At 29.8% G+C, this 124194-nt stretch overlaps 9 protein-coding genes and 1 pseudogene across 10 annotated transcripts in view; 3 read left to right on the top strand and 7 right to left on the bottom strand.

The window, feature by feature from the left end:
• Window positions 1-1315, bottom strand: part of LOC100246659 (putative pentatricopeptide repeat-containing protein At1g12700, mitochondrial) — a 2466-nt gene extending 1151 nt beyond the window's left edge. The window contains exon 1 of the mRNA XM_003633638.4: window positions 1-1315. This exon is cut by the window's left edge and continues 1151 nt beyond it. Coding sequence (XP_003633686.1) covers window positions 1-1195 — 1195 coding nt within the window. The 5' untranslated portion in view covers window positions 1196-1315.
• A 4491-nt stretch (window positions 1316-5806) lies between these two features.
• On the top strand, window positions 5807-7386 carry LOC100248504 (PRA1 family protein E). The gene has a single exon (XM_010661840.3). It carries the CDS (start codon window positions 6203-6205, stop codon window positions 6821-6823), a length of 621 nt encoding a protein of 206 aa, XP_010660142.1. The 5' UTR covers window positions 5807-6202; the 3' UTR covers window positions 6824-7386.
• Window positions 7387-11112: 3726 nt separating this feature from the next.
• Window positions 11113-15993, bottom strand: LOC100243376 (probable prefoldin subunit 4). The gene is made up of 3 exons (XM_002264386.4): window positions 15828-15993; window positions 15633-15743; window positions 11113-11519 (listed from the first exon to the last, which is right to left on the bottom strand). The coding sequence occupies exons 1-3, from the start codon at window positions 15834-15836 to the stop codon at window positions 11259-11261; spliced, it is 381 nt and encodes a 126-aa protein (XP_002264422.1). The 5' UTR covers window positions 15837-15993; the 3' UTR covers window positions 11113-11258.
• Window positions 15994-17176: 1183 nt separating this feature from the next.
• Window positions 17177-29080, bottom strand: LOC100241529 (E3 ubiquitin protein ligase DRIP2). Of its 2 annotated transcripts, XM_002263966.4 has the most exons (7): window positions 28499-29080; window positions 25377-25476; window positions 22233-22566; window positions 21588-22093; window positions 21409-21459; window positions 18299-18371; window positions 17177-17574 (listed from the first exon to the last, which is right to left on the bottom strand). In XM_002263966.4, exons 1-7 carry the CDS (start codon window positions 28611-28613, stop codon window positions 17404-17406), a joined length of 1350 nt encoding a protein of 449 aa, XP_002264002.1. In that variant the 5' UTR covers window positions 28614-29080; the 3' UTR covers window positions 17177-17403. The 2 variants fall into 2 exon arrangements, with proteins under 2 accessions (XP_002264002.1, XP_010660143.1); XM_010661841.3 differs by lacking the exon at window positions 25377-25476 and having other exon boundaries at window positions 28499-29046.
• A 3580-nt stretch (window positions 29081-32660) lies between these two features.
• LOC100265702 (photosystem II reaction center W protein, chloroplastic) lies at window positions 32661-33580 on the top strand. The gene is made up of 2 exons (XM_002264472.5): window positions 32661-32987; window positions 33069-33580. The coding sequence occupies exons 1-2, from the start codon at window positions 32894-32896 to the stop codon at window positions 33380-33382; spliced, it is 408 nt and encodes a 135-aa protein (XP_002264508.1). The 5' UTR covers window positions 32661-32893; the 3' UTR covers window positions 33383-33580.
• A 12503-nt stretch (window positions 33581-46083) lies between these two features.
• Window positions 46084-47486, bottom strand: LOC100260476 (pathogenesis-related protein PR-4). Its single transcript, XM_002264611.5, has 2 exons — window positions 46993-47486; window positions 46084-46385 (listed from the first exon to the last, which is right to left on the bottom strand). The coding sequence occupies exons 1-2, from the start codon at window positions 47413-47415 to the stop codon at window positions 46215-46217; spliced, it is 594 nt and encodes a 197-aa protein (XP_002264647.1). The 5' UTR covers window positions 47416-47486; the 3' UTR covers window positions 46084-46214.
• Window positions 47487-57475: 9989 nt separating this feature from the next.
• LOC100255405 (pathogenesis-related protein PR-4) lies at window positions 57476-58321 on the bottom strand. Its single transcript, XM_002264684.5, has 2 exons — window positions 57914-58321; window positions 57476-57818 (listed from the first exon to the last, which is right to left on the bottom strand). Exons 1-2 carry the CDS (start codon window positions 58172-58174, stop codon window positions 57648-57650), a joined length of 432 nt encoding a protein of 143 aa, XP_002264720.1. The 5' UTR covers window positions 58175-58321; the 3' UTR covers window positions 57476-57647.
• A 15899-nt stretch (window positions 58322-74220) lies between these two features.
• LOC100263799 (barwin-like) lies at window positions 74221-75259 on the bottom strand (annotated as a pseudogene).
• A 5894-nt stretch (window positions 75260-81153) lies between these two features.
• Window positions 81154-83050, bottom strand: LOC100250231 (indole-3-acetic acid-induced protein 16). The gene is given in 5 exon segments (NM_001281107.1): window positions 81154-81335; window positions 81448-81509; window positions 81617-81752; window positions 81845-82065; window positions 82790-83050. Coding segments are annotated over 5 exon segments (717 nt in total). The 5' UTR covers window position 83050; the 3' UTR covers window positions 81154-81297.
• Window positions 83051-109763: 26713 nt separating this feature from the next.
• On the top strand, window positions 109764-111144 carry LOC100262403 (auxin-induced protein 22D). Its single transcript, XM_002279919.5, has 4 exons — window positions 109764-110147; window positions 110303-110505; window positions 110608-110707; window positions 110800-111144. Exons 1-4 carry the CDS (start codon window positions 109927-109929, stop codon window positions 110873-110875), a joined length of 600 nt encoding a protein of 199 aa, XP_002279955.1. The 5' UTR covers window positions 109764-109926; the 3' UTR covers window positions 110876-111144.
• Window positions 111145-124194: the final 13050 nt, after the last annotated feature.

Genomic DNA, 124194 nt, shown 5'->3' with positions numbered 1-124194 from the left:
AAAGTGCTATTGCATCCTGGAGTCTTTCCACATGGCACAAGCCGTGTATAAGAGTGCTGTAAGTCACAGTGTCAGGAATCAATTCTTGTCGACACATCTCTCCAAAGAGATACATGGCCTTATCTATCCTTTGAATCTTGCAATAACCATTGATTAAGGTGTTATAGCTGATAACATTAGGCATACAGCCCTTACAAACCATCGTATCAAATACTTTAACTGCCTCATCCATTTCAGATAGCAGACAGTGTCCATCCATCAATGCAGTGTAGGTGACTACATTAGGCTCCACACCTCTTTGAATCATCTTGTCGACTACATCATGTGCCTCTGTGACCTTTCCTTCTTTACAGAGTGCATCCACCACTGTATTAAAACTAACTACATCTGGCATTATCTTGCTATCTACCATTTCGTTCAACAGTGTTGCGACATGTTTCCACTCACATAAATTACAAAGAGCGTGGATTAATGAGTTGTAAGTAAAAATATCAGGTGAAATGCCTTTAGTGACCATCTCAGAGAAAAGGTTGAAAGCCTCAGTTACTTGTCTATCCTTACAAAGGCTATCAATAATGGTGTTATAAGCAAATACATTAGGCTGACAATTTTTTTGCACCATGCTCCCAAGTAACCTGATAGCGGCACTAGTGTTGCCCACTTTGCACAACCCATTTATCAGAGTTCCATATGTAACTACATCGGGTCGAAAACCTTCCCCAATCATTTTATCAAACAAGTGGAGGGCTTCACCGATTTTACCCTCAACATAGATCCCCCTAATCAGAGTGGTGAACGTTGCAGTGTCGGGTTGATGCCCAAGTTTGAGGATTTTGGCTAAGACGGAGAAAGCGAAACCCACCCGATTCAAGTGGCAAAAAGAGTTAATGAGGATGTGAAGGGTGTAAATATTGGGGGGAATTCCAAAAGAATCCATTTGGTGAGAAAGAGAAAGCAGAGTGGAGTGGTGTTTCATTTTAGCAATGGAGGTTAAAAGTTTATTAAAATCAACAGTGGAGGGAGGAGGTTGCATACGAAGCATTCGATTAAATGACGAGATGGCACCGTCAATGGTATTAAAATGTAGGGATTTGGAATGAAATCTATTATGTGACAAAGACAAGAAATGAGCAAGGAGAGAAAGCATCTGCGTACCAGAAGGACGAGAAGAAGGCCTTCTCATAATCATCTTCATCTTCAAGTGCTTGAAGGAGAAAAAGTATTTTGACAATAATTTCAATCATCTTTCCTTTATTAATTTGAAAAAGTCATCCTTAAATTTGTCGATTGAGGTATTCCTTCCTTAAACCTGTATCATCAAGGCTTGGGCTTTTTTTAAAAAAATAACATAATTTCTCTTATAAAATAACAGAAGGATATTCTTTTGTAGAGAATACCACTACAAAGACGGTATCCAATAATTAATTTTAATGCAAAATTTTTGCTTGCATATATTTTTTTCATAATAATGCTTGTTTAAAATCTAGTTAAAAAAATTAAGATATTAAAAATGTTTCATAACTCAAATTTTTAAAAAATTAAAAGTAATTTTTAAAATACAAGATAAATTCACAGTAATCTTTTTAGAAACATTTCTAATAGAAACTCTACAAACAAAAAATGTTTTAATTAGAATCACTCCAAACAAGGAATCCAAAATGTCAAATTATAAGTATTTCAATGTTTCATAAAGTATCAAAATAATCAAAGATGCTACAAGAATGAAATGTGAGAATAGTAAGAATTTTGATGCATTCAACATGTGTGAAATAAAGACATAATTTATTATGATTTCCTTGTTCTTCAAAAAAAATTTATGGCCCCAATATGATATGGGAATACTTGCAACCAAAACAACCTGCAATGGTAGTCAAGCCAGTATGGTGAGAGCATACTATACCATACAAGGGGAAAAAAAAATACAAATACATATAACCAATGAATCATTGCTCATACAAATTCCAAAAGAAATTGGAACTAATTGCAACAACATGACATTGTCATAAAATCAAACTCTTTTGGTTCCAAAATCACAATTCACAAGCAAATGCACAAGAGGGTACTGCCAAGAACTCCATACTTTTGAGTTGATGAAAATCATAGCCCTGTTGCATAAACTCATACAAAATTTGTTTTACAGGTTGATCCAATCCATCGTCAGAAACCATTTACACTTACAAGGTTGCAGTGGATGCATCAATAGAAATCCCCTTGCAGCCATTTCTTTAAGAAGTTGAATTGCTCGGGATGTCTCATTATATCCATTTCCTCAAACAACTCACCTGCCTCCCCTGACAAACCTTCTTGACAAAGCCCAATGATCATTATACAATAAGTTCGAACATTAGGTAGCAATCCTTTGGAAGAGAGATTATAAAAAGAGGTCCCTTGTAGCTTCAAGTTCATCAGCCTTTCATATCTATGCCATCAATGATCTATATTATAAATTTTGCATATCAGGATCCAAATTACAATCTTCAAAAGCTTTAAGCAATGTCAAAACCTTGGCAAGATATCCATTTTTGGATAGGTACCCGAGTAAAATGATTTCGAATTTGGCCATGAGCTACCATCTCTTGAAAAAGTTCTATTGCATCCTGGAGTCTTCCCACATGGCACAAACTGTGCATAGGAGCGTATATGTTTCTTCAAAGAGACTCGTGACCTCATCTATCCTTTGAATCTTGCAGTATTCATTGATCAAGATATTATAGCTAACAACATTAAGCGCGAAGCCCTTGCCATCCCATCAAATAATTTAACTGCCTTGCTCATTGCAGACTACAAACAATGTCAAACATCTTTGGATCATCATGTCAACTACATCATATGCTTTTATCACCATTGCTTCTTTACAAAATCCAACCACCAATGTATTAAAAGTAGAACTACATTTGGCATTATCTTGCTATCTACCATTTCATTCAACATTGTGGTAACTTGTTTTTGGTTACATTCATCACATAGGCCATGAATTATCAAGTGGTCATTTCAGAGAAAAGGTTCAAAGCCTCGGTTACTTGTCTATCCTCACAAAGGCTATGAATAAGTGACAATCTCATGCTCAATTACAGGCCATGCTTCTAAGTAGCCTGATGACTACAAGCCCCAAATTGCAGTCACTCGTTGACAGCAAGCTTAAGGAAATCTCCGAAAATGGGGAGAGAGAAACCCCACCTACTCGAATGGCAGAAAGAATTAACAAGTGGAATTCCAGAGGAAATCTCAAGTTTACACATAGAAATGACGATAGAGTGATGCTTGCTTTTGGAAACTAGCCCTAAAAAAAATCCATTAAATTTGGAAATGGAGGGCTGCGATCGCAAGCAAAGCATAGGATTAGCACGAGATATAACACCATCGATGTGATCAAGCGGTGGTAGGGTTTTGGAAAGCGAATCAGAAGAAACAAAAACAGATGAACAATTGAAGCGAGGAAGAGAATGCAGGGTACCAAAAGATGAAGAAGAAGAAGATGATCTCCAACTCCAAGCAGCAACAGCCCTTCCTATCATCCTGAGCTTTCGTTCTTCTGCGGCCTGCAACGCCGAATCTACGCCGCCACCTTTCTTTAGGGCATCCTTCTATGAAATACTTGTGTCCACCGCTTCCCTTCCTACCCCGCTTCCTTATCTTTATACATGATCTATCCCAATATCCGAATATTCCACAGCATGAAAATTTAAAAATACTAATATAACCCTCATTCTTCAAGAGTTAGAAGATCAGCATTCTGGTCAATTTGGTCAATAAAAATAAAAATATGTCACTTAAAAGGAATATGAATAAAGAGAAAATAGGGGTGAAATAGAAATCTCATTTCTTTTATCCTTTTTCTTCTTTATTTTAAATTAATTGGATATATTTCTTATTTATACCAAAAGTTCATATTTATTTATATCATTCAAAATTATTTTTTTTTTAAATTAAAATTTGAGATAATAATTTTTTTAATAATTTAATCTTTTAAAATAATTTTTAAAAATATTACCATTGTAGTGAAAACTTCTATATTTTTATTTTATTTTATATACAAATTATTATTATTAGTATTTTAATAAATTTGAATGCCAATAAAGATCAAATCTTTTGTTAATAAACTAAGTTTTTTGTGAATAAATAAATTGAAATCATTAACTTGAAATTGCTTTTAATGTAAATAAATTCTTTTGAAATTTCTTTAAAATTTTGTAATATTTGGAAATAAAAAAAAAATATAATTAGTCTAATAAATTAATTTGTGTAATCCTTTACCAGTGTTGTATGTTAATATAATTTGCTTTTCATCTTATCTTGTTGTATATATTTTTATTGTATTTTTTTTATTATATAATAATCAATTAATTATCATAATTCTCTTCATCCAACAAGTAACTTATCTTCATCCAACAAATAACTTAACCCTAGATTTGGACTCGTTTTTAAAAACATGTTTTTCCATTAAAAAAAAAAAGTCATATTAGAGTTTTATTTCTTATTCTATTTTTTCTTTAAAAAAAAATCAAATTTTCACAAATGAAAAAACAAGTTTTGCCATTGAGTGATGACACATGAAAAATACGGGTTTTTGATGGTTTAATATGAAAGATACCTTGCAACTTCATTCATCATGGTTTCTTCTATTTATTGATTTATTTTATTGTTGTTTATTTAAGGTTGATTTGGTTATATTTCTTGTTTTGTCATTAGAAATGAAAAATAATAATAGTTTCAATATAAAATGTTTGAAACTTACTCTAAAAAGATAATTACTTTTAAAATTAAAAACTATTTAAAATGCTAAAATATATATATTTTTTTAAAGAAGAAGTTATAGTACCTTAAATTCAATTTTCTTTTAAAAGTAATATTTAAGGGTACATGATAAATCTATATATTTTATATAACAACTATCACATGCTAGATTGAAGATATTGCCCCTTTTATTTTTTTAAACAAATAGAAAGTGTATGTAACACAATACTTATTTATTTAATTTTATTTTAAAGTGAGAAATAAAGTTTTTGGGAAAGAAAATAAAAAGAAAGAACATAAAGATAACTGTAAGAAAAATTATGATCATCATTATAGAATGTATGACTTAAGAAATGACATGTTACTGGTTAGGAATAATGGGTTGGTAAACCTAGAAATTGAAAGCGAATGGAAAATTATTATAATAAAAAATTTAATATTTCTAATTCTATTATCAATGAAGGATAATTGGAAGTTATCTTGCGATATAAATATTTATAATTATTGTCGTATTTATAAGGAAACAAATAAAACAACAAATTGCTTAATTAATAAAGATATTTGTAATTTAGAATCAATCATTTAGTAGTCTAATTTTCCTGAAGATATTATAAAGTTTAGTTTTGACTATTATTATCGATCATCTTGCAATTAAATTTGTAGATGTTATGCTTAGTCTCCTTTCATAAATATATATATATATATATAATTTTCAAAAAATAATTCATTAAATATAAAACAACTTATGGCATAAGTTACAACTTACAAGTAAAATTATCAACATAAATACAAAAATATTATTAAATTTAAAAAATGTTTTTCACCTGTCTCATAGTTTTATTTTTTTTATTTAGAATAAAAAACATATAAAATTCTAAAAAAATTAAAATATTTTCAACCTAATTTATGCGTTTTTAAATTTTTTAAAAAATAAAAATATAATTATTTTTAAGAAACACCCCATTTTAAAAAATAAGTTGTTGTAAAAACTAAAAAGAAGCGTTGTAAAACATGTTTTCTAAATAATGAGTTAGTTGAGAGGTGGCCACATGTGATTGTAAAGCCAGAAAGGGAAGCTTGGTGAGGTGGAAGGCTGGAACTTTGTGTCTTGACTTTACCCTAGCCACTGTTTTGATAACGTCGTCATCACGCAACGAACTGAACCCATTTCTCCGTTTTCTTTCCTTAATTCATTTTCTCAGGAAAAAGAAAACCCCAAGAAAACGTTTTTCTCGTCTTGGGGTCTGCCTCTGCATTATGGTTACAGTGAAGCCCTAAATTCTAAGCCAAGCTTTCTCTCTTCTTCATAAATCTAGGTTTAAGGCTTGCTCTCTCTCTCTCTCTCTCTTTAGTTTTTTCCTCTCTTCATCAATCTGAGCTTGGGATTTCCACTTTATTAACTCAAATCCAGAGCCCTTCTGTTTTTTCTCTCTTGGGTAAAGGATTATTACTTCTCAATTTCTCTCAGATGTCGCTAAAATCACCCGCCGGTTATGGCACGCTTCCCAACGCCTCCGCCGCCGTTCCATCGTCGTCAACCTCCGAACAGTTCACCTTCATCTCACGCGCCACCCAACGGACCCAAACCCTAATGGCCACAAGACGCCCATGGCGGGAGTTCTTGGACTACTCAGTTCTCTCCCGTCCCCACAACTACAGCGATGCAATGGCTCGAATCAAGAGAAATGTCAACTACTTCCGCGTGAACTACGCGATGGTAATGCTTTTCATACTATTTGTGAGCCTTTTGTGGCACCCAACATCCATGATTGTCTTCTTGATAATCTTCGTTGCTTGGTTCTTTCTGTACTTCTTCCGGGACAACCCTGTAGTGTTGTTTCACCAAACAATCGATGACCGTGTTGTGTTGGTACTGCTGGGATTGATTACAGTTGTGGCATTGGTGTTTACTGATGTGGGTTTGAACGTTTTAGTTTCTTTAATAATTGGGGTTGCGGTGGTTGGGCTACACGCTGCGTTTAGGGGCACAGAAGACTTGTTTCTGAATGAGGAGGAAGTGGCAGAAGGAGGGTTGCTCTCGGTTGCGGGTGGCCAGCAGTTGCGGCCAACCAATTATACTCGGGTTTGATTTTTTTTTTCTTTTGTTCTAGTTATCGGGGTTTTGAAGTTCAATTTGAAGGGAGTATCGTTAGATTTTCTTGTTTTCTGGATGGAATTAATTTGGGCTCAAAGCTGTTGTTGTTGGGTGCTTGTTATTTTTTCTACAATTGGTTCAAGCCTGAAGGAATTGGGGACTGGTTCTTGGACTTATGGAATTCTATTTGAGGTGTATAAATTGCGCTCTCCTTTAAGGATGCAAGTGGCTCAAACTCCATGGAAGTGGGTATTGATTATTGGTCTTTTAGGCTTTATTTCGAAGCAGTTATCATTGATTCTTTTGGTTATCCTCATGTAATTGTTTCAAAGGAGGTAGGATCCTATGCCTATTTCTATCATTCTTGTTTTGGTGCTACCTTACAGGACTACAAGAAACTTGTACTGTATACTGGTTCCGTATCAATGACTGGGAATATGTATTTTGTCCATTTTCTGATTTTTCCTTAACCTGGATTTTGATGTAATCTTCATTTGGATAGGGATGAGTTTGGAATTTTGTGCTGGAATCAACAATATCAAATCTTTCAGATCCAATTGTGTGTTTTTGGTTTGTGGCAACAGAATTTTAGGTTGTTACATGGAACTTTTAGATCAGCTAATAAATTTGTCGTCATCATCGAAAGTAAATTCAACTTTCTGTTTCTGATATCCTTTAAATGGAAAAAGTAGTGTAATTTCTTTACTTTTGTAGCACTTGGAAAGTTTTGATGATTAATCTGCTCCTGAAATTCTTGTGTTGTGCTGTTGGTCATCTCAGACACGTGTGGCTGATATTAGTATGTGTCAGTCCTGTGAATGACAAGTTCTATTAATCACTTTTTTGATCTAATCAATTTGTTTGTTTGCACGTGTTTTTTTCTGTTTTTGTTTCTTCTTTCTTGTTTCTTTGAATGGTCTTGTGTTCTTGGGTTGCGTCTCCTTTGTTGTTAGGTGCTATTTAATAAATTCCCTTTTCCTATAGAAAAAAATGTGTTTGTTTGCCTCAAACCAGTTTGAAGTTAGATCTTGGATTCTTTTTTAGGTAATCATTCTCCTAAAATTATCAGTCCCTTGTTTAATGATGAATTATCTCTTTAACAAAACAGGCAAGTGGTTGCTTCCGAACACGACAGTTAACGAATTGAGCTACATATCGAACATATTCTTTTTAATAATATAATTCCATTGTGAGGTACATGGATTAATGCTAAGTCATCAGTTCTTGGATAGGTTGGCCTTAACATAAAAACCCTTTTATATGCTTAGTTCAAGTGGGTGTCAATTGGTTTTTGGTCGTCAAAATTGCAGCAAGGATTATTCTTATTGCAGAATTTCCAGCTTGCCACACATTGGTTAGTAATTGCTATTTTATAGCTGTGAATTGGCAAAACTATCATGCAAACATGTTGTGCTCTGGCTGACTTATCACCAGAGGCTACTAAGGAAAAGAGATTTTGTTCATTCAAGAGCTCAAATAGCATCCAAAGCAGGCAGGTCTTGATGGTTTGTGATTTGGAATATTATTATTGTATCTAATTCATATTTTGGAAGTTCTTAAATGAATATAAAGATTTTTCTTTCAAAATTTTATGGAGATTATGCTTAAGATGCCATAAGCAGTAGCTTTTCTGTATATCCTTAAACCTTTTGTAGTTATGCTCCCTTTCTTATCGATACAGCCAATTTAAAATACTCGGCTTGCAGTATTACCATTTATAAACTACCTTTTGAGAGAAATGGGTGTGAATACTAAATGTAAGATCTTTGTGATTCAATCAATACAATATACATCTGATTCCTCTAAAAGAAACATTAGTGTGGCAATACTGGAAAATTTGATTAGAATTGAAGTATAATCCCCAATTTAATTATTAATTGGTCTTTGGATTCATTTTCCGATGTGCCTGAATGTATTTTTAAGCGGCTTTTGGTCTTCACTAAAGAATGAAACATGGCAGGCCTTGAATTCATAATGTTAGCTGTACCTTTTATCATAGTTTTTAGCAGGATATTATTAATCTACTTTAACAGTTGATCATGATTGAGTTTGTTGTGTGCATGCACGCATTCGAATTGCAGCGTTTATGTCACTCAATTTCCATCGTTACAATTTTTGGTGCTTGAGTTAAATAAGGAAAGGGGCAAATGTTAGAATTGACAGGTTCCTTTCCTTGGAAAGGAGTGCTATAGAATAGCATCAACTCATTAGAGTTTACTGCCAGATATCTGTTGCTAATATGGGAAGAGAGGTAATTTTTAGCTTGTTCAGGGTTTGTGTTACTCTTCTTCATAACAACCTTTAGCAGTTAAGATTTACTTATTCAGCGATGGCCCTTTTTACACAGAAATAGGGAAGGAAAATTCACTTGATCGAACCTGCCTCCATGCACAAAAGGAGGGAGTATGAAATTAAAAAGGGGGCTATAATTTACTCCCATGAGTGCAAGTTGGTTTCCCCTTTTGGGCTTGTAATTCTCTTTTAAATTTTATTTATGACAGAGCATTGAAAGGTTATATTTTTGGATCACCATTATCTTTAGAACACAATAGATTGTTTCTAAGCTACATTAAAGAAAGTAGTTCATGTTTTAAGTAATACCATCCTCTACAGCTTTATTCAGTTGTACTTTAAAATGCTTAGTTGGATGGTGATGTTCCATATGTTAATAAGCAGCACATTCAAATTGGATGGTTCTCTTCTTGTGATACTAAATGGCTGGGATTTTGTGCTGTTTTATCTGGATTTTATGGTGATCAACTCACATGTGCTTGCATTGATATTAGTTGTGCTATGATTATGATGTTCAATTGGTGATATTTCTTTCTGTTGTCTTAATTCAATATCACATATTGGAAGCTCCAGGGTTACTAGGCCAGTTTTTCCATTGTACACTGTGTTGGAAGTGACTCCAATGTATTTCCGGTGGCATCTTAACAAGTGAAGAGGGCCATTATTATGATGTCATAAAACAATTTCTCTAAATCTGTCTGCTGACTAAAGTGAAGGGGGATCATTTTAATTGATAGATTCTCTTTTGATTTGTTGCTTGAAATTCTATGAAAAACAAAATGTAACTGTTTGTGGGATGTCTAGATATAGCAGGTATATTTGGCTTGGGTATCATTATGTGCTGTTTGAGCTTTTATCTGATGTCCCTAAAATATGCTGGTATGCTTACTGTGCTTGGGATTTGATCATGTGCTGGAAAGAGGGGGATGCCTATTTTTGCTTTTTGGGCAGCACTTGTCTGTGTTAAGAAGCATGTTTCTAATGTGAAATGCAAATGGTATCTAGCAACTATTATTGTTAAAACTTAGAACCATTTGATTGCTTTTTCTGCAAATTTAAGCCGCATAATGAATAGTATTGTGAAACTAGTTGCCTCTTCCTGATGATGGTGCTGAGAATATAAACCTACCGAAACATAGAAAGTGAGAGATTCATTTGTGTTGTTAGACTTGTTGCTACCAGGATACATCATCAATCAGCCCCAAGTGACAGCAATCACCTGAAGAAAGGGTGAAATTCATGTAAACTACAATTATGACTAGGCTTGGATATGCCCATGCTTCCATTTCTTAAGACAATGGAAATAAATAATATATTGCTCTCTAGGGGAAATTGCTTTTGAGTTTTGAGGCAGTGCAGCTGTTAAGACTACCTGGTTTTAGCTGGTTTTTCATTTACAAATGGGACAAGTTGTGGTCTTGTCTTGACAGCCTACATTCTCTTAAAATAAATTGGGGCCAAGCTGTTATGTTGACGGACTGGGTTCTTTGGTTAACACACGATTAAGATTCAGCTTGAGTAATATATTTTATTTTTTCTTGATACATTAAGGCCAATTCATTGACAGACAAAAATGTCTAGCTTTTTGAATGTTTCATGAGTACATGGTATGGGGTGGTTCCACTTTCATGGGACGTGAAACCATGACCTAAAGGAAAGTAGGATCAGAAGGGATATATCATCTTTGTTATATGATGCGAAGAAACCAAAATATCATCAAACCCATGAAGCGAACGCCAAGAATACACTGCTCAGGGCAAAATGCCAAATCAACGCTTCATTCCACTGTGAGCCTCTGAGTTGGATTCTTTCATGGTGAGTTTTCAGACTAGATGGGAATTTAAGGATTCCCAATATAGTTTGATAGGGAAGGATATCTCTCCTTGGAAGTGCATTGTAGCATGACTTTGTGAAAGATATCTTTAATGAAAATGCTGAGGAAACAAATGAATTTTCAAGGGAAGCCGTGAATTGACGGTAAAGACAGCAAATGGGAACAATCCTCAAATGAGCCATTGATATCATATTCGAAGGAAAAATAATCAACAATTCCCCACATACATCCTAGCAACAAGGAAACACACATTATCCAAAGAGCGGGAAGGAGCCAGACGGGGGGGAATGCTTGAACTTCCCACTAATCCTCCTCTAGATTGATTGACTCCTTAAACTTTCCATATAAAATCTTTTTCAGTTCTGCCATCTGTGCAACTACAGAATCCTTCTCCTCCTCTAGCTTCTCCAACTTCTTACTAGTCACCTCTTTCATCTGTTCTATCCTCTCCTCAACTTCTTCCTTCGGCACATGAGCAAAAACCTCTCCTATCTGGAAGCGGACCATCTCCTCGTCTGTGAGAATCAACTCATTGCTTGCATCCTCCAGATTTTCATTTGTTTCCTGAAGAAATAAGCCATTAAGTTAAAAGGGGATGGCAACTAAACATATACAGATTGACCGATGTTTTAATTGCTTATAAAGAGATGGAACAGGCATGGAAAGATCTGACACAATTCATGGCAGTAAGTAACAAAATATTTTTTGCACAGAAGGGAGTAATATATATTGTTTGATTCCATATATCAAGACAGTAATTGTCATTTTATCCACAAGCAAAGATAATTCATTACTTCATTGGCGTTATTTCTTTTAGTGCAATACTGGGTCACTTAATATTGTGATGTCATGCTGCAAGAGGAATGGACCAAACTGCAAGATAGATAACTTTCTTTAAAATCAGAAACAAACATCTTCATTCATCAATCAAGTGATGAATACAAGAAGGACAAGCAATCTATTAAAATGATGTACAAAGGTTCATTGGAAAGTGACCAAGTAACCAGATCCACAAAAACTAGCCAACCTCACTAGGAGAAAACCGATATACATACAGTAGAGAAACATTAAGACACTCAAGGGGGAGGGAAATCTCCAAAAAGGAGGCCAAATGCTTTGCTCCTTATTTGGTTAACTTATTAGTGACTTCGTTAGCTGAACAAGGAGCCAAAGAGAAGGAACAACCCAACTCGCTAGCAATATCTATGATTTTGTGCATCCATTTCACAAACTTCCATGGACCTCTTTCTCTATTACTCATCCAAGATATTACAGTGTTAAAATCTCCCTCTACAATTAGATTGGATAGGCATAAAGCTTTGGCTTGTAGCATGTTGTCCAATAATGCCAATATTTCTATCTCATTAGCCAACCCCGCTTCTTCATGCTTCGAGTAAGCTCTTAATAATGGATAAGAGTGATCTCCAGTCACACCTCTAGTACATATCTGACTAGGGTTTACTCAAAGAACACTTGTCAAAGTTTAACTTTACCAAACCAACTAGGGAGGGTAACCAATCAATCATAACTTTCTTCTTCAACCTAATTGAGTGGCAAGCACTCTTCCAATTTTGCATTAAAAGATACAAAGGAATATCTAGAAGGGGCTAGGTGACCGAGGCCCATAGGGAGGAGGAAAAAGTAAATCGTCCCATATGGCATCCACAAATCTTCATTTATCCTAAAAAATCCTTGCATTCCTCTCTAACCATATAAACCATATCAAGGATAAAATAACCATATGCTAAAGAGCCTTCCCTTTTGGTAGGTAGGCTTTTAAAGCCCTTAAAAGAGATTCTCAACATCTCTACTATGCCTCCAAGGGGAAACCATTCAAGATTGGCTATGCATAACAATCTATACCAAAGTAAAAGTGCAGTGGGACAATGAAGAAAAAGATGATCGGCTGATTTACTACTCTTCAAGAACATAACACAATGGTTTGGGCTAAGAACTTTGTAAGGCCTCCTCAATTGAAGCTGTTGGTATTAACCTTCTTGGTAGCCACAAGCCAAACAAAAGATTAACCTTTGGTGGAGCTTTTGAGTTCCAAATTAACTTAGAGCAAAAGAGGTCATAACAGGAAAGTGAGGAAAAACGAAGAGAGCTTTATAGAAAGAGCTCATAGAGAAAATATTGAGGGTGTTAATGACTAAACTCTTTTATTAGAAGGGAAGGTGATATATATGCATGAAGTAGGAATGAAAGGGGCTAATTAGATATTCAATCTTTGTGTCATAAAGGTTTTGACGAAACAAGCCTATCTCTAGTCCTTGTAACTTTGAAAATATTTGGAAATTGAAGCTTGAAAGGACATTTGTCTAGCCAAGCATTCTCCTAAAAACGAATTTTTGTGCCATTTCTCACCAAGTATAATGTGAAATTAGAAAAATTGTTGAAGAGTTGAGAAATGGCTTTCCAAGGGGAACAATGTGAGCACCTAACAACAAAGTTGGTATCCCAATCATTGGGGGCGCAACCCATAAATACTTAGGATGACTCTATACCAAAAAGTGTTGTTCTCTCAAGGCAACCTCCACACCTACTTACCTAGAAGGGCTTGATTCCTCAAGGAGATAGAGAACTAAATATGACCTTTTCCTTTTCTGTTACTGATCCTTGTGTTGTGGCCATGCATAACAAGAACGTGTGTTTTCATCAATATTGGTTGACATAGATCAAGTTAATGGGTACTACAAGAATATGGGGAAATGTGCCAGAGAACTTGATAGAGAGGACATTGAAGTGAAGGACTCAATGAAAGAAATGACACTACATAGGGTAGAAAGGTGCAAACTGATTCACATGACTGAAATAAGTAGTTGAGATAAGGCATCATTAAGTGGAATTGAGAAAAATGTTTGAAGGACATAACCAAACATGCCAACTTGAGTAATAGAGAAAACTAACTTAGGTTCAGAAGAGAAACCAATACTAAGTACAGTTTTCAATCTTGAATGCTACAGTTGGTTTGGGCAAATATATCTCATTCGTACACAATCAATCACACATAAAATTTATATTTTCTTAAGTAATCTTCAAAGAAACTTCCATTATCACAAAATTTTAGCATTCTCAATTGCCAAGCTGATCCAGCTCAATGCAAGCTTGGTTTGTCACAAACTCAGCCTGAGGCCACATCAACAATCTGTGGATCAAGCCCAACTTCTTAAATATGCATAAACAGAGAAATGCAGTTGTAAGAAGCATAGAAGAATGATACATGCATATAAATGTTGCCTGTTTTATCAAGTATGGAAACCAATATTAGGAAACAATTTTATGGAAAAGAATTAGAAGTTGCACTTTGGCAGTGGTGTTAAATGGGATGCTAGATGCTTGAAATTCATGTCCACGAGGAATGATACATAATGTGAACCAAAAATAAGGACAAGCTATCATGCTCAAGAGTAGAACACTTAACCCATGAACAATGAATCCCAAGACCAAATGTAGAAGAAAACTCATCAAAACTTAGCCACTTTTAACCTCAGTAAGACAAACAGATTATATTTCCAACATCAAAGTTTTTCAAAGAGTTCACAACAAGGTCTTTTTTATTTTTTATTTTTATTTTGCATTGTTTGAGTGTGTTATATTGCTTCCTTCAATCTGATGATTGCTCTTAATACATCGTGCAACCAACCTTTAGTTTATCCAATATAAAATATCTCGCTGACAGAAGAAAACTTTCACATCTTTTCACTGTGAGCATCATTGGTGTAGATAATCAAAGATATCAATCAAATAGGATCATGGAAACCTAGCCAAATCATTAGCTAAATGCTTTTCCAACACCCTCCCTGATCATTTCAATTTGTGGCATATGCCCTTGTGCATGACAAGGCATGTGAGATTAGAAATGATTTGTGGAAAAATCATTTCTAATCTTCACAAACAGAAATGTCTCTAATAAATATTTTAAATCTGAATCTCATAGTGACGGTGGATCATACATACACTATACAATGCAAGCATTATTCAACATGTAAATGTTACATTGCTTTGGAATTCAGACAAGAAAAACCAATTTCAAATTCTACAATTGCCTTTAAGATGTCTCCATTGCTTCTCTGCTTCAAGTGCATCCTTTAGCTCAATTTCTCCATTTTATTTAAATTTAAATGTGTTATATTTATAAAAACAAGCTCCTAGCACACCAATGAGCACTATTTTCCAACTTTTCTCACTTCACTTCCACCAATCACAAAAGTTAAGTCCAAATCCATATTTCTTCTATTAATATCCATCAAACTTAAAAGGTAAAGCTGCGTTTTTCTAATATTCAGAAATCAACAGCAATCAAGTAAATCCCATATGAAATTGAAAGAAAGAATCTTTTTTTTCCTAATACCCATAGAAAAACGAGGTAGAAAAAAGCCCTTCTGTAGGTTTTTAAAGTCCATTTAAGATCATGCAATACAGTGAATAACTCAAGATCCAGAATCAGAACCCTAATCCGAAAACTAACAGAAAAATCCAGTGAAAAGAAGAACTTTATTCAAAAAACCCACCAAATGAAGACAAAAACAAATCAGGGTTCCCTCTAATTTTTAAAACCAACCTCAAATTTAGCATAAAAACACAGTTAAAAAGTAGAACCAAATTTTTAAAAAATTAACAAAAATCATAGATCGAAAAGGAAAACAGAAAAGTCCTTTCTTTTTTCTTTATTACCTTGGCCATCTTGATCTCATCTTCGAGCTCGTGAAATCTGTTGTTTAGTCTTCCGAATTTGTTAATGTTCTGCTGATCCTCCCATGTCACCTCTGTTTCAGATCCTCCACTCTTCCATGTTGTAATGCCTTATCAGTATTATGAAGAAAATAGTAAGAACGAAAAAAATTAGGGTTTTGGTAGGGTTTTACATACCTGTTGCATATTTGATCGATGAAGGCGACGAGGGCTGGGGTCGAGGAAAAGGGCGTGTAGAAATGGAAACTAGTAGAAGGGCTTGGCCTGGATCCCAATGCGGTCGGGCATCAGTCAAATAGAAGTGGGCCGTTTGGCTGGACAAATGAAAATAATAACCGTCTTCCAAAGATTATTATTATTTTTTTCAATTATTATTATTATTATTATTATTAATAGGAAATCACAAAAAAAGAAAAAAGAAAAAAAAAAGGAGATAGTGAGACAATTTTCTAATCCCTTTTCAATTTTTATTTCTAGAAATAAAAATGCTTTGCAATATGCTATCTAACATTTACTTAGCATTTTTCTAAAATCATTTTGTATCCCTAAAATAAATATCTTATAAATTCTTAATATTTAAATATATACATTTTATACTTGTGTCCCTCCAAAGTTTATATATTATAATTCTAATAATAATATTTTTAAATATAAACAATGAGTCACCTTTGATTGTAGTTTTTATTTATTTATTTATTTTAATGAAATTATAATAATCTCATATCATATTAGAGTGATTCTAAAAGCTAAAAATGTTTTTGAAAAAAAAAAGTATTTTATAAAATTTATGAAATACTTTTAAAAATCCAAAAAATCATTTTTATTGTTCAAAAATCATTTATAGTGTTTTTTAAAGAATACTTAAAACCTTGATAATAATTTTAAGAAGGGTTTATAATATTTTTAATACTCAAAATTTTTTTATTCAAGTATTAGAATGATTAAAAACATTACTAAATACACTCTTAATAAATGATTATCATAAAAATACTTTTAAGAAAACATTTTCATTAAAAACATGTAGAAACTTGCCAAACACACTTTAAAATAGTGTTTATTTTTTAGTTGAATTAAAAAATCCAAAATATTAGACTTTTTTTATTCAACTAAAAATAACATTAATATCAACCAATATAATTAAAAAGAATTTATTTTCAATATATTCAATCTAATTATATTGCTTTTAATGAGTTATAAAAAAACAAACACTACCTAAATGTTCATAAAATACAAATAATAACTTTAATATTAAATACAAAAATTCTTAAAAATTTACATTAAAACTATTATAATTTTTGAATCTTAAGTAAAAATTTGAGAGACCAGAAACCTTTTACTACCTCAAATTGTAAAATTTTCGAAATTAATTTTTAAGAACATAATACATGTCCATATTTTTTTATACAAAAGTTTCTACTTTTAAGAACATAAAACAGAAAATCTATGGGATTATGATTAAAATACTTAATACAATTTTCAATTTCCATTTTTCAAAGAAGCTCAGCCACCAGCAGAGAGATGCAATCATATCCAAATGGTAAAATTGTTTCCGGATCATTGCTAAGAGCAATGAAAAAGGGTGTACATTGTACAGAATTTTTTTTTGGAAAATTGTGGCTTAATCACACCGTTCACACATAGTGCACCCAGAAAATGGGTGGATTTTTATGACATCCTACAAGGGGATAATATATTATTGAAGATTTGAATAATGAAGATGGAGAAGAAGAATGATAGAGGTTTGTTTGTGTCTTCAAGGGGCTTGGACCCTTGTGTATGTCAAGACCATCACAAATTCCTTGGCTGAGGTGCCTACTGATGTTGCCACTCTTTTTGATGTCGATGCTGTTCGCAGCCATAGCTCCACCAACTTCTGCAGCTGCAGCGTCGGAACCACTGCTTCACCCTGGCACCTTATCTCCACCTTCACCAACACAATTAACAGACACAATCAGCAAATCAAACACAAAACATACAGCTTTGGCTAATTGGAAGGTGTTGATGACAAAGGACAAATCTTCTGGGATGCAAATGATTTGACCTGCGTTTGGTCCAAAAGAAAAGAAAAAAGATCTAGTTTGTGATGTTTTGGTGCCAAGATTTCTGAAAATAGATGAATTGGGAATCTGGGATCATGCGGCTACCACTCACAGATGCTTCTATTCCATATCGGATAGCGGAACAAGTTTATGATACTAATTATATATATATATGGTAGAGTTCTTTTTAATCATATAGACGAGTTTTAAAGTTGTGACAGCCTAGTAAATTCAAAGCGGACAGTATTTACATGGGAGGGAAAGGGTTGTTACATTACTGGTTTCTAAGCAGCATGCGGGCAGTGGAGTTATCAAGCTGTGAGCAAACTCCTAAGGATGAGGACTATAGGAACTAATAAGCAACTGGAATAAACTCTCCTTCAAATCCATTGCCATGAATCTCCAGGAAAGTGTAAGTGGGGACCTCAAGCTTAACATTTGTTGGCTTCCCTCTAATTTTTTTGAAAATGTTAAGCTTCCTGCTTTTAGCAAACAATAACCAGGAAGGGGATTCATGCATTTAACAACTAACAATATCTTTGTAAAGAGCACAGACAAAGACACACCCAGACATTTCTAGCTGTCAGGGAAGGTAAAATAAGTGCTTACCTCAGCTTCGTTGGTCAGATCAAGTTTCTTTACAAGGTACTTCTGAATAAATGAGACAGGCAAGTTACCATCCCTGCAATGCAAAAATAGAAAAACATGAGTGCAGGCGAGAATTTACCGGTAAAAACATCAACGTTGATGCCAACCTCATTATCACGTTCTGAAAATTTAACAGACAAGAACATGGTCATAAAGAAGGCCCATTTTGTAATGTTTGCGTAATAGGTGATATCCTAATTCAATGAGCAAGATAAAAATCAAACAGAGCTAAGACCACAAGCATGCATGTGCAAAACCACTGAGAAAAAACTTGTAAATGATGGAATAACAGAAAAATGCCATACAAAACCACTATAGAAACAATGAGAAGATTATCTCCAGTTTTTTTTATCATTAGAGCTATGTCACGGACTTAGTCTTTTCCTAAGCTCATGCGACACTTAGACAAGTCAAGACACTTGATCTTACTAAGTCAGCCTTACTCCCAATGCTTAGCTTGCTAGGCTAAGATGCTTACGACTCGGAAGCTTTAGAAGGTGTAGTAGGTGACGTTTAAAGAATGGAAGCTTTTATTGCTCAAAGGAAGCTTTATAAGTGCTTTTGGGAACTCAATTGGTTGGTTGGTTAGGATCTTGGGAGGTTTTTGGGTGGTGCCTTGGCTAAATGAAGGCCTTATCTATTTTTAGGCACCAATGGAACTCTCTGGAACCTTGGAGGGTTCCTTACAAATCAAGAAAATTCTAGAACACCCTACATAATTCTATGTACAAGAGTTATGTACAAGAATATACAAGAGATTTCTAGATTTTTCTAGAAAGCCTTGGACTCCTCTCATGCCTTCCACCATAGTGTAGAGATGTGTGGACTTCTCTAGGCATCTCTAGAACCTTCCACACTCTTCCCACTAATGTAGGAGTCTCCAGAAGCTTCCTAGGCTTTATATAAGCCCATGGGGAGGGTCATTTGAAGCATCCTTTGACATAAATCTCAAGAACCAAAAAATTTTATCCCACTGATAACAAAATTCTTCAAGTGCTAAATCTGATCTAGTTTCATGCAATTCAGTAACTCGGGAATTTACTCTAATGTACCTCAAAGTTGGTAACTAATTCAGGAATTAGTTGCAATATTATAATTGTTTCAAGTGATGTCTAAATGAAAGAAGAAAAAAATCCCTTGATCTTGTAAAAGAATATTGGAAAACTCACTTTTGTTTATAAACTGCACAATTGAATTAAATTAAATTAAATTAGATTTAAAATTGAAAAGATACTTCATTCTTGATTTATACTTTCACCATATTTTATGATTTACTCCCAAATCTTGACAATTTTATGGTTCAGAACAATTCATACATCACTTAATACAGATTCAGTTGGGCCCAGTTATTCAAAACCACCACCCAGGTTAAATAGAACTTTCATTTGATAGAGATGTTCTAAAGAAGCTGAGCAATCTTGTTGGGAAACTTTGAAGTAATTTAAAACCTCTCTTGCCAAGATATAATTGATACACAAAATAATGATATCATGTTTCATCATAAAAGCGGATGCAACAAAATAAAAAAAAAGAAAAAAAAAAAAAGAATCACATTAATGTGAAAAAAAGGAACTTAATCTGCATAAATATCAAGTGGGTGTCTGTAAATAGGAAATCAATATAAAAAAGAAATTTCTTATTTTATCTGTTTCTTTCAATGCATTGATTTTTTTATTATTTTGATGCAGCCCAGAGCCCTAGATACTCTTGAGCTTACCACCTGACAATATTATTAATGCTAAATTACTCCACTTGCTCCATTTTGGATCTACATAAAGGTCAGCAGTTTTCTGAGAGATATCAAAGGATGTTTATGTGCTTGGGATGATATTTTCAATAAAAATATCATAATAGTCAAGGTTTCAAATGGTTTTATCCTCTTAGGGAGTGTGCAGATCTTACATCAAAATGAGCTATTCTTGACTTAAAACATATCTTATTCCTAAAAGTAGAGATAGAAAATACTTCCTAGAAGATATCCAAAAACACAATGTTGGAAAGGGTATCCTGCTCCCTATTTGTAATTACTATACAAGTCCTATTTTGCCTATCACGAATGAGAATGTCTTTGCTCATCTTATTCATATAACAAAAGAAAGTAACACTAGCAAAAATACATGATCCTTCTATTCACGACACAATTTACCTCTAAAGCAGCAAGCGGGCTATGTTTCATCTTGACATCAAAGTATTAATCAATCAAAGGGACAAATGAAGTACTCATAGACAGCAGTAAAGAATACAGTAATACTGTGATACTGTGATGTACACAAACGATGCTTCAAACTGTAAGGACAACAGTATGCATATACCATTTTCTTCTGCCTCCAAAACCCTATTTTTGAAACCAAATTTCCAGATGAAGAGAAACTTATATCGTCTTACTCATGGATTTTTTGAAAGAGTCATGTAAATTCCTGAGTTTGTTGCTATTCAAGAGGTCTTTGTTGTTCTCTTATTTTATCTTCACCATGTCCATGCATTATGCACTTAGCCAACTAATTTAGCATCCATTAAGGATGAGAATTGGTGAATCTAGTCCTGTTCAAGAGTTTTCCTTGGATGTGGTCATAACTTCATGGTCATAGAGTATGTCAATTAGGTAAAATATGAAATGCACATTTTGTCTGAAAACTCCGTTTGACAATATGAAGTTCCAGGTTACAGCAAGCCACAAAGCTCTTAACTATCTCATGTGTGTTGGCATGCATGCGTGTGCCTGTGTGCATGTGTATGTGGGCACGGTGGATAAGGTGTTTTTCCTATATTTTCCAATGAAGTCTTTCTTTCAATCACTTTTTTCTTCCAGTAGAGTTCCTCCACTGTTCCTCCAGAATCATACATATATGATAATGATAATAAAACAAAATATATACCAACATTAATCCACAAATCCTACTTCCAGGATGACATTTAAAGATGTTCCTATACAACAGAAATGTGGAGCATAATAAAGTAAACAAATAGAATGAAATAGGAAAAAAAATAACTTAGAATGCCAAATTTATCTTATCAAAAAAGGGAAAATTGCAGAAAAACAGAAAGCAGGTGGTGGAACCAAATATACTCACTTTACCCTCAAGTAATATGCAGGTATCTTTGACAAGGGACCATTTCCTCCCCTGAATCCATTAACCATATAATCAGCAAAAAAAAAAAAAAAAAAAAAATTAAAGAAATCATAAATCAAGCTCCCCCTCAAAAGAAATACCTATGATAATTAAATTTCATGATCAAAGTGATTTCTTACTGGTTTTCAGAAGCAACTAATGAGAACCAAATTGGACAATTTCTTCTGCCGCGTTTGGCCCCTGCAGCACTTAGCACAACTTGTGCTGGGGTGCACATTTCCCCTGATGCAGATATTCTTTTTCGGCCCACTGCACGCATTCTTCTACGTTTCACTGGTCCTGGAAGCAAGGCCGCTCCATTCTTATCATCTTGAACTTTTATTTTGTGTCCATGCTCCTTGATTTTGGTCTTAGGAATGCAGACTTCACCATCAGCAGCATTCAGTGGCTCTGCTTTAGCTTTAGTTTTAGGCATATATACTTCACTGTCAGGAGCATTAAATGGTTCCGACTTAGCAAGAGACGTCCCTTGAGAATTAAATTTAGAGGACTTGGTTCTGTTTGCAGCTTCAACAAGACAGTTTAAGGGTGTCCACAGATCAACTTTTCCATCCCATGGATCAGCATCATTCTCAGTATCTTTATTAGGCTTTTGATCTTTTGAAGCTTCAGATATGGAAGAATTCTACAATTGATTTAACAATAATGCAGAGGTGTTATCACAGTATGGCAAATATATCATTACCTAAAAGGGATAGCTCAATGAAACCAATTTGAAGTTTGTCACACAAGCCCAAAGAGTCAAAACTCCTTGCCTCCTTTACCTGCTTCTTAGTTTGAGCAACTTTGTTTCGAGACTCAGGTGAGCTTGAGCTTTCTGGACAATCTTCCACAGAATCTTCCTCTTTCTTAATGGGTTCCACAATGGAAAAACTGGAACCTCGTAGAGCAGTACTCTTTCTCGCAACAGCTTTTGTTCTCCTTCCGGTCAAGCCAGTCTGCATTGATACTCGGGGAGTGCTTACGACCAAAGATGAAAGTGATCTTTCCTTCCTTTTAACTGGCAGTGGAATTGGAGGCATAACTTCAGGAACACTGGTCTTTCTTCTTTTGAAAGGAAAAATTTTGGCCCTTATATCTTGCAAATTGTGGTCAGGCCTGCATATTATTATCAAGCAAACTTAAGTAAATATGAGAAAATCTAAACACAAGTCCCCAGAAGACAGAGATGCTAGGGGATAAAAAAAATTATCTGAAGGTGGAAATGCTGTTAGAGGTAGCACACACTAATGATTGGGGAGCCTGTAATCTAAACTGTTTTAGCATTTGCATTATCAGATGAATAAAGTTTGTGTAGCCAGCCTATCTGGCTGAAAGCAAAGTTCCACAAAAGAAGAAAAAACAGAAGGCAACTGAAAAAAGGTGCTTCCTTCATTTTGGAGGCTTATAAATATATACAGTTACAAACTTGGAATTTTTGAATTGTTTGTAGTAATTGGGAATAACCAGAACATCAGAATATATGTGGGTTTTGTTTGTCAAATCAAATATTCAAGAATTCTGGAAATAACTCCAGAATTTTGTAGCTGTGAATTTAAGTGAATCTCTGCATTGTAGTTATTGACAATGAAGTACCAATGCTCGGTGTTGCAAGGTTCACAACCAATTGATCTTATACCATATACCCTTTAAGGCAATTATGAAAGAAGAGTTAGAAGGCCTTCTTGTAGCCTGTGAATCAGAAGCCCTAGATCATTCCAACTCCAGGTGTGATTTCTTTCAGCTTTTCCAGATAAAGGGTGCCTTAGTCCGACAGAAGTCTCAAAGACAGAAGGAATTGAATCAATATTCCCAAGGGGTCTGTAATTTTGTAGCTGTGAATTTAAGTGAATCTCGGCATTGTAGTTACTGACAATGCATCTACTTCAATAGAGTAGGCCTTTAGATAATCAATACCACATCTAGTTTCCCTAATGCTAAATGGAGCCAAATTGGAAAATCACCAGTTGCAGCAATATCTGGATATTGGTCTAAATTAGAAGGGGAGAAAATGAAAAACCAGCATACATCAGAAAATGTTTGAAGAAATAGAAACTTGACAATGACCTAGAGCAGCCTGTCATCGACTCTTATAATATCTTAAATTTTGTGGTTTTATGGAGATGAAGGAGGATTTTTTGTTTTTTGTTTTTTTTTTCTGATAAGTAAAGATGGGTATGTGTATATTAGTACGAAGGAGGATCATTTATACCAAAGCAATGACAGAGATGAGCTGATAGAAAAAAAATTAATAAATAAACAGAACAAACAAAACAAAAGGTTCTCCTGATCCCAATAGGCCTCATGCACAATGTCATTAGTGCTTATTATATATATAAAAGGTCTGCTGCAAAAGCCAAAAAAAGGAAAAGAAAAATTACCAATTTAAGCAAGTGCATTAAATTCACAAAGTGAAAAGCAACTAGTTGTTGAAAAAAGTGAAGGAAACAACATGATGGTTTGAGAGTGTAAGTAGCTGGGTATCAATATAAATAGTTGAAGATGTTTGGAAGTTGGCTGGAAGTGTTCAGGTCCAATGGGAGAGAGGCCATGGCTCTCTTATACGATGTGCATATCCCCACAGGCAACTAGAGGTGTTAAGCCCTCAGGTCATCACCAAATCTGTATCTTCCTGACTATATCAACAGAAAAATACACAAATTTGACTAAGATCCAAAAAGAAAGCTACCAAGTCAGCCTCCCAAAAACCAACCCAAGCTAGTCTTTAGTATGCAAACAAACACTAATCCAGTCCAGCTTCCTCCATCAACTCTATTGGGAAGGTTCAAGCTATTCTGAAACCCCTTTATTTTGTTGCTGTGAAAGTCCCTCTATTAGGAAAAGTGGATGCTGTGACTAATAATTCTCTCCATGATCAGAGAGAAGGATACCTTTAAAGCATTACAAGACTCGTGATGTGTACCCATTGATTCCATTAAACAATCTGTAGTTTTTGAGTAGTCCAACCAAGAGGTGATGATTAGGGATAATTGCCTACTAGGTGACCTTGGTGACCGAGGCTCATTATATTTTGGGTAATTGCAAGTTGGTAATCAATGACCTCCTTGTGTTCCTAAGCTGAGGCACCACCAGTTGATCAGAGAATTTAACTTCAAAAATAGTTGCCTCAGTTATCCAGGCCAAGTTAAAATCCAAGGCTTGTTTAAGAACCTTAAGAAGGAAGTAAAATTAACGTTCTCTAAGCCAACTAGGGTTGGTAATGATATCATGTTGAGGTTCTTGCTCTCCTTAACAACCATAGAGAAACAAGAGGTGTGGGGACACTAGACGAAAGGTTAATGCAGATTTGTCTTCCAACACCAGATAGCTTCTTCCAAGTGGACAAACTGTTTGAGAACTCTTTCCTTATCATTGTTCTTTTCGAGCATCTGACAAGTGTTCAACTTGCTCTATAGTGTTACATCAAAACCCTAGGCTTTTGAATGGGATCATCGAAGGTGATGTAAAGTGACACTGCCTTTATTCTACTTCATATTTGGTTTCAGGTTTGGGTTCATTTAAGGTATTTTGGACAACCAATCGAGATTGTAGGGAACTATGAAATCCATTAAAAGATCTTGAGAACAATGTTCAATCACTATTACCACCATTATCTTTGCATAGTAAAACTAATTCCACTTATTAGGTTAATAAAATAACATGTTTTGATATAAATTCCTAAAATTGAACAATAAGATTTAAGGATCTACATGCCTTATCAAAAACCAAACATTCATATTACTAAAGCAAATTTGAAAGTACAGCATGTATATGGTAGATCCTTGCCACTGAGGACTACGTGCATGCATTCATATCCATTGTCTTAAAACACATTTGTGAATGTGCATGTGTATCTCCTTGAATTTCTAAACCAGAGGGACAAGGAGAAGGAGAGAGTGAAGCCTAGTTACTGTTCAGACAGGACTGACCTGAGTTTATCCACAGGAACACAGCCCAAATCAATATTGCATACAGGACAGCAATCTACCTCTTCATCTGAGAGCTTCTCATATATGCATTTCCTGCAAACTGGTTTGGAGTTGAAAATTCAATGCATAAAAAACTACATATTGAACAAGTCAATAACACTTTCAGGAGATAAAGGACTCGTAACTTTATGCCCTTCACTGCTAGCAATGTATAATTAATGCAACCCCCCCCCCCCCCCCCCCCCCAAAAAAAAAAAAAGGCAGCACTCCATGTTCTTAATTCATCACCAAATGCAAGAAACATAGTGATGGTACAAGAACAAAGGAGATGACAAGAGATCTGAAAATTTTTCTCTTGGTTCTCTAAGTAGCATTTCATACAGGACCATTATAGTTATTGATGAAAAAGGAAACATAAATTACACTCTAACAGTGCCTACAAGAAAAAAGAAAAGAAAAAGGAAAAATTGCAATCACAATAGGATTCCATCCAAGCTATGATAATTAGGATTTCAAAATGTGAAGAAACATTAAACTTCCTTAGCAACTCAAAATTGGGAGGCATAAAGGAAATTATGAAATTGGGCACATTTGACAAATGTATCTCTGCCAATATCTTGCATCAAAAAACAGAACATTCATGCATGCTTCAGCATCTCAATTACTCGAAGCATAGACCAGATATCCATAAATTTTCCAGGTGAACTTTGTTTCCTCTGTGTATCTATCCATTGGATTTGCCCTATGCCTTCTAGGGTAATATCAGATATTAATTAAAAAGGAAAAGAAAAGGACATTCCTCCGAAATGAAAATTAATGTATCATAAAAAATGTTTCTATCAAATTGGAAAGCCAGCTAACAAGGAAAGTTATAGGGAAATAATACAAAGTTGCTACCAAATCAACAAATTTATTCTTAAGGTTCCATTTTTTTTATTAAGTTATTTATTGCAATTGATATCAATGGCATCCAGAAGAAAACATAATATATAACAGCGGCTTCCAATAAGTACAGCTAATGACAATAGTGATGCATATGCTTCTCTCATGCAGGATATATGCTATGAAACAACTTCCTCCCATTTTTGTAACTACTAACATAGAGAATTGTGAGATATGGAAAAGATCTGATGTGAAAACAAGTAGGAGTTGCCAACAGCCTAGACCAAAGGTGGTTTCTATGACAGCAGCTTGCTGCTAAGGAAATGAATTCCACTGGAACAAGTAAGCTGTAATAAATATATATAGATTAGAATGTATCAACTCCATATAGAGAGACGGCTAACACCTAATGAAATTCAATTACAGCTACTACTTAGTCTGACGTTAATGAACCATAATTAACAAAAAAATAACATCCTTCCAATATTACTAATGTTGGTGGTCAAACCTGTAGCATGCTGCAACTGAAAAATTGAGACAAATTCTTAAATGAGTTATCAGATGGATGGAATAATTCAAAATGTTAAACTGGCCTTTGCAAGCCTTGTTTACCCCCTATGTATCTTGGTTGGTCCCCATTCCTTTTAGGAGACTAACTATATTCTTTCTCTTAATTTGCCAATCAAAAATAAAAATAAAAAACAAAAGAAAGAAGGAGAGAACAATCTACAGTAGTAGGTTAATTTAGCTTCTAGATGGGATCCCAAGAAAATAAAAAGGCTCATAAAGAAAAGAGCTTAGTCATGATGGCCAACTGAAAACCACCAAAATAGATTGTGTAACTATAAAAACGACCCTTGTCCGCAAAAAAATAAAGAGAACAAGTTGATTGACAGCCATGCACATCATCAAAAGGATCAGAAGGAAAAAAGCACATCAAGATCAGTATGAGATTGAATTACAAAAATCACAGAATCAAATGAATTAAACCAAAATCATACAGAATGAAAAATAAGGCAATATTAAAATCAACTCAGGGTTGTCATGGTTATGGCATAACTCAGATTTCTCAATGGTGACAGGAACAAGAGAGAGAAGAACTAAAATTAACACACATTGAAAAAAAAATGATCAAAAAATTGAACAGGAACCTTATTATGGAAGAATGAACCATAGGAAGTACTGAACTGAACTAACTAGATGATATAAACCTACACAATTTTCAGTAAAGTCCAGAAATAATCAAATTAAACTAGAATTTTGCAGAACTTCAGATTCTTCAAGGCCATAAAGAAAGCTTCGATTCCTTTCCAAAACATATGAATTAAAAGCTTTGGAGAGGAAGGGTTTATCAATTGAAAGAAGAAAAAAGATGACATAAATTTGAATAAGAGAAGGACAATTTATACCACATGGTCACTAGCAATGTTAACCAATGGAAAGGAAAGAGCTTTCCTGAAGAGGCAATTAAGAGTTCAGAGAGCTATACTAGTGTCACCAGTTTTTGACCTTAAGAAGTTCAGACAACCAGTGCTTCAACAGATGATATTTGATTATCATTTCAATTTGAGTTTTCAGATCCGTATTTTCACGTCCATAATGACTGATTAAATATTTTCTCAGAGAGAAACCCAGGTACATTAATTGGACCCCCTAAGGCCTAAAAAATACAGCTTTTATTGTTCCTTATTTCCTAAATTAACAAATAAAAAGAAAGAAAGGATAATCACATCAACATCATAAACACACAGCATTTCTCTCTTTTCTTCTATGTAATTCACAAATCTAAACCCAGTTCATAAAACCAAGATTCTGATATGGAATAGTACATGAGAACCCAGATCATGAAAACACAAAGCAGAAGGAACCCAGTTCATATAATGGAAGCTAAGAACAAACCCAGATCAAAAACAACATAATAAAGAAAAGGGAGATTGAGAAACGAACACGTATGAATTCTGAAATTGCATAAAAGACATTAAATCCATACCACGGAAACACAAAGTAAAAGAAGCCCAGTTAATAAAATGCAAGAGAACAAAAGGCCAGATCAGAATCGGCCAAAAGAGAGAGACAATAGTGAAGCTTACACGTATGAATTGTGAAATTACATAAAGAAAATACATGAAAATCGGTATCATAGAAGCACAAAGTAAAGGAAACCCAGCTGCTAAAATGCAAAATAACAAGAGCCCAGATCAGAATCAGCCAAAAAAGAGAAACATAACAGTAAGACTTACACGTATGAAGACATAGAGATATTGTCGTAGCTTCCTTCAAAAGCTTATTACAAAGAGGGCATGTCATGCATGCTGCTATTGTCTCCCGCCGTACCTTCACCACCTGACTCGTCATCTCTCGTGCACTGATTCAACGCAGAGAATCACCAAGAAAAGCAGCAAGAAACAACGAGGAAATTTTAGAGAGGTTGTGGCATTATGGGGACGTGGGGAGAGAGACAGGATCTTGGGGTTGATTGGAAGAAAAATAATAGATTCAGAGGTGAAATTTGGAGATGGGTTAGGGTAATTTGGTAGAAAAGTGAGTGGGGATTGTAGGAATTCGAGAAAAACAGAATAGAACGGACTGAAGTGGGTGATGAGCTGATGAGGCGTGAGGCGTGAGGCGATAGGCTTGAGGCTTGAGGGTGAGGCTTTTATACAAGAGACAGTTTCAACGAAAGTCCATGAAGGAAGGCACGGCCAAAAAACACACAAAGCAGAGTCTCTCGTACGCGTGTAATGTGAAAAACGCTTCTCACTTCCCTTCCTGTCCGATACACTCAAGTACGCTGGTGGGTAGACGGGCAAGTAGACGACATGTATAACCCCACCCCCCACCCCCACCCAAATTCCCCCCTCTTTTTTTCCCCTTTTTATTTTATTTTATTTTATTTTATTTTTATATTATATTTTTAAAAAAAGATACATACCAACAAAAGTAAAAAAAAAAAAAATTAGTCATGCTTGATATGTTATCCTATAAAAAGCCTATTTGAAAAACTAAAATAAGGGATATTGTAGCATAACTCCATTTTTGCAACATTTGAATGATGCGTCATCATTTTATTTTAAATTTAATAATACCAAAAATGATTATTTGGACAAATTCTTGGTAATAATAAGTCATCCCCACAATAATTGATATTATTTCAACAAGCTTTGTCTAATATGATAAAATCACTTCTAGTTATAATACTTTTTATGAATAACATTTTTGTCATAAATGGTTTTTTTTGGAAAAGTAAACTTTAACTATAATTTTGAGAATCACAAATGAATTTTTTATTATAGAATTTTTTATTTGAAATTAAAGGCTATATGACGATTTTTAAAAAGAAACATCTATTAAATATGAGTTCAAGAACGCTTCGACCGATTTTTAAAAATATTATTTTAAGTAATAGGAAACGCTTTTAACTATGGTTATTAGTCTTATCACAGAGTGTGAGCTAAGATGATGTTTGTTTTTTTACTTAACTCTAAATAGAACTTTAATGCTTAATAGTATTAAATATTAAGTTATTTGTTTTATAATATTTTATTTTCATTAAGCATTAAAAAGTAAATAAAATTCAATATATTGCTTTTTCCATTTATAAAAAGCCAAATATTTCAATTTTTTCTGTTTAACAAAATGTTTATAATAAATCATAAAAAAAAGTAGAAAAACAAACAATCTAAAATCTAAAAACAAATTATTTTTAACAAAAAATAAAAAAAAACAAACACCCGCTAAGAGTTGGAACAGAAATTCATAACTTGAAGTAAAAATAGATTGAGACAAGTTAAGGTTAAGGAAACATAACTTGATTAAGCTTCCCCTGGTATGTAATAATGTTCCCAAACATACTTAGATATTCCTATTCTTATTCTTACTATGAGTTCTAAGTTCTAACCAACCTCGCAAAGCCGAATAGTAGCATAGAGGTTGGGCTTAGTGATGGATTTGAGTATGCAACCTTCTCAAAGTTGGTTGTGGGCGGAGCTCAATAACTAAGTGGTCCCTTTCATTAGCCTCATTTTGATTTGTGTACAAATAAATCCATGGCTCCCATCTTTATCAATGGATATTGGCAAATACAGCACGTATCTTCAAAAACCTCTGTAATTGGAGTTTTCTTTTTGCTAAGTTATAGAATTGGATAGGGTCTATAATCAACAACCTTGTGATGCCTAACTCAACAGTTGATGATGAGCTCAATCAATCCATATTAAGTAGGTGGAGCTTGAAGCATTGTGGGCTTCGTTTTGTTCTATTTTATGACTTGAACAAGCTAACTAACAAGATCATGACCCCATCACTAACTGATTCCTTGGACTAACCAAGTTAGATTTGGATTGTTGTGTTTGGTTCATTAAAAGACCGACTTAATATATATGGGATAATTCCCTTTTATCCAAATAAGTTCAACTTGACAAGTTATATATACATATGTAAGAGGGATGATGTAACGATCTATTCCCTTTTATGTAGATATTATTTATTTTGAATTTAATCAGTTTTTACGTTTTTAAAATACGTTTATATGATTAAAAGGAGTGTATATATCTTTAATTTAATATGAGAAATTACAATCACCCCTTTATGATATTACATTCTTGTTGTATCCCGTGAGATTAAAGGATCAAAAAGGCAAACATCCCTTAATGGATTAAACACACTCCCACATCGGAATTAAGGATCATATCTAATATCATTTAGATAACTCACTCTTTTCTATTTAGATATTGTTTGCTTTAGGTCTAATGAGTCATCACAACTTTAAAACGTATCTACATCAGCTCCAATACCATTCAAAGCAACCCATTTGCTTCTCAATCGGATATGAGATAATCATAGATGGTCATTCATGAGTGTGAAGCAAAATTTTAGCATATACAAGAAGTTGAAGCCGTCGGTTTAAATTCCCCTACAGACAGATGCATTCACATGATGATTGTTGTAATATTAGCCAGATGCATTGACCTTTCTCTAGCATGCATCATGGGGTTTCTCATATTTGCTTTCGGTCTTTCTGGGAGTGGGGCTTCAGAGTAATAAAAGTGGGCTGTAGAAGGTGTGAATGTTGCTCTTCCGCCTGGATGCCAGCTTTGGAAAAAGATGGCATGCCCTTGGAGTTGGGTTGGCAAGGTAGCCACTCAGCCTGGCATGGTGCTGTTATTCAAAAACCCAAATATGTCAATTAGTACTGACCTTACTTTTAATTATGTACCATTTCCATGCTTAGCTTTTCTTCACTATCTGTTAGAAGTCCTAACTCCTTGGTCAGCTATGTGGGCTCCTTCTTGCACTATAAATGTAGTTCAGTTCCCACCTTTTCTACTGAATTCTTTGACATTGCAAACCTATTATTTTGAGTGATTTTGCTGATTTTCTTATACTACGTACTTTAGGCATCTAGGAGCTTTGAATTTGTTTTTTAAGTTTCCTTTGTACTTTCCTTAACTACCATGTGACCATAATTGACTAATTTGAACTAAATATCACACAATGGAATCAAAACAAACCAAGATAATTAAGTTTTATGGGGTGTTTGATAAAATTTAATACTTATTACATAATGACTTAAGTTGATTTTAAGTTAAATCATAGTTAAGTTATTAACTTAAAACTTGTTATTTAATTTTTATTTTAAGTATTAAGGTTTTTTGATAAAATTAATTTAAAATTTATTCTAAATCATCAAATTAACATATTTATTATTATAAATTATAACTAGAATAAAGGAGGTCAAGTAATAATGAAAGTCGTGTAGTAGTGAAAGAGATCGTGGATGTACTTAATGCAAATTGTAGTAAAAAAAGAAAATGAAGATGTGAATTTAAGAATAAGTTAATTATTTTTACTTATTAATTAAAGTTGTTTTTGACTTTGAGGCATGTCATTAAGTTATTTTACCAAATATACTTAATTTGTTTAATAACTTAAATTAAGTTATTAAGTTGGTTTACTAAACATTCTCCTAGTTTGAATATATTTTATGTATTTTTTTAAAATAGAAATTTATTATAAAAGTGAATTTTCTTTAAATATATATTTATCTTATGTCTTTAAAAATTATTTTTAAAATTTTAAATTTAAGACAATTAAAGATTTTTGATACCTCAATTTTCTAATATAAATCATTAAATTTTCAATGTAAGCCTTAAATTTTATATTAAAATTACTACTATTTTATATAGTATCCTACAGTAAATAATAAAAATATTGGTCTAGTTAGCCCATCTACTGACACATATAAACTATTTCCTCATTGACATGGGCCATAGGGCTTGAGAGGGGAGAGAGAGAGAGGGCTCATTCCTTTGGGCTTCCCTAAGGCCATTTGTTAATTATTACTAGAGTGGCCCAAGGCAGGCCATATTTGTTGAAACCAGGTCTCTTGTGTCCAAACAGAACATATGTTTTGGTAACCCACAAGCTATGTAAAGACACACATGGCGGGCACCGATTGGTCACCTGAAGATTTAGGATATGAAATGTCTGTCCATCTATCTATCCACATTCTGTGGTGCACCAAACTGTATGCCGATGATATTAATTCTCCAATTCCCCCACCCATTTGATGTGATAAATCTTCTCCTAACTCCTACTCTTGCATACTTGATCCATATTTCTCAGACTGCAGAAAAATGGCCACCATTACAGCCAGCAACCCAGCTACATCGCTTGTGCGTGCCAGTGTAGCGAGTAAAGGATTGAATGGGATTTCATCACCCGTCCTTGGTAAGGTTTTTGAATGAAATTCTCTTCTTGTTTCGCTTGATCCATCCATCTTACATGGACATTTTCTTTTCTGGGTTGTAGGCCTGCCAGCCATGGCGAAGAAGGGACGAGTGCGGTGCATGTCTGAGGAGAAGCCCTGTGGAAGCGACATGGGGTCAAGCATCAGCATGGGGGCGTCGTTGATGGCAGCTGCTGCTGCGGTGGCAGCGTCGGCAGGGCCAGCAATGGCACTGGTGGATGAGAGACTGAGCACGGAGGGGACAGGGCTGCCCTTTGGGTTGAGCAATAACCTTCTTGGGTGGATACTTTTCGGTGTGTTTGGTTTGATCTGGGCTCTCTACTTTACCTACACTGCCACCCTCGAGGAGGATGACGAGTCTGGGCTGTCCCTGTGAGCGAAAGGACAAAGTTAAACTGAAGAGTGAAAGAGGGGTGTGTAGAGAGAAGAAATGAAAGAAAATGGTTTGTTAGATCTTTGTATTAATTATTGCTTTAAGCCATTTTCATTTGGTGAAGCATGTATTTGATTCAAAACCCTTTGTCTTTCTCTCTTAATATTTGTTTTAATTATTGTCGTTGAAGGCATGTGCCAATTTTGAGTATAATTGGTTCAATTAGGCCATTGAAGGCATCTTCTTTAGCCGCAGGTCCATTTCTAAGCCTAGTTATGGAGGTCTGTATCCGTACTCATAGCCCTTGATTCAATTTTCATACTCACAAGAAGCTTGATTTCTTAACACCATGAGATATTGGAGTTGACTAAGAGTGCGTTTGAGAGTAATTCTAGAAAATGTGTCTAATATTTATAATACTTGAATGATGAAGATTTTCAAGTATTAAAAATATTAAAAGCGTTTCCTAGAATTACTACCAAACATGCTCTAAATATAGGATATAATTATACCTTCGGTTACATTGACGCAAGGATGCCTCCGACTAGTGACTCTAAAAAGTATCAAGAATGGAATGATTAATGTATGCATTTAGTTTCAATTGTTTTATACTTTACTCTAGCTTCATCGAGCTCGTCAAAAATTAGAAATAGTTACTTTGAATTTGAGGATGATGTGCAATTGAATATAATTTATAGGGTATATTGATTGTAAACAACTTCTTCACATTGTTTTCATTTCGAGGGTAAGAAATGTAAATGGGATATTTGTGATCCATTAATGACATTTTCAATGGTATTTAACTAGAGATTATAGGTAGCTTGGGGTACTATCATGTTAACCACACCAAAATATTTCATTAAAAATACAATTTTCATGAGAAGTTGGACATAAGGGTTTATGTTGCATGAGTTTTTTACAACAAAATAATGTTAAATATAAGGAAGACAACAAATGAGATATCGGAGTTAATTAAAAAACCATTATGTACATGGTAAGAAATTTATATCCATCTTTATTAAAAATGACTAATACAAAAGAGAAAAATCAAATGAAGTGTTTGTCATATGTTATATAACAATATTGTACATTCCATATTAAATTTGTTTTGTGCAAAAACATCTCCTCAAAGTGTTTGTCATAGTATTTTTTTTTAATTCACAAAAAAAAAAAAAATAGTATAGTGGTTCTTTTAACTCAACATCATCACCTATAAATAATAAATTTATATTTGAAGATTTAATATACTATTTGTGGAAGGTACTTTCAAGTAAATGATGGAAACATCCTTCCAATTTTGGTTCATTAATGGTTTGAAAAAAATTCAAGAAATTAAAATACAAATCTTATGATGTGACTTGTTTGTGATTTTGCATCTTTATTCAAAGATCTTATTTATTTTCAAAATATCACAGAGAAACTCTCCTATTGTTTGATATATCTTGACATCCAACTTCAGTCTTCTATCGAAATAGATTTTTTTATGGTAAACACATTAGTGCATATAGTTACCTATCGGATAGGATCTATAAAAAATCATGATATTAAATAGTTATGATTTTGTCAAACTACTATGTTATTGAATTCTCAATCTTGAGAAAATAATGAGATAGTGTTAAGGTCTTTAGTGACTTTGACTTACGATTGAGATATTAAGGTGGTTATATATTATATGGATTAAATCAGTATTAATTAAGGTATGTAACAACAAGTATTGTCAAGATAGGCACCATGATATCTCATGGATTTGAGATAGTGTATCATTTTCGATGATATTGAAGACTTGTGATGATGAAATATATGGTTATGGTAATTCCATTAATGGAAGTTGATATATGTTTTTTGTGAGGTAAAACATGTCGAGTAATCACATAATAGGAGGATCTAAAACTTAAGGATGATAAAGGTAATATTGAGAAGTTGATAGTTTTCACATTGTTAGATTATGAACACTAATTTATGAAAAGCTTTCATGTATTGGATAGTAAGTTACAAACCCAAAAAGTTGATTAAATTGTTTCAATATAACATCATAGGATACCAAAGTGGAATGAACTATTTTTAAGAAAATATTGAGTCAACTTTAGAATTAGATTCTAAAAGAGTTAGTATCGCGCTATCGATCCTATTGGTACAAAGTCGTGAGGTTTTATGAAAAGTTAATCATTTATATGTAAAATGATGTTTTTGTAAAAACGCAAGGTTGTACAAGAATTTATGATTAATTATTTTGAGTTTTTTTGGATTAAACTAATTAATTAATTGGAATATATTAGGATTAATTAATTAATTGGGATCCAGTGAACTGGATTAAGTAACTTAAGTCTAAGTTGGGCCAAACTCACTTAAGCTCAAAAAAGAGTCTATATAAACCCCTTGGCTTTTAGGTAAACTCTAACTTTCAAACTAGTAGTCTTCCAAAAACCCTAGCCTCCCCCCTATCCCCCGCTCTTCTGAAGGTGTGTAGTCACTCTATGTACGCATTAAGAATTAAAGACCAAGCCATCTAGTGGAAGATCCTGAGGTTTTTTTTTAGATCCTTGCATTGATTGGACGATCTAAGTTTTCTTACTTCCATTATTGATAGATATAATAGCCCAGGATTTCACATCATTGTGATCTTGTTTCCAACATAATTAAACCTTTTACTCCCCAATTCAATCCTACTCATGTGAATCAAATAAAATCTTGGAGGCATACAAGGAGGGAAACTGCACCATGCAACTTCTACTGTGTTTGAATGAGACTTATATAGTTGTACATGGTCATATCTTATTAATAAATCCAATTCCAATAGTGGGTAAGGTTTTTTTCTCTACTGTTGAAAGAAGGAAGATGACGTGGGATTGCAAGTTCACAATCTTTACAAGATTCTATTGCATTAGTTGTAAAAATAATAATCCCACAAGTAAATTTTCAAAGTTGAGTCCTAACAACTCAAAATTCATCTACAAAGGATGGGCCTAAAGAAAAATGTTACAAACTACATGGATATCTTCCAAACCACAACCTATAGAAGGACCAAATCAATTCTTTTCTTCTTAAGCATTTTCCAATTAAGTTTCTATTGTTTCATCGCCCCACAAATTTTTCCTTTTATGCTTAATTAGCGAATTATGGCCTAGATCAATGCTCAACCAAGATCAAATCTTATAAGCAATCTCCCTTTATAAAGAAACTTGATAGGCATTACACATAAAGCAAACTTTTCTTCTCATTCAACTTCTTGGATCATTGATTCTAGAGCTAATGATCGTATGCTATCCTCTTCTTTTCTTTCCCACCTCTCATCCTCTTGTTTAGAAATTGTCAAATTACTAAAAATGGAACAAAAGCCCCTATTACTTATATTAGTAGTGTCAAGTTAACACTAAGCATTGTCTTGGATAATATCCTTTTTGTAACTAAATTTCAATTTAATTTGGTCTAAGATGCAATTTTTTTAATTAATTTTAATGTTAATCTGATTCTTGAATAAGACATTGGAGCAAATAAATTACATGATGACCTCTTCATCTTCAAGTTTCCAACACCAAAGTGTTTGCAAGCTATGCCTTCTTCATTTTCGAATGTATGACACCTATGATTAGGATATCCTAGTCATAATTGTCTTAGTAGGTGAAATTTGTCCACCTACTAAGCAAAATCATCTCCCTTTTTCATTTGAGCAAATAAAATTTTTGTTGAACCTTTTGATTTAATTCATTATAATATAAGGGGAAAATATCATTCTACTTCTTTATCTGGCTCCCATTATTTTCTTACAATTGTGGATGATTTTAAGAAATGTAATTGGGTTTTTATGTAGTGTAAAACTGGACTCGATCCCTACTGCAATCCTTTTATTTTTATCTTGAAACTCAATTCAACAAAATAATTAAAATTATTCGTTTTGAAAATTAGTTGGATTTTGACATGTAAGAATTTTATTAAACCAAGGATATTATTCACCAAATAAGTTGTGTTGACACTTCACAGTAGAATATAGTTGTAAAAAGCAAACATGGACACTTACTATTTCTCGAGCCTTATATTTTCAAGAAAGTCTTCTAATTTTTTTTTGGGGTGAGTGTGTTGAGTGCAACCTATCTCATAAATCAAACTTTGTACTTTCAAGCAAAATACCTTATGAATTGTTTTTTTAGATTCATTCCCTCCTATTCACATCTAAATTTTTTTTATTGCTTGTGTTATGCTACCAACATAAGTACATCAAAAACAAAATTCAACACTAGGCATCACATGCATTGTATTTTTTTTGGCTACCCAAATGCTCAAAAGGGATACAAGTTTTATGTTCTCAATACTAATTTTTTTTTTTTTTGTTTCTAGAGAAGTCTAATTTCATGAGACCATTTTCCCTTTGGAAAACCTATGCACTTATCTTCTAATCAACATGTCCAACCATATCCCATTGTTGAACAAGATCAACTCATTGACATAAAGGTTGATACTACTTGTGAAGGTAATAAACATGAAAATAATGAAGCCATTGATCCACTCTTTTCGATATCACCCCCTATAGACACTTGTTTTTCAAGAACATCATCCTCAAAATAGAAAATTTATTAATCAAACCTGTGAGTCTTGTCCTCCTCCATCTTATCTTACTGCTTATTATTGTAGGATGGCCACCTATGATCCACCCTCTCAAAGGTTGTCTTCTTCATGTCTTGTAATTACCTTTCATCATTTGAATAAATATTTGTCTTATTAAATTTTTTTCTCTATCTCATCATTCTTTTCTAGTATCAATCTTCCATATTTCAAAACCAAAAGATTTTCAATAGAGAATGCTTGATGCAAACTAGAGACAAGAATGATAGAAAAAATTAAAGCATTGAAGGAGAATCGAACATGAACTCTTACACCTATGCTTCAAAATAAAAAGTCAATAGGATACAAGTGGGTTTAAAAGTTAAGCATAATCTAGATGGTAGTATTGAACATTACAAGGCTCGCTTAATAGCTAAGGGCTATAATCAACAAGAAGGAATTGATTACCAAGAGACTTTTGCATTAGTAACTAACCTCACAACCATGTGTTGCTTACTTGCTATTGTTGCAAATCAAAATTGGCATGCTCGCCAACTTGATATCAACAATTTTTTATGGAGACTTAGATGAAGAGGTATATATGCAACTTCCACTAGGTTTTAGGAAATCAAAAACTAAAAATATGGTTTGCAAACTTAAAAAACCCCCTTTATGGCCTCAAGCAAGCTTCACGATAATTCTAACATAAAAAACAAGTTTTATATGAGATTTAGTACCATGAGATCTCTTTTTCAAATTATTAGTTTATAAGTATCTTAATTTAATTATATAAAATAAGAATAAAAATAATAATAATTTTTTAAGGCAGCAACATCTATTTATTCCATATATTATTCTAATTTTAATTTAACAAAGAAAACTATTTTTCTTCCTAAGAAAACTTTCTAATGTTTTAGAGATGGTTAATGGTTCCACCAAATTTTATTATAAATAGTCAAATAATAAAAAATTTATATATGAATGAAAAAAAAAATTAAGTAGCCCCCTTTTGATTTAAGTACAAAATCTCTTAATAATAGATGCATGATCCTAGAGATAATAGCCATTTGTTAGTTTATATAGTGGCCTTTGGCATAATTCTTCCATCAACCACCACATAATCTTGTCTTACTTTGTGACAATAATCCACTATTCTTAGAGTATGTTTGGTAGTGTTTCTATTTAAAGTATTTTTAATAAATTTTTTTTTCTAAAAGTGTTTTAAGGAGAATCACCTATAAAGTATTTTATCCAAAAACCACTACAAATGATTTTCCAATATTGTAAATGGTTTTTTATATATTTTAAAAATATTTCCTAAATTTGTCTAAACGCTTCATTTTTTTTTAAATAAAATACTTTTTAAACTAAAAACGCTTTCTAGAATCATTATCAAACAGACTCTTAATGTTACTTAGGTTCTCTTATCCGCTTTCATCGGCCACAATACCTAATAAATCAAATCTAGTAAGTTTCATGTAATTGAATAAAGTGAATTCCAAAAAAAAAAAAAAAATTCAATTAAATTTTGTTTCGAAGTGTCATTTGTAGTTGGCTAATTTTCAATCTCTAGTTTTGTTTCCAGTGCTCAAACTGAAAATGTTATGGCTTTGAATTTTTTTTTCCAATAAGTCCCCCTTGGCAAATTTCCAATATTTTAAACTAAGAAAAGAAAAAGAATAATTAAAATATTTTTTTCATATTTGACTGCAATATGAAAAAATATCAAAGAAAATAAATTTAATTAAAATTAATTAAAAATATGTGTATTTTTAAATTATTAAATCTTTATATCAAAGGCTTAAAATAAGTGAAATGATTTATTGACTTTAAATCTATTTTTTATTTTGTTTCACATTTTCTTTTTGTCTATTTTTCCTCTATATTTTCTTTCCATTGTGTGTTCCTTCAAATTTTTTAAAATCAAACATAGTCTTAGAATTTATCATACATATTCACAAAGGCTAGAAGGAATAGCTATTGTAATCCAATCGGTTAGTGATATAGTTTTATGGAGATTTGGTTTTCAGTGATTCAAGATAAAGCAATATATCCTTTTTAAGATACTTTGGAGGTTGATTGCAATTTCTTCTCTAGAGTTTAAACATGATTAATTGATTCAGGGTTAGTGACAATGAGAATTTCATAATTTGTTACTCTTACTTACCATACAAATACAATTATTATGACAAGAGAAAATCATTTTTCGTGATTTTTATTTACAAACTAATAATCTTTCCCTATGTCAAAAGATAAAGTAGTTTTGAAAATTTTCTCTGAAAACAATGAGATATTGGAGATAACTAATAGACATACTATGTTATAAAACTGTTGGTATATTATTACATTCTTACTACGTTCCACCTTAAAACTTTGACTATGATCCAACTCAAATCGTGATCCTTTTATAAAATTGCAATACTTTGTTATAGATAAGGTACCTTTTTTGGCATTATGGATTTTTGTCTTTAAATCCATACATCTAAGTAACATACCACACCTTAGAGTAGGTTTGAGGAAACACAAGTACGATTTCTTTTTGGTTGCATAGAGTTCAATAAACCAAGACATAACCTAAGAATTGAGATAAATTTCAGATCATCCTCATCGATCAAAGAACCAAGAAGATGACTTGGCTTTCTCTCTCTTTTAATATATGTTTTCATTGAGTCATTATGGATAATTTCCACCATTAAGTTTGAAGGAAGTAGAGACATTCTGATAGTCTCAAGGAGTTGTATTATGGGTTATCGATATATTATCATTGATTTTAGACATGTTTGAAAAGATTATGAAAGAAAGTTGAGTTACCAATAATTAAGTTTGATTTGGGATTAACAAAATTTATACTCAGTAATGAAAATTGAGCAAGCTAACAACTAAATAATGAATGTCTAGCTATAATTGAGCAATGAAGGCTCTTTGGTGGGAAGATGAATCTCAATTGTGTTAGTTTTCTTTTTTTGATACCATGTTGACTATTTGGGGTTTGGAGAATTTCTCCATTATTGTTTTTTTTTTCAATAGAATTAAACTAAATATATACAAATTGTAGGAGAGTTACTTAGAAATAGAAAAAAGGAAGTAGTTAATTTGTAGCATAGAATATCTCTACTTGCAAAAAATAATCAATCATCTAAATTATAAGGAAACAAGCTTAATTCACAAATATTTCCTAGCTGGAAAATATTCATACATGTATATTTTTTGATATGGTAAAATTATTTTTCCCCTAACTTATAAGGCGACTTTCAATCTTCATATTTGGAAATGTATTATAAAAAAAAGAGAGAATTCTGTTTTGGTCCATATAACTTCCATAATTGATGGAAATGATATAAGATGTTAAAAGACCAATATATCTTTCAAATTTTTATATATTACCTTTTTAAGGATATAAAATAGTGATGGACTAAATTACCCGATGACCTTTCACATAAGTTTTTTTTATCTTTATTGCACCACTATTCATACAACCATAATAATTATATTTTAACAATTTGGATTTTTCATTTTTTTTTAATTTTTTAATTTATAAATAATTAAAAATCAACATTATTTTCTATTTTAAATTATAAATAAAGAAAAATTATGTTCAAAAACTATTTTAAAAAATACTTTCTAAAAAAATGGTAATATGATTTATATTTTTTATATTTTCTTTTTGAAAAAACATTTAATTAAAAAATGAAAACTATTTTTAAAAATAAAAATTGAAAGCTTTGTTTACTACTATTTTTTATATGAAAATAATAAAAAGAATTAAATTTCATTTATTATCTATTTTTATTTTTTTCCATTAGTTATTTTAATAATAAAATAAAAAAAATATAGTATGTTTACAATTAAACAAAGAAATTGATCAATTATGTGTTTTTTGTGGGACTATCTTTTACATGAAAAACAATTAAATAACTAAATTATATATATTTATTACTCTTTTTAATTTTATTTTCTTTATTTATTTTTTGTCTAATAGAAAATTTTAATATATCCATAATTAACAAAGTAATAAATCAATTGTGCATATTTTAATCTATTAAAATAAATTAGTTTCTAATTTAAATAAATAAAATGAAATAAGTAAATAAATTTGAGGTTATTTCTATTATTTAACATATCTTATATCAATATTTTTTATGGTTAAATAAATTTTTTTATTTTTTTTATTTAATTCCAAAAATAAAATAAATAAATAAATAAATAAATAAATAAATTTGGTATTTTCTAACTGATCTTATATTTATATTTCTTATAGTTAAATAAATTTTTTATTCTTTTTTCTTTATTTCCAAAAATAAAAGGAAATAAATAAATAAACTTGGCTTAAATAATAGTTTTTAAGTAATTTCTTTGTCTTATTTTTAATTAGATTTTGCATTGAAAATAAAATAAAATAATGTTTTGTTTGTTTTAATTATTTTAAATGTCAAACTATTGGGAACATAGTTTACACACTTATGTAAATATAATTTATACATATATATGAAATTTATACCATTATACAAGATTATTACACTAATTGCACAAGGGGTGTATAAAACTGTACATTTTGAACAATTTTTTTTTTCTTGTCATCTAAGGATTATACGTTCTCCTACCACAAATTCTTTTATTTCATGTACTTTATTTAACTTGCATATAACAATTTAAATACTTACCTTAATACTGATGTTTAGAGAAAAATTTTGTTTTTACGTTTTATATCATTTTTTAAATCAAACCATTGGAAACATGGTTCACACATCATATGTGGCACATAATGTATGCATATGGATGAAATTTGCACCATTGTACAAGGGTGTTATACTAACTGTACAAGGTAAATGTTTAATTGGACAAGACAAATGTTTTAACTGTACAAAACAAATGTTCTCACTATACAAGGGGTATACAAGGCTATCATTTGTGAAGGATTTTAATCAATTTTGGACAACTTTTCTTTTTTTGTCTTGTCATATAAGGATTGCACACTCTTAAGGTACACATTCCTCTATTACATACTCATCTTATGCACTTTATTTAACTTGCACATAATAATTCAAATACTTATCCCACTAATGATGTTTGAGAGAAAATTTTGTTTTTCCATCTTCCACTATTTTTTGAAACAAACCAATGAAAACATGGTTAACCTACCTATGGTTACACATTGAGTAGGGGGTATATGGAATTTGAGTCATTGTACAATGTATTTACACTAAGTGTACATGACAAATATACTAATTGTACAAGGGTGTACAAGACTACTATTTGTGAAAGATTTTAAGTGATTCTAAAAAATTTATTTGTTTATTTCCCCTAACTGATGATAAATGACATTCTTTACACATATTGGTTAAGCATACATTCATCTCATGCACTTTATCTAACTTGTATATGGTCATTTGAATAGGTATCTCACCTATGATGATTGTAAAACAAAATTATACAACAATTTTTCTTCTTTTTTAAAATCAAACCAATGCAAACATGGTTAACCGATCTATTGTCAGATATTTATGAGATGATGTATGAAATTTGAGTTATTGTACAAAGGTATCACACTAACTGTACAAGACAAATTTACTAATTATACAAGGGTGTACAAGACTACTTTTTGTTAAGGATTTTAAGTGATTTTGAAAAACTTTCCCATTTTTTTCCACTCAAAGATTTTTCCCCCACTCAAATTCTCTCACTCAAGAATTGTTTCGAATTTTATTTTTAAATTTCATCATCAAAATTTTGTAATTGCATATTTTGTTTTTGTAGTTTTAGCAATGTTCTTTCTTTCCACTACTTTTTTTTTTGTAAAATTTTATCCAAATGAATCTATATTTAAAATTATAATCATATTTATCAAATTTTTTACTAAGATTATCTTTAATTCTTTTAATATATTTATACTCATTTATTTAAAAAATGAAAACTAATTTTTTTTTTTGTAAACATGTTCTATTACTTTTCAAGTAAAAAATTAGATAAGTTTGAAAGTTAATAAAAAAATTAAATACTACTTTCAATAATTTTTAGATAAAATTTTATATAATATATTTTATTTGAAATTTAATTTCTAAAGTTTAACTAAAAAATTGTATTGACAATTTTCCTGTTGTGAGTCAAAATACTTTGCATTAGTCTATCTAGATAAGAAAAATTATTAATATAATCTTAGAACTTCATATCTTAGTTATTTTTTTCAATAAATTTATCTTTTTAAAAATTTTAAAATAAAAATATTAAAAATTAAAAAGCTAAAAGGATATATATAATAAAGTGAAGTGATAATTAATTTTAAATTTTTTTAAAATATGGTTAATTTAGAAAATATAAAAAATAATTAAAAATAAGAGAAAAATATAAATGAAAGGGTAATATAAATTTAAAATAAAAAATGAAAATTAAACTAAAAGATAAATAAAAAAAGATAAAAAATATTTGGATGAAAAATCCCAAAATTTTTATCATTGCTTATAATAAGAGCAAAAAGATTCAATATCTTTAAAAATGAAAAACAAAAAAATATTATTATTTTTTATTTGACATAAAATAGAAATATAGATTGGAAAAAAAAGAAAAAAAAATTAGAAATGAGTAATACTTAATAGGGAATAGAAAAGGGAAAAAAAACACAAAAAATTTGAAATTCACAGTCACTTGTGCCTATGTAAGGGTTAAGGGCATTTTAAGGATTAATGAAATATAATATCCTTCATCTTAATTTTCATACTTTGTTTGGGTATTGTGCTTAAATATGCATGATATATGGACCAAATGTTAATTTTTGGGCTCAGTTGGGCCCAAAACACAGTTCTCCCTAAAAAAAATGAATTTTAGTGTAATAGCAAGTTCACCAATTTCATATATGATGATATACATTTTTGTTAGTGAAATAGTCGATGAATTGTACTTCATTACCATTTTGATCGTGTCTATTGTAATCAACATTTTAGTATAAGAGCAAGTTTTTATGTAATGAATTTTTTTAGTACAATTTCACTGCAACTATGTTTGGTATGTGGGAATGAGGTCAGGAATGATCATCTTATTCATTTTCTCATTCATTTATTTGTTTGAATAATTTAAGTGATGATAAGAATGAAGTTACTAATGATAACAAAACAAATAAAATTTCATTTAAAAGTGGATTTCAGTTCATTCTTAGAATGAAGGTATTTTGATTCCTTTATACAAGTTATTTTTTAAAAACACTTTTTAAACATTTAAAAAACCAAAAACTTTTTTGGTTGAGTTGTTTATAAAAATCATTATTATTTTGATTTTTTAATAAACAAATTATAAATTTAATTTATATAATATAAAATAAATTTAATTCAAGTCTTATTAATTTTTTTAATTACAAATAAATTTAAAAATATTTTTAATAAAATATTAATAGTAATATTATAATAAAATCATAAATTATATATTTTTAATAAATATTATAAAAAAATATGGATATTAACATCTTATAAAAGCATAATTGATTTATTTTGTTAAAAATAAATAATAATAATAATTTAAAATTAATAATGGTTAATACTATTTTTAAAAATGATTAAACTTATTATTTTTTAAAAATTGTTTCTTAATAACAACAACCAAACAATAGTATTAATTTTTTTTAAATGTTTTTAAATCATAAGCTAAAATAGGTTTATTATTTAGCAAAAAAAATGTTTTTTTTTTAATTATTTTAAACTATATATAATGTGGGAGTTTTTTTTTTTTTTGAATGAAAATAAAATATTATTTTCATTCAACTATATGTATAAATATTATTTTCAATTTATTTCCCTTTTTTTTTAACTCTCATTCTTGTTGTTTTGTTACTTAATATTAAAACCGAAATAAATAATCATTTTAATCTTATATTTTTATATACATCCAAATACAAGAATTAGAATTATCAAATTAATTTATATTTTAAAAAAATAGATCTGAAAAAAAAAAAAAAATCATTCTCATTCCTCATTATCATGTATCAAACATGACCTACATGTATTGATTATTCTAAGAATTATTTATTCCTCGACTTGGATGGGTATCGGGAAGTCTAATTTGAAGAATCAATCCAATGATGATAGTTGAAGAAGCTAAAGGATTAACTTATATTAGTTTGTTGTGATATGGATATGAAAGCTTGTGGTAGACAGATGGTGTAATTTTTCAACGTCTCTTGCATATTTAGGGTGAAGTCAAGCTTAGACTTGACATCATTTTATTAAATATTCCACAAAGCTATTCGCTTCATGTTTATTTCTCTTGGTGACAAGATCTCTTACTATTTGATCATACCAATAAGAAGAGTAGTGATTTAATCACCACAGTCCACGAACTGGTAGTTGACTATAAGGTGACCTTGGAGATAGCCAACCCCATTAGTGTCCAGTTGGTTGAATACTGCGACATCCAAATCCAGTCCTCCATTGCTGCATTGATCCACAATTCTCACTGTTGCTTGTGTCCCCGTGCCAGTATTTGTGACCTGCAATTATGGCCAGTTCACATAAAGTCGCTATCAAAATTAAAATTTGTAGGATAAAAATAAAATTGTTGTCTAAATAAATATTTGCGAAAGATATTGTAGTTTGAATTACTGGCTTTAATTACTAATAGTTTCTTTTTTTCTAAGAAATTACTAGAGTTTCTCGCTACTGGACCCTCCAAATTCAGGATAGAGATGGATACCAAGAAGAATTTGACCCGGAAAACAAATAACAGAGGTATGGAGAAGCTCCAGCACTTCGAGAAAGAATGATTAGATTAAGCAATCATGGTACTATTTATAAACAAGTTTAGAATGTGTTTGATGGTAAGTTTATAAAGTGTTTTTAATATTTCTCACACTTGAAAATTTTTATTATAAAGATTTCAAAACCCGTATTCATCCATGTAGTCTGCTGTTCATCCAAATGAACCTCACGATTTTAAAATGTGTGTACAAGATTAAAATAAGCTCGTACTTATTCAACGTGGGATATCACACTAAATGTGATTAAATTTTATAAAAACATATAAATTTCAACAAAATGTTAAGAAAAAACAAACATACATGAGAAATTGAGGAACCGGTTTCATATGATTGATCTTACCTTCAAGCACTTGCCACAGGCAGCTTGGCCAGTAGGGCCAGCAGGTCCACAAAAAGCAGTCCACCCATACTTGCTGCGCCATGCCAAGGACTTGTTGGCATCCCAAGTGGCGCAGTAGGCGCTCACTGCATTCAAGTCCCATCCATGTTGCTCCGGATTGTAGTAATGGTAAGTAGCCCTCACGTTACTTGCACTAGCACCTGTGCCGCCGCCACCACTGCTACCTCCGCCGGATTGGCAGTTACTTTGACAGCTTTGGGATGGAGAACAGTACTCAGCCGTTGTTCCGCAGTAGCCATACTGACTGCAGCAGAGGTTGTTGGCACAAGTCCGGCCACCGGCCTGGCGGCCGCACTGTTGGGCTGCGGCACAAGCCACTAAAGATAGCAGCACCGCCACCATGTATATGATTTTCCCCTCCATTTTGGTTGTATGATTTTTGGTGTATCAGCACTGAGTTTATATGGAAGTGGCTTGTGGTTTGAAAAGGATGTGAGGTAGAGGTTATGGAATTCAATTTGAATTTCATATCCATGAGTTGAATGTAATAGGGACGAGTTAGTGGGGGCAACAACCCACTTTGGGTGGATGAAATAAAACCTTCTGGATAAGCCAATTAAGACATATTCAATGGTCTTGAGATAGCTATTTGTTTGAATGTCAACATGAGAACTAACATCCTTTTTTTAAAGCTATTTTTGGTTTCTGAAAAAGCATTAAAAAATGATTTTTTTTTTTAATTTTATTATAAAAATACAAAAGAAAATAAAATATAATTAAAATTAATTAAAATTTTATATATTTTCAAATTATTGAATTTTTATATATAAAAAAAAGTTAAAATAAATTATAAAGAAAATTTATTAATTTTAGATCTATTTTTAAACTTTCTTTCACTGATATTTTCTTTCATTTTTTTTTTGATTTTTTTTTAAATCAAACATATTTTTAAGAAGCAAAAAAATCATTACATTGAAATTTATAATTAAAATTAATTCAAAATGGGCAATTAAAATGTGTTGTCATAAAGTATAGTCTATCTCCACTACCGATGCTCTAGACATGTACATTTATCGATTCATTGATTATACACGTCATAACTATGGCTCACAAAATATTAAATGCGAGGCACGTGCAAGTTTCAGACATGAATATTAATTTTTGATCTAATTAAATTACTAAAGCCTAGAAATTTGATTTGCAAATGATTTTTCATATTTGATTATAATATAAAAAATATTAAAGAGGATTAATGTAACGACTCATATTTATATAATGCCAAAAAATTTCTCTTTTATCTAATGTGAGATGTAACAAATACTTTTATTGAAGGATTTCGATCAATCCATTTTTTTTCTTATCACCCCATTACACTCTCATGTTACACGTTCCTTCATCACACACCCATCTTATAGTCTTTATTTAATTTACGTACGATAATTTTAATACTTACCTCATTAATAATATTTGGAGAAAAAATTTATTCTTTTAAGTCTTTCACCTTTTTTTGAACCAAATTATTGGAAACATGATCCACATATCTATATGAATACATTATTCATACAAATATATGAAATTTGCACCATTGTGCAAAAATGTTACATTAACGGTTCGATGTAAATGTATTAATTGTACAAGGGATGTACAAAACTACTATTTGTGTAGAATTTTAATCGATTTTGAACCATTTTTTTTCTTGTCATCTAAAATTATTTCAATTCGAATTTTAAATTTCATTATCCAAAATTTGTAATTGCATATTTCATATAAGTAGTTTTAACAATATTATTTCTTAGCATATTTTCATCCCCGATGAAGGAGGATTAACCACAATATTTAGGTCCTACATTTTTTGTGAAATCAAATTGACGTAAATGAATAACACATTAGTGTTATTGTTTCAAATGACTTAAAACAATATAAACAACATATAATAACTGTTGAAGACAAATTATCAATATTTTTCATTAAACTATGTCATTAAGACCTTCTCTACCAAAATTAAAACATAGAAAATAAAATTAAAATTAATCATATTTAAAGTGTTTATTACATATATATTACTATTTTACCTTTATAAAAATAATTTTAGCGGAGATTAAAAATTCATATTTAAATAGAATTAAAAATGAACGAAAAATATTTTTGTAACATTTGTACTTTTTTTTAATAGAAAAATCATTAATTTAAATTATCGAGTTATTAAATTTAAAATTTTTAGTTGTAATTATAATTTTGAAGATTTTATGATTTTTATGTCATTAGTTTTAATTTATTTTCTTAGATTCTTTATCTTAAATTTCATTTATTTTTTTTCTCATAATTTCATGTTTTCTATTAAATCCCTATTTAAGGTGATTTTCATCTAATTTGTGCTCCATTATATTCTCTTTATATACCTCTTTGCATGAAATAAATGTAACCTTAAATAAAGAAAATATTTAAATAACTGTTTATAATCTTAAAAATATTTATATAAAAAAATAGTTTATATATATATATATATATAAAGAATAAGAATAAGAATAATAATAATATTTTATGAGGTGTTTATAAAAAATATTTATTATATATTCTATAGACAAAAAACACTTATGAGTTATTTAAAAAATGCATTTGGTAATAATAGTTTTTAACTATTCATCTCCAATATTTAATTGGTTGGATATGATTTTTGGGAGAACAATGAATGATGGAAATGGTGCCACCTCCTCAACTAGCAACAATCTACATGATCCCATGACTCCGACGAATAAATATGTGAGAGAAAGGCGAGGTGAACGAACAAGAGAGAAAGTGAATGGAGAGAGAGAATGAAAGAGAGGTGGAAACATAATTTTTTTTTTTTTTCCTTCTTCCATAAAGGCAATTTAAGAAATTTTGAAAATTAATGTTCTTCGATTTAACTTTCAATTCACCATTAGGTCTTGAACTCAAATATAAGGATACGAGGATGTTGGATCAATTATCGGGTCTCACCTTAAAACATAATTCTTCATGAAATATTAAAAACAATTCAATGAATGGATGTGGAAGAAGCATCTATGGTCTCTATCATTCCAGCTAGATTTGTTTGTAGTTAGCGAAGAATGAGAAAGGTCCCTGGCTAGGAAAAGTCAGACTGGTGGGTTCATTGTCCCACCCTACCTGCATATGACCACATCTATGAAAATCGGTACAAAGCTGTGTTGGATTCTCTAAATCCCTAAAATCTTGTTTGGGTTGCAGAGGGAAAAGATCATCCAAAATCTCACATTTAAAATATGAAGAAACATCAAATGTGATAAACTTTAGTTAAATTAATACTCATTTATTTTTAAATTCTTCATTTATTAACCACCTAAGTGTAATCCAAGGACAACTTATGAAATAACATATGTTAATTCATGGCCAAATAAAAAAGGGTTATTTGCTTAAAAAAGTATTTAAAAACCCAATTTTTGAAATTTAACCTTTTATCATTTTTTTAGTTTTATTTGGGTAAAATTGTCTTCATTATTTTCTTGTAGAAATAACATTTAAAAAAAAAAAATTTACGTGTAAATACTTCAAATGACAAATGACAAATTACATTTATGTAAAAAATGAGATACTTTAAAAAAAAAAACATGGGAAGGACTAAATTTACAAAATTATTTCATCTTTTATCCAAATATTTTTTAAAAAAATTACTATGTTACATACTTATAATATGAGATAGTGACAAAATAAAATTTATCCTTACACAATAATTCCCTTAAATTAGATTAAAATTTATTCCACATGGGAACCATATTGGAGTAAAATAAATTATCTTCAAATTAAATGAAGTAAGTAAACCATTCTAGTAAATAAAATTGTGAATTTGATAGTTAAAAAGATAAATATTAGTTTTCATTAAAAATAATTTTAAAATTATCTAAGTATACTCTTTAGGGATGACAAAATGGTGAGTCCGAGATGGCTCACTCCATCCCACCCTTCTTGTTTATTTAAATTAATTGTCGTCCCTATCAACAATTTTTTTTTAAACAAGGCAGGTTTGCCTTGTTTAATTTTTTTTTTTCAATTTTTAATTTTTTTCTACTTTTAAAATTTAGATTCTATTAAAAATAAACACAGTTTATAACTAAATAAATATTATAAATGTTTATAATTTCTTTTTATGAAAAGTGATATTATATATATATGAAAAAAAGTTGAAAATGAAAAACATCAATTAAAATATTTTTTTATTTAATATTATACATAATTGGACGGGATGGGATAAAGTCATATCTGAACCCATCTCAAGTTTTAAAAGAATTCTCAAATCCGGACTAAACCCAGGAGGATGGGGCGCATGGAAAAATATGCCCTGTTGTCATCATTAATACTCTTCCAATACTCCAAGATAAAAAATAAAAAATAAAAAAATTAACATAAAAAACTATATAAATCATTGTCAAAAACTCCTCAAGCATTAACTTTAATTAAGAATTAGAAGTGAGGGAAAAACCATCCCTATGTCTTTGTCAATCCCTAAAAAAGTGTGTCCTCAAAAAAAAAAAAAAAAAATGGTTACTAAAAAATACTAAGAAAAGAGAAAAAAAAAAATACTATCTTATGTTTTGTTTTACTGTGAAAAATAAAAAAAAATATATATATAATTAAAATTGATTAAAATTTTATATGTTTTTAAATTATTTAATATTGTTATAAAAAAGAGAAATAAGTGAAATGAGTTCAAATAAACATATAAAAATTATTTATTAAATTTAAACTTATTTTTTATTTTCATTCACTTTTTTTCCTCTATTTTTATTTTATGTTTTTTTTTATTTTGCATTTTCTCTCAAAATCTCTGGAACCAAACATACCCTAAGACTATGTTTGGTTTTTGGAAATTTTGAGGAAAAATGTGATGGAAATAAAATAAAGGGAAAAAGTAAAAGAAAATAATAAGTGAAGAAAAATAAAAAAAATTGATTCAAAATCAATAAATTATTTTAAAATATAGAAATGAAATATAAAAAAAATTATTTTCTTGAATATATTTTTTTTCTTAATACTTTCTCAAAACCTAAAAGAAACGAATTTCAAATCGTCAGGAGCTATTCAAGCCTAGATTCAAAGATTGAAGACTTTAGAAGACAGTAAGTTGAAGATCTGAAAATTCTTGAAGGAAAGGTTTAATGATCAACATTTAACATGATGTACTATTTGGTCATTAAAACAAGGCTTGTCCCCCTGACAATCCTAATTAAAAGACGGCAGTCGCCATTACCACTCACAAATCAGAATTTCTACCGTGCACATTAATGTTGTACATGTTACCTTCTTCTCTAGAAAATTCAATCAATGGCTCTGGAAGAAGTAGTGGTGGTCCGTCCTTGTCGCTCCAGCTCGAATTGTTTGTAATTAGGGAAGAATGAGAAAGGGTCTTAGCTAGGATTAGGAAAGACCAGATTGGCCAATCGATTTCATTGTCCCACACCTCTAGTACAAGTTGTGTTTGGATTCCCTAAATCACTATAAATCTTGTTTGGATTATAGATATTTGTAGAGATCAAGGGAAAAAGAATTTGAAATCTCATGAAAAATGTCAAGAAAAATCAAATATGATAAAACTTAAAGTGATGTTTGGATGTATTCTCTATTTTTTTTGTTTTTAAACATAGAAGCTTGGTATAAAATGTAGGAATTTTTATATATAAATATAGATTACAGTTTTTTTTTTAAAGAAAGTAAAATAAATATTAAAATAATTTATTAAAAGGGATAAAATTCTCTCCATATTTATGAATTTATCAATTTTCATGTTTTTTTAAGTAACCTATTTTTGACATAAAAGTCCTTAACTGTTTCAAATATTTACAATATGTTTTAAAAGAAATTTTTATTGTTACAAGAAAACAATAAGGACATTTTTATTAAAATAAGACTAAAAAAAAATGAAGGGTTAGATTTTCAAAATTAAATTTTCAATTACCCTTTTAATTAAATAACCTTAAAATAGTTTCACTTCCTTCAATTTTTAAATTAAAAAAATTAATTACATGTAGTTTTGACTAAATGTAAAAAAATAAATTTGACTAAATGTAAAAAAATAAATTAGTTAAAGTTTGTTGAGATATTAGGAATGCTTTCCTTATATCATTTAGTTTTGAGATATTAGGAATGTTTAGATATTAGGAAAGTTGAGATATTATGAATATTGAGATATTAGGAATATTGAGATACTAGGAATATTGAGATATTAGGAAAATTGAGATATTAGGATATTAGTTATTATTTCCTTATATCATTCTTTCCTATTCTTAGAATGATGATTACCCTCTATATATACTTTGTACATGGACGAATGAAAGTATGAATGAAAAAACTACAATTTATCAATTTGAAGATGGTATCAGAGTTAGGGAACTGAAATCCTGGATATTTTGTCGCTATGGTAGTCCGACAGCGATCAACCATCCTAAGACAAGCCCTAATATTGATAAGTCAACCTTCAAATGCACTCACTTCAATAAGACTGGTCCCACCAGTTTGGATATCCCACAATTTCAAAGCAACGACTTTTGGTATGACCAGGAAAACAATAAGGAACCGAGGGTTTGAACCATGGACCTTTAGATCATGTTTAGGCTATCAACACTTTGTTATTAATTATAATAATCGTGATCAACGGAAGAAGGATTCCAAGAAAACCTCGACTACAACTGTTGCAGAAATAAAAACAGAGGCTAATGTTGCTGAGAAAGCCTCTGCATTGGTAGCCGCTACTGATCATGGTGGTAAGTTTTTAAATACTTTTACACCTGTTATTAATAGTGCATGGATAATTGATTCTGGTGCTACAGATCATATGACTTTTGATTCTAGACAGGTTTCACCCCTTAGACCTTCCTCACAAAAAATTGTTTCCACAGCCAATGGTAACACAACCCTAGTCATTGGGGAAGGATCCTTAACTCTTACTGATACTTTGAATTTGGATTCTGTTTTAGTTGTTTCATCTTTAGATTACAATCTTTTGTCAGTTTCTCAAATCACTACAGTCTTATCTTGTATTGTCATTTTTTGGCCTGAATTTTGTGTGATTAAGGACATCCAAACAAGACAGACGATTGGTTGTGGTATGAAACAGGGAAAACTCTATTACTTGGACTTGCAATCAAAGGATTCAAATAAGTTGCAACAAGCCTTGATGGCAGATGGATTTGAGGGGGAGAAGAAAAAGTCTGAAATTTGGTTGTGGCATCGACGTCTAGGACATGCTTCATTTGGTTATTTTAAAAAATTGTTTCCTAGTTTGTTTGCAAAGAGTGATATTTCTGGTTTCCGTTGTGATATTTGTGAATTGGTTAAAAGCCATCGTGCTTCGTTTCCGTTAATTTTGAATAAAAGTTCATTTCCTTTTATGGTTATACATTCTGATGTTTGGGGCCCATCCAAAGTCCCAACTTTGAGTGGCTCACGTTGGTTTGTTACTTTTATTGATGATTGTACCAGAATGACATGGTTTTGCTTGATGAAGACCAAAGATGAAGTGAACTTGTTGTTTAAAAAAATTCATAAAATGATTGAAACTCAGTACAATGCAAAGGTTCGGGTTCTGCGTAGTGATAATGGTGGAGAATATCAAAGTTCTGATCTTCAAAAGTATTTGGAAGGACATGACATCATTCATCAGACTACTTGTTCCAATACACCCCAGCAAAATGGAGTCACTGAACAAAAAAATCGACACTTGTTAGAGGTTGTTCGTGCTTCCTTGATAGCAGCCAAAACATCGATATCTTATTTGGGAGAAGCAATCACATCTGCCGCATACTTGATCAATCGGGTACCTTCTAGTTCAATTAACTTTCAAACACCTCTCCAAGCTCTTACTAATGTCGTAGTTGCCCCAACCGTCCCAAATCTACCTCCTCGTGTTTTTAGTTGCGTGGCATTTGTGCATCTACACAAGCACCAACGCACCAAGTTAACTTCCCATGCATTGCAATGTGTGTTTGTTGGATATGCATTGCACAAAAAGGGATATCGATGTTACCATCCTCCAACTTGACAAATGTATATTACAATGGATGTGGTGTTTCATGAAGATTCAATGTATTTTTCATCTGAGTCTAAACTTCAGGGGGAGTACCATAAGGAAATTCAAACTCTCAATTATGATTATCATATCTCTGAGGAAGATGAATATAGACAATCTGAACTAGTGAACCAGGAAGTGGGTGAGTTGGATATGAGTGGTCAACAATTTGGGTCCGAAGATGTCTTCACTGAAATACCAAACCAATCGTCGTCTGTTGAGGGTGTTCTTAATTTGGAACATGATCCTTTCATGAAACGGTTACCACATCGTCATAATAGAGGTATTCCTAAACCCACATATGAATCTGAATTGTCTACTAAAGTCAAATATCCCATGAGCAACTATGTGTCTACCCATCGTTTGTCTGAATCAAATAAGTCATTTGTAAATCAATTATCTACTGTAACTATTCTTAACAGTGTACAGGAAGCCTTAGCTGATCCAAGGTGGAAAGCAGCCATGAATGAAGAGATGAAATCATTGCAAAAGAATAAAACATGGGAACTCGTAGAATGTCCACCAGGAAAGAAGCCAATTGGGTGTCGTTGGATCTATATTGTGAAGTACAAGGCAGATGGTAGTATTGAACGATTTAAAGCAAGACTGGTAGCAAAATGGTACACTCAAACTTATGGAATTGACTACACAGAGACATTTGCACATGTAGCTAAGATCAACACAATTCGAGTATTATTGTCTTTAGCTGCAAACCTAGATTGGCCATTACAACAATTCGATGTGAAAAATGCCTTTATGCATGGCGAGTTATCTGAAGAAGTATATATGGATCTTCCACCAGGATGCATGGTGTCAGAAAAGCAATGTCAGAAGGTGTGCAAATTAAAGAAGTCATTGTGTCAACCTGTTAATACACCAATAGAAGAAGGTTTGAAATTGTGTGTTGAGCCTAATCAAGTATCAATCGATAAGGGAAGATACCAGAGACTTGTGGGGAGATTAATGTACTTAGCTCATACAAGACCAGATCTTGCTTATGCATTGAGTGCAGTGAGTCAATACATGCATAATCCTGGAGAGCAACATATGAATGCAGTCATGCGTATTTTGAGGTATTTGAAGAATGCTCCTGGGAAGGGAATTTTGTTCGCTAAAAATGTTGATCATCAGAGTATAGAAGTATATACTGATACTGATTGGGCCGGTGCAGTGGATGATAGGCAATCTACATCTGGTTACTTTACCTTTGTAGGTGGTAATCTTGTGACATGGAAAAGTAAGAAGCAGAATGTCGTCGGTCGTTGAAGTGCAGAAGCGGAATTTAGAGGTATGACTCTAGGACTTTGTGAGGCATTATGGCTAAGACTCCTCTTACAGGATTTAGTTTACCTATCTAGGCAAACAATCCGATTGTTTTGTGACAATAAAGCCGCATGTGACATTGCTCATAATCCAGTACAACATGATCGTACAAAGCATGTCGAGGTGGATAAATTCTTCATTAAGGAAAAGTTGGATGATAAGATTGTGGAATTACCTAAGATTCGATCAGAAGATCAATTGGCCGATATCCTTACCAAAGTTGTCTCAAGTCAAGTGTTCTCAAAATTTTTAGACAAGTTAGGCATGTGTGACATCTATGCACCAACTTGAGGGGGAGTGTTGAGATATTAGGAATGCTTTCCTTATATCATTCTTTCCTTATATCATTTAGTGTTGAGATATTAGGAATGTTTAGATATTAGGAAAGTTGAGATATTATGAATATTGAGATATTAGGAATATTGAGATACTAGGAATATTGAGATATTAGGAAAATTGAGATATTAGGATATTAGTTGTTATTTCCTTATATCATTCTTTCCTTGTATCATTTTTTCCCATTCTTAGAATGGTGATTACCCTCTATATATACTCTGTACATGGACGAATGAAAGTATGAATGAAAAAAACTACCATTTATCAATTTGAAGAAAGTCTTTTGACTAAATGCGACAAACTATTATTAAGGAGAACGAAAAATAAACTTTATTTATTCTTAATTTTGCTTTATGGAGTTTGATTTTGTTATAAATACGGGTGACGTAATAAAAAGCATTACATCATTGACATATTAATAATCAATTTATAAATTATTATAAAAGGTCACATCAATTATGGGTGGCAATTTTTCTTCAATTTTGATAATAATTTTTCATTTTTTTTGGATGTTTCTTTGTCAAATATATCTGTTCCTTTCAGTATTGATATGCTCAAATCGTGTTGTATCAACTAACATAAAAGTGATTTTCTTAATTTTTTAATACTTGGACATGACTAAGAGCTTGTGTGAAAATGATTTTAAAGAATGTTTTCAATTTTTTTATTACTTAAAATCAATTTTTTGGATAAAAATTTTCAAGTATTAAAAAAAATTAAAAACCCTTTGGGATAAGGGGAAAACTTTGCTGGTTAAAAGAAAGCAGGAGGAAAGCAGAATTCATAAAGATTTATATGTGATTTTTTGCTCTTGCAAATTCATACAAAGCCAAACTCAAAGTTTGACAACATTTTATTGCAGTAGAAGCGGCTAACTCCATGCTTATTTATTTTTGCACCATAATCTCTTATTATTAGGAACAAGGGGAGTAGTGGTTTAGTCACCACAGTTCACAAACTGGTAATTGACTGTAAGATGACCTTTGGCGTAGCCAGCCCCATTAGTGTCTAGTTGATTGAACACTCCGGAATCCAAATCCAATCCTCCATTGCTGCATTGGTCCACTATTCTCACTGTTGCCTGAGTTCCTGTGGCAGTGTTTGTCACCTGCACACCTCAAATAGTTCAGGTTATATATACATGTATATATACAGAGAGAGAGAGAGAGAGAGAGAGAGATTGTTTGATAATTAGAATCTTACACTAAGGCACTTGCCACAGGCAGCTTGGCCAGTAGGACCAGAAGGTCCACAGAAGGCAGTCCATCCATACTTGCTGCGCCATGCCAAGGGCTTGCTGGCATCCCAAGTGGAGCAGTAGGCGCTCACTGCGTTCAAGTCCCATCCATTTTGCGCCGGATTATAGTAATGGTAGGTGGCCCTCACATTGCTGGCGCTCTGGGCAGCGGCACAAGCCACTAGAGACAGCAACACCACCACCTTGCATATGCCTCTCCTCTCCATTTTTGTTGAATGATTTTTGCTTCATCACCTCTCGAATTTATAGAGAGGAGTCCCCTATGATGACCCGAAAAATTAGGCTCTCGGGGCTGAAGATTATGATCCTACGATCCTAGAGCTTTTGACCTTTCAACCATTGTGACTCGGGTTGTTTGAAATATGGACAAGCTTCAAGCTTCATAGGACAACATTCCACATGGTGTGTCGGAGTGAATCAGTTAATCAGCCTTGTGGGACACGTAACTCATATTCCACGAAGGGAAAATTTATTTTAAAACTTTTTATTTTTTTCATTAAAAAGACAAAATTAACAAAGAAATATTCTTAATAAAAATGCTTTTTTTCTTTAAATATTATTAAAATACAATTATTTTAAAAAATAAATATAAAAATGTGATTTTTTTCGACACTTTTTTTATTTTTTATCAAACTCATCTTTTCAGAAGATAAATTTATTTTTTATATTATACTCGTCTTTTTAAAGAGCATTTTATTTTTTATTTTTACCTTAAAACATTTTGTAATCATTTGTTCAAAAGGCTGAGTTGTACTAGAAATTAAAACATGTGGTTTGTGAGTGAGGAGGATGCTACCGGCGGTCAAGATGGGCAACTGATATTTTGTAATCATCCTTTTGAATTACTTTTCTAGAAATATGGGGAAAAATTGTTTAAGTCAGTCAATGGGTGCCAGAAATCATATTTACTAATTACTTTTCTAGAAATATGGGTAGGTTGTTTAAGTCAGTCAATGGATGCCCAGATATTCCAAGTCAGAAACAGCCAAGTCATGGGTGAGTCGGCTGTGATTTCCAACAATTATTCGTAGCATACATTAAAATCTAATTAATAAATGTTCTTTAAAATTCTGATCTAAACATCAATTAGGTTCATTTGAGGTTGACATGTGGGTTGATCCAAAAAGGCTTGATGCCGGTCCAAATCCACCTTTGTTTGGTTTGCAAAATTCTCGAGGAAAAGGAAAATTTATTTATTTGCAACAATCAAGGAGAAAAACCCGAAAGAGCATTGACAAATTGCACCAAGCTCATATTTTATTTGCAACACCCACAAAAATATATATACCAAATTTACAAAATATTCTTATTACATGACATTTTTCATGGGAATTTTTTTATGAGAAGAATAAAAAAATATTTCAAAATATTACCTATAACACAAGAATATTAAGTATAAATATCATACTTTCATGCAACCCAAAATTTTATATCTACATGTAAATACTTCTACTAATAACAACATAACTTCTAATAATATGAATTTATAAAAACTATCAAACATTTTTCTCTTTGTATAATTTGATGTATAAAATATTAATATTTTGATAATATATAAATATTATCTATATTTTTGTTATCATAGCTTCAAGTTATAATATATTTCATTATAATTTTTTATTACATGAATTTTATAAAGTTCTACACAATTGTTAGTTAACAATTTTGTTCTCTATAACTTTTAGCTATAAGAAAGTACATATTAACAATTTTGACATAACTTTTGATTAGTACAAATAATATTAATTTTCTTAGTTACATAACTTCATATTATGAGTAATAATATTTGTATAGCTTTTGACTATATAATACAAGTTTATAATAAAACATTTTTTCATATAGCTTATGGTTATACAAGTTTTAACAATTATTAATTTACTAACTTTTTCTTCATAGTTTCAGGTTATGAATAATTAAATTTCAGTAATATTATAATAACATTAAACATTTGACAATTATGTTATGATATAACTTTTGGTTATACAACAAGATTAAAAATTGTCCATGTATCCTCTAGCTACATAGTTGTTAATTGATAATTTTGTTTTATATAACTTCTGATTACATAAGAAAATTAGAAATTGTATACATATCTTCTGTCTATAAAACAATTATTAATAAAAATTGTTTCAATAATTTCTTGTTATGAAAAATGCGTGAATACGAAATAAAAATTAAAAGCCAATGTTTTTCATAACTTTGAATTATGATTATTTTGTCAAAACAAAAAATGTGCAAATCTGCACATAGCTTCAAGCTATTAATTATTCATTATGCAAATTTGTACATAGTTTTAGGTTATGAATTATTCATTATGTAGATCTGTACATAATTTCAGGTTATGAATTATTCATTATCCAAATTTGTAAATAGCTTCAAGTTATGAATTATTCATTTTGCAAATTTGTATATAGCTTCAAGTTATGAACTATTCATTATATAGCTTTTGGCTATATAATGTTATTTTATATAACTTCTAGTTATATAATATAATTAAAAAGTAATTATGGATCATATGCATAGCTTTCGGTTATGTATTTGCGATTTTGTAATTTACTCTATAACTTTTGGTTATGAGAATTGTACATACTTTTTATAACTTCTAGTTATGAAAATTTTCTATATAGCTTTTAGTTATTAAATAATTAAAATATCTACAATTACAAGTTTTTAGTTTGATTATATGAAATATGATTTACATAACCTCTAGCTATGAGATAAAGTAAATAAAAATTATAATAATAGAAGACAATGCATACTACTTTTCATATTTTGTTTGAAGAAAATAAGGTTACATACCTATAAGAAATTTTATTGATGAATTCTTCTCATTTTTTTTTATCTCGAACATTCTTATTTTTTTCTTACATACTCAAAGCGTCGTTTTGATAACATGTTGTAAAATAATAAGTGGGAGGAAAAGAAAATGAAAAAAATGAAATTAGAATATAGGAAGAAAACATGATGAACTTTCATTAGAGGTCTCACCCTTTTATAAGAAGTCACAAAAAGATGTACATTAATATGAATGATCACCCACAAGTTCCTGATAAATTCTCATATTTTATAACAAAAATAAATAAAATCTCAATTGATATTAGTACTTATTTTTTCTTGTTTATTCAATTTTTTTTTATATTTATTTTGGTTTAATACACTTTGCCCCCTCAATTTATCCTATGTTTTGCACATTGCCCCTTTAAGTTTAAAATCAAACACATTGCACCTCATGCTTCTTAAATTGCAACATTTTGCCTTGATCGTTGAACGGTGTTAGTTTTAGTGGATGGAAATATCATATGTTGTACACGTGACTAAGTAATGAAGGGTAGATTTGGAAAATCCCAACCCCAAAAAAACCCAAACAGAGAGCTTTGTCTTTGTTTTTCATTCAAAGCCCTAACCCATCAAAACCCTAAAAGCCCTAACAAATCTGAAGCACTAGAATCTGGCAAGTAGAGCTTTGTGAAGAAACATAGCTACAAGAGTAATGGAGGATCCTCCTATTAATTGAGAAGGTTTTTGGGATGTGATAAATAATGTATTGATTTTTATATCGATTCTTGGTCATTTGTTCTTTGTAGACATCTTATTATTATATGTGTTTAATTTTTGGTAAAGAGATGTGGAGGATGTGGATTATTCATGTACAATGCTCCATGATAGGTCGAAGAAAATCATTCTTGGATTGTTGAATGGTCTAAAGAAAAGGGAAAATGAAGTATTTGTTTATCAAAAAAGGGTTAAATGTATGTTTTGGTTGATGATCATTCCATGGGCAATTTGTTTGGCTCTTCTAGTCATCATGCTACAAAGAAATGGTGTAAGTTCTTTTAGGCAAGCTTTGTACCAGTGTTACCTAGAAATTTGTAGATCTGATGAAGGCTCCCTCCCAATTTGGTTTAGTTTTGTATTTTTTGTGAACAATTTGAATTGATGAGAAGTTGTGGTTGGGGCCTTGATGGAATTAAGCTATGAAATCCATGTTTTATAATTAATGGAATGACAAGATTTGCTGTTAAAATCCATTTCAATCGAACTCTCAGCCTTTTGATGTTTGTATTAGGTATTTGGGGCCTTAGGGTTTCAATGGGTTAAGGCTTCAAACGAAGATGAAGCCTGAGAGTTGTTTGGGGCTTTTTCGGGGTTAGGATTCTCCAGATCTACCATTCATTAGTCAATTACTTGCATAACACGTGATATTTTCAGGGTTAGGATTCTCTAGATCTACCATTCATTAGTTAGTCACTTGCATAACACGTGATATTTCCGTCCACTAAAGCTAACATTGTTCAACGATTAAGGTAGAGTGCTGCAATTTAATAAGCATGGGGTGCAATGTGTTTCATTTTAAACCTAAAGGGATAATGTGCAAAACAAATGATAGGTTGAAGGGGCAAAGTGTATTAAACCCATTTATTTTTTATGATTTTGTCTTATTGGAATTAACCAAATTATAAAAAAATAATACTTTTAAACTGCTATTGTTTTAGCTATAATTTACCACATAAATTATTGTTTTAGTTTTTGTCTTATTGTTTTAGCAAAAAAATAATACTTTTAAACCAAATTATAGTTTTAAGTAAAAGACTTTTAACTATCTTATATTTAGTTATTTGAAAAAAGGAAAAAAAATACGATATTATTTGATATTTATGAAAATCTTAATCCCCACTTTTGAAAGTACATTAAAAAAAAAAACCTTTGACATAGGTACAAAAAATAAGATTAAGGTATAAATAAATAAAATCAAGTTATAAGACAATAAAAGCGCACACCTTTTCCTTTTGAAAAATATCAAAATTTATAACAAAAATGATTAAATTCTTTAAAATAATTTTAAGGGTTTCGACTACCAAATTATTAAAATTATTGAAAATTTCTAATGGTTTTTCCTTCTATTTTATTTTTATTTTATTTTGAAAATTTTCTTTAAATGTTCTTGATAATTTTTGTTTTGAATAAAATCTAAAACTTTTTTTAAATATTCTTCATATTTCATACATTTTCATAATTAATATTTAAAATTATTTAATTATTTAATAATAATAATAATAATAATTACCCTTAATTACCTTCACTATAATATAATATTTTTCAGCTTACCTCTAACAAAAGTCCCTGACCCCGCCCATATCTATCTATCTTACATAATCTTTAAAAATTTATTTTCATTTTGTAACTTTTTTTAAAGATATTTTTAATAATTATAATATTTAAAAATATTATATTATAATAATATATTGATTTAAAAATTATTAAGGAATTTATACTCCACAAGAAATATCCATGCGTTCGGCGTTTGTGAGATGCATCCAATTGCAACTCATCATAACTTGAATCAATGGCGGAGAGATTTGGTAGTGTGTTGGACGTACCCTTAGGCTTGGGAAGGCGACAAATGGGAGGCGGCTACAAGTGTTGTCTTGCAGATAATTACCAAGAAATAGTCAATCCAGGATTAGTCAATAATAATTAGGCACCTCAATCAAATCATTAACGGCCCTTTCCAGCAGGGTGAGAGGGTGACAACAGAGAACACCATGATCTGGACTGGCCGTGCTCGTCACTCGCTTTTGGCAAGCGGGCTTCTCATCCCAAACATGAATCTTTTGCATATCAATTTTCTAATATGTCAAGAATGATTTAAGATTTATTTTTATTATGGGGAAAAATTGGAATAAGATGTCATTGAATAAAAACATTTAAAAAAACTGAAGTAGCTTTTTAATTTTTTTCTTAATATGAAAAGACTAGAATTTATTTTATCTAACAAAATAACCCTTGTCACTAAAAATTACATTTACGAATTTTTAGTAAATAATAATAAATTTTTTATTTCATAAAATTAAAATACCATAGTAAAAAATTTTAATTTTGTAAAATAAAGTATTACATAAACATCTAAATTATCAATAACTAATTAAACTATTAAGTTTTGATTAATATAAAAAAGAGATAGTACCATTTAAAAGAAAATAATATATATATATATATATATATATATATATATATATATATATATATATATATATATATATATTTCTAAAAGAAAATACAAAAGTTTATAGAGAAAGAGCTCTAAGGAAAATAATAGAGGTTAACTATGAAGATTTGGATTCTTGAGATATTGTTAATTCTTTTGAAGTTGTTTGGCTTGATTTGTGGAAATTGTGAGGATACCCCTCTCAAGGTTGGTAGACAATGATAATGAACGGTAAGCTTGTAACAAAATACTTAGAAAGATTCTTTCCATAAAGTCTTTCTAAATATATAAGCAATTTGATTTTTGGTAGGAAGATGTCATATGTGAAGAGCATTGACAGTAACTTTTTCTCGTATGTAGTGGGAGTCAATCTCAATATGTTTCATACATGCATGAAGAGCTAGATTGTGAACTAAGTGAATGACACTTGTGTTGTCATAAAGAAAGAGATATTCGATTTCAGTGGCAACAGTAGCCAAAGATCGATATTCAACTTTAGTGTTACATCATGAAAGTGTAGGTTGCTTCTTGGAAGCCCAAACCACACAATTCAACTCAAGAAAAATGCAAAATTTTGTTGTGCTTCCTCTAGTGGTTGGACAACTAACCCAATCTACATCATTCAAGGTGAGAGAGCTTTGAGATAGATAATGAAGACTATGAGTTAAAGTTCATTTTATATAGCACAAAATGCATTTTATAGCACAAAGGTCCTCCATCGATAGATTTTGAAAGTGTCGGCATGCAAGATTTAGTACATTAGTAAGGTCAAGTTGAGTGAACGTTAGTTATTGGAGTGAGCCACATAATTGGCATTCAGTAGGGTTTGTCAAAACTCATTGTTGTTTGGAAGAAGGTTGGGTTCTTGAGCTGTTAGGGTATTAATTTTGGAGGCATCAAGCATTCTTGCTTTGACTAGAATCACAAGTGTATTTGGTCTAAGAGAGGATAAGTCCACCAAGAAAATATTTAATCTCAAAGCTAAGAAAGTTATGAAGTTTGCCAAGCTCCTTGAGAGACGTTGGATGAGATGAGAAATAAAAGAAGCACTATTTGTGATAATTACCCCATTTACATAATAAAGTAAAAGAATGATGTTAGTACCATGGCTATAATAAATATTAATGATGAATTTGCTTTGTTCCAAATAAAACCATTAGAGAGACGGCATGAAGGAATTTCATAAACCAAGTGTGAGGTACTTGTTTAAGGCTATAAAGAGATTTATGAAGAATACTAACATGATTTGATAGTTTTGGATGTACAAAGCTTGATGGTTGCCCTATATATACACATGTTCATTGAGTGCTCCATATAAAAATGCATTTTTTATGTCCAATTGTTTTAAGTGTTTCTCCAACATCAAGACCTGGGATTTGAGAGTAATCTTTTGTAACTAAATGGGCTCTGAATTTGTCGAAAGTACCATCTTCTTATAGCTTAGTGTGAAAAATCCACTTAGAACTAATAACGTTGGAATCAAGTGGTCGTGGGACAAGTGACCAAGTGTGACTATGATGTTAGGTGTTGACTTCTTCTTGCATGACATCACACAATTTGTGTATTTGAGTGATGTTTTGTAAGTTTTTGCATCAATGATGAAAACAAGAAAAACATCATGGGATTTTGGAGAGTTGGAAATAAAGAGGCCAATGAAATCTTGGAGATAGGTAGGTGGTTGGTTTTCTTGAATAGAGCAATGAGGAGGAGATGATGTGATCATGAGAGAAGTAACTATTTCTTTTGGAAAAGTGGACGTAAATGAAGGAATGGTCAAGTTGTGATATAGAAGAATTTTAGGGGAATTAGATGTGGTGTTATGAGAAGATAAAAAAGTGGTGAAATCAAAGAGGTATTAATAAAAGTTCATTTGAATTATTTTCCTAATGATGAGAGAAAGGTGTGGAAGAATCTATAACTTTTATGCAGAGGACTATATCCAACGCACACACAAGGAATAGTTATTTGAGATATGGAAATCATTGAGATACAAAAATTTGCAATTTAGAGTACAAGATTCTTATCAAATAATTTAAAATAAGGAGTTTTTTTTATTGTTGCAAGAAAGAAACAATATATTAATAAGGTAAATTGTATGTTAGTGCTTTTGCTCTACACACCCATTTGGTCTTGGGGTTTGAGGACAAGAAAGTTGGTGAGAAATGTCATGCTGAGTTAAATGATTTATAAATTCATTTGAAGTAAATTCTTCACCTTCGTCACTTTGAAAATTTTGATCTTCTTGTCAAATTGATTCTCAACAAGAGCTCGGTCATATCAACCATAGCCTTGAGTTGTGCATAGCATCTAAAGCCTTAAGGTCATGACCAGAGTGTTCCATGTCAACCATAGGCTTGAGCTATTTATAGTCTCTAAATGCCTGAGCTCATGACCCGGAGTCGTTCATCTCATACATAGCCTTAACTTTTTCATAGGATCTAGAGCCTTTAGCTCACGACCTGGAGTTGATTATTTCAACCCCCAACCTCAAGCTATTCATAGCATCTATAGCCTTGAGTTGATGATACAGAGTATTTCAAATCAATAACAGCCTTGAGCTAGTCATAGTATATAGAGGCCTGAGTGTAAGAGTCAGTCATTCATGTCATCCACAGTTATTCATAGCATCTACAACCTTAAGATCATGGGCTAGAGTTTTTCATGTTTGAAATTAAAGGAAACAAGTATAAAAATCATTTTTATATTTTAAAGGATACAATCATGTTTATCATGTAAAATCATCAATAAGAATTGAATAAAATAACAAGTAACATAGTGTATGTGTGGACCAGCATTTTTCACATGCGTCCCCACTCAATCGACAAGACTCATTTTTATTGGTGAAAAATTGGTTTTGTAAAAGTTGGAGTCGCCACTTATTTTATTTTATTTTAAAAGGGAAAATAAAACAAGAAATAAAACCTTAAAGAAGTGACTCCATAGTTTTTGGAAAAACGTATATTTGAAAAACTCAAGTCTAGGTTCAGGGATCAGGTTACTTATTGGGAAGGTACCTCTAAAAGGTAGCACCCCTCTAAGCCCTACAAAGGTTTCTACTGACTAAGTTGAGGGAAATGTGACAATTAATTGGTTGATTATAGATACCTAGGTATGCTAGGTGATTTAAAAATAAAAAATAAAAAAAATAGCATGCCAAATAAAAAAAACCAATCATAATCATAAAGAAGATTTAGGGTGTGTACCTGAATTGTTTCTCAAGCGCTATCATAAAACATCAAATTTAGTATAAAAATATAACACACAACATGTATTTTATCCAAGCATACATCTAAGCACCTAAGGATCACATCAAGCGTAAATAAGGCTCACAACAACATGCATGTTCATAGAATTCTGAAAAGTAAGTCATAGAGAGCGTACTTGGATAACATGCATAATTTATAAGATTCCTCAAAAAAAGGCTAGAGTGGTTAGGACAAGTATATATTATATAACATATTTAATATGTTTAATATATAGTACCAAAACCGAAATTGAGCTAAGATAAATCAAATGACTCCAAAAATAATAACAATTCCAAGTAAAGTATAAAACCATCAGCATGCAGTTAGAAAATGAAGTATCACAAAACAATTTTTGAAAAAAATATCTTAGAGTGGAATTTAACTACAAAAAAAATTTCAGGAAACAACTCCTATACGTCTAGAACAAGATACCAAAAGCCAAACACTCATTTAAATGTCAAATTGCAGCAAAGACACCCAAAAGTTCCAGAAGGTTTAGATTAGGTAAAAAAATGGTGACATGCATAAACAAATTTTTTAAAAAGAATAAAAGATCACATAAAATCATACAAAAAATCACACACATCGTTCAAAGTGTCTATATCACAGGAAAAATAAATCCAGGTCGGAGAGTACTCAAAATATTTTTAAAACACTCCAACTAATCCGATGTCCAAATTCCATTATGTACAGTAGGTACGAATTTGAAAAATCATATCTCCCTCAAAAATGCATATTTTTTTAATATTTTATGTCTAAGATCAATTTCAAGAAGTCTAGAATCAAGGAAAAATATCGAGTCAAATTTAAAAAGTCATCTATTATTTTATTTTTTACAGGAAGATTTCGAGTGTCCAGAACTAGGTGAAAACAAAGCCCCTTAAATACTCATTTATATATTCTATTCTAGAATCTCTTTCTAACTCAAACGGAATTTTAAATTTAAGTTCAAGACGTGAGAAAAATCATACAAGTTTTAGAAATTTTTGTGAAATATTCTAAAGTTGCTAAAACGAATTTTAAATCTAGAAAGTCAATGATTGAATGAAAACTGTTAGCAAGGAAGAGTTTTGAAAATTTTTCTTATGTAGGGGTTCCATCAAGTCCCAAATTACTTTTCCATGAGTTGGTTCAATTGATTCCATTATTTGGCACTATGAAGTTTGTTCATGCTTGTTGAAAATCAAATAAAAACAAGAGAATAGTTGAAAATCAAATAAAATGGTGAGAATGCCATGAGAGAAAATGACAACAAGAGGTTTCTTGAAATCTGAATTTTTTATGAATCTAGAAACTCTTTAAGGATGAAATTTGAAGGAAGCTGGAATCGTTTAACAAAACAAAGAAAGAGGAGGATGGTGTGACTACCCTTGAGAATGAGTGAATGATGCGTGTAGGTAAGATCGTTTGTGGAGGCTAGTTGATTCTATATTACTTATGTTGCATGTTGTAACATGGCTTCAAAGAGGACGCAAACCATCTCGTTTTCAATCCTTGATGCGGTTGTTAATGGAGTCCATTCATAGCGGCAGTAGAGTTGTGTGCTAAAATTGAATTCCAAATGCACTTTGTCCCTTGTAGCATTGTTGATTGCATGAAAGATGATAGCATGTCTGCCCATATGCAGACCGTTGACCATTTTATGCATGGACTTTCACAAAGAGCTCAAAGCAACAAGAGACATCAAACTGCTAATGCTATGGGGTACAATCCCATGAATTTAATTTCCTCAGAGGCATCTGAAAGTGTTAATGACCTGCAAAAATGTACCTTTTTTTTTTTGTTCATTTCGCAACATACATGAACTCCACATCAACGAGTTCACAATTTTTTTGAACGCCGACAATCCACACGGATAGCTTAGGCTTCTCAAACTTCTTAGTGTGGGTATGCTATGCATGATGGAATCTTTGGTTTTGGATTGGAATTGGGGTGTTGTTCCTATTCTCTTTCCAATAATAGTATCGCTTAGAGACCATGGTTGTGAAGTTGAGGTTAGTGATTGAGATGGGAGAATGAAGAAAAATGGTCATGCATGGCCATGAAAAAATGAGAGTCTAGCACTCACGTGTCACCCAATAAGAATTCTATGCTTGGAGGCCGGTGCCACATGGATGAACTTGGGGCTAAGACGCAATATACCCAGACCATTCCGACAAACATCACCAATATACCCCACATCCAGATGTGATTAGCCATCATCTCCAGGATTTCATAAGCTTGGGTTATATGTTCTCTAGGAAGATGCATGTAATGGGTATGAAAGACAAACGAGATAACCCCAAATGTTGACCAGTCCATTCATAAAGAAAAACAGGTTCAACAAATAACTCAACAACCAACCAAATGTTTGCAACAAAAGGTACAGGTGATGAAGAACAGAGATTGGGGGATTTAAAAAAAAACATCCACATGAGGATAGAATGATACTCAAGCATGATAAGGTCAATGAAACTGTAGCAAGATAACCTCCCATAAACAAGGATGTGACCTATATCAAAATAGATTGCATTATCACAAAATTACGAAAGTAAATTCCCAAAAAGCAGTCTCATGGCCAACTTTCTCCTCAATTTCCTAATGAATTTACATCTAAGCAACTTGCAGCTATCCTTGGGTTCGGTTTAGCACTATCCGAAGAGCTTGGCACTTACCCGCTAGGTTCCTCATCCAAGTTCCCGAAATCAAAAGGTGGAAGTCAAAATCAAGGGACCCAGACCATGAGAGAAAATGTATCAAAACAGAGATATGGTGATGATGCTATTACCGTTTTTTGTGATCTCTATCCATTATGTAAAGATGGCCAATATTTTCTAACAAACAAATGTATTTCGGTAGGCTCTTTTCTTTGATGTGAAGCAGAAACCCAAGGATGGAGAGTAAATAGAACAGAAAAAAACCAAACAAAAAAAAACTCAAGAAAACAAGGAGAAGATCAAGGTTATAATTAACAAACAAATAAACAAACAAACCAACAAACAAAAGAATAATCTTTTCAAATCAAATGCCATTTCACGAGTAATCCATGAGCTTAAAGGGGTGGTAGAGGGAAATAAAAGAAAAAAAAAATCTAAACAAACGTATGATTTCCAAGGCATAGTGCAGTTAAAATGAAATCAGACCATCCTCATACTAAATCAGATGAGCAAGAGATGGATAATCAACATTCAAAGTCACCAGTAATCCAACAAACGACATCCAAACATAGTAAAGAAGAGAAGGGAATGGTGTGGAAGGGAAAGAGTTCGAAGACCATGCCACAAGTAATCCATACTCAAACCATAACAAGAATAAAAAACGATCTTTAGCATTAATACACAAATTCAGACTGTTGAAAAGAAATGTACAGGCAACCATGAGGATCATACCTGAAAGTCCTTTTCTGCTTCCCCAAAGACTAACGAACTCCTATTCTCTTTGACTAAACCTGATGACCCAGATGAGCTCCCTCTCTCTTTATCAATGTGTGCTGAAAAAATCTTTCTTTTTGAAAACCTCTCTTTCTCTATCTCTTTGCCTCCTCCAAAACCCATCTGCCTATGCTTTTTATAGCAATTGGCAGTCATTCCACCTCAGGAGTCTTCTTCTTTCCAAATTCTCTGTCTCATCCACCATAAAATCCCTTTTAAATTTCAAAAAACCATTCCATGCATATCACCTAAAGAGTTCTACCTTTTCCAAAAACTTCTCCATTGGTAGATTTTTCTATAAAAACTTCAAATTATTAAATTAAATAAATGAATAAAATAAATAAATAAATCGGAGAATGATAAAATAATAATAATAAATGAACAAATAACAAGATAATAAACAAATAAATAAAAAAACAATAAATAACTAAATAAATAAAAGTGATTGATAACAATGAAAATAAATTAAAATATAATAAATGATTAAATAAAAGTAATTGATAATAATAATAATAAATAAAAATAAATAAATAAGTGAATGAGATAAATGAGTCATGCAACCATACAAGTCATGTTAAGAATGTCTAATGGGCCAAGTGTGCTTAAGTGGGCCTAAGTGAACCTAGACAGGCCTAAGGTGGTGCCTAATGGGCCGGGTATACCTATACGGGTCTAGGGTGAGACTCGGTGGGTCTAACTAAGTCTAACCTAAAGTGCACCTAAGTGAAGCCTAATCTAAACTTGAAGGGCAGCTAAGGTCATAATGTGGAGCTGGATAAACCCCTCAATCAAAGTCTCCAAAGTGGCTCAAAAAAGATAAGCTACATGAGTAGTAATAGGCCATTAAAGAACTACTATGGGACATTGGAAGTGAACTTAAAGACATGTGTTAAAGGAAAAAAAATGGAGGGTCTACAGTATGGACATACCATATTGAGATTTCTAAAAGGAAAGAGTGGGAGTAGGCCCTCTTAAATCACTATGATTTTTCCCAAATGAAATTTTGAAAGAGAATATGATTTATTGAAGAAAAGGTTGTAACATTTACCAACTTGGAAACTTGTAACTAAAAGTATCTTTGGTTAACCAATTTGGAACATGGATAACTTTCTTATTTTCTAATGTTTGCAGATATTTTAAATTTGGATACCCTAAATGAGCATGCCAAATGATTGATGGTGCTCCTTCCTCTATATTAAGGGCTTCAATTTCTCCTTCTCCAAGCACATAAAGGGTTCCCTTATCTTATTCCCTATGGCCAAGATCGATTGTCTTTGATTGATACTTAATAAAGAAACTATTAGCATTAAATTTGAAAGCGTAAAAATTATCATATGACTAATTAAGTTGACTAATAGATAACAAATTATTTTTAACAAATTCTTACAAAAAAAATTTTAAAGGGAAAAGCATGTTGTGGGTTGCAAGCTTGAAAATAATTAGGATTTCAAAACCTAACTTTTCCAAATTTAAGAAAGCTATGCTCATTCTAAAAATTATTATATTTTCATGCACTCTATGCTGATTGGTTTTTTTATACCCAATATGCTATCCCCTTCCTTCCAACTCAATTTCCACATATGAAAAGTCAAAAGAAAAAAAAAAGGAAACTATTTCTTCTAAGAATGAACAGTCAATATAGATAAGTTTAAATTTGAAACTCGAGTGTTTCAAGTCAATTTAGATCCCAAATGTATAAAAGGAACTACTTTTAATCTTTTGTTTTTCAATTTTGGAAAAGTTTATTTTAAAAGTATGTGTGGAACAACAAGTTTTTCGTTTTCTACACGAAAAACTTTTTATCCATCTTGTAGATGCTCCTCAAATTTTGATAACAAAAGATCAAATCAAGTTAGCCATTGATCAAGTGAATGAAAGCATCACTAGACCCCTAATAAGCATCCACTTTATGTATGAAGTTCAAACTCAAACATGGGAACCATAAGAAAAGTTATCTTTTTTCTCTATGATTTCCGGGATAGATATCCATTTTCCTTGCTATATCTTGATCAAATTGAAAAGAAATTAACCAAGCATGATGAAAAATTCCTTTTCGCAACCCATTGTTCATTGGCAAGAAGAATATATATATATGTGTGCGCGCGTATATATGTTGTAACCTTAATCTTAATTAGAATTAAATTCTAAAATAACACATTAGTAGACAATGTTTGAAAAATACATCCCCAAAAAGAAATAAGTAAAAATGGGTCATCCTAAGATCAAAGGCAACATTAGATAGACTTGGTGCCAAAATTTTGACACAAAAAATGGCCTTGTATTGAAAATTAAGTAATAAAAAATGGAACTTCCCTGTATCAAAATCGAATCTCTTCAATGTGATGCTTCCAATGTTGATTTTCAATAAATTCACAATTTAAAAATATCCTAATCAACTCAAATTATATTTTTGTGTGTTTGTCGAAATCTACAGCTTACATCAAAGTGGTATCAATTCATTTTGATAATGAAATCCCAAAATTTGAAGGTTTCTGCCTAGAAATAATACATAAGCCTGGGTTGATTTGGTACCGAAATTGGACATGGTATCATTTTGGTATCAAAAGTAGGTTTAGTATCAATTTTAGTATCGAAATAAAGTTGAAGTCCATTTTATGCCTCGTATCAAAACTCTGATACCATGCCTTATTGTTACCAATTTGATGTTGAAATTATGTGTTGGGAGCAAATTTTGCACTATTTATTACACCCTTTCTTGTGTCGAAATCCTCTTTAACTTCTTCCTTTCATCAATTTGTGTGTCAATTTGCAACTAGCATTTTAAACCTCTCCTCCCTTTCCTTGCGTTTTTCATATTTTTGTGCATCTTCATCCCTCTCTCATGAATTTCCAGCATCTCCACCTTCCTCCCATTACCCTTGGGTATTTGGGTTGTCTTGATATTTGCTTGATTTGTGTTTTTTACCCACTTTTTGCTGCCTTTTATACTAGATTCAAACATTAGTCCCACAAATAAGGGCTAAGCATATATTTAAGTTTAAAAATAATGATTTGAACCGAAAAACTTTATAAAAACCTTCTTTTACATGTGGAAAAGCACTAGTTTTGAGCACTAAGAAGAGAGCTCCACCATACATGTATTTCTTATTGCATGTGCTTAATTGGTGACCAAGATGAGAAAGTGGAAGAATGAATCTATACTTCTTAATTATCCAAGTCCTTATAGATAATTATACTTTGAATGATCCAATATTTTGCTATGCTCAATACAACTTTTGACCATGTCATGAAATAGAGGCATGATGTATGCTACTCTTGCATGTTTCTTATGGTGATCATGTTTGATTCAATCTAAAGGGGCAATGTTGAGAAAGCAAGTAAACCAAAAATCAAATGGCATGAGGGGCAATGAGAAGACTTTTTGGTAACATAGTCATGTTTGTGCTCACTGCCAACAAGTTATTTAATGCCTAGATGCTGCAATATGGCTATGAATATAAATATATAGTTGACAGGGAGGCATTACTATGATATATATATCACTCAAAAGGGGTTGAAGATCCTAAAATCTGATGTGATCAAATAAATTTGGGGCATAATGAGACACTATAGGGGATGTTCTATGTTGATTTGGATAAGATTTGATATACTACTCCAAAATTTCTTTCTACAATTGCCTCGATGGTCACATAACTCATCAGCTAAGTATGAACATATGTTTGTGCCCACTATATGCCAGTGGAAGAGGGTTTGACTGTACTTCTCTCGCAAACTAGTAATCAGTACAAAAATTTCAAAATTTTATGATAAATGAAATACACACAGATCTTCAACACAGTGCACGAACTGGTAATTTGACTATAAGATGGCCTTGGGCATAGCCAACCCCATTAGTGTCTTGTTGATTGAACACTCCGGCATCCAAATCCAATCCTCCATTGCTGCATTGGTCCACTATTCTCACTGTTGCCTGAGTTCCTGTGGCAGTGTTTGTCACCTGCACACCTCAAATTGTTCAGGTTATATATACATGTTACAGAGAGAGAGAGAGAGAGAGAGAGAGAGAGAGACATTGTTTGATAATTAGAATCTTACCCTAAGGCACCTGCCACAGGTAGCTTGGCCAGTAGGGCCAGAAGGTCCACAGAAGGCAGTCTATCCATACTTGCTGCGCCATGCCAAGGGCTTGCTGGCATCCCAAGTGGAGCAGTAGGCGCTCACTGCGTTCAAGTCCCATCCATTTTGCTCCGGATTATAGTAATGGTAGGTGGCCCTCACATTATTAGCGCTCTGGGCAGCGGCACCAACCACTAGAGACAGCAACACCACCACCTTGCTTTTGATATATTTATCCTCATTTATGATATACCCTTAAAATTTAAGTATTAATATATTTGTGTTTATTAATATTTTCATCATTGGTTTTAAATTCACCTTTATTATTATTTGTTTTGCAAAAATCTCGAAAAAAAATAAAAGCTGAGAAAAAAAATGTTGAACAACCAAAGCTTTGAGAGAGAACAGTAAAGGAGAAAAAAACTATGGTTTTAAAAATTGGATCAAACTGACTGGTTGAACCTTTTCAGTCTGGTTGGCCGATCCGTTCCCCTGACCCGGAAGAACCGTCTGGTACATGAAGAACCGGTCATGGGCTGGGTGACCAAAATTTTCAATGGGAGCTGTAACCATCTGGCCCAACTTTGATGGCAGCCCACCACACGAATCTACCCAAACTTGCACTACAATTATTGTTGCAAGGTCCAGCACACGCCGCCGAAGACATCTAGTTTAAAATAAATCATTTATGACTGGCTTCCAGGACACAGACACCCACGTCCAATCCATTAGTCCTCCATTTCTGAATTGGTCCACAATCTGAGCTCCTGCAAGTCCATGTATTTCAGCAATATTTATTTCATAATAGAAAAAAGAAAAAAGAAAAAAAGGTAGTCAACTACAATTAATGGATGAATGCATCTAGTTATCAATGTTAACATTTGATTTTAGAGTATAAGCAAGGTATAGTTCCTTTCCTTAGTCCCCTATTTTTATGACTTGCCACATCAAGCTATTCTCCTCTATCTTTGTAGATCCCTGGATTTACCCAGCTTTGTCACAGATAAACCCTAATGATGTAGCGTGTCCCATTTAGTTTCCAAACCCATCTTCTTAATCCCACTATAAATCCATGATGATTCAAATTAGTTGGCATTCGTTAAGGGATATTGGGGTGTTTGTTGTTTAACCCAAGGCTATGATGCAAGATGTACTGAAACTTTTTATGAAGTTAATGAAATGGAATTAGACCTCAAGATATATAAGAGTAATAAGTTGATTGTATTGGAGGTGGGGTTGGTTAGAGGATGGTACATTGAAATGGTATCGATTCGTGTTGGTGGGTCGTGTTCGTGTTGTATCAAAGTCTAGGTATTTTACTACATAACTCAGTCCAAACTTGTCATGAATAATAATTGTGTCAAAAACATAAACTCAAATACTACCTAATTATTAAACAAGTAACACGTCGTGTAACCCATTTAATAATCAGGTTAAGTTAGGTCTTATATATATTTATATAATTAATGTCTCAACAAAGCATATTTATGAATCAATTAATTTTTTTATTTTAAAATAAATTTAAAATGAGTCAAATGTGGGTTAAATAGTTTAAAAATAATAATTAGGTTAATAATGAAATTATTAAACGAGTTAATGTGGATCAAATTCGTATTATATAGGTTGACCCAAAAATTATTTATTTATTAAACAAGTTATGCAAGTCGACACAAATTTAATTCAAATCTATTCATACTTAATCCAAACCCGTAAAAAATATATTGGGTTTATGTTATATTCACAAATATTTAGCGGTGGAGTCAAGATTTCAATTTGGGGGGCAATTTCTAAGACATATGTAAGTTTTGTCAATTATAAAAATGTGGGTTTTTAACCAATGGCCTGGTTTAGAAACTTTTCATAGAGGTAGAAGTATATTTTGTGACATATTTGCCGTTCTTTATTTATTTATCTTTAAAAGTATAGTATTCTTTTTTTTTTCTTAATTATAATGATAATCTAAACTACGTTAACTTGAACTCTGTAATTAAGTTTTATTTAAAAGAGCTTAAATTGGGTTAAATTTTTATTTTATCTAAAAAAATTTGATTAACATTAAAATATTCATTTGGACTTAAATATTGGATCATACGATGATCTCATCTTTACATTATAGAAGTTTAAATGAAACTAAAAAAAATTATACTATCTATAAAACTACAAGATGTTTCACATTTTTCCTTTCTAAAATACCCCTACTATATCATTTATTTTTCTCTTTCCTCAATTTTATAACTTTCCAAATTATTTTTATTATTCAAATGTAACTTCCTCTTATTGTTTATTACAATTACTAATATCAAATTGATTTGTGTAACATCCATTTATTTAATACCACAAACCATACTGTCTTCACTATTATTTGTGAAACATTCATTTATTTAATATCACATTTATTTGTGTAACATTAACATTCAAATTGAAATTTTTTTTTTGGACTTTACTATTCCCATATTTTATGTGTTTTGCTTCCTTAAAATCATGAATCCTACATGGGATGTGGATTGTTAATTCAACAAGCCATGTCTACCGTGAATTAAGGTATGACACATTAAGGGGTGTCTGGGTTGGACTTTTACTGAATATCAAATCATTTAAGTGAGTTTTAATTCATTCTTTTTTCTTATACTTAAAATCATGAATCTCACATGGGATGTGGATTGCTAACTCAACAAGTCATGTGTACTGAATTAAGGTATGATACATAGGGGTGATTGGGTTGGGCATCATGAATCTCACATGGGATGTGGATTGTTAACTCAACAAGTCATGTATACTAAATTAAGGTATGACACATTAAGGGTTGATTGGGTTGGGTTTTTATTGAATATCATTAAATGGAAGGCAGCTAGGTTTTTTTCTTAAAAGAGGGGGAAGAGGTGGGTTTTAAATTGGGCTCATTTCATGAAAGGAAGAGCAAGGGAATTGAACAATTCGGTTTATATGGAATCATCCGATCCAACCAGTTCACCGGTCTAATCGTTGGTTCAACGGCTTTAGGGCTGGTTCAAATGTTTGATTTAATAGAAAGGATCAGACCAGAAAGTCCACCGATCAATTGGGTTCGATCTGATTTTCAAAACAGTATATAGTAATTAAAAAGATTAAACAGTATAAATACAATTTTAAATTGAAAAAATTATGTAAGATTAATGTTTGTTGGAATTTTTAAAAACAGTTTTTAAAAAATAGAAAACAACTTTTAATTTTTTTTTTACATATTTGGCAATTGTTTTGAAATTATAATTTTTAAAAACAAGATTAAAAAAAGAAGAAAAACAAAAAACAAAATTCAGAGAACAACCTCTCTATTGTTTTTAAAAACAAAAGGGTCTGAAGCTGTCCCGGAAGCTGATGAGAAGTAATGAAAGCATGGCAAATTTTGAAGACACCATTGCTTCTCTCCGCTTTCTCTGCTTTCTTAATAAGCTGTTTGTGCTGAGCTCAAGTGTTTGCCCAGTCTTATTTTTGTACTGAGAGGCCTAGTAACTCTAAAAATCCCAACCAAAATCTTAGCAAAAAACGCCAATAGAAACAAAAAAAAAAAAATACACGCCTAACAAAAAACATTGGTAATAACCTTAACAAAAAATAACGATATTATTTTATTTATTTATTTTATATTTTATTACAATATATAAATGCAAAATTTGACCAAAAAAAATTCATTAAAAATGGATACCTAATAAAGTTTTATTCTAACTTTTATTTTCTCAATTTCACTTTATTTCTTGTTTCTACTTCAAAATTCATTAAATTTTATTTAATATTCATATATACTAAATAATCTCCTAGATTTTATTACTTATATGATTCTCATGTTCTCATATAACATTTTTTTTTAAATTATTAAAAAACCTTTTTAAATAATATATAGATATATATATATATATATATATATATATTCTTTTAAGATATCGAATTATGTCATCTTTTATTTTTATCTCATGTTATATATATGTAACCAAACATGGTTTTAAGGTTATTCTTGATTATCATTAATAAGTGTAATGCATACAAATTCGAATGAAAGATAAGCTATAATAATCTTGAAAATTAAACTTTATAACATCTTTAGAAAAATTTGACCGTCAAATGATTGATCTTAAATTAAAAATGTATTTTTTAACTAAACAATCTATTGTTCTATTTGCTTTCCAATAAATATGACAACAATCATAAATATTTAGATCATGAGATAACTTCCAAATATCCTCCATTAATAACATAACAGAACTAGGGATATTACTTTTTTTGTTATAATAATCTATAATTATTCTCGAATCACCCTCAATGTCTAAGTTTAAGAAACCATTATTCTTGACAATTTACATGTCATCTCTTAAAACCATACATTTCACAATAATTATTAAAACATTATCTATATTTTGTAATGATAGATTTAAACCTCTCGTGAACCCGACATTAAAGTCTCATTTGAGAAAAAAAAAAAAGTGTCTTTTGGATATTTTATGACTTAGTGTGCATGGGATATATATATATATATATTATTTAAATTAGGATAAAGGGAAATAAAAGTTGTTTTGGAGATTTGAATGGCTTTTGTTTAAGGGTTGTCCTTTTATCAAGAGGCTATGTATGAGGCTCAGGCCGATCCAATGCTCAAATTAAAGCCCACTCAAGTTTGGGCTTTGCTCTGTGCCATGACCCACAAGGCCCATCCAAATTTGCAATCCCATTGAAGATTTTAATGCAATATATATATAAAAAAAGGGGGAAGATTCGATTTAATGGAATAAGACAATAATAATAATAATAATTTGAGGGTAAGAATCATGAAAGGGAGGCCAAATCCTACAAATCCCTAGTTTCATGCTGGAGATCCTACAAAAAAGTCCCAACCACACTAGCTCCATTATAAAATCAATCCCAAGATGGACTAGTCTTCAATTATCACAACGCTCAAATAAACAAATATGATCAAGAATAATAATCTCATCCTCTTTATGGTGACCCAACATTGAAAATGACAGTCAAACATTGTTCAACCTACACCTTCCATGGTAGTTCTTTAGTTAGATCTGTCAACTTTTTTTTTTCTTTTCTTTCTTTTTTTTAATGTAGAAGAGTTTTCAGCTAAATGTTTCATACCTACATAAACTTTTTAAGAAATCCCATATTATGATTAATGGGTAATATCATATTTATGAAGCTAATTCTTCAACCCAACTCTATAACATGTGAATTTGTTTTTAAATATTTCATATATTTGAAAATAAGAATTTACTTAAGTATTTTTCTTTAATATGTGAATTAATATATTGAGGAAAAACACTATCAAAACAATTTTTTATTTATTTTATGTTTAAATACCAAGTGATTTTCCTTAAAACACAACTAACAAAAACTACATAAATTAAAGCGTTTTAATCATAATGGTTCTCAAATAGAATCTTCTTTCAAAGTGATTTTTAAAAAGAGGTCAAACCATTAGAAAATATAAATTATTGATTTTTTATATAATATATTATCAAAAATGCTATCAAAACAATTTTCTTTTTTTTTTTTTTTAAACTTATATCGAAGTATCAAAAGTATATTGTTTGTGAAAGAAATTGTATTTCTGATTTTAAAAACTATAAATGGGAAATATATAGGCCAAAAATTGAAAATGTATCCAAAAACATTTAGTCATGGTGCTATCATCTCATATTTATTGGAATTGTAAATTAAGAGTTCGTAGTGATTGTAAGAAGCGTTTATAATATTTTTAACACCTGAATTTTTTTATCGTTGAAGTATTAAAAAGATTAGTAACGTTTCCTAAAATAATCACTATCAAACACACTCTAAAAGTCTGTTTAATAATGATTTTAAGAAGTGTTTTTAATTTTTTTAACATTTGAAAGATAAAAATTTTTAAGTACTATAAAGGTTAAAATCATCCTATAATTACTATCAAAACGTACTCTAAAATTAATAGCGGAAAAGAGGTTTGATAAATGATATGTAAGTTTCCGGTTACAAGTAACTCATGATGCTGTGAATGTGTCAAAAGAAAACAAATTATACAAACTTGTCATTTTCTAAGATGCAATATCAATACGATCTTTCAGGAATTTAAAACTGCAAGATTCCTTATGAATCACCAAATGCAGACACATAAAATAATGGGCTCAATAAATGCACCCATCTGCATTCACATGGCCCTGCTGGCTTGCTTCATGGATCATTTTCATTGTCTCCCCAACCGAAGAAACCAAACTACAATTATGAATTTAAAATTTAAAAATTATATAAAAAAAAAATGTATACATTTGGGGACAGAGAATCTCTCATCTCTTACAAATAAAATACATGGCACTGAAAATTTCTAGGGAACCAAAAAACACTCACAACAACAAGAAAGGACGATGCATGAGGGTTGTTATTAGACTAACAAGAAGCCATTGATAATAGACAAAGCTACACAATTTTGAGCAACAGTCTTATGAACAAGTAGTACTGTTATTGTTTCTTGCTCCTAATACAATTTCCCAGCTTCTTTTCTCTCTCATATTTATATATCATACCACCATACAAGCACATCCATCCATGATCCTCAGCTGCTTCTGGCTTTCCTTTGATGGGCAGACTGTGGATGGGTGCCTCTAGCTTCTGTTCTTGCACTTCTCCACTGCTCTTGGGGCTGCATGCCATTGATTAATCAAGCAAATACAAGAGATTAAGTCAGCAAAAGTGGTGAAAATTTTGAACATAACCATAATGATCATGAGTTGCAGCAAGTATATATGACTAACCAAGTCCGATGGCCTCGGATCCTTTCATTATGCGCAAGCGCTTGCAAGATTCGACGAACATCCTGATTCAAATTCCAAAGAAGGATTAATTAGTAAAATCTATGGATTAATTGATGTAAGCCTTTGAAACAATTTAAATTGGAAAATATTGTCAAATGTTGTAACTTACTCCCATGGCACGTCTCCAACAAGCATCCAGTCTCCATCTTTGTCTTCATAAGTAGGCACGTAATCGGAACCGTTCAAAAGATCGATCAATTTGCTCTCATTCATGAAATCCTTCATTCCTTGTGATCCACAGTTGCCTAAAATATTTTCACAAATAGGTAGACTAAGTTAGAAATTTTCTTTTTCATCTCATGTTGGCTCTCATAAATTTTGTGGAAGATAGAATTACCAATAGTAAAGGAGCTGAACATTTTGCCTAGGGCATCAGAGAGTTCTTGATAGCTCTTGTACATCTTTAAGTCCACCTTACGTAGGTATGGTGCACCATCCATGCTAACCTTCACAAATGCTGCACTGCTGCTAGCCTTCTCCTCCTCACTGCTGTTCTTTTGCACTGTCAAGATGTTCTTTCGGAACGATCTCACCGGAGGCCAACCCACCACTTGTGCCCTGAAAAATTGATCATTATTGGGTTTTAGATCCAAAAAAAGGAAAGAAAAAGCATATTAAGACGAGCATTAAGTCAAAGAACAGTTCTTCTTCTTTTTTTTTTTTTTTTAAATTTTGGAATTATATTTATTTAATTATTTTTCATGGTCATGAGCAGTGTGAAGGTTTGTGAACTCACTCCAATAATTAAGACAGCAAATATGCTGATTTCAAAATGCAATGCTTGTACTATAGACAATGCTGTCCCCTCTTTGTTTTACCTCCACTGTTTGGTGGTTGAGAAAAAGTAAAGATTCGAAATGTTTTGTTCTTTTCCTTTGTGTTTTCTCAACAATAAACCACAGCCCTTAAAATATTCATCTCCAATGGGGCCTAGGGTGTAATGCAGACACGTCTCCTTTGATTTCCTCCATCCATGTGAACAAAATTAAGATAATTCCAAGAATTTTCTAATTCAAGGGAAATTATTTTTGAGTGTCTGAGGAACTTCACTGTTTTTTCTCTCTCCCTTCAAATTTCCAATCTTACCAAACAGAATTTCAAGGAAAAGTGGTGGATTATGCAGAGAAATTTTAAAAGAAAAACACTACTAAAATCAAACAGACTTTTAGGAGATGCCCCATATTTTTCTGATCTCCTTACTACCTTTTTCTTTTTCTTTTTTTCCTTTTTCATGCCAATATCAAGAGAAAAAAAACCTAGAACTCAAGAAAACAGAACTTACTTGGCTGGTGGTTTTGCCGGGTCGTTGGATGGAGGAAGAGCACTCTTCTCCTTCATCTTCTCGGCTTGATCTGCCACAGAATCTTTAGACAAAAGATTAAGCTTCAAATCAACAGTTTCTGAGAACCCTCTCTTCCCGCTAGTCTTGGAGACATCGCCATCGTTTCCACCTCCGCCAGGCAAGCCTAAGCCTAAACGCAGCTCAGTCTCTTCATAATTGAGGTTAAATTTATCGCGCTCAGCACACACAATGCTAGCCATTTTTACGGCAAAGAGAACGGACAACTACACACCTCAAAGCTCTCTCACAAGGGCTTGTAATTTCTCTGCTTAATTTGCTTCTGAGAAGTGAAAGCACAGTCTAGGTTTGAATTTGGGGTTGGGGTTGGGGTTGGGGTTGTGATTTGTAAAGGAAGTGCATGTGAAGAGTAAGAAGAAGAAGGGGACGTTAAGGGAATGGAGGGTGATAATATAAGGGGAGGGAGGAGGGAATGGAGGGTGGAGATGGGGGCAACGTGGAAGGATGAGATTGGTCGGATGTGGCCATGGGCTGTCGAGAAAGTGACGCAATGGATGATGTAATTGTGCGTATTATTGTGGTGGACACACCAGTTCCCTTTGCTGCCCTTTTTTTCCTCTCCTTGGCTCCACATTAAACCTTTTTTTTTTTTTTCGCTAAGGTAAAATATTTTTTAATTAACAAATTTCAAAGTCTTCCCAATTTTTTTCATCCTTAAACTTTAATCATGCATATAAAGAAAAAATAAAATATAATCTAAGTCTTGAACACTACCCTCCTTATCCACAATATGAAACAGGGTGGTGTTTATTTTTTGGTTGAGTAAAAAAAATAAAAATATTTAATTTTTTCTAGTAAGTTAAAAGTAATTTATTGATATCAATCAATAAATCAAATTTATTAATAATAGTTCATTTTAGTTATATTGATTGATATTAGTAGATTACTTTTAATTGATATTTAGTCAAAAAACAAACCTTACTTAAGATTGATCTTAGAAAATAAGATTCTATTTGGTAATTATTTTTTAAAATGGTTTTGAAAAAATGGTTTTTTAGAACAGTTTTTGAAAACAATTTTCTAATGTTTTATAGAATAAAAGTATGTTTGAGAATTTAAAATATTTTTAACTGGTTTTTAATATTTTTAAATATGCTTGAAAAATAATTTTTATATCCAGTATTTTATTTATAATCATTCTACATTCTTATATAATTATTATCTAAAATGGTCATAAAAAACAAATAAAAATAATAAAAAATAATTACAAGATATCTAAAAACACCTTTTTTTTATAATAGAAAATATAAAACATTTTTTAGTTATCAAATATATTTTCTTGTTTTTATGTTTTAGGGAATAGAAAATCGTTCTTAAAAATAGTTCTCAAATATGTTTTTATGTTTTATGTTTTATGGTATTTACATGCAACAGAAATTCTATTGTACCCATTTCTAGATTTTAGCAGAGGTAGAAGAGTGGGAACATGAAAGTAGAAAAGAGAAGAAAAATAAAATATGAAAAGCATTAACCATGTGCTCACAAAAATGGAGGAGTGCAAGAATTAAACTTTCTCATATTCACACCTAATATATTTATAAATATATAAGTACATTTTATGTGGCTTTGGATAAAAGAAATAAAAATCTCTTTTTCGACTATGCCAAACAAAGCACCGACACCATTGCACATGGTTGGTTGCCTTTGTTGTTTCCCTAAAAATGCTTGAGAAAATCAAACCCTTTTAATAATATATTCTATTCTTTTTTTTTTTTTTTTCAAAAGTATGTTTTTGAGTGTTTATAATAATCCAAAAGGTTATTCATGATTAGAAAAAAAATAATAATCATATAAAAATGATAAAGCCTTTGAGTAAAATATAACCATATATAAATGATCAAACCTTTTTTGAGACATCTTGATGATGTTTTGATGTCTCGAGTGTCATCTTTCTTGTTATTCATAATTCATTTATTGAAACTTTGAGAAAATGGTAAAATCATGAACTTTGAAGGTGAAAGGAAAAAGAAAAATAATAGTAATAATATAATTAAAGATAATAAATAATCAAACTTGTTATAGTACCAAATCGATATTTATAAAAAGTTTTATTATTTTATACATTTCATTGTTTTATATCTTGTCTGCATCTACTTTATCTTTTTTTCAAACTTGTATCATCATCAAACTGGCAAGATATTATCATATGCTATTGAAATTGTAACTTGATCAATACCAAAAACCCTAAAATTCTCTGAAATGATGATTAAATATAAAAAAAAATTATATTTAATAAATAGATATTATTTTTAAGATCATATCTATGTATATCACTTGTTTAAATAAATATATAGAAATAGGGACAAGAAAGAGGGGCATCAACCAGCATGGATAAAGCATCATAGTGGATGAACGACATGTATGGAATTAGATTAAATAGGTATGAGAAGTTTCTGGGAAGCAATGGAAGAAAGGGGAGGGTGGTGAGTTGGAAGTTGAAACATAGAACATAAAACATAGAACTTGGAAGAGGTTGAGAAGGAGCAGGTCAACTTGGGGGGCAAAGCATGTGCAGAGATTGATTGGGAGAGAAGTGAGAGAAGAGGGAGGGACCCAGCAAGGGCATGAGACATGTTTGGATGTCGTATCCTCAGTCCCATGTGCCCCGTTCTAGGGGAGTCCCAAACTTTCTTAACATCTTCCTCATTTATTTCATCTTTGTGCCATGTTTCCATCTACCATTATAATCCCACATATTTAATGTCTAGAGGTAGCTATAGCCTATAGCCAGCTGTCTGCTTGCTTTCTGGATTGGGGACTGGGGTACGTACTCATCCCTTTCTATATAAATTCCTTTTTCCCAATCAATTCTTTTTAGTTACAATTCTCAACGAAGTCATAGAGCAAAAATAAAAGGAATTAATGGGTGGGGGTTTTTGTGTGGTGAAGTGAAAGGAGCAGAATTTCTTTGCTTTTCTTTTGAAGACTGCATTCGAGTGGTGGGAGTAGAGTCGAACGTAACCTTTCTTTTTTTCTTCTAGTAGGTGCAACATGTGTACTTGACTTTTACAAGTAAAACAGACAACACAAAATTTTGGGATACAACTTGTTAACAAGTATATCTCTTTTTTTATGCAGAATTTCGCCCTTTTTTCTTCTAACTATAAGTTTGAAGTCAATGGTGTGCTTTTTGGCAAGCTTTATACTGTGTTTTTCTCTTACTTCAAATGTCAAAGTAGTAAGTTTTGAAAAATGAAACACCTTCAAACATAAGATTAATCTTATACTCTTTGACCAAAATCATTAATCAATGTTTCTATAAGATAGAGCATTATATCTTTATTAAATTTGTTTAGAAAGTAATCTAAAGAAACAATTCAAAAGATAAATTATTTTTTTAGGCCCATGAGATGATTAAATTAAGTTGCATGATTAGCTTATTAGATCAAATAGTATTTATACAAAAGGTAACAAATTCATTGTGATATCTTATATCGATTAGGAGAAGAAGTTTCTAATACTAAGTTTCCAACACTATTTATATAAGGAACTTCTCTACCATATAAACACGTATTAACATCATGATAAGGGCTCAAAGTGAACAATATTTATAATTAATATCAAAGTTGATCCTCGATTCAAGTATAAGTTTTTGAGTGAGCGTTTAGAGTGAACCCACAATCTCATAGGATATAACGAAAATATGATGTCTACATGAAAATGTGATTGTAATATCAATAAAGAAAAAAAATCTTGACACTATATATAGTGAGCTCCTTCTACCCACGTCTATGTTTTAAATTATTGACAGTATACATGGAAAGGAATGTGTCATTATAAATTGTATTAAAATTGATTCTCTACCCTATTGTGGGACTCTAAGTGAGTGTTCCAAGTGGTCTAATAATCCAATGGGGTACAACGAGAATTTCACGCGTACATAAAGGGGTGGTCGTAAGATCTTACATTGGTTAGAGGAAAAAGTTCCTAGTATTATATATGTGGTATACTTCTCTTAATCATGTAAACACATTTTAAAATCAGAAAAATACATATAATCTAAAAATAATAATATAAGTTTCTAGCACTATAAAAGTGGTGTGCTTTCTTTTAACCATATAGATATGTTTAAATCTGTAAAGGTTTATTATGTCTAAAGTAAATAATATTTACATAGAAAAAAGTAAGTCATTGTGGGATTTCGTGACAATAGTAGTGGTTATATGACAACTCAAAAGCCATTTCTTTTAACATTCAAAACAATTGATGCCTTAAATTCAATGCTTTTATATTTAATGGGAAATCAACAATGAATTCATATTAAGTCATTCAAAAGACATGGCCATAAATTCCATGATCTCCCCAAGTTAGAATTTAATTGAAAATGTGATGCCAAAAACTTGGAGTTGCAACAAATAATTATATATACTTTATAAACCACCAAATTCTTAAGTCAAAATACAATGAGGTTCTTAAATATTATTTTGGTTATGTCAGAGAGTGAGAGTGAAAAATTAGGGGTGTTTGATAAAATAAAATAAAAAAAATAAAAACCTAACCATTAAAAAGTGAAAAAAAGAAAAAGAGAAAAAAAGGTATGCTTTGCTTTTTATTGTGCATTTTTTATTGTAAATTTTAAATCACTTAAAACTAAATATCGCCTAATAACTATTAAATATATTTAGTATAAGAGACTCAACTAATCACTTAAAGCAAAACACAAACAATGAATTTAAAAAAAAAAAATTAATTCTTTATTTTGTATATACTTCTGATAAATAAAATTTTTAATTATTAAATCATTTTCTACCTAAATTTACCTTAATAAATCAAAATATTTAGTATTAGCTCTTTCTTATAATTAAATTAAAATTCTAAAAAAACTATATTTTAATTCTCTATGTAGTTCTTCTCAATAAGGAATATTTAATGCTTTACAAACTTGGTCCCAAAGATGTTTGATCTTCTTTTGATCATTGGATAACTCATTTTGATTGATCATACATGAGATTAAGAAGAATCTTGCAAATGAATTTAGAGCTTAATTGTTAAGAAGAGAAACAAAGATTAGGGTTAATTTAAAACACTTTTGAGGTCTAAACTTTATCTCCAAATCAAAGTTATAGATTTAAACTAAAGATTAAAGGATCCAATGCAACAAGGAATATTCAACATGATACCAAATATGGTACTTAAAGAAATGATAAGAAAAAATCAAAACCACCAAATAGAGAACAAGATGATTAATAACCACAATCAAACATGTCACGTGTAGAACATCAAATAAATATCTTAGATATATCTACAGCATAATCAATATATACAACCAATAGTAGTCTTAATATCCAAACTAAGCATCAAACATCCAAGTATCAAAATCAACTTTCTCCCAACACAACCTAATTTAAACATCCATGATAAGCTAAGGAAATAAGCTACAGTCGAGATCATCAAATTAAGCTACTTGAGAATGATACTTTGTACTAAGTCACAAAAATATCAAGATATAAAATTGTACTCCTAGGTATTAAATTTTTTGGAAAAATACTAGGTAAATTGAGTTCTCATGATTCCAACAATAAAATAAGTTGTTTATGTTGGGATAAAGCCCATAACAACATGACATGATATAACAATACGAGCTTTCAGTTTCATTTTACTAACCTACTTTTGCACTATGGTTTATTTGAGCATCTAGGTCTGTATCACTTGCATTGTACATGACTTGGATGCATTAAAAGTTGCACAAAATATCTAAGTCGTGAGTTCCTTACAAGTTGTCGAGTTATTCACAGTTGATTCATGGACTAAGACAATCTATTTGAGATTATAGTACACTTCCTCTAATTGGAGAGATGACTTGTTTTGTTCATCAAGATTGGTTTCCCATGATGGGTGCACTAGTATGTATTATTACACATTGGACAAAACCAATGGTGAATCATGACATTAGCTATCGAGTAATCATTATTTCACTAAACTACTATGTTGCATGGGAACTCAACATTGAGAGAATATTATGCTAGTGTTAAGGTTTTAAATGACTTTAATCTTTGGGTGAGACCCTGATGTGGTTATTTATTTAGTATAGATTGAATTACTATTAATTAACAGAAGTAACAACATGTATTCTCAAGATAGACATCATAATATCTCAAGGGTTTGAGATAGTGTGTTCCCTTACATGATCCTCAAGACTTGTGATCATCAAAACTGTGGTCATGATATTTCATTTAATGGAATTTGACATATATGCTCTTTGTGAGATAGGATATGTTAATTGATCAAATAATAGGAGGATTTGAGACTCAAGAATAGTGGAAGTAAGGTTGATAGCTTTTATATAACTTGTTAGATAACGGACACCAATTCATGGGGATTTTTCATATAGTAGTTAGTAAGTCATGAACCTAAGTTTTCTCTCTCAATCTAATATAATAAGATATTGGAATGTAATTGACTTTCTTTAGTATAATATTGAGTCAACTTCATAATTAAATTTTAAAGGAGCTAAGATTTTTCTGTAGGTCTTAGTGGTCTCTAATTGACCTCATGTTCTTTGGTGGCATGTTCTTTTAAGGGACATTTAGGTTTTTTATTCATGTGTGAATAAGGATGTTTTGGTAAAAACGCATTGTTGCATTAGAGCTTATAAATTCTCTTTCTAGATTGGATTAACTAATTAATTGAAGCCTAATAGGGTTAATTAATTAATTAAAATTCAATAAGTTAGATTAAGTTACCCAATCCCATGATGAGCTCCATTTACTTAAACCCACAAAGGAGGTTTCTACAAACCCTTTGAAGTTTAGGGTTAGACAATCTTGACACATGAGATGGAGTGCTATCTTCAAGAGGGAGAATATATACCTTAGTCTTTATTCTTCTGTAAAGAAGTTCACCCTTCTCCATTGCTAAGATCCAAGGGAGAGTTTTCAGGTAAAAGATCCTTAGGTCTTAGAGGTTATTTATATATAACAATTGGAAAAGGTATTTGGGAACATCCAAATTCAAGGTATATATTCTCCTTGTTTGTCACCGTAAAATGATTTTTAAAAGAGTTATCTAGTTTCTATTACACTTAGGATCTATAAATGCATTTACCCTATAGAGAGATCTAGGGCTTGGATGGATTTTTTCCAAGAATCCAACAATTTACATAACCATGAAAAGAATCACATCAAATATAATTATAGGAAATAAATTTTTTTCAAGTTCATAAGGAATATAACACACATAATACATGAGATAAATCTAAATAACCTAAGGTACTAACTTATATATTATCTGTTTTCACATATTGATCAAACATTAACATATTATTAGATCAAATCAGGACCTAGACAATCTATTAACACATTCAATTTGAGTTCAAATCTATTGGATTTTTATTTAATATGACATAATTAACTTTGTGAAAACACTTACACATGACTTTTCAATCCCCCTAAATTTCACATTTTTTTATGGACATTATTTCTAGTGTATTAAAAAAAATACTTTTTAAAATACAAATTGGCTTTGACACAAATATGGAAATTTTCAATCGTGCAAGTGATGACTTTTACTCTTGGCTTAAAGATAAGAATTTAAGATTTGGTTATGGTAACTTTTTTCACTTTAAAAAATTATGTTACATTTTGGTTTACTTAATGAATAAAAGCAAACATGTGCTCTCATATGTTCAACCATTGAAGTGATTTTTCATGTTACAACATCAATTAAGAAAAATATTCTTAAGAAAATTCCCTAAGATCAATGATGTTGAAGTTGTAAAATATGGTATGAAATATTCAATACAACCTTTACTAATCTATTTCTCCCTATTAGAAAATTGACATGATTATAAACATGATAATGTAACAAATAGACAATATTGGTGACTTTAAAATGCATCTAAGTAATTCAATACTTTTGGGAAAATAGTAATAAGGAGAGTAACAATGTCACAAATATGAAGCTCATGACTTGACTTCTAGAACCTAGGATTCTAAAAATAATATTCTCATACTAAATGTGAGGTTCTAAACTTTAGGGCATAAATATCTAATCTATAAAGAGGTAACATTACCCTTGAATCCAAGATCTAGACTCAATAAAGATAACCAAAGTACACTAAGTACTAAGGATTAAAAAAAAAATGAAACACTATAACTAGGTCCTTAGCTATGGAATAAAATGTGTCATTCAAAAGTTGAAGCTACCAAAGATTTTTCGAGGAGATGAATGACTTCTAGAACCTAGGAATCTAAAAATAATATTCTCCTATTAAATGTAAGCTCCCAAGTTTTAGAGCATAATCTATAGGTTATGTTTGGTTCTCAAAAAGTATTAAGCAAAGAAAAAATATGTTAAGGAAAATAATTTTTTCATGTTTGGTTTCAACATGAAAATACCAAAGAAAATTGAATATAATTAAAATTAGTTAGAAATTTATATACTTTTAAATTATTTAATCTTTATATGGAAGAAGAAAAATACACTACAAGAAATTTCACCTCCTGCCACAATTTTTTTGGCCATGAATATAATTTCATCTCTAAAGATGATATTGGGAGACAAAATTTGAATTTGTTACGAAAATTTGTGTCTAAAGTTTTAATTGAATGTGAAATGAGGCCAAATTATCTGTGACGACATCATAATTTTTAACAACAAAATATTTCATGATGCAAAATATATTGGGAGATAAAAACCTAGTGTCGTCTCAAAAGGTAAATAATGGGTAACAAAATTATGTTGTTGTAAAATAGTTTTGGAGAAAAATCTTAACAATGGGAGAGAAAAATATTGTCCTAACACCACAAGGAACAAAGAAAATTATTGGGGAGGAAATTATTTTATTGTAAAAACTCAATATTGGAGACAAAACTATTCCATCCCCATTAAAATGCATTTTCCTTTTTCAAAATGAATTTATCATTTTTAAATTTATTTATACTATTGAATACTTAACATGATTTATTTGTTTTTTGAGAAAGTTTCATGATACTTTAATATTCATGAAACAACACAATTATTATTAAACAAAGTAAACATTATTTAGAAATAATGTGATATTGTCATTATTATAATATTAATATATATATTAGAATATATCATATATTTATATCAATATGTAATAATATTTAAATTTTAATACTATGTGTAATAAAATAGGAATTTTAAATTTTTTTTGGCTAATGTTGAAATCTTCAATTCTGGATATCATACTCATGATATGTGAAATGTAATATTTGATTAATAAAAATATTATTTTATTTAGTATATAACTTGAAATTATATATAAAAAAATTTAATATGGTTTACAATGTTTGGACCATAATATTATTAGTCTTCTTCTTGTTCTTGAGTATAAAAGCACAAAGATTAATCTAGAATGTATAATATAGTAAAATTCTAATCATAATATATTTTATTTTTGTAATATTTTATTTTATTAATGAATTTATAAGATAATAACATTTTTTTTGTAAATTCTATTATAATATAACCATCTATTATTCTTCTAACCTTATACTTCCTCTAAAATAATTTTCTTTTCTTTTTCTCTAAATATTAATTTCATTTTCATCTAAATACTTTGAACTATCCTTAATAATATATAATAAAATAAAATAAAAATACATTGAGATTCATTTCCATGTAGATAACTTGATATTTTATATATCTAAAAATGTTCAATTAGGAATTAGGATTAAATTGATTATATTATGCAAAAATAAAAAATTTAGTTACCATGTGAGAACCCTAATTTTATTAGTCTTCCTTATGTTATTTACAAATAAAAATCAATCCAAATTGCAAATGTACAAAGAAAATAATTTTTAGTGTAAGTAATTGATTTCAATGTTTATATTCTAAATTAAAGTATAAAACAAATTAAAAAAATATTACATTAAAATAACTTATTTTGTATATAAAATTTTATTTTATATATCTATAAAAGTCAAATTTGGATTAAATTGATTATTCAAAAATATAAAAAGAGGTTTGACAACCATAACAATATTAGTCTTCTTCATATTAAAGTGAAAAAATGAATCCAAACTCTAAATGTAAAAGATAATGAAATTTTAATAGTAACTTACATTGATTTTTTCATAATATTATATTTTATTATAATTCATATATGAATTTATAAGATAATGACATTTTAATAATAATTTATTTCAATTCTTCTTTTTATTTTATTCTTAATTTTCTAATTGAATTTTTTTTAAAGAAATATAAAAATTTATAAATGACTTAAAGTTGATAAAAATAAATAAATAAATAAAAACTCATTTCTCTTTTAATAATTTAACAATATAATGTTTTACCAATCTCATCTTTTCTATAAAATCATCTCATTTCCTTTTCTTTTTTTTTATAGATATTTCTTATGGTTATTCTTTAGAAAAAAAATTCTAATGTTAACCATATAAGACAATAAATTTATATTTTTAAAAATTAATCCTTTATAAAGACTTTTATAAAAGTTTTAGTTAATTCTATAATAGTATAAGTATCTATTATTTACGAAATCTTGTACATCCCATAAAATGGCATTATGCCTTTATCTAGAAGTATTTGATTTTAATGTCAATATTTTAAACTATCCTTAATAATTAATAATAAAATAATACATAATTATAAAAGAAATAAAAATTTTAAATTAAAATCATTTATTTTGTTTTTAACTTTTACTTTATATATATATATATATTAAAAAATCGAATTTGGATTATATTGATTATACAAAATATAAAAATAGATTTATCATGTACAACCATAACATTGTTAGTCTTCTTATGAAAGCATAAAAATAAATCCAAATTTTGAATGCATAAGATTAAAAAAAAAAACATGAAAACATATGAGAACCATAGTACAAATCTTCATCATACAAAAACATAAAATTTAATCCTAATTGTAAATGTATAACATAAAAAAAAAAAAAATCATACTTTTTTAATAATATTTTATTTTACTTTAATATGTATATGAATTTATTATATAATAATTAACATTTTAATAATAATTTACTTCGATGCTTCTTCTCTTTTTTTTTTTTTTGTTATTTTTCTTCTTAATTTTTTTTAGAGATATACAAAGGCTATGGATCACTTCAAAGAAAAAATATATTTCATAAATTATATTAGTAATTATTATAATTCTAAATATAATCTATTATAACATTTTTTCTTTCTAAAACACCATATATTTATAAGACCAAAAGAGATTGGTTTCTTTATATTTATCTTATTTAAAATATCAAAATATTTAATCAAGTATTTTTTAAGTAATCTTGAAATTTTTTTTAAAAGAATAAAAACTCAAAATAAAAACTTGTCCCACAACTTCTTGTTTTATACTTGGAAACTTTAAACCAATTATCAAATTTTTAAATAATTAATCTTTTATAACATTTTTACTTCTTATATAAAACACTAGATATCTATAAAACTAGAAGAAATTGATTTCTTTATATTTATCTTATTTAAAATTAAATAATATTTAATTAAGTATTTATGAAGTAATCTTCAAAATTTTGAAAATAATAAAAATAAAAAATAAAAAACCATCCCAAAAATTTTTACTTTGAAAATATTTAAAGAATTGGTAAGTAATATTGTAAAATATTAAATAGAAACAAAAACAAAAAAAAAAAAAAAAAAAAGATATCAGAATAAAAAGCTTTCCTAAACTCTCCACAAAAATCCTCCATTCTACTTTTCCTTAAATAGCATCTCCATTATCTCAAACCTATCACCATATTCATTGTCCATCACCACGAATTGTCATCAACTACTGTTGTTGCTAACCATGGACTGTTGTTGTTGCTAACCGTGGATTGCTTCTGTTGCTCGCTTGTTGTCATGGTCCCTTGGTGCTCTACAACATTGCCAAAAAAAAAAAAGCAAATCAGGTATGCTATAACCACTTAATATTTTTATTTTATTTATTTTTAGGATTTCTTGCTTATTAATTAATTAGATACAGAAAAATATTCTATGAGATGTTGATTTTACATTTTCTTGAATGGATACTTTGTTGTGAATTGAGTTATGTAATAGGAGTTGTTTGTGACCTATTATTAATGAATTTATAAATATCGTTATCAACTTACCACCAATTATTCAACCCTAACCAATATTTAAGAGAGTGAGATTTTGATTATACATCATAATATCTATCATTAAAGCTGTTATATACACACAAATTTATATATTATACATTATTCTTTTAAGGGAATTTAATTAATGAAAATGAAATAAAGAAAATAAAATTAATATCATTTGTATGATATATTTTCTTTATATGGTTATAGATGAAATGAAAAATATAAAGTTTTGTTCTTTTATTATTGTAGTTATAGTTTAATATATAAGTATATTTAGAAACCCACTTTGTAAATTATTTAAAACATTAAACCAATTTTTCATTAGAATTGATAATAAGTGTAAAGAATGAATAAAACTAAAAGTGTAAATAATGAATAGGGTTGTTTGAAATATGTATATAGAAACATTAGTAGGTCAAAATATATTATCAATCATGACTAGCTATCCTTCTATGTAAGTTAATTTACTTATCTTAGATATTGAGCCAATCTTCAAGTAAAATATAAAATATTTGTATTTAGTTATAAAGTAGTAAATAATGAAATTCATATTTTAAGATTGGAGCAAAATAAAATTTTGTATCATTTTGACCTCAATTATATTATTTTGACATTTATATTAAATATTGACACTAATTTTGAAAATTGTAGATTTGAGGAAAAAAACTTCACTTTTCAAAGAGGTTATTTGTATCAAATTAAAATAAAAAAATTATTTAATTATTATTTATTGGCATAAATAAAAAATTATTTATTAAATAAAAATTAATTTATCACCATATTGTTTGGCATTTTAATACTCCTATAATTTGGGCTTGACAAAAATTTATCTTTTATTCATTATTTTATATATTTTTATTTATGTATTGATTTTTATGAGAAAATAATTTATAGATATATTTCCTACTTATAAATTCAAGATATATAACATAGATTCATGGTATAGTTTAGACATTTCAAAAGTTAAGATTGGAGTAAAATAAAATTTTGTATCATTTTTACCTCAACTATATTATTTTGACATTTATATTAAATATTGACACTAATTTTGAAAATTGTAGATTTGAGGAAAAAACTTCACTTTTTCAAAGAGGTTATTTGTATCAAATTACAATAAAAAAAACTATTTAATTATTATTTATCGGCATAAATAAAAAAAATATTTATTGAATAAAAATTAATTTATTAGTAGCTTGTTTGCCATTTTAATACTCCTATAATTTGGGCTTGACAAAAATTTATGTTTTACTCTTTATTTTTTATTTTTTTATTTATGTATTGATTTTTATGAGAAAATAATTCATAAATATATTTCCTACCTGTGAATTCAAGATATATAACATAGATTGATGGCATAGTTAAGACATTTCAAAAGTTAAGATTGAAGTAAAATAAAATTTTGTATCATTTTTATCTCAACTATATTATTTTGACATTTATATTAAATAGTGACACTAATTTTAAAATTTGTAGATTTGAGGAAAAAACTTTACTTTTTTAAAGAGATTATTTGTATCAAATAACAATAAAAAAAACTATTTAATTATTATATATTGGCATAAATAAATAAAAAATTATTTATTGAATAAAAATTAATTTATCACTAGCTTGTTTGGCATTTTAATACTCCTATAATTTGGGCTTGACAAAAATTTATGTTTTACTCCTTATTTTTTATTTTTTATTTATTTTTTCATTTTTATGAGAAAATAATTCATAAATATATTTCCTACTTGTGAATTAAATATATATAAAATAGATTGATGACATAGTTTAGACATTTCAAAAGTTAAGATTGGAGTAAAATAAAATTTTGTATCATTTTTACCTCAACTATATTATTTTGACATTTATATTTAATATTGACACTAATTTTGAAAATTGTATATTTGAGGAAAAAACTTCACTTTTTCAAAGAGCTCATTTGTATCAAATTACAATAAAAAAAACTATTTAATTATTATTTATTAGCATAAATAAAAATTTATTTATTGAATAAAAATTAATTTATCACTAGCTTGTTTGGCATTTTAATACTCCTATAATTTGGGCTTGACAAAAATTTACCTTTTATTCCTTATTTTATATTTTTTATTTATTTATTGATTTTTATGAGAAATAATTCATAGATATATTTCCTACTTATGAATTCAAGATATATATGTATATTATAACATAGATTGATGACATAGTTTAGACATTTCAAAACCTTTTGAACAAAGTCTAATAGAGTACTTAAAAATTATGAAAATTAAATTTTCATCTCTTTTAATAGTTCTAATAAAATGCTACTAATCTCATTTTATTTACTATAGACATTCATTTAATCACTTAAATATCTATATTTGTATTATTGTTATTATTAAGGTTAATATTACTTTAATATTATATTTTATATGCTTTTACAATTAAAAAAATAGTTGAATAAAAGTTGGATGAATCTTCGAGATAGATTGTCAGATAAATATGCAACTAGTGTTAAAACATTTCTTCAAGTTGCAAAAAATCATGTGGATCAAAATGGGAAGACTCGTTGTCCATGTAAACATTGTCAGAATGCATTTTGGAAATCCATATATGACATTGAAACCCACTTATATAAATACAGAATAGCCACAACATATCAAAGATGGATTTTTATGGAGAAAAAGTTAGTGTTGATTACAATGAAAAAAATGATATGAGTGGTATTGATAGGTTAGATCATCATGAAACTTTTACTATTAATGATGATGTTGACGACGATAATGAAATGATTGAACTTTTGAGTGATGTTTGTGGCCCAATACCAAATAGAGATACTACATTTGAGACAACTAATGTAGAGACCAAACATTTTGATGAGTTGTTAGGTGAAGTTGGAAAAAAGTTGTTCACAAGATCTAAATTGTCATCTTTGACTTTCATTGTTAAATTGATGCATCTAAAGGTTCTTAACCATTAGAGTAATAAATCATTTGATATGTTACTTGAATTGTTAAGTGAGACATTTCCTGAAGGTACAAATCTTCTATCATATACGTATGATGCTAAGAAGATGTTACAGGGATTTGGGTTTAGGGTATGAAAAAATTCATGCTTGAGTTGTTTACGGGATCTAAATTGCTATATTTGACTTTCATTGTTAAATTGATGCATCTAAAGGTTCTTAACCATTGGAGTAATAAATCATTTGATATGTTACTTGAATTGTTAAGTGAGACATTTTATGAAGGTATAAATCTTCCATCATGTACATATGATGCTAAGAAGATGTTACGGGGATTTGGGTTTAGGGTATGACATTTATCTAAAAATTCATTTTCTTTCCAAAACAATGCACAATCAAACTTGCAAGCATGAATTTTTTCATAACCTAAACACAAATCCCATAACATCTTCTTAGCATCATACGTACATGATGGAAGATTTGTACCTTCAGGAAATGTCTCACTTAATAATTCAAGTAACATATCAAATGATTTATTACTCTAATGGTTAAGAACCTTTAGATGCATCAATTTAACACTGAAAGTCAAATATGACAATTTAGATCTCGTGAACAACTTTTTTCCAACTTCACCTAACAACTCATCAAAATGTTTGGTCTCTATTTGGTATTAGGCATCACTCAAAAGTTCAATCATTTCATCATCGTTGTCAACATCATCATTAACAGTAAAAGTTTCATGATTATCTAACCTATCAGTACCACTCATATCCTTTCTTTCATTGTAATTAACACTAACTTTTTCTCCATAAAAATCCATCTTTGATATGTTGTGGCTATTCCGTATCTATATAAGTGGGTTTCAATGTCATATATGGATTTCCAAAATGCATTCTGACAATGCTTACATGGACAACGAGTCTTTCCATTTTGATCCACATGATTTTTTGCAACTTGAAGAAATGTTTTAACACCAATTGCATATTCATTTGACAATCTATCGCGAAGATTCATCCAACTTTTATCCATTAGTAAAACTTGTATGATGCAACTTTTATTCAACTATTTTTTTAATTGTAAAAGCATATAAAATATAATATTAAAGTAATATTAACCTTAATAATAGCAATAATACAAATTTAGATATTTAAGTGATTAAATGAATGTCTATAGTAAATAAAATGAGATTAGTAGCATTTTATTAGAACTATTAAAAGAGATGAAAATTTAATTTTCATAATTTTTAAGTACTCTATTAGACTTTGTTCAAAAGGTTTTAAAATGTCTAAACTATGTCATTAATCTATGTTATAATATACATATATATCTTGAATTCATAAGTAGGAAATATATCTATAAATTATTTTCTCCTAAAAATCAATACATAACTAAAAAATATAAAATAAGGAATAAAAGGTAAATTTTTTTCAAGCCCAAATTATAGGAGTATTAAAATGCCAAACAAGCTAATGATAAATTAATTTTTATTCAATAAATAAATTTTTATTTATGCTAATAAATAATAATTAAATAGTTTTTTATTGTAATTTGATACAAATAAGCTTTGTGAAAAAGTGAAGTTTTTTCCTCAAATATACAATTTTCAAAATTAGTGTCAATATTTAATATAAATATCAAAATAATATAGTTGAGGTAAAAATGATACAAAATTTTATTTTACTCCAATCTTAACTTTTGAAATGTCTAAACTATGTCATCAATCTATTTTATATATCTTGAATTCACAAGTAAGAAATATATATATGAATTATTTTCTCATAAAAATGAAAAAATAAATAAAAAAATAAGGAGTAAAACATAAATTTTTGTCAAGCCCAAATTATAGGAGTATTAAAATGGCAAACAAGCTACTAATAAATTAATTTTTATTCAATAAATATTTTTTTTATTTATGCCAATAAATAATAATTAAATAGTTTTTTATTTTAATTTGATACAAATAACCTCTTTGAAAAAGTGAACTTTCCTCAAATCTACAATTTTCAAAATTAGTGTCAATATTTAATATAAATGTCAAAATAATATAGTTGAGGTAAAAATGATACAAAATTTTATTTTACTCCAAACTTAACTTTTGAAATGTCTAAACTATACCATGAATCTATATTATATATCTTGAATTCATAAGTAGGAAATATATCTATAAATTATTTTCTCATAAAAATCAATACATAAATAAAAATATATAAAATAATGAATAAAAGATAAATTTTTGTCAAGCCCAAATTATAGGAGTATTAAAATGCCAAACAATATGGTGATAAATTAATTTTTATTTATGCCAATAAATAATAATTAAATAATTTTTTTATTTTAATCTGATACAAATAACCTTTTTGAAAAAGTGAAGTTTTTTTCCTCAAATCTACAATTTTCAAAATTAGTGTCAATATTTAATATAAATGTCAAAATAATATAATTGAGGTAAAAATGATACAAAATTTTATTTTACTCCAATCTTAAAATATGAATTTCATTATTTACTACTTTATAACTAAATACAAATATTTTATATTTTACTTGAAGATTGGCTCAATATCTAAGATAAGTAAATTAACTTACATAAAAGGATAGCTAGTCATGATTGATCATATATTTTGACCTACTAATGTTTCTATATACATATTTCAAACAACCCTATTCATTATTTACACTTTTAGTTTTATTCATTCTTTACACTTATTACCAATTCTAATGAAAAATTGGTTTAATGTTTTAAATAATTTCCAAAGTGGGTTTCTAAATATACTTATATATTAAACTATAACTACAATAATAAAAGAACAAAACTTTATATTTTTCATTTCATCTATAACCATATAAAGAAAATATATCACACAAATGATATTAATTTAATTTTCTTTATTTCATTTTCATTAATTAAATTCCCTTAAAAGAATAATGTATAATATATAAATTTGTGTGTATATAACAGCTTTAATGATAGATATTATGATGTATAATCAAAATCTCACTCTCTTAAATATTGGTTAGGGTTGAATAATTGGTGGTAAGTTGATAACAACATTTATGAATTCATTAATAATAGGCCACAAACAACTCATATTACATAACTCAAAACACAACAAAGTATCCATTCAAGAAAAGGTAAAATCAAAAGCTCATAAAATATTTTTTTGTATCTAATTAATTAATAAACAATAAATCCTAAAAATAAATAAAATAAAAATATAAAGTGATGATAACATACCTGATTTGTTTTGTTTTTGCAATGTTGTAAAGCACCAAGGGACCACGACAACAAGCAAGCAACAAAAGCAATCCACAATCAGCAATAACGACAATCCATGGTCAACAGCAGCAGTTGATGGCAGTCCATGGTGATGGACAATGAATATGGTGATGGGTTTGAAATAATGGAGATGTTATTTAAGAAGCTGGATGAAGGATTTTTGTGGAGAGTTTAGGAAAGCTTTTTATTCTGATTTCTTTTTTTTATTTTTGTTTCCATTTAATATTTTACAATATTACTTACCAATTCTTTAAATATTTTCAAAGTAAATATTTTTGGGATGGTTTTTTATTTTTTATTTTTATTATTTTAAAATTTTGAAGATTACTTCATAAATACTTAATTAATATTATTTAATTTTAAATAAGATAAATATAAAAAAATCAATTTCTTCTAGTTTTATAGATATCTAGTGTTTTATATAAGAAGTAAAAATGTAATAAAAGATTAATTATTTAAAATTTTGATAATTGGTTTAAAGTTTCCAAGTATAAAACAACAAGTTGTGGGACAAGTTTTTATTTTGAGTTTTTATTCTTTAAAAAAAAAAATTCAAGATTACTTAAAAAATACTTGATTAAATATTTTATATTTTAAATAAGATAAATATAAAGAAACCAATCTCTTAAAAAAAATGTTATAATAGATTATATTTAGAATTATAATAATTACTAATATAATTTATGAAAAGATATTTTTTTTTTCTTTGAAGTGATCCATAGCCTTTGCATATCTCTAAAAAAAAATTAAGAAAAAAAATAACAAAAAAAAAAAAGAAGAATCGAAGTAAATTATTATTAAAATGTTAATTATTATATAATAAATTCATATACATATTAAAGTAAAATATAATATTATTACAAAAGTATGCTTTCATAAGAAGACTAACAATGTTATACATGATAAATCTGTTTTTATATTTTGTATAATCAATATAATCCAAATTCGATTTTTTAATGTATATTAAAAGTTAAAAACAAAATAAATGATTTTAATTTAAAATTTTTATTTCTTTTATAATTATATATTATTTTATTATTAATTATTAAGGATAGTTTAAAATATTGACATTAAAATCAAATACTTCTAGATAAAGGCATAATGCCTTTTTATAGGATGTACAAGATTACGTAAATAATAGATACTTATACTATTATAAAATTAACTAAAACTTTTATAAAAGACTTTATAAAGGATTAATTTTTAAAAATATAAATTTATTATCTTATATAGTTAACATTAGAATTTTTTTTCTAAAGAATAACCATAAGAAATATCTATAAAAAAAAAAATTAAGGAAATGAGATGATTTTATAGAAAATATGAGATTGGTAAAACATTATATTGTTAAATTATTAAAAGAGAAATGAGTTTTTTTTTTATTAACTTTAAGTCATATATAAATTTTTATATTTCTTTTAAAAAAATCAATTAGAAAATTAAGAAAAAAAATTGAAATAAATTATTATTAAAATGTCATTATCTTATAAATTCATATATGAATTATAATAAAATATAATATTATGAAAAAATCAATGTAAGTTACTATTAAAATTTCATTATCTTTTACATTTAGAGTTTGGATTCATTTTTCCACTTTAATATGAAGATGACTAATAGTGTTATGGTTGTCAAACCTATTTTTATATTTTTGTATAATCAATTTAATCCAAATTTGACTTCTATAGATATATAAAATAAAAATTTATATACAAAATAAGTTATTTTAATGTAAATAGATAATTTTATGATTTAGGAATTAGTTAGTTTAGGAATAAGTTAGTTTCCTAATGTCTCTTATTTCCTATTTATTTTCTTGTAATATCCTATATATAAACTGTGTGTATAATCAATCTAATAGATAGAATTTATTATTTTTCATCTCATATTTATTCAAAACTTTAAATTAAAAAATAATATAATAACGATGAAAATAAAATAAATGAACACATAATTAATCTTAAAATCTAATATAATTAAAAGTATTTTTGACAATATTTTTATTTAAAATATTTTATCTAAAAATATTTTTAGAAAAATTGTTTATCTAATGTTTATGTAGAAAACACTATAAATGATTTTTCAATACCATAAGTGATTTTTAAATTTTATTAAACTTTTTTTTTTCAAAAACACTTTTAAAATTAAAAACATTTCTTAAAATCATTATCAAATGAATTTTAAATTTATTATACTTATAACTACAACCAAGTATCTGCATACAATAAAATCCATGACACCAAAAAGAACATTACAAAGAATGTTTGATTCCCCAAAAAATTGAGAAAATTAATAAGGGAATATATATATATATATATAATGAAGGAAAAAATAATAAAAGATAAAAAAAAAAAATAGATTTAAAGTTATTGGAAATCAAAAGTAGCTTTAATTGTAGTCAAAATATTTGGATATTTGGTAAAAAGAAAGAAGGGGGAATCAATCGTAAGTGGAAGCTAGTGAAGAAATGCATACAAAAACGAAAACAAGAGTCCAAAATGCAAGGCTGGGCACATTAAAAGGTGAAGACTGGAAAGGCCACGAGTGTCACAGAGAATGGATATGGACGAGAGGCATAAGGGCATGGGCAACATGCAAGCGTATTGATTCCAATTAATTTCCCTCATAAGAGCTGACAAAACACAGAAAGCAAAACTGAAAAGGACGGGGCCTCTTCTCCAAACAAGATGGGGGCCATGACAGCCCAGCAAATGGTCAGAGGGCCTCGTGTGCATCGGGCCACCTCACTGTCAGTCTGTCACCATCACCACTCTGAGGTCTCCACCTCCACCACCACTTTCCATCAACTCCATGTTATCATGTTATTTCAACATCTTTGGACACCACACGTGTGGCCTCTCTGTTCCATTTATTATTATTATTGTTGTTAGGTCTTCCCTCTCCTCTTCACCTCTTCTCTTCACCCTACAATTTTACACACTACTTGCACACGACTTTACTTTGTTATCCTTACTGTACCATTCTGTAGCCGTACTGTCCTCCCTCTTTCCTTTGGGTGTACTCTTTATGTTAATTTTGCTGTGGTCCAGGCTCCATCCCTTCTACAAACCTTACCCCTCTGCAGCTTTTCACATTTTTTTCCCGAGAAAAATGATGTCGAGAAAATATTTGTTAACTGAAGCCATAAATGTTCACTTCAGAACAAATCGCAGACCAATCGAGAGATATATATGGTATGATATAGTCAAGCTTAAGATGATGAGACATCGGTGTAGTGACACTAACGTTTCAAACCATGGATAAGGATAGGTATAATAAGTGGGTGAAGCTACACCAATCAAAGATCGAAAACTCTTAACATTTCATAATCACGAATGCTCAAATAATTACATCTATATGTATATATATAGATAGTTAATTAACTTGCAATATTGCCACTAATTAAGAAGTATAATGTAATGATTATGCAAATTATGTTGGTGGACCATTTCTATCCTAAACTCATAGCCATAAACGACATCTTTGCAGTCAAACCTAAGCATCAAGACACCACGAATGTATCGTCTATTGCTTAACTACCAAAGACTAAAATTGGATTGTGATGTAACAAGGACCCAGCCCCAACGATTAGTCAATATCTTTCATCCTACGCAGTCGTGACTTTTTCTTTATTTTTTTTTTTTATATGTATATATAGAATGTTTGGTAAAATAATTTAATAACTTAAAATGATTTAATAATTTAATTTAAGTTAGATAAATTAAGTATATTTGATAAATTAATTTAGCAATATGACTTAAAGTTAAAAAATAATTTTAAGTAATAAATAAAAATAATTAATTTATTTTAAAATTTATATTTTTAATTTCATTTATGTAATTATCTTTACGATCTCTTTTGTTACTTTACAACCTCTATTATTACTTAATATTTTCTGTCCTAATTATAATTTATGATGATAAAATTATCAATTTAATAATTTAGAATAAGTTTAAAATTAATTTTATCAAAGAATTTTAATATTGAAGATAAAAATTAAGTAATAAATTTTAAGTCAATAATTTAAATATAATTTAATTTAAATTCAACTTAATTCATTAAATAATAAATATTAAGTTTTACCAAACAAAAATTAATATTTCTAAAATTGTTGTTTAAGCGTGTAGAGAATTTTAAACAAAAATTAAAACATAATCTAACTTTTGAGAACTTCTTTTTCCTACTACATTATTTGATAATTAATCAATAAATATTTTCAATTTTGCAAATAAACATATGACACATCATTGAATATATTAAAATTAATTATCTTTTAATAAAAAAATAGAGAGATAAAAATAAATAAATTATATTTGATAATAGGTATCAGAAAAGTACCCTTTGATATTGTAGTGAAACCTGAGAAATATTATACAATGGAATTGCGCACACGTGGGTGGAGCCCACTAGAAAAGAAGCAATCTGTAATGCATATGCAGCCCCATTCGAAACAGAGCTTAAAGATACAAGGGGTTGATAAATTGGGGTATGTTAAGAAGTAGGGGGCAAAAATGGAAAAGAAACAAAAGTTTTGAAGACGGAGAAAGGGAAAAGGTGAAGAGAACGGAGCAGCGATGAGCTGGAGATTAGGTTTGAAGGGGCCCAACAGGTCGGAGAAGGACTCGAGTGGGTGCAAACCATGATGAAGCTGGGGTCCTTATAGGCTGGCCTCGTTTGAAGGGGCGCCTCTAGAGTCTAGCTAGGCATTTGAGAAGAGCCCATAATGCAGTGTCATAATTCATAAGTCATAACGACTGTGGACCCTAGTGTTTGTGGTCCTCCCAAAGATGGACTTGGGCTCTTCGGGGCTCTAGGATACGGCCTCCAGGATTAATAGAATTAGGGCATTTTTATGAAACCCCCATATGCATTTTGCTAATACGGTGCTATACATTAAGGGTCATTTTGTGTGCATGTCCCAACGTTTTGGCACTTAATGCACCCACATTTTTGTGTCTCATGAGTTGGAATTGGATGTACTTTGTGTCGGGCTCGATCAGGAGCCCATGTATCGATAGGTTCGATGCACCGGCACGGTCCGGTAAATCAATTAATCTCTTGGTCTTATTCAAGAGCGTATTGGGAAAGAGTGTGTTCCAATACACATAGTAATAGTTAAGATTTCATTAATTTTAATAATTATAATTCTGTAAAATAACGATAATATTACTTTAAAGTTGATAGTCACTTAGAATGACAAGCTTTCAAAACAAAAAAAAAACTTATTTTTTTTTTAATTCAATTACTTTAATACCTTTATAGTCCAAGACTTTTACTTTCTCAAGAGCTCCCTTTTACATTAACAGTCAACAACTCTTTTGCTCTCTTATTTCTCTTTTATTACCTTATTACAAGTAGAAATGGTTTCAAACATTTTTAGGTCGGTTCTATCGTATCCTATCAATCCTTAAAAGTTTAAAAACTAAAAAAAGTTAGGGTTAATTCCGCACATCTCCCTTTAGATTTCAGTTAAATGTATCTAATCACATTGATTTGAAATTTCATCATATACCTTTCTTATTTTGAGCAAGAGGAAATATGAGTGAAATAACAAATAAAAAAGTTGAAGAGATATATGATGAAATTTCAAATAAATGAAAATTAAACGTATTTAATCAAAACCTTAAAAGACGCGAATAAAATTAACTTATTAAATTTATTGGAAAGTGTCCCAAATTATTCTTTTGTATAAAGAATATTATATAGAATATTTCCTTAGTTGATTTGTTATTGTAATATTAGATTTTCTTATTGAATTAGGAAAGTTTTTAAAAATATCTTTATAAATATTCTAGGTAATGAGGAAAAAAAGTTATGAGAAGATTGATGACTATACAAGATAGATGAAGATGTGAGGAAGAATAGGAGATATCCAGTAAATTGAGAGGGTTTGTAGTTTAGGAGGATGTATATAAAGAATGAGGAAACATGAGATGTTTTGGGAACTCGATAATTGTATTTAATTATATTAGTATGATTGAGCGAACCACATTAAAATCTCATGTACCTTTGTATGAATTATTTTATCTATGTGTTTTTAAACTGCTTGTATTAAAGCTTCGATCAACACAACAAAATTAATAAACTAAGCTGAATTGGTATTAAATCATAACAATGGTAAACATACTACTACTAAATTAAATATTTTAAAACCAAAATAACAATTTTAATGAAACTTTCAGCTAATTTATTAATAATATTTACAACTATTTGGATTTCATCTTCTATGTCACTTAATAAAAAAATAAATTAAATAGTTTTTTATTAAATCTTATTCTAGTTGTTATGGCTTTCAAAAAAAACTTCGATTAATATAAGGCTAATTAATTCTATTAGAAATGTTCATGGAATTACAAAATTCATTATCGCCAAAAGCTTACAAAAGAGATGGTTTTCAATGAAAAGTAAACAGAAAACATGCACCCACATCAAATCATTGATTGATGTGTGTAATATCTAAACATTGAGTTTATTGAACAGCTAATCTAAAGTTCTAGTTGACTTCCTCAAATTTCAATTCTTCCTATTTGTTAACATACCATTATTAAACATTGTAATGTTTTAGCCAAACATTTTGAACTAAAAATTAATATTTTGATAGGCTATCTGTCACTACTAAATATAAAATATATTCCATAACAGTATTAATTAAGTCCCCTACCAATTTTTTGAAGTTAATTGTCTAGCTATGCTTGCTCTCCATCCTTTCGCCTCGTATAAAATCATATTACAAAAATTAAAAAGGAGTAAGGCTATGTTTGGTTCCTAAGAAAGTTGCAAATAGGTTTAAAGTTAATAAATTATTTTTATTTGGTTCTTCAAACTCATTTTACTTGTTTCCCTCCATTATATAAAGACTAAATGATTTTACAATATATAAATTTCTAATTAATTTTAATTACATTTTATTTTCTTCTGTATTTTTCGTAATGAAATTAAATATAAAAAAAAACTATTTTCTTCATGTTATATTTGATTCTAGAAGGTACTAAGGAAATAAAGAAAATATTTAAAAAAAATAATTTTCTCATGTTTTATTTATAAGAAAATACCAAAGAAAATAAAATATCATAAAATTAGTTAGAAATTTATGTATTTGCAAATTATTTAATTTTTAAATTGTTTCCAGTTAAAATAAATAAAATGAGTCTAAAGTAATAAATAAAAATAATATATTGATTTTAAATCTATTTTTTATTTTTCTTCATATGTCTTTTTTTCCTACTTTTCTTCTATTTTTTATTTTTATTGCATTTTCTCTCAAAATTTTCAGGAACCAAACATAGTGTTAACATTTCTTTTTTCTTTTTTTAGTACTTTCCAGGAACCAAATGTGACCTAAGAGAATTTCATTAACTAATTATTTTTTTGGAAAAGAAAAAAAAGTTGAGCAATTTAATTTTTTAGAACCACCGATAAAGTTGCCATTAATTTATGAATTAATTGATTAAAAATGACGAAATAATTTACATATTTGTGAATCTAATTATTCTCATATTTTTACTTAAAAAATAACTTATTTTTAACATAAATGTTCTTTATTATTTCAAGTATTTACATACATATTTTAAAAAATATATATTATTTTTATAAGAAAATAATGATGACATTTTTATCAAAATAGGACAAAAAATAATAAAAAGTTAAATTTTAAAAATTAGATTTTCGATAACCCTTTTAGTCAAATACTTAATTTATCGCCTCTAGCTCAATAAAATATAAGTATCTCACTTGAAGGTCAAAACAAATTCCAATGGAGTGGAAAAAGTAAAGCTGATTTAACTATTTGAATGTATAGATTTATTTGGATTTTCAATTGACTCAAGTACTTTAGCCTGGTCGAAGTTATGAAACAAAATTACTCTGAAATCCTAATGAAAAAGGTCCATTCCTCCATTAATGAAGTTGCTTCATGTACTATACTAAAGATGATACAATGAACTTGAGACCATGGGGAGAGGCCTGGGTTAAAAGAGGATGATTCTGCAATCAATAAACTCCAACTATTTTTAAGGCAGACATTGATGCTTATCGATATATGTAATGCGTGAACCCTAATTGATGAGAAGTCAATTATTAACAAATCATTAAAAAAATGTATCTTCATAAAAGGGAATGGCTCGTGGGGGCTTTGACCATGCCCACATATATGTCATCAACAGCTCCAACTGTGATTGAATTTAATGGCCTGGGGCCACCCATGCCCACGAACTACTACTCATGTAGGGTCCAGTCACATGGATTCACCCGCCCATCCTCATCCAATGGATGGATTTGTTTCCCCGGATTAGTCTAATGCATCGCAACCCTTGATCTCCAAACCCTAGTCTTTCGTCTTGGACAGCTGAGCTCTGTCCCAACCTTGTCTCCAAAGTGTTGCGACAACTACCCTCAGATGTGCCCTTCATATGAGAGACACCTTAGCTGCCCGTGTCCAAATTCATTCATGGGGATACCAAACCCTAGTGATTATGCCACAATGGTCGCGTGAACACTACCCACCCCTAAGGAAAAGAATTGGGACAAATCATGAATAGCTAGGGTGTCATGCACGCGTTACGAGGGGCAGTGGTGAAGTCATTTTTTGCCCTAGGGAATTGGCCTTCTCTTCATTGCTATCTTCCATCTATAAAATAACAAGTCATTCCCTTTGGCCTAACACACATTTCTGTTCCAACAATATAGAAGAATTCGCCAGATTGTCATCGGAAATATTAGCTCAGTTTTCATCAAAAGATTTGGTTGTTAGTGGAAGAGATATCGGTGTTGATTGATCAACTGTTTCGGTTCTTGCTCAATTTCATTTAGAAATGGAGAACAAGGTCATATACGAGAAAGATCTCAATCTTGAGGCCACAGAGCTTAGATTAGGGTTGCCGGGCACCAAGAAGCCTGAGAAACAGGCGCCTCCTAGTTTGAAGACGAGCAACAAAAGAGCCTTGCCTGACATGAACGAGGAGTCGGGATCTGGGAACAACTCTAGTGTCTCGGATGATGGAAAATCCCACCGTGAAACTGCTCCGGCCCCCAAGTAAGCATCTATGGTTTATATATATATATGTATATATGTGCTATTGGTAACTAGTTTGTTTTTAAGGCCAATATGGGTGTATAGTTGCATGTTTGATTATTATATATGCATGGTTTTGGTTGATGGACTAATAGAAATGCCGTCTATAACTATAGGGCACAAGTAGTAGGGTGGCCACCGGTTCGATCATACCGGAAAAGCTGTTTCCAGCCGAAGAAAACGGAGGCTGAGGAGGGGAGAACCTATTTGAAAGTGAGCATGGATGGAGCTCCTTATCTCAGAAAGATTGACCTAAAGGTGTACAAAGGCTATCCAGAGCTCCTTAAGGCATTGGAAGAGATGTTCAAGTTCAGTGTTGGTAAGCATCAATGGTTTCATACTTCCGAGTGATTAGTTGTTTGGAGGGGTGGTGGCGTGGAGGGTCATGAGATTGATTAGGGTTTTCCTTTTTTCTCTTCAGGCCAGTACTCAGAGAGGGAAGGCTACAATGGTTCAGAATACGCACCTACCTATGAAGACAAAGATGGGGATTGGATGCTGGTGGGAGATGTTCCCTGGAAGTAAGTCTCTCTCCATCTCTCAACCTACACTGCTAGCTATGTTCTTTCTCTCTCATTCTCTCAACTTACAGTTCTCTATTTTCTCATTGCAGTATGTTCATCTCTTCCTGCAAGAGGCTAAGAATCATGAAAGGATCAGAAGCTAGAGGCTTGGGCTGCTTTCTATAGAAAACACCTGCACAATCCAAGCTGCTCAAAAATGGGGATTGGGGACATCCAAAAGAAGATCCATTGATTGGTCTATGAAAAAGGAAAACTCCTTGTAGATTGGGCTCTCCATGGAGAAATCTGAGTCTGAATTCCAACACAAAAACAAAACGAAATCAAGATGATGAATCAGAGAAACAAACTTTTATGTATAGTTTATGCATATTTTCTTGAAATGGAAGTGTACAAATTTACCCAAAAAAAAAAAAAAGAAAGATTCTGTCTCTTCACAAGTTTCTTTATGTATGACTGGGAGAATCATATTGCCAAGGTACATATGCATGGAAGCTTCAATACGAAATATTGTATTGTCGTTCAACCACTTTGGATGGTGACCAACTATTACCTTTTGTCATTTTTTTATGATAGGAAGTTAATATACATTTAAGAAAATAATTTTGAGAAGGGTTGTGTTATTTAGAGTCGATTTTATAGTGATTTTAAGAAATATTTTTAATTTTTTTTAGTACTTACAAATTTTTATCTTTTAAGTATTAAAAAGACGATAAATACTTTCTAGAATCATTATCATCAGTACTCTAAATTATGGGAGAATTTAGTAAGAATTAAACTGAATTTGATTATCAAAAGTCATCATGAGATTAAAATAAGCTCTAATTTTAATTATTGCATTGATCCATATTCATTGGTTTAGCTTGAAACTTGGAAAGTGTGACGAAGGATACGAGAAAATGAGAAGGAAACTGATCATAAAGTGCTTTGGAAAATATGAGAGCAAGAGAAAAAAAAACCCAAATAAATTTTCAAACTACCACTCTAAATTTATTCTTTTCTCTCCTGCATAAACAACCAAGAATTTGAAAATACTTCAATTTTCAATAATTTCTATTTTGTTTAACATTTCTTCTCATTTTCCACAATAATCTAAACAAGAGAATTTTCTTCTCTCTTTTTGCTTTTTCTTCCTAATATTTTCTGTGTACAAATATTCTCCATCCGTTTCAATAATGTTTGGTTCGTTCTATTCGGGTTTGGGTCAAACATGTAAGCCCGTTTGAAGTCATTTAACACAATCGAGCAGAGGCATTCGGAATGGGCATCCAACGGAAGATGACTACTAGCATTTGGCAACACCTAGAATGTGGGTCCTGCAGTAGGTGGTGGCATGGCATAATGTGTCATTATATGCGCATTAGTAAATCAAATTAGTCGGCCATGCGATCATGAATTGATCTTATAAAAGAAAAAAAGAATCAAGTGGACAATCCATTCTCTCTAATCTAACTTTTTGTGCACCGACATTTTCTATATAAGAGAAACTCAGCATTAGAGAAATCTATTTGGGTTGCTATTCAACTCATAAAAGTGCTCTAGAATTGTTTGTAATAATAGGAAAGGTTGTAAAGAAATTTTAAGCAATTGTATTGTCTTCTTTTACCCCAAAAAAATAAATAAATAAATAAAATCCATGGATTAAATTTAAAAAATAAAAATTAAGTATAATGGGGAAAAAAATATAATACTACTTCTACTTGGGGTTTACGTTCAAGCCAAGGTTGCAGAAAATTCTTTGGAGCATTAGGATTTTTTATTAGGAAATTATCTGCATAAAAACAATAAGAAATAAAAAATAAAAAATAAAAAGGTGATTTTTGAACTTCAATGCTCTAACACTTTGCATAACTAATTACGTTTTCAGATTTTTAATGTGCTTATTCCAAAATTTGATATACGTATTCGATATTAGCTAAGTTTATGTTGGCTACTCTTACTAGTTTTATTAAGCCATTTGCATAATTGGACATGCAACACTAGGAAACATAATCTAGACTCCACCAGAAGTGACTTCAAGCCCAACCTTATATTTGGACTCCCAACAAAGCTTAGTCTACCAATATTGGGCTTGAGGAGTTCAACCCAACTCTCGTTTTGAGTGGATTGATCAAATTGCTTGGGTTAGAGTGGACAATTATTCCTTATCAAATGTGATTGTCTCTAAGTAAAATTCTTTAAATAGGGTTTTTAATTACTCAAATACAATATCTTAAAAATTCAGGAAGAGAAATTGAATCAAGGGAAAATACCAAAGTCAAGATTTGGGAAGTCATTACTATTAAAAAAGAGCATGTTTTAATTATATGATAATTGTCATGAGTTTCATATCTCTTGAGTATTAATTATGCCTAAAATACTTAATTAACATGTTACTTTTGTAAAATTTACTAATAATTTTTGCTAGTTGTGAAGTGATTTCAAGGTGTAATTGATGATAAATTTGATAAAAAAAAAATGGGAATGCTTTTCATTGATTTTTTTACAAGAATGATACAAACATATATATTAGTATAAGGATGAAGTTTTGGAAACCATACGAGCTTATGCACCTTCAAAGGCTAGAATCTCACGAGAAGGAAGGGATCTAATATAACAAATAAAAAATTTGATCCTACAATTTCTCTAATTGGTCAATAGCACACTCCAACACTCCCCCCAAGTTGTAAAAGATTTTACTAGAAATGGCCTTTGTAAGTATATCTATCAATTGGTCTTTAGATTTTAAAAATGGGAATCAAATTATCTTAGCTTCAAGATTCTACTTGATGAAGTGTCCATCTACCTCAATGTGTTTCAACTAGCAAATCGATCTTGATTAGCAACCACTTAAGCCACAAAAGTTTACAAAAACCTTCAAACATTCCTCTGAACTTAGCTTCAACACTAAACAATGCCACTACTTTTTTGCTTCTTACTCATCCAAGTCACCAAGTTGTCTCCCATTAAGGTAAGTAACTTGATGTGGACTTCCTATTAGCCCACCCAATCTACATTGGTATAAACATCAATATGGATAAGATGATTATTCTTGAAGAACATGAGTCCTTTACCATGAGAGGACTTCAAATAATGAAAATTTTGAATTACTACATCCATATTATCTTCACTAGGACAATGCATACATTAATTGATGGCTTACTATGCTTACAACATAGGCAATATTGGTGCAAGTATAGGATAAATAGATGAGCTTACCAACTAATCTTCGATACCTCTCCTCATTTATTGACACTTGATCTAGACACTTGCCAAGTTTTTTATCGTGAACAGTTGGAGTATCAATTGGCTTACAATACAATAATCCCACTTCTAACAACAAATCTAGCACATATTTTCTTTGAGAAAGGAATATACCTTTTCTTGATCTATCTATCTCTATTTCCATAAAATATTTGAGTCCTTTAAGATTCTTCATTTCAAGTTTAGTGGCCAATTGCTCCTAGAGTCTAGCAATCTCTTCTATGACATCCTTGGTAATAATCAGGTCATCTACATAGATTATTAAAGTTGTTACCTTTCCCAATCAATGTTTCAAAAACAAGAGTGTGATTTGAGTTGCTTTGCTTGAAGCCACACTTTTTCATAGTCATGCTAAATCCAACAAACCATGCACGAGGTGATTATTTAAGCCCATACAATGCTTGATACAACTTATTTGTTTTTAAGGATGCAGCGTACCTAGGTGGAATATCCATGTAAACTTCCTCCTCAAGATCTCCAAGGAGAACGGTATTTTTACGTCAAACTAATAGTCTAAATTTGTTATAAGAAGTAACAAAACTATGATACTATTTAGTTTTACTACTAGTGAAATTTTCTTCTAATAGTATATGTCATACATTTATGTATAGTCTTTCGCCACAAGTCTCGCCTTGTATGTTTCAATCGAACCATCTACCTAGTGTTTAAAAAATAAGACCCACTTACACTATCGCCTTTTTTCCTCTTAGTAGTGGAACAAGGGCCATGTTTTTTTTATTTTTTAAAACTCCCATTTCTTTTTGTACATATTGTTAGGCTTATTTTGGATCTGTCAAGGCTTCTTGGATTTCGTTAGGACTTGGTAGGAGGATAAATTATGTACAAACGCCTTTATAGGTTCTAATAATCTCTAAATGGATTCATAATTGATAACTGGATATCTTGTCCTTCTTTCCTCAAAAGCTAGTGAATTCAGATTCGATGGTTTTCCACAATTATTTATGAAAAATGTATTATAACTAATAGAAGTATACAAATCATTTACAGGAAAAGGCATAGTAAGAGACCTTACCTCTAAAATATTCTCAAGAGATGGGTTTTCGGGTATTGAGGAGTGATTCCGCTTGAAGTGGGTCAGATTCAAATTCAACTCCCTCCTTAGCATTTCTTTCTCTATGCTTGACATTAGTACTCATTTTCTCACTAACCACTGCTTCAATGTCACCACTTATTTGCATTGATATGTTTGTTGTGTCTTCAAACCCTAGCCATTTCCACTAATTCTACTTTTCATCTAGTATCCCCCCTAAAGAGAAGAATGAGATATCGGGAATGGGAAAAAAAATTTCAGATTCCAAGAAGGTAACATCCATAGTGACATAAGGGCCTTTGGTGGTTGAAATGTAGCATTAATACCCTTTCTTATATGTAGTGTACCCCAAAAAAATACGACAAAAATATCATCTTTTCATTTATTTTCTTAGCTATAATGGTAATCTAAATTACATTACAGTTAAGTTTCATTTATAAAGAACCAAGGTTAAATTTCCATTTTATATTAGAAAAAACTTGATTATGGTAACTTGAATTGTACTATGGTTAAGCTTTATTTAAAAGAACTTAACTTAAGCTTCTATTTTATTAACAAAAAATTTGAATAAGATTAAGTTCTTAATTAGAATATTCATATAGGCTTAAATATTGGATCATAGTATTTGATGATCTCATCTTCACATATAAAAGTTTAAATGAAACTAAAAAAATCTCAACAAAAAACAACTCTAAAAATCTCATCCAAAATCCTAACAAAAAACAACTCCAATAAAAAACAATTGCAAAAAAATTCCAACAAATAACAATAACAAAAAACCACAATAAAAAACAAATGCAAGAACCTTGACCAAAAAGAATAGTAGAAGATCGTAACAAAAAATAGCTACAAGAAACCTAAACAAAAACAAATGCAAAAAAAAAAAAAAAAAAAATTCCCAACAACTATGGAGAATGTGAAAAGATCATGAAAAAAAAAAAGATGAGATAAATACAATTGATCTTTATCTATTGATCTTTGTTGTAGGTTTGAATTTTACTAGAAAGAGATAGAGAGAGAAAGAAAAAAAAGAGAAAATTAAGGTAAATAAATTAGGAATTAGAGGGAAATAACATTTTCCAAGAAATTAAGAAGAATACAAATGTACAAAATTGATCATTATATTAAAACCAATAAAATATGTGCCATGCACGTCATTAAAATTAATTATTTTATATTTTATTAAAAATATAAGAGTAAATAAAAGTCAGATATACATTAAAAAAATAGAAAAGATAAAATAGTTTGAAAAAATTAAACTTTAATTATAAAATAACTCATTCTTAAAAAATCAATTAAAAGACTTAAACAAAAATCAAAATGATTGTAGTTCCACCATAATTATCGTATGTGTGAAGAGGATGCGTAGTTGTTCGTGTTAAATAAAAATCCAACCAAGATTGATCATTAAAGGAAATAGACTTAAGCTACTCTAGATGTGAATGTGTGATCATTAAAATGATTTTTGATTCATAGAAAGTTATAATTTCGTAGGTGGTTATTAATCCTTTTTAGTTATTTATGAATTTATGTTGAGTTCTTTTTTAGCTTAAAGTCATTTAATAAGATATTAATTATTTCTTGCTTCCTATTTTTACATATGATATATTAATGAGTTTCTTTATGATATCCCATATTGAGTAGAGGAAGAAGTTTTTGAGCAAGGAAAAACATATATGGTGACATTTATAATGAGTTACCCTAAATATAGGGTGTCGCTACAACATAGCATCACTTTATCAACTAACACCATAGAGGGTACCAATTGGTGACGTACTTGGAAGCGACATCAAAGCAGATAAATTGTGACACATTCAGAAGCGACACCATATGTTTTTAGTGGTGCTTAATTTGATATAGAGTTATGTGAGATATATAAGGTGTCATATTAAATGCATCACCTTTGAGTTATGGTGTCACTTCCTTGTAAATGATTATAGAAGATATATATGGTTGTTTTTTGTTGATTAGCCTATAGATTTTTGTAATGCTTATTAATAAATAAGATCAATGTGTGTAAATTTTGTCCATAAATATAATAATCATTTACATTTGTTTATGGATTAACCTGTAATACATAACATCATCCACTAATATTTGTATATCAAATATTCACAAAACATAGTACATCAAACCCACCAAAACTAAAAAAGAAAAGTGAATACACATTAAAACATGATTTAGAAAGGTTAAACATCCCAACATTCATGTATACCTGCATTTCATATACATAAAATCGGCTAATCATAAAATGACACAAAAGTTGCATCCAAAAACCCACAATTTTCAATTCCAAATAAAATAACATTTATGTCGTATAATGTATGACATACGAGTCACATCTAAAAATCCAAATCTTGTTGCCTCTTTCTCCTTTCTTTTTATTCTTCATGCTGTCTTCCCAAGAATGTATACCTGCATTTTATAGTTTAATGAGTTTTAAAATTCTTATTGAAAATAAAAATATGATGTTATAAAAAATAAACAAATGTAAGTACTAATGTATACATCAACATGATTCATGATTAGTTATAACACAAAAGTAATCAATTCTCCTCTAATTTCATCAAATTCTACTTGATAATATGTTTTTTTTTGTCATCAAACTGAAATAAAATGAAAATAACATTAATATCACAATAATTAGAAGTATGAAACTATGAACAATTCATTAAATGAGTAAAACCTTTAATGCAATAACTGTAAAATCAATAATTATCTCTTTAATGAATCTCATAACAAAGTAATCACATTTGAACTCAAATAAAAACAATTCAAGAAAATATAAAATAAATCAAAACTACAAAATCAAAATATAAATCTAAAATTTAAGAAAATACTAATCTTCCACTTAAAATCTACACTTTTTAAATTTATTTTTTATAATTCATTTTGCTTTTAAAAATCATTTTTAACATCCAATTCTTTTTATAATTTTATTTTATTTCATGGAAGGATTTTCTTAATTTCAATATTTTTTTTAATGTTCATTTTGTGAAATAACAATGTCCATTAAAATTCATCTCAATTATATAAAATAAAATTTTAGTAACAAAATATAAAATTTTTTTCAACTACTAATATGATCGGACGTGATATTATAACAAGCATGAAAATTGTGTATATAATACAAAAAAACATAATTCACTATTAAGAAATGTTAAAAGAAAAATTAGTATGAGAAAGAATTAAAGAACCTTTCATAAAAATTATTGATTTTTCAGTCATAACTCCAATTGATATTTTTTTTTTCTAAGTAAAATAATTAATAGAAAATTTGGATATGAAAAATATGCTCAAATAAAAACATCAAAGGAAAAAATATTCAATATTTTAAATTTTTTCCTTTTAATATTCTTTAGATCAATAAATTATCAAACATCAAATAGGAAAAATAAAGAAAATGAAGAGTTTTATGGAAGGAATTGGAAAAAAAAATTTGATAAAAGGATTTTATAGAAATTTCCTAACGTTGAAAGGAAAATTTCATCATCCTCTCAAATTACTCCAAAGTTTGGTCAATGCATATAAAAATAATAAGAAAAAAAAAGGCAAAAATAAAACATATTTTTAGAATCCTTTTGCGGGAGATGACAATATTGAGAATAATTTTTTCAAAAATTATTTTTCAAATATCATCAACCAATATCCTCATCATGACATACTATAATATTCTTATAAAATAAACAAATAGTCCAATAAAAGGAAATTTCATATAAATCAAAAGAAAATTATCAAACATCTTCTTAAAAAAAAAAAAAAGGAAAAGGGAAGAGTTTTATGAAAGGAATTGAAAAAATTATGTAATAAAAGGATTTTATATATAGAAATTTTCCAACCTTGAAAGGAAAATTTCATCATCAATCTCAAATTACTCTAAATTTTGATCAACACATATAAAAACAATAAGAAAAGAAGGTAAAAACAAAAAGCAAAAAACATATTTTAAGCATATAAAAAATATGAATAGAACAAGATGAGATACTAACCATAATACCATGTAAAAAAATAGAAAAAAAAAATCAAAAATATAAGATTTGATCACTTTTATAATTATAAAAATTTTCATTCCCATTTAAATTTAAAAAAAAAAACAATTCATTTACATTAATAAATAAAAAATAAAATTAATTTTTCATTGTTAACTCCAACATTCCAAACCGACTCCAACATGATATGAAAACTATTTCATTTTTCCTTTTGTGAGAGATGATAATATTGAGAATAATTTTCTAAAAAATTATTTTTCAAATATCACCAATCAATATCCTCATCACAATATACTACAATATTCCTTGAAAACAAACAAAAAGTCTCATAAAAGGAAATTTCCTACAAGATCAAAAGAAAATTTCATGTTGTAAAATGTTTATCTCTCATTCTATATATATTAAAAAAAAATCATTCATTTTTCTTATTTTTATTCATTTTGGGGTTTATGGGTTTAACAATGAACCAAAAGATATGGTGGAATGTTAAACCTAGTTTTTACTTTCCTACAACTCAATAAAAAAACACTATTTGCACAATCCATATTACAAATATACCAAATCAATAAACATAAATCAATTGTGTTAATAAAGATTTTGACATTAATAAAAAAAAATGAAAATGATATATCTAAGAGATTTTAGGTTACTTGAGAGTCCATGAAACAAAGAAGAGCAATTGTGTGTTAACTATAGGTGACAGATAGAAGAAAATTTTGGTTAGGGTTATGGAATGAGATTTTTTTGGATTGTGGGTATGTAGAAACAATGAGTTTTTTATATACCATCATTATTCTCAAAGTGGGCTCATTAAGTTATAATATTTAAAAAATAATTATTTTATATGGTGTCACTTCTCGAAAACTGACACTAAAAACCTAAAATTAATATCATTGATCCTAATTGAAAATTTTTATATGATGTGTCACATTTGTGGATATTAAGCTATATGGTGTCATTATTTTAAAAGTAACACCATAAATTATGTGACACCATAAATTATTTTTGTAGTAGGATCATATGTAATGAGTTATAAACATGCATGCAAGCGGGTGGGGGGTGGGGGGTTCAAGCTAAAAAAGAATTAAACATAAATTCATAAATAACTAAAAATGATAAACAACCACCTACAAAACCAAAAATCATTTTAATGATCACATATTCATACTTAGAGTAGCTTAAGTCTATTTTCTTTAATGATCAATCTTGATTGGATTTTTATTTAACATGACAACTACATATCCCTTCACACATACAATAATTGAATAATATTTTTTTCTTAAATATTGAAAATACATACAAGATATGATTGTGACTTTACATTCACTAAGGCAATCTTTTCAATACTAAGATTTCTCAATCTTGTAATATATTTTTTTTTATTCAAATATTGTCAAGGTATCATAATAATTTCAAGAAACGAGTAATTTTATTTTTTACTTCTTTTTAACTTTGAGAAATGGCAAGCAATCAAAAGACAAAATTTCAACCACTCAAGTTAAAAATATACTTTTGACTTACAACATAACAATAATCCAAAATTTTCAACCCAATCATCACACAATTATCATTAAAATTAAACACATTATATAAATTTAAGAAAAATAGACATGAATTTTTTATCATTCAAATTAAACACATTACATAATTATCTACCTCATTGATATTTTTTATTAGAACTTTTATTTGATATTTTCATTATTTCCTATTATTTTTGTAAAATGTAATCATTGTTATTTCCATAATTTTCAATATTTTAACATTTGCTCCCAACAATGCAATTTATTTTATTATCATATTCATAATAGTCAATACAAAACAAAATTAAATTAAGAAATTATAAAAGGATATGTAAGACAAGACACAAATGTTAACAAGAAAAAACTCTTTGGAGATACAAAGACGTACTTAACCCTTGTAAATTTCATTATGAAAAAAAACATGAGTACAAAATTTTACATAGCTTAATAATATGAATCATTTTCTAGAATACTTGTTTAATACCTTTTGAACTTTAACCTCACACCATCTTCATATGGAGCATACTTGGAATCATGGTCAAGCCCGATCTCAACTTCCTCTTAACATATCCAATCAAGAAGATATTTAGGTTTTACCTTAATAGATGAAGACCAAGAAATAAATAGAAATAAAAAATCAAATTGAATCAATCCATTTTGTTGAAAAATTCATATTCAAATATGATTTTCAACTCAAATATCAATAAATTTTCTTAAAAAGCAAACCTTCCCTAATTTTGAAAGTATCTTAAGCTCAGGAAAGTTCTTACTAACTTTTCTCTTTTTTCAAACTTTAATTTGATAAAAAGAAAAAAGAAAAAAAAAGTTATGTTTAAATACTAGATTTCAATTACAATCCAATCACTCATATGTATTACTTCACAAAAACATTAAAAAAAAAATGTATTTTGTGATTAAAGTTTGACTAATCCATTTATCAATCTAAAACTTTTTTAATTACAATCGAATTATCACCCTTAAGTAGGATTGATTGAACATTAAACTAATTGGACTAATTAAAAAATAATGATGCCCTTTAAGCCTTCTATTACTGTTTTAGTTAAAAAAGGAAAACTTATTTTGAAATTAAGTGTCAGTTTGGATATACTTCTTATTTTAAAAAATAACAAATAGTAATAATATCAATATAAAGAGTAGAACCTTTTGTAGAAAAAATATGGAGTTGTCTATATCTTTAAAAATCATTTTTTAAAAATTTAAAATTTGAGATGGTAAAAATCTTTTGATATCTCCATTCTTTTAAATTATTACCTTTTCAATGTAAGTTTCTAAGAGTTTTTTGTACCTTTATATAAAAATTAATACTATTTTTATTTTACAAACAAAAAACAAACAAGGATGTATAAAAACTAACACTAACTTAATCAATTTCACCCCTACCCATAAGCTTTCAAGGTCCTTACTGTTTCTTTTAGCTATTTTCAAGAGTAAAAAAATCTTCAAAATGACAAGACTGCAAAAGATGATTTGAAGTATTTGATTTGGGAGTTCAATATATTTTTAATCCATAGTCAACCAACTAAGACAATCACTACACATTTAAAAGTTATGGCTAAGATAACAACTCCACCTATTTTTTACTCATACAATAATATTAGAATGCTCTAAATAAGAGTGTCAAATGACTCATTGAATTTGAGATTAAAATCTTAAATATATCATTTCAACTTATGAAAATGAAACAAATTGGTATTGAAATGAATTAAAATGAAATTCCTTTTATCTTGTACATAGATGAAATTGTAACAAGGTTAATGTTAAACAAATAAATAAATTGTTGCACCACTTTTATTTATCAATTTAAGATCCTCTTAAGATCCACTTTTTAATAATTATAACTTTTTAGAAACTTTTATCATTTAAAATTTTTTTATTTAAGGCTATGTTTGCTTGATCAGATTGGATGGTGGGATAGGATATAAATATCCTTGGATATTATTTCTATAGAATATTTTATCATATGCTAATATTTGAATGTGTCAAGGAATTAAAGACCGGATGGGAAAATATATTCATTCCAATGTTTGGTTACTTGATATAAGGATTGGATATGAATATAATTTTTTTTTCAAATATTTCAACTATATCATTTTTATTTATTTACAATATTATCCTTTTAAGTAAAGATAAAAAAATTATGCTATGTCTAATAAAAAATATATTCAAATATGAAATTTTTATAGCATTAGAGATTATATATATACCAATTAATTAATCAAATATTAATAATCATCCATTTATGTAATATCAAAAACCTATATCAAAAGTTTACAAAACTAAAAATATCAACCAATTTATCTAATCAAAACACCATATCATTTTTTATTAAACTTTCATAATTTGTTTCAAAGCATAGAAGTAAAAGAACATCTCATATTTCATATAAGAAAAGTAAGGAGTGTAGGTAGAATTGTTTCAAAAATAAAAACCAAATAATTATTCTAATGTTAATACAAAATCAAGGATGAAAAGAAATAAGCATAGCTACTCTAAGGGATGCTACCATGAAGTAACATACCTACAAACTTAATTTTCTTCTACATGGTTAGAAAAGAGGTTAATATTCTTTTTCTCATGTACAATCAATTTTGTCACTGTCACTCGATCTCTGATAGAAATATGAGTAATAAGTTATGCATTGACTTTTTCCTCTTTGTTCAGACAAATCAAATTCATACCTAATCCTTCCCACTAGCATGGTCAGTTGTTCTTTTCCTAGCATCACATTAAAGTCATGCAATCCTGAAGCCAAAATCATTAGTACTATTACTTCTCTTTCTTACATATGGTGTTGTTGTATTTGATATTAAAGTAAACTATAGAAATTTTTGGTAGCTTTTTTAACATTTAACTCCTCAATAGCATTTATTGTTACCTCAACTCCTTTTCTAGTTGCACAATCTTTTCCACAAGCTTTAGGATTCCTCTGTATGAAAATCAAATTAATATTATTTACATGATGATAATGAATAAAAATTAACATAAATAAAAGAAAGTAAACAACATATAAAATACTTACCTTTAAGTATGATTCTCATATGTCATTTCCTCATACTTCCACACATTTTTGTGATTCATTCCATTGAACCAAACCCACTTTGGTCAAGCATGTAAACAATGATGTTATATTGTTTGTTTGTTTGTTTTTCATGTTTTAATTTTTGACTCAATATGTGGGATAACTTTGATGTTGGATCTAGGATAAAAAAATTGTCATTGTCTTTTCTAAACTAATTGTATGATATGATATCAATGCACCATTATTGCATTTATATCCAGAGTTGCAAGACTCTTTAAGTGTTTCGACAAGTGTAATATCTTTGTCTTTCATTCACAATCGGCAATCTCTAGTCTCGCCTTTCTCTTTTAAGTTGAAAATTTGAAACACTTTCTATTCCTATTTGTGCTATATAGTAGATGATATTTTAAACACTTGAAAAAAAAAACATATGTCATTGTATTATTATTTTTATCCTATTTATGCAAATAGTTTCACACAACATTTATTTTTACAAAAAAAATAAAAATCTAAAAATAATATCAACAAAATATTATCAATGAAGAATAAAACATAATATCATGTTTCAAATGAAAGAAAAAAAAACACAAATTAGAACCTTGATTTGGCACAATACAAGGTGAAACTCTAACATTATTCATCTA

Source organism: Vitis vinifera, chromosome 14, assembly GCF_030704535.1.
Source record: "Vitis vinifera cultivar Pinot Noir 40024 chromosome 14, ASM3070453v1".
Classification (NCBI taxonomy): domain Eukaryota; kingdom Viridiplantae; phylum Streptophyta; class Magnoliopsida; order Vitales; family Vitaceae; genus Vitis; species Vitis vinifera.
The sequence above is the reverse complement of the archived record's forward strand: the minus strand, read 5'-3'. Positions and strand labels throughout refer to the sequence as shown.

Bases quoted from the DNA above. Each gene is read 5' to 3' on its own strand.
- LOC100248504 (XM_010661840.3), top strand. From the start codon at position 6,203: ATGTCGCTAAAATCACCCGCCGGTTATGGCACGCTTCCCAACGCCTCC.
- LOC100243376 (XM_002264386.4), bottom strand. The intron at 11,520-15,632 runs GTAATAAAGAAA...TTATTTCTTCAG, and splicing joins ATGAGATCAAGATGGCCAAG to GAAACAAATGAAAATCTGGA.
- LOC100241529 (XM_002263966.4), bottom strand. From the start codon at position 28,613: ATGACGAGTCAGGTGGTGAAGGTACGGCGGGAGACAATAGCAGCATGC. The intron at 22,094-22,232 runs GTAAAGGAGGCA...AATCAATTGTAG, and splicing joins TTGCTCAAACTAAGAAGCAG to AATTCTTCCATATCTGAAGC. The intron at 17,575-18,298 runs GTAAGCACTTAT...GTGTTGGTGAAG, and splicing joins ATCTGACCAACGAAGCTGAG to GTGGAGATAAGGTGCCAGGG.
- LOC100265702 (XM_002264472.5), top strand. From the start codon at position 32,894: ATGGCCACCATTACAGCCAGCAACCCAGCTACATCGCTTGTGCGTGCC. The intron at 32,988-33,068 runs GTAAGGTTTTTG...TCTGGGTTGTAG, and splicing joins GATTTCATCACCCGTCCTTG to GCCTGCCAGCCATGGCGAAG.
- LOC100260476 (XM_002264611.5), bottom strand. From the start codon at position 47,415: ATGGAGGGGAAAATCATATACATGGTGGCGGTGCTGCTATCTTTAGTG. The intron at 46,386-46,992 runs GTAAGATCAATC...CCATAATTGCAG, and splicing joins CCTGTGGCAAGTGCTTGAAG to GTCACAAATACTGGCACGGG.
- LOC100255405 (XM_002264684.5), bottom strand. From the start codon at position 58,174: ATGGAGAGGAGAGGCATATGCAAGGTGGTGGTGTTGCTGTCTCTAGTG. The intron at 57,819-57,913 runs GTAAGATTCTAA...TGAGGTGTGCAG, and splicing joins CCTGTGGCAAGTGCCTTAGT to GTGACAAACACTGCCACAGG.
- LOC100262403 (XM_002279919.5), top strand. From the start codon at position 109,927: ATGGAGAACAAGGTCATATACGAGAAAGATCTCAATCTTGAGGCCACA. The intron at 110,148-110,302 runs GTAAGCATCTAT...CTATAACTATAG, and splicing joins GAAACTGCTCCGGCCCCCAA to GGCACAAGTAGTAGGGTGGC. The intron at 110,506-110,607 runs GTAAGCATCAAT...TTTTCTCTTCAG, and splicing joins GATGTTCAAGTTCAGTGTTG to GCCAGTACTCAGAGAGGGAA.